We start from the raw sequence: 105467 nt of genomic DNA on the forward strand, positions 1-105467 counted from the left end.
AAGCAGGCCAGCAGCTGAAGGAAGGCTCGCTGGCCAGCTTCCAGCCGCAGTGTAGCAGGGAACTGACTTGTGGCTCACCCAGCTGCAAGGCTGCAGAATGAGCCGCAGCTAATGAATCTGCTGTTAGGTTTCCAAAGAGCTGGCGTGCCTGGGTTGCGTGTTTCTCGGAGAACACCTGCATTGCTTACTTTCCTAATCCCCAGGCGGGAGAGCAGGGTTTACGACACAAATAGCTGGAGCCACGCTGCTTGACTTCAGATCCAAGCTTTCCCCAAAGGTCTGGGAGGTCTGGTTTCTGGATCCCAGCTTAAAGTCCTTCATCCTTAGCTCATAAGTGGGTAGGTGTGGATAGGCTGAACAGAAAGTAGCTGCTTGCAGCATGGTTTCTTTCCTGTGTGTGCAAGTGGAAGTGTGTAAGACCTGCAGCCCTATTGTTGTCTCTTTGGAGAGAGCTCTCCCCTCTGGGGAAGGAAGGCAGCTTTTGCAACGATTAGCTGGAAATCCGGGCCGGCCTCGGGGACCGAGTGCTTTCCCAACACACCCTGAGTGCTCCCACCTCTGCCCTGGCCTGGCCAAGCACGACCAGATGCCAGCAAGAAACACAGCCTGAGTTCGTGTGATGCTGAACCTTTAACGATGAGCCAGAGGAGACAGGTATGCAAGAGCCTATTTTGGGTTGCCTTTTGTTTTAGTGGATTTTTGCCTGACTAGGAGTTTACTTCATACCCTCTTTGCTTGAGGGCTCTCTTTGGAGGCCATACGCCAACATGACTCATGCCCGTCTCGTGCTTTTATCTGTCCCCCTTTGCTCTTCTCCCTCACCCCAGACTCTTTCACAGCACTCCCTGTTCTTTTTGGACCTGCCCCATCCTGCCTCCCTCGGCTCTCAGCCGAAGGCAACTGGGGAGATTGCACGTTTCCAAACTGTGGAGCAAGAAGAGCTGTGCCTCATCGTTAGTCCGAGGCCCTTCTCTGTTCTCCAGAAGCTTATCTGCTGAGCAGCTCCCGCAGAGTCCACGCCGGTCCTGGGGTGGATCTGCCATGGAAGAGAGGGCTGGGAGCGTTGGCAGCAGTGACTTGCAGTTTACCTGGTTTGTTTTTCCATTCCTTTTAAACAAACCGCAAAGGGAGGGGAGAGATTTTTATAAAATAAAATACCCTAGATACGTATCTCTTGTGCAATGCGTATTATAGTCTCACCTGCTTCCCTCTGGGGACTTTGGATGAATGGCTTAAAAGGTTTACTGAAGGCTCTGTAATTACCTATCCTTTGCTTCAGTGCGGATATTTCTCCACAGCAGAAACATTCGTTGTGGAAGTACAGGTGAGATCCGTGGCATCAGGAGGGATGAGGGCCCTTCTGTCTTCCCATGGACGAAAATACACGGGAGTTGCCAAGAGGTGACACAAACTGCCCTTGTGTCACCGGGGCTGCTGGGTTGTTATAACCCTGGCTCCATCTCAGATGGTGCTGTTAAGGGAACGGGGCTGCGTGCCTGCCATGGTTTCCCTGTTGGAAGAGTGGGAATGGGAGGAACTGGTTGCCTTGTGCTCAAAGTGAAAAGGCTGTCAGGTTGCTAAGCAGTGCTTTTTAAGAAATGAAATGCAAGCAGACAGGAGTTGTAGCAGGGCAGGACGTGGGAGAGCACAAAGAGAAATTCAGGCAATGTTTCTAAATTTGCAGCTGTGGCTCTGGATATAGCAGTACGCAGTGCAGAGCCCTCCATCTTCAGCAGCGTAAGTGACAGCACTGACATCCCCAAGCTGCAGCCCACGTGGAGCTCGTGCTGCCTGCTCGTCCTTTGAGATGAGATAAGGGCCAGTGCAAATACACAGTTTGGTTTAAGGCCTCTTTGGAAATATATCTCTTAAGATGGATCATAGCGTTAGGTTTTTCTTTTTTTTCCCCTAGTAAAATCAGAACTGGATTTTTATTAATGATTCTCCCTTCCAGAGTCCAGTTTTATTTGGGGCAAATGCAATTCTTGGCGTAGTTTCTGTTTCTCCTGGTGGTTAAGCAGCAGAAGCTGGCTTGGGGCAGGGAGCAAACTGGAGCCTTGATTTTCCTCGGAGGGACAGGAAAGTACATTGTGGGCATGGGACCGCACAGGCTGGAAAATGGGCAAACATTTGCAGGGGCAAAGAGGGTCAGTTGAGTTTTCCTCCACTGCCTGGCCAGCTAGCCACCAGCTGGGCCAGATCCTGGTAGTGAGTAACAAAAGGTTGGAGCTGGTAATGGGAAACAGGTGGAGAAGTTTTGCAGCCCTGTCAGCAAGGCGTTAACCCTCGGGTGGCTCAGCAGCACTTCTTGGGCTTGAAGCTGGAAGCAAAAGGGCCGGGAGCCCCTTGTTGGTTTGCATGTGTCCCGGGAGGTGGTTCAAACTCTTCTGGAGCCATGGCTAGGCACAAAATGCAACATTTCCTTGCAAAGGAGTGGAGTATATCATGACCTTGTGCTGCAGCTGATGCAATAGCTTACACCTGATGCCCTGCTGGCCTTTCCTTGCTGTCAGCTGGTGAGCAGGCTCTGGGGGAGTTCCCCTGAGCTACTGCCCTGGGAACAGAGGGGTTAAGGGCACAGCTAAGCTTAATGAACAAAAGAGCTAAATTAAAACAGCTGGCTGGCTTGACTTGGCCTGGCCATGCTGGATGACTTAGTGCTTCATAATCAGCCTTCCAAGTAGGCACAAGTCCACTCACAGGGTGGCTGGAGCAGGGAAGAACATCTCTGTGTAGGAATAAGGCTAATAAGTTTTGGCTTTTGTTCATCGCTTGCCCCGCAGGGCTCGGTGATCCTAACCCCCGGCTGGATGCTTGTTTTTAGCATGGACTTCGGACAGGTTGTTTGCAGGGTTGCACCTTTCCTAGATGCTGCTCTCCACTGCCTGTGCAGGTAAAACAATTTGCTTTCCGATGTTTTGTCTGAGCTGCCTTGCTGGGGGAAGTTTCCCAGCTGATGTGATAAATTCCCTGGCTGGAGCCCTGTGGGAGAGGATGGAGGTGATGGTATCTGGTCAGCTGTGCCATTTCTTGTTGTTTGATCCAGGAACTGGGCAGTGGTACAGAAAGGGCTTATCCTCCTTCCCTGAAAAATCCACCCAGATAAAGCCTTTTTTGGCTTAGAAAGTATGCGGTGGGAGGGGGGGAAATCAGATATGCGATTCGACATCCACGGATCTGTGTTCGCTTTTGGAAACGTTGGTTTTTCTCTGTGAATTACAGCAATTTCTCCCCAACTGCAGTTTCACAGCTCCTTGCTAAGTGCTGAGCGCGCTGCAGTCTGCTTCTCACCTCTTCTTTTCAGACCTTGGCTTGTTTGCACAAACAACAGGCTCTGAAATGAAATTCTAGATGTCATTGAAATGGTCATGACGGGTCCTGACTTTGCCCTGTTGTTACCAGCTGTGACGGTGCTGTTGGGTTGGGCCAGGAGGAGAACCAGTGAGGTTTTTAAGAGTTGTATTTGGGAATTTTATTCAGGATGTGGGAACTTCACAAGGGGAATTGTGCTTTTAGTAGGAGAAGGGCTGTGTAGACAACACGGTGGAAACTAGTTTGGCAACGTTGTGTAATAACCAGAGATCCTCTGGTGCACAGCTTTAGGGCTTAACTTTCATAAGCACCTGAAACCACCTCCAAGCCCATCTGAGTCAGTGAAGACATAGCCCTTCTGGAAGAAACCCCCAGCCTTTCTCCTGCTGTATCTAGTTCCTCACTCTGTAGTCAAGTTCTCATGTAACTAGGTAATTCTGCTTTTTCCTGAAATGAAATATTGAGTGTATCTTTGAATATTAACAGCTGTTGTATGATTTGGGCATTGCATGTCCTATTCAGCAAAGTATTTAACTCTGGAGCATTTACTACAGCAGTGAACTCCCCTGCATGGCTGTCTGCTGACAAGCCTCGGACTTGCCCCAGTCAAATATCTCCTGGGGGAGTGGAGTTGGAGACTGGTGGACTGGATTGGCCACCCTGTGCCTGCTGTAGGATGCCGAACTTCCTCTCTCCCTCTTATCTGCCCTGAGCATGCAGATTGCCCGGTCCTCACGGCAGGGGCTCTTGCATTTGTAGACTCAGAAATAACAAAGGTTCGAAACCAGTGCAGATCTGTGTCCTTTTGAGAGCATCAGCAAACACCAAAGCAGAGGCAGAGCTGCTCTCTGCGAAGGAAACCCGGAGAACTGAAAAGCTGGAGTGCAAAAAGGCTTTATCAGGTCTGAGAAATACGAGATCATTGGCAGCTTGGGTGTGAAAGGGATCACGAGGATGGGAACTGAGTTACTTCTCCATCTTCTTCAAGGTGCTCCTTTCAGCTTCAACAAAGGCAGCTGGTATTTGCGGGCCCCTCTGTGCCTTGTGATACTCTGTGGGCATCCTGCAGTGCCTTTGGGACCTCTGTGAAGCGATGACTTCCCGCATGAGCAAGTGCCGCCGCATCCTGGGACGTTGGGGGTGGCATCTCTACAAGGAGCCTTTGCGTTCATCTGGGTCGCAAAGCCGGGGGCTTTGCCGTGGGTTGCCAGCGGGGTGGGAAGCTGCTCTGAACCAAGTGACAGCAGATTTCCTGCTGTAAACTTGTCAGGTTGATGACTAGCACCATCTAGGCCTCGTAGGCAAACTAGCACTCGTGCCCACTTTTTGGTAGAGCTTCTGTAGGGTAAGAGGGCGGTTGGCAGCCCCAGAGCTGGCCGGTGCCCCTGCGCGTCCGTGCTGCTGCGTGACCGGTGCTGCTCCTGCCCCTTGTGTCCAGCAACCCGGCTTTCGCATGGGGCACTTCTGAAAGCGAGCGGGGGTCTTGCCTTCCCCCACCCCGCTTTCACCTCTGAGGATGTCTTGGGAGCTGGGGTATAAGGTGCTAATACTGGTAACTGAAGCCTTAGTGATCTGAGAAGGCGTTGAACGTGAAGCTTCCCGAGAGCATCTCTTCTGAGAGAGCAGTGAGTGGATTTTCGTTGTAAAACTTTAAAAATGAACAAACAAGCCTTCCTTGATCTAAAGGCTTTTCCCCTGTGAGTGTATCCTCTCGCTAACAAGGCACGAAACCTCTCGTAGCTGTTCTGCTTATTTCATGACTTTTAGATTCCCAGTACTCTTGCAAATCTTGGTCTCAGAGTTGGGAGCTGTATTAAAATAGCACCTCCATATTCTGGAGCAAGGCCTCGTTAGGGTCTGCTTAGCTGTTGCATAATTTTCTGGCTTTCCTGGTGCCTGTGCTTCCCCGCTCCCTCCCGTCACTCTTGCAAGCCAACGACCATGTGATGGCAAAGTCAGAACCTTGCAGTAAGATTTCTCTTTTTCGATAAGTCAGTGCTTTTAGAAATCTCTGCGCTTTTCTGACTGGGTTGTCCTGTGTTTTCCTAGAACTGGCAGTTACGTATCACTTCATGACTTTGTCCTTGCCTCAGAACTTGCAAAATCTATTTCTAGGTGCTGCCGTCTGATTAACCTTCACCAGAAATCCCAACCGAAATGTATTCATTTGACTTCCTTTTTCTGCTGCCTCTTTCTCTTTAAAGTGCCTTTGCATGTGAGCTGCTTTTTAAAAGGTCTTTGCGTATGAGCTTTTTCCAAACCCTGCCTTGTTGCCTGCTTGATTTTATTCCCTCCCTTTGTCTGTCCTATATTTTTTCCCTTGTGATGTTGTCTAAGATAGGAACAAGCCCACGTTGGATTGCAAACCCACGGCAGGGGAAGCAGAACAAAGTGAGAGTTGCACAAAGTAGGAAATTTATTCTCCTCCTAAAAAAAGATGCTTTGATTGTTTGTCAGTGGAGTTACCCCAGCTGATACAGCTGTAGCTGAAGCCTTTTAGGCCCTTTGGAGGCTAGGGTGGAGGGGAGTTGATTTTTGCGTGTCCCTCTTCCACAACAGCCTGCACTGTCTTTCTGGGTTCAGCTCATGCATCGTTTCCTAACTGTGAATGGTAAGGAAATATGAAATTTTTGGGTGTGCTGGTAGATCTTGCTGATGGCAAGTGGAGACAAAGCCAGGGAAGAACCTGGAGTCGTGGTGGTGTGCTCAGAGATGGAGCTCTGCTGTTTGCCCTGCAAAACATGTTTGGACCCCACTTGAGTCTGGCACGCATGCTGAAACGCCGGGTTTGTGTGATCGCGTATCTTGTGAAATGTTCCTTTTCGGAGCGGTATCATTCTCCCGCTTTGCAAGTAAGTGATCCTCGGTGCCAAATGAGGAAAAGATATTCAAAGAAACGGCATGGCGTGCGCCAGTCCCGTAGGTTGCTCATCACTGCGAAGGCTACAGGAGCTCCCGGAGAAACCAGCTGGTTTCAGGAGTGCTCCCTGAGCGAGTTGTGCAAACTCAGGTGCCGGTCCTTTCCCAGACAAATGGATTTAGCTCTGTTTGAGGTGCACACATGCAGATGTTGGCAAACCTCCCATGTGTGACTCTACAGGAAGAGCCTGAGCGAGCACAGGGCTTTTCTTTATTTTCCTCTTTGTTTTTTGATTCAGTGTGGGAGAACGGAGTCCAAGCTCTAAACAGAGCAAGAGGTTAGGGTAGAGCACAGCAGAAGAAGGTGAGAAGGATGGGCACAGGGAGACGCTTGACCAAAGGCTTGTGGTGTTTGTTAGCAAGTCTGGCTCACCCATGGAGTGTCTGTTGTATTTGAGTCATCTGCAGTGCAGAAGATCAGGTAGAGGTGAGGAGGCAACGGCTCGGTGCCATGGGAAAAGGGCCTCCTGAGCTCCAGACCTTTGTTCCTGGCTCAGTGCTTCCTGGCTTGGGCATTCCCAAGGGAAAAGCAGTACTGATAACGTGAAGTGCTCTGTGGAAATAAAGATTGATGCTTTTCACAGGAAAAAAAAAAAAAGAAGAAAACAGCACATGCTTTCATTTCAAAGGGACTTTAATTATTCTGAAAGCTAAAGAAACTGACTCCGGAGTTTTGTGGGGGATTTTCTTGTCCTTTTTCCTTACTTTTTTCTCTTTTTCCCCTCCCTGCCCAGTCTCTCTTGCGCTTCTTTTTTTTTGTTTTTGATAGTGGAGGTGGGAAAACCAAACCATTCTCTTAATCTTATTTTAAAATGTGGTAGTTAACTTCTGTAAATAAATAAATAGTGGTCAGCGTGGTTGAAAACTTCCTCTCTCCCCATGACAGAAAGCATGCTTTGGGGAAAAAAACTGTACTTCTTCCCTGTAGTCAAGACATCTCGATTCCCTAAACTTCCTTACTTTCTCTGCTTTCATCTCCCTTCTGATCCTCTGTGACTGTGCGGTAAGTGCTGATAAAGGGTTATTTAAAGGTATTGTGAAATGCAACATTGCGTTCCCTCTCTTGCTCCCGAGTTCACAAACCTCCTTTCACTTTGGTTGTCCTTTGGCTCCATGAAATGGGACCAGCTGAAGGAGATGACCTGGTAACGATACAGCGTTTGCCTTCATAGAAACAGCATTAATTGCAGCTGGAGCTGCTCAGGCTTAACCAGGCTCTGAGCTAGGACTTGTGTGTTTGGGGATGATGGTACATCCCAGACAAAAATGTACGTGGCTATGCGGTGCTGTGGCTTCTACCCACGTATCAAGCAGGACTCAAGTTTGTGAGAAGGCAACTGGGTGAAACGTGCAGAGAAGACTTTGTACTAACGCAGCTAACCTTTTACCGGCATGTGTCTAGGAAACTGAAAGCTGCGTGTTTTGGCATGTGCAGTGTTTGACAGTGAAGTGCTGCTTAAATGTTTTTCTTCTCTGCCAATGGGTGGGAATCTGATGGCGAGGCAGCGAGGGCTGTTTGCTCATCGGAGGCAAGTGGGAGAGCGCTGCCTTCTCCGCGCTTCACCTTCTGCTCCCGGTGCCTGATCCAATGGAAAATAACTCTGCTCTCGAACTGGTGTGAAGAACGCTTTTTTAGTGGATACCTCAGGACCGAGACTGCTCATCTGTAGGCCGAGGCGGTGCTCCTTAGCAATAAACCATACCCGGCTGTGGAAGAGCAGTTTCCTGGGGACTTCAGTGTGGGCATGGGCTGCTTTAACGAGCTTCAGCGCGATTAAGGCTTCTGCTGCGTGTGCAGTCTCCATCTGCCCTCCTGCCAGCAAGCCCGGGATCGCCTCTCCCTTCTGGGGAGCTCGAAGGCATCGTGCCTTCACCACCGGCGTGCTGGGATCGGGTGAGCCATGGACAAGACCCAGGAACGGAGAACATCCACGAAGCCTTGGCTGAACCCCGCGGCCTTCTGCGGGGAATACATCCAGGTGGGTTTCTTGAAACCAAGAGGCCCGGTGCCGCCGCGTTTCCCGGGGTCGAGAGCACGAGAGTGTGGTAGTGCCTTTCTCCCGGGGGGAGAAGTATTTTTACGTGCGAGTTTCTCGGTATGGGGACGCGCAGGGAGCTCCGCTGAGGAGAGCGCTGGGGTGCGAGGAGGGGAGCGCTGGGCTCTCCCCGGTGCCGCTGAGCCCCGCCACCCTCCTCCCTCGCCTTCCTTTGCCTGATAACCTCCCTTGTTTTGCCGTATTTCTCTAATTTTTAAACATTTTTTTTTGGTTTTTTTGGGTTTTGGTTTTTTTGTTTTGTTTTTGTTTTTAAGCATTTTAATGTTCTGCAGCTCGCTCCAGCCCGTGCCCCGCCGGGGCTGGGGACCCCCGCCGGTTCTCAGCCCCGCTCTCCCCACGGTCCCGTCCCCCCCCCCCCCGCTTCCCCGGCCCGCAGCCTGGCGGGGGTGTCTGTGTGCGGTGTGTTCCGCCTTATTCGTAAGACTCGACTCGAACGTCTACCCGGGCCGCAGCCTGCGCCGAGCCGAGGGACCGGGCCGGGCCGGCCCGCGGGCACATGGCTGCGAGGGGCCCGGGCGGGCGCTAGGACCCGCGGACTACGCTCCCCAGAGAACCTTGCGAGGGGTGGGCGGGCAGAACCGCCCCATTGGTCGATGGTTCCCGAGGTCCGCTCGGGGATTGGCCGGTTGCTAGCGAGCGCTCCGCGCCCCCGCGGGGCCGTGGGCGGAAGTGTGGGGTACGGCGGCCGCGGAGGCTCCGCGGCGGAGGGACTGGCGCGCTTCGCGTCCCGCCATGTAACGCGCCGCCGCCGCCTTCCTCCTCCTCCTCCTCCGCACCGCTGCCCTTCGCTGCTCGCCCGGCTCCTCCCGCCCGGGATGGGGGCCCGGCGCCCGGCCCGCCGGGGGGGTGCCCGGCCATGAAGGGCGGCGGGGGAAGCCGCTTCCACCACCTGCCCGCCGCGAGGGGACCGCGACGCCCGGGGACCGGCGGGGCTCCTCCTCGGTGAGTGGGGGGGGGGGGCCGGCCCGGCCCGGCCCGGTGGCCGGGCAAAACGGGTTGGCTTCCGGGCCGGGGAACGAACGGGCTCCGTTCTGCGCGGGGGAGGGAGCGGAGGGGACCCGGCGGGGGCTGAGGAGGCCCGGGGGCGGTGGTGGGGGCCGCAGCCGGGGCCGGTGGTCTCTGAGGGGAGCGGAGAGGAGGCGGGCTGGGGGCATCGCCGGGATGTGGCAGTCTCGGCGGGGGGGGACGGGACGGTGGGAGTCCCCCCCGCCCCCCCCCCCCGGGCCCCGGTGCTGGTGCGTGGCGGGGCGGGGGGGGGGGGGTCGGTGGGTCGGTCGGTCGGTGGGTCTGCGGGGCTTCGCCTCTGTCGGGAAACCGGGAAACGAAAGCGACGGCGGGGGCTTCGAAGGGCGGGTAGCCCGCCCCGGGGCTTTGATCCCCGCTGTGCCCGGTTCCCCCCCCCCCGGCTCCGCACCGGAGACGCTTCTCACGCAGGGACGGGGGAGGGCGAAGCCGTCCCGGCGTGTGTGTGTGTCTTCGTGGTTTGATTTTTATTTTTTGGAGGGGTTTGAGCAGGCGAGCTGTCTTCGGGAGGAGCGTCCGAGCGCAGGTTGTCGCCGCTCGGTGCTGGCTGCCTTGCCTCTCTCTCTGCTGGCGGAGGTTGGAGCCGGAGACTGGGATCGAGGGCTTGGTTTTGGGGTTTTTTTTTTTTCTTCCCTTCCTGGCTCTGCTACTATTTCTTTTTTTTTTTTTAATACTTGTGTACTCATCTCTCTGTGAAATGGGTGGATGCCTACCCACATCAATACACGAGTCCATGGAGAAAGTATGCAAATACATGCTGTTACACTTTTATTATTTTGTATGCATATGTACATACACACACACATCTATACGTGTACCTGTGTATTACTTCCACAACACTTACCTTATTTTCACAGACAAACATGTAATAATCCCCATTGTGCTGCTGCCTGGGGGGGTGGAATCCAGAGTTCTGGCTTCGGTGGTGTCGTTTTTAAGTAGCAGCTCCTGAGAAATACAGGAATCGCTTTGTAGGCGAGTGCTCTGTTCAGCGGGTGCAGAATCTAGTCATTAGCATTTCTTTATCTTCATCGTATTCAGAACAAACACGATCCCTGCACCAGGCGCAGCCTGCCTGACAAAGCTGCGTGTTCGTGATTTTTTTTTGTCGGCCTGTTTATTTTTAGGGTCTTAGCGCCTGTTTGTAGAGAATAGTTGTTCCATCGTCATAGCAACTAGGCTGAGTGTATTATAAACATTATTAAAGGAAACCTTTTCCATCTTAAATGAGACTTTCTTTTCACAATGAAGTTAGGTTCAACATAAAACATTTAAGCTTTTCTTCAGGGTTTACTCCGTAGCATGATGTGGAGACCTGACCCCCTGTTCTTAAGCGAGGATGCTTTTACTTTCAGCAGATGTATTGTGCCTATTGAAGCTAATTTAATCTGCTGTTGGTAAACATTCCCCTCAGCCCATTGTGGTGGCAGATAAGGAGGAAGCAAGTGTAATCTACTTAGAGAGGAGCTTCCGCGGAAATAAGTATTTCTATGGCTTACTCAGAAACAATCACATCAGTGTCAGAAACCAACCAAGTAACCAATCAAAGGCATTTCATTTTTTGAAGCTTACCGTTCTCTCTCTTTGTCCTAAACCTTCCCGTGTTCTCTTCGGTCTCATGTCCTATAAAAGGAGGGGTAGAAGAGGGAGACTATTCATCAAAGTACAGAAAAGCAGGGAGGTGAGGTCTGCTGTCCATAAAACTAGCTACGCTGGGCTGTCAGTCCTCCTTAGCCAGGGGTGGAGGATCGGAACGATTGTAGCAGTGTACGTGGACTGTGCTTTGCAGTCCCCTTATTGGCTGTGTTCAAACAGGTTAAACATTTTTAAGTGTCGGGGTGTGCTAGTCAAAACCACATTAGATAACAAAGCGGGTACCATTGTCTCTGTATCAAGATTCAAAAAAACCAAAAAGCTGTTTGGCTCATCTACTTCTACCAACTTGAGTCTTCAGCCATAAGTACGATGGGAATGCTGATGCCGCTGTTCTCCTTCGTGGCTTGTTTTCTATTGCTTGTTTGCTAATACAGAAAGGTGGAGAAGACTAGAAAATACTTACTAAGAAAAAGAAACACTTCTCAGATAGGAGTTGAAAAGCTGAAACAACTTGCTCCTAAAACCCAAATTATTTGCTAACACCTTAATTTCAGGTGAAGTAACTTAATTTTTGAGCCAAGAACCCGAAACTTATTGCGATGTTTGTTTTGAGTAAATAAAACTGTCAAACTTGGAGTGGGATAAGGCAATGAAAACTGTGGAGCAGCTCTTATCATGAGGACATCCTCCAGCATTTCCTTCCAAGGAGCTTCCTGCCTTGATAACCACGGCTTCTCCTTCAGAACAAGCTGATTTTCCTGACTGGTTTGGAAACAGCGGTGCAGTGAATGCCAGAGCCAAGGGGAAGACAAGAATTTATTGGAGTCTAGGGTGGTTTTTTTCTTATTCTTGCCTGATTTCCATATTTATTAGAGAAGGTATAATTTGATTACTGCTTGGAAAGCTGCCAGGGTTTGGAGTTTTTTAATGGTGGTGTTGCAGATGTAGAAGTCTGCATCTCTATTTTAATTCCTTGTAAATAGTAACTTTATTTTACGCGTATAACAGGCTTTTAACTGGTAATTCACCTGTCTTTGGGAAGTAAGCTAACAAAACAAGTGATAGTGACAGGAGTTGAAGTACTTTTACAATGCTCTGTGTGTTCTGGAAAAGGGCTAAATACCCTTACACACTTCCCACCACATCAGAGTATGTCAATAGCTAGATACTAGCACCCTGAAGAGACTGGTTTTTGGACAGTAGGTTTTTCACATGTGTTGGGCAGCAGGCTCTCTAAAATGAATCAAAATTGATAAAATCCTAAGAGTACTAGTTCAGGTAAATTGCAATATTGGAAATATTTTATGAAAGGTTTATTAGTAATGGGATATTTTAAATGCTGTGCTAATGAAATTGTTGCTTTGTTGTGTGTTGATAACCACTTAGTTAGATACTTCATCAGCAATGTTACACCTCTTTGTCCCTTTACTGAAATAAAAGGGATGGGGCAGCCATTTATTTAATAAGGCATCCATTTATTTATTTATTTAGTTGCCTGGACAAAGACACTGAAAAACCTGATCTAACTTTGAAATTAACCCTGTTTTGAACGAGGAGTTGGGCCTGTGACCTCCAAAAATCTCCTTCAACCAAAGTTATTCAGTTGTTTGTTTTCCTGGAACAGCTATCAAGGCCTTGTGTCCACAGGCATATTGCACAATGCAGCAGGAGTTATTGTCTACAAATTCCTTCTGTTCACGCACCATGGCCATCTTAAACTATTAAGAAACCACGGGAATAGTTTTGCACAGTAAAGTCTAAACAGTTCAGCTTTGCTGCGCATGTGCGGAGTGCTCGTGTGTTGTATGCACAGCAAGTCCGGCTTTCCCGGAATTGTGTAAAGACTTAATTTGCTCGCCTGCTGAATGTCTGACTTGCAGCATTAAGTGTGAGGTCCCCAAGATCATCTCTGAGTTACCGTTGCTGCCTTTTTTGGTTTTGGTTTGTTTTTTTTTTAACGAAGAGTCTGTGATCTGAGAACAGGTTTCTGTGTCACCCTATGTGTTTACCTCTGCTCTGTGCTGCTTCCAAAGTCATCTTTTGAGATGTCACTTCTGTATAAATACCTGGACAGCTCTAACCATGCCATTTAAATAGGTGGTAGTGATGATTTTGTCCTCACTGTGTAACGTCTGTGTGACATCCTTTGTTTCCTTTGCACCATCCTTTGTTTCTCTGTGGGTTCTGACAAGGCTGTAGACCTGACAGCTTTATTCGGTCCATCTGCAGAAGTCATTAGGCTGCAGCAGATGCTTATAAGAGGCTGTTAGAACAAATTGAGGTGAAAGATTACTTGAGCTGTTCTTGGTGTTGAGTCAAAGCGCAGGAAATCTGCCAGAAGACCTTGGAGGATGGGGGTTAGGGCAGGACCCCCCACTGCCCAGGTCCTGCCTCTGCTACCTTCTCAGGGCCTGGCTGGCTGCTGCTTTGCTGGGGCATAGAGAGGTCTCCCTCTCCTTTTTGCGCGCGAAGGGATGAACACCCGAGTGTGTTTTGCAACAGTAAGTATAGCTGCTGGCCACAGGAGAGATTACCGTATGCCACTTCCTAAACTGTTCCTCCTGTCTGCTGTGCCACCCTGTGATTGCGCACTCTCCTTCCACAGAAGATGCAAAGCCTTGAGGCTCTGTGATCAAATGGATTGCGTGGAGCACGTTGTGGCGCAGGTGCATGAGGAGAAGTCACCGGAAAAGATGCTTATCTCCTGTCCTGGCTTTTTTTGTAAACTCAAGGCTTTGTAAAGTCAAGGCCTCAAACAAAGCTACAGCAACCTCAAACGAAGCTGCAGCAGCATGAGAAAGCTCAAGTTTGCAGCGCTTGTATTTAGAGTACTGCAGCCAAATTCTGTCAGCTACTCAGTATACTTCAAGGGTCATCCGTAGGCGTCAGAGAAGATCTCAAGACAATAATTGTGCTCTATTTTAGCATACTCATTACAAAGTATAACTGCCCTCTGCCTCTAGCAACTATTTTTTCCTCGTACTCAAATGGTGCAGAAGTGGAAAGGCCGTCGTCGTAAGCAGCAGTATTTCCTCTCTGCCTAATTCCCTCATTGTCTTTTCAAATGAGACCTTTTTCTTTCTCCATGGACTCTTATAAAGAAAATAACCTTCAGCAAAAAGATGGTTTGCAGTGGTGTGCTTCTAATTATTGGTGTATTCATCTTGAAGAAAAAGCAATCAAACTGCTAGGCTTTTTATGCTGATGGGGAGCTGTGCTAGGAGATTGATGCCTTTTCATGAAAGGAGACGTACTTTTGAAAGAAGTTGAAATGCTGCTTACAAATTAGGAGAGAAGTAACATCTCACCATTGTTAGTGTAGAGTAGGAGTGGGACAGTGGGTTCCTGTCCTCATCCTGATTTCTTTAGTTTCTCCAACTAATGAGCCTGTGACATCTCTGAAGAGCGTGGGTTTTGCTGTGTGTCTGGATAAAAAGGACAAGAGGATCTTCTGAATTTCTTCCAGTGTCAGTGCAGGAGGGGGATGCTTTTGAGTACGTGGCCCTGAAAATGGCTATGGTATGGACAGGAGCCTCTCAAACAGCTGGTCCCCCCCCATGCCAGGGCAGCTGAAGGTGTTCTGTAAAATGTGGGATAGCACAAGGAGCTTGAACTGCTGCTCAGTCCCTGTGGTTGCAAGGTAGAGCCTGATGAAAGGCATCAGCTGCCTTCTGCCCCAGGTGCTGAAGAAGGAAGAACCTTTTTAACATGTTAGTGGGTTCTTCTTAAACAAAGAGAGGTGCTCATCTCGCCTATACTAGTTTTAATTTTACATCTTGTGTGATGTTTTTTTCTTCTGCTTTTTCCTGAAGAAGCAACAATTCTTTGATGTATTCTTACGCTGTAAAGCAACTTTAATAAAAAAGTTAAATGAGGTGTCTTGATTCATAATGCAGTGTTGTCTCCCGTATATGTATTATACTTTCCTAGTTACAGCTTGCTCCTGGACTCTGAAGGGGCAAGATCCACCTGTGATCCTGTTGCTTTGACCAGTTTGGAGGGTTATTTTCTGGTCTTCTCTTTGTCTGTATATAATCTTCAGAAAAACTCTATATTCCCAGTTCCATTGAGGTATCTCTCCGTTGTTTCCTGTAGATGCATGCAATAAGTGTTTAATAAAGAGGGATATTCATCCTCTCATATGCAATATAACCTATCCATTAACAATTCCAAAGCGCTCTCTGTTCCTGTTCTATAACAGGCAAGGAGTAAGTAAAACTTCTCTACCCTGTTGTTAATGTGTCTAACGTAAGACTTTTTAAAGCAGAGGGTGCTGAGGATATGCAATGTATCCTCCACACGATGGACGGAATCATGACAACCCTAAAGCCTGTAAATGCCGGAAACATCAGTAGTAACTTGATCAATCTAACGTTCCAGCACAGACTGTAACTCTGCCCCTGGGAGAAGGATCCTTCCAGCTGAAAAGCTGCAGTATTTGGGATTTAGGCAGCATGAACTTTTTTTGTGTTTTGGTAAATGTTCCTCAGAACAACATAGCTCATCACTGGGAAAGGTGGTTTGTTTTTGTTTTGTTTTTTTTTAAAAATCTTGTGTCTTCCATCATTTCGGTCACTCCATGAGTACTCTGTATTGCTGAACTTCGTACTGTCAGAGTGCTGGTCTGTCAGCATTGTGTGTCTCCAATTCGATTCAAAACCAGCTATGACCTAGGCAATAATGCTTGACTGCGGTAGAGGTTGGTGAGCTTTGAGATAATGGCAAGGTACTTCTTACTAAAGGGAAGCAGCCCAATGAAATAATAGCATTTAAATTTTGCAATGAAACCTGCATGGGTTTTTAGGAGGAGAAGAAAAAGCTGTTGCCGCTCTGAAATTCTGCTGCTAATCTAATTTCTACGTGATTGCCTCCCGTTGCATCAGTCAGCGCTATTTGGTGCAGTGCTGCTTATGGGTTTTGAAAGTGCTGTAGATAAATGTAGCGTGGGAATAATCACTCAACTTCATTTTTCCTGCTCTTTCTCTGTTAACAGATATCACTAGTATTGACAGCTCTGCAGAATGGTAGAATCAAGTCCTTATGCTACACAACACCCAATGCATGTGCATCACCCTGACAGGATAATGAGGCTCTGCTTGTGATGCTCTGCAGCGTGCACGTCCTCTGCGTTGCCAGTAGGCAGATATGAAATGCTATCGGCAAACGTGAATACGGGTTGGAGGAGAAGTCCTGGAAGAGTTTTAATGTGGTTGCCTGGCCCCGAGTTCTCATACAGTTCAGCTGGCGTGCCATGGTGCAGTGTGGGAAGAGTCTCAAAGCACAGTGTTCAGCAGCTGATATTTTCTTAGAGTACCGAGCAATTAATTTGGGCAAGCATGGAGTTGTATGCATATGGTAATTAGCAAGGAAAGCACCTTAGGCCAGCATAACAAGGTGGTGTGGGTGTCCTTCATTTTGAGATTGTTCCTTGTAATTGCAGCAATTTAACTGACTTGATCAATGTAACATCCCTGTGTAGTCGTGTAAGCGTGCCATTAGGCAGGTATTCTTAAAAATAGGTTAAATGCAATGGGCTGTGCCCAAAAAAGTACCTGCCCTGGGGCACCTTATTTAAATAAGAATGTGTAGTCCTGTGTAAACTGTCAGCAGTAATCCTTTTATAGGGCTGACTAAATTCTGAAGCTCTGACATGTGGACTGTTCTCTTCCTTATATAGGGCTGGATAAGTGCTGGGCAGTAACGAGATTGGAATAAAAGGCTTTGGTAACAAAGATGAACTGGCAGTCCCGACTGAATCTTAAACTTATCCCTGCGTATACATGGACTTCAAACGATGTGGGTGTGGGTCCTGCTTGCTGAAGTTGGACTTGATGACTCTGTTTTGGAGCTTCTGCTTATGGATAGCATTTGGTTGCTTGGGCTGCAGATTCACCCAGATGGAAACCCCTGTACTCTTTAGGTTTGCTTTATTGAGGTTTGACTGTGTGTGCGTGTGTGTGTGGGGGAAATCTAGCAGTTACGCATATCGAAACATTTTTAGTATAATTCATCGTGATGGTTCTTATTCCAGAGTTGCTGGGTTTGTTTTTATTTCACTGGAAGAAGTTTAAGCTGCATTAATAGAAGCCGTTCTGTTGTGGAATAAGATAATCCATATGGGATACTGAATGAATATAATTTTATCTGGTTTAATTCACAGTGTATCTTATACTTCCTTTGTGCAGACAGGATTATTAGTGTTCTGCTTAAAAATATCTGTGGAAGCACTGTTTTGTGTAGTCAGATATGGTCAAGGAAAAACGTCATCTCTACTGCCTTGTCTGTCCTTAATGAATTTACACATTGACAGCTTCAGTGCAAGAAAACAATGCTGGAAGTGCATGAATCAACTGACAGATACTAGTCCTAGAAAGTCTCAGCCTAAATGACTGATGTAGGTAAGACATGGCAGGAATCAAGAGGAAAGCAAAGGTAGCATTTGGAATCATTTTATTGACTTTCATGTTTACTCTCTTAGAAAAGACAGGGATGATATCTGGCAAATAAAGGAGACATGAAAGATAGGAGATTGTGCATTGATTGAGAGGGCTGCTTACAAAGAGGCAGTAGAAATGTGAACTGAAGGAAGATTGAGTTGTTCTGCACTGGCATCTTCTCGTAGCTTAAGCATTTACTTGATCTGCTCTGTTTTCTTAAAGATACCGAGGTTGGAGGTGGGTGCAGGTAAGGAAGGGAGGAGGCGAGTGGGTGGTTTGATTTTTACCTGGGTGCACCTGAGCTGTTTCTCATAAAGCAGCACAAGTCAGAGTGGGTGAACATGGAACAACTTAGAAAATTTTTTTTTTTTGGAGTGTGACTCATTGCAACTTACCCAAAGTGACCTGATTTAGTTAAATGAGTCTAAATATAACCCATGTGAAAAGTACTGACATGTGGGAGGAGACGGCAGCAGTTGGCTCTCAGCCTCTCTGTTCTGCAGGGAACATATTTCACGACTGGTGACTAATAATTTTTACTCTTGCTAGCTTTGGAAATAACACCTCTGCTCCATTACCCCCTTCTAGGGAGATGAAGAAAATGCGCTGTTCCTAATCTGTTGCCTCTTATCTGCCTTTCTGAATTTCAGCTTACTGCTATGGACAGTGCTATCACCCTGTGGCAGTTCCTCCTCCAACTCCTCCAAGAGCCTCAGAACAAGAATATCATCTGTTGGACCTCCAACGACGGGGAGTTCAAACTGCTGCAGGCAGAGGAGGTGGCCAGACTCTGGGGAATCCGCAAGAACAAGCCCAGTATGAACTATGATAAACTCAGCCGTGCTCTCAGATACTATTATGTGAAGGTAACAAAGTCCGTAAATCCACCTCAAATCCTTATCCATCTTACCAGCTCCTGCCTAATGAGCTTTGTTTCCTTTTTCATTCTCTTCAAGGGGATAGGTGTCACTTCTGTCTCCCAGACTTAAGCAAGGTGTACTAGTTGATGTTTAGAGGGTTTTTTTCTTTTGTTTGTCATTGTGCTGCATTTCCTCGCCAGTGGTTACTTTATAAGGTTCTAGCTAGCTTTGTGCAAAATGTTACCTTCTTTGATTTATGTCCCTGCTAATACGAATCTGTCTTTGAACACTAATCACCTTTCCAAAAATATGTGCCCTTGTAAGGGTTAAAATCCTCAACACTCTTTAACACTCAACACTGTTTAAGCAACAGAATGATTATAATGATTGAGATGGTGAATATTGCACCACCTTGAGATCTTTTCTGCAATTGTCTCTATGAAGGGGCTATCAAAATAAGGATTTTCAGTGAAGCAGCCCAAAGTATTTTTCTTTTTCTCCATGTATGCAGAATTGCACCTCTGATGTGGTCAGTGAGTTTAGTCCAGCAGAGTAAGATGCTACTCTTGTTTAGCTAATGCCTTCTAATAACTTGTGAGAGCCTTTCATTAGTGCACAGGTAGTGTCCAAAAAGCTGAACTAGAACCACAGTGTGGGAGTCTTACCTTCATTTTAATCCGCCGTATATCCCACAACTGCTTATTGTGTGGGTGTACAAGATAAAAAATAAAACACAGTTTCTGAGGAACCTGTCAGTTTGTAGCAGGTGGTATGTTGCTTGGAGTTTATTATTGGGTAGCACAAATCTGACTTCAAATTGAGAGGTCTCAGTAATAATAATTGTACGATAAATAAGAATCTTCTTGGGTCCAAACTGTGTGTGGCATTTCACTTAGGAGCAAAACAGGTTCGACATACGCTATTTTGTGGTATTGAAGTAGCTGATTAGCCTACATTCTGCTGACTAGTTCAGCTACTTATTTTCTTTTATTATCATCTTATTAAGAATAAAGGTGGTTTGATTTGAAGTATTAGCTCTCAATTCTGCTAAACCTGTAAGCTTTAATTCTGCAGGTTCTCCTGTTAGATTATACTTACTGTACCCAGGTCAGTAATCTTTTATGGGTGTAATGGGTATTTTTTTGTTTCTTAGCAGATCTTTTAAAATCTGTTAAACAGCATTGCTTGGCAATTTTTAAGGCTGTTGTTAGTATATGTAACGTCAGGTTAAGCTCACCTGTTTTAGTGTTTTGTTTGCAAGCTCTGGAAATGATACTTCAGGAGCATAACTGAATTGCAAGAATGCAGTGTATTTTTAAAAAAGAAAAAAGAAACAATTGATGAAAGATTACAGACGATCTAATTCCTTAGTCTATTTTAGGCAGTGTTTGTAGGAAGAAAATTAATCTGAAGAAGGTCTAAATATATATATATCTTCTTACCCACAGAATATCATTAAAAAAGTGAACGGTAAGAAGTTTGTGTACAAGTTTGTTTCTTATCCGGAGATTTTAAATATGGATCCACTTGTTGTGGGCCGTATAGAAGGAGACCCTGAAATGACTGGTTTTGCGGAAGTTAGCAGTGCTCCGAAGGATGTGGAAAACTGTGGGAAGGAGAAGTCTCAGTCATGTGCTAAATCCTCCAGCCGCAATGACTATATCCACTCAGGCTTGTACTCCTCTTTTACTCTGAACTCCCTGAACTCTTCCAGCGTAAAACTCTTCAGGTCCATCAAGATTGAGAATCCAGCTGAGAAACTGACAGAGAAGAAACCTGCTCAGGATCCAACACCCTCTGTCATCAAGTTTGTAACCATGCCCTCCAAAAAGCCTTCTTCTGTCCCCCTGGTCTCTACCACTTCAGTGGTCTCTGCCACTTCCACGGCTTCTGCCACTTCAACCGCATCCTCTCTTCCCATGGGATCGGAAGAAAACTCTCCAGACCTTGGAGACGCTTGTTCTACCCAAGTTAACTGTCCCTGAAGCTCCAGCACCTTTGCCAAACTTAACCACCAGCTTCACCCCAACTCCACCCATATCCTCAGTTTCTCCCACTCTGCAAGTTCCTTCCACACCCCCGTCGCCGCCCCTGAGCTCTAATCCTGACCTGGACATTGACACGGACATAGAGTCCGTGGCTTCTCAGCAGCTGGAGCAGGCTCAGAGCCTTCAGCATCAATCCCCAGAGCCCAAAGAGCAGGATTCATCTGTGCTGGAGAAGGAATTTGCCAATCACCTCTCCAGATCGAAAAAACCCAAAGGGCTGGAGTTGGCTCCTACTCTCGTCATTACAGGCAGCGATCCAAGTCCACTGGGGATTCTGAGTCCTTCTCTCCCAACTGCTTCTCTTACTCCAGCACTTTTCTCTCAGGTAACCTAATTCTCTTCCTGGTTTTCTGGGTTTTTTTGGTTTGGTTTTTTTGGGTGTGGTTTTTTTTTTTTTTTAGTAATAATAGTGGTTATGTTATATTTTAAAACAGTAAGGGAAGGCAAGTGGAAAATGAATAGTCAGTAGATCATATTTGGAGTTCTGAAACTCAGAATGTCACTCCCATTTTTCTTATAAAACAGAAACTTTATTCATAATCGGTATTACTTCCACCCCAAAGTGTGCCCAAGTGGTATGTCAGCTGTACACGTCTGTACAGTGTTAGCATGTGGAGGCAAAACGCAAGCCAGCACCAGCAGGATCCTTTGTAAATCTTGCCAGGGTGATATTGAATTATTTCAAAACCCCTAAACCCTGCCCTTATCCTTCAGGCTGATTCTGAAAATGCTTTAAAAATAGAGAACTACGGAGGTGTCTGTTTAGCAGCTTGCTTTTGCTTGATTTAGTAGCCGTTACTTAAGACCAGAGTATTGTGACTTAACAGGAATAAGAACGGCTGCTTAATTTGGTGGTTATCTTTGTGTGGGAAAGGAAAGCTTTTATGCCGCATGGAAAATTTGGAAGAGAACTGATTCCAACTAGGGTGTTAAATTGTTCTGTACATATTTAATCTCTTTGCTTTAATAAATTGGAGTTAGAGTGAAACTGTAGGGAAGCTGATTGAAAACTGAAGTGGCTGAAGACAGGGGAAAAAAAATCAAGTGGAGTTGCTCTTTTGGCACCCTTCGAAGTGTTTGGCTGGTGAACCTGGAACATCCAGAATATTCAGAAGCTGGATGTAAATGTCTTTTATCGTGGCTTACGTTGTCGGTGTCACCCAGACCACGCGTGTGCCCACTGTCTGCTCTTTTTAAATCGATGGACTGAGTTTTCCAAAGTCACTTGCAGGTGCTGTACGCTGAACTGCAGGAGGAGCCGATTTGCTGTAGGTTACAGCGGGATTTGGCAGCTGTTGGGAGCAGAGGGCCAATTGCTCAGCAAGGGGCGGGAGAGCCGGATGACTGCTGCTGCTGTTGTGGGGTTTGAAGGGAGGAGGAGGAGGTGGGAGAAGGCGGAAGGAGGGAATGGGAGTTCCTGAAATTTGGACCCAGCCCTCCGCAGCTGTAGGAGCTGAGATTCTTGCGGTTGGATTTACATGCGCTGTGTGTTACTCACAGCGCAGGTTTCACACAGCTGACTATCTTCATGTGTTTTGCAGACACCCATCTTGCTGACCCCGAGTCCCTTGCTCTCCAGTATTCACTTCTGGAGTACGCTAAGCCCAGTTGCTCCTCTCAGTCCTGCAAGGTTGCAAGGTGCTAATACACTCTTTCAGGTAAGTTCCAGCAAGTTTAGCCAATCTCTCTGTGCTTTTCAGTACCTTCCTCAGTAGACCTGCAGGAATCAGTTAGCCCAAATATCTGAATTAGAAACAAAATAGCGATCTTTCTGTTTTCTATCCCCTGTGTTAGCTTTTGAGAGCCTTTAATTTTAGTGTTTACCCAGTTTTATTGAAGTCTATTGTAAATGTTGGTGTTTCACAAATGTTTTAAATTAGTAGCAGTCTGTGCTGTAGTTAGAGAGAGATTGAGGGGTGGGGGTTAGGTTTGTCCTTCCTGTAAAATTTGTCTCCCTGTAACTTTACTGGTTGAGATTTTCCTGGAAATAGAATTTTGCTACTGTATTGGTTGTTTTAATTGATTGTTAACAGTCTCTTCTGTTGAAAGACAGGAAGTAAATCTCACCACTAGTAAAAAGGAAGATTGTGTGTGTGATCTCTGTGGCGATATGTAGCACAGTTCTTTAAGATCTTTATGTTCTGCTGTCTTCTGTTGTTTGGAAATTCTCAGCTTCACAGTTTTTAATAAATATTTTTGTTTAATACATAAGAAAAAAGTCCCCTATATTTAAAATAAAAATCCTTTAGTTATAATTACTCATGCTCTTCCTTCACCTTCCACTTTGGAATTGGAATAACCACATCTGTTGCCTGAGTCTGCTTAGGCAAAGGGTAAAATTTAACTAGTTGTCTTTTGGGTTCATATCTGTCATCTCCATGGAGATGAAGGAAGTAGCTTATATGTACCGTGAGGATAGGGAATAAACAAGTAGTTCTGAAAATGCACTGGACATTTTTCTCTATAAATAGCTGATAATTAACTGAGGAACAATTTAGACCACGGTTTCCCAACAACCTGTATTAAAGTCACTTACTAGTTCAGGACATAGGCAGTGCTCAGCGCAGAGGTTACAGACTGGGTCCTCCTGGTGACGCTGGTTATAATAGCTGGATTGCTGCAGTCTGCAATGCAGTGGCATTTAAAAAGTAAATTACTTGGGAGAAGCCAAGGATATTCTTTGAGAGTTTGGGGTTTTTTTTCTTTATTGTGTTTTGGGGTTTTTTTGTGTTTTGTTTTTGTTTTTTTCCTGGGAGAGCTTCTACACGCACAGATATGAGAGGACCAGTAAATTAAACTGGCCTTTCCCTAATCGTTTTTGTTTTGTCTCTTAGTTTCCATCAGTGCTGAACAGTCATGGCCCATTTACTCTGTCTGGACTGGATGGACCCTCTACCCCTGGCCCATTTTCCCCTGATCTACAGAAGACATAGCACATGAACTCAAGGAAAGGACATATTGGCAAGCAAGGGAAAGATATGACACTTATATTTAACCATGTTTTTTAAATGAGCAATTTATAATTCCACAGAGATAATCAACAATCATAGTTTTTGCCATTCCCAAATAAAATGCCTTTTTTGCAAAATTCCCTTTTTTGAAGACCCAGGTTGGGAATGTATATGCAAACGCCTTAATAGGAGCTGAAGCTCCAGTCTCTTCTCTTCCCTCCTTGGTTTGGAAGACTTCACTATGGTTAAAGGGAGTTTCGGTTGGTGTTGCAGTAACTGAGTCTGCACTGATTGCAGTAAAACGGTATCAGAGAAGTCTTTTCTCTGTGACTCTTGGAAAAACCCTCTGTTCTTCTGCTTCCTGTGCTTGGCAAGAAGAAATCTAATCATGATCGAAGCTGGCATTCCAGGAAATGCTTGGGAAAGGGGTGTGTGCACTCAGCTTTGCCTTGGGGCCTGATAACTTCGGCAGCAACAAAACAGCCCGCGTCTTTTCTGCTGTAAAAACATCTTGTCTTTTTGCAGGGAGAAATTTTCAAGGAATATTCAACGATTGTGTTACTGAGATACGGACAATTTTTGAATGGCATTGTATGCCGACAGTCCAGCCCCTCGGAGAAGTGGTCTGGCTAGCTTCTGGATGCTTCCCTGCCCTCCCTTCGGTGAGGAGGCAAGGTGGAGACGAATGAGTGGTGGGATTAGTTCCTTTCAGTTCTCAGAAAGTTTTAATGCTGAAGTCCAAACATTTCTTGTGCCAGAGACCTGTTACAAAGCCTGTAATCTCACTGCTGGAAGATTAGCAGGGTGGTGGATTTTACATGCGGTTTTGAGGGTGTGTATTTGGTGAGGTTGCTGCCTGATGCTAGAGTTTCAGACCCAAACAGTGGGTGAGAACACTAACGTGTGAGCATTAACGTTACTGCTCTTTTCCCACAGTTGAAGTGGAGAAGCTCCTCTTCTACCAGCTCTTATCTCAAGTTTTGCATTAGATCTATTGCTTTTTTTATTTGAGGAAGCACTCGGACCCAAAATAAATTAGGCTCCGTGTGTACAGCTAGCTGAGAGGGGTACCACGGCGTAGCAACCTTACTGTAAATTTGCGCTTGCATTCCGTTTCTTTGTAGCCGTGTGTGTGGATTAATGCAAGAGTAGTTTCCAGAGCCATTTGAAACACGGATGAAATGAAACTTGTAGTTAGATTTTTACAGCTCAGGAGGCCTTTTAAGAGAACTGAGCGATGTAAGAAGAGAGACTCTCCTCTCACGGCCCCTCAGAGGCTGCATGTCTTGGTCTGTTGGCGCTGGGCCGTGTGCCCTTCCACTTTGGGCATCTGATGTCAGGCAGCAACTTCTATTTGCTACTGTTTACATTGAGTTGGTGACGTAAGATAATCTTCTTCATAAAATACCCACTAGAAAACAGATGGAGACCATCTCTTTCCTTTGGCATCCTCACTGGCTGTCTTCAAAGTTTTAATAAGCAGAGGAAGATTGTACCTTTACAGCAAGAGGAGCTGACAGTGTATGCTGTATATATTGCACCTGTCTTATGGATAAGTGGTGAACTCGAGCTTTCCAGAGTTTTCCCTTTGCCACTTTTGCAGACTCTGCATTCACTTTAAAGCGTATGACAATACCCAAGACTTAATTTACTGCAGTGACGTTATCTTTCTAGACTCTAGCATTGAAATATCTAAACTGCTTAGTATGTTCCTGACATGACACCCAAGACAGGTGGGTGTAATGGAGTTGCTTTTTGGGTATTGTTCATCCAGAAAGTCCCCTGCCTGGTGGGAGAAAAGGGTATGCCTTCTTCAGGTGGAGATAGCAGGGAGTGAGCTCATGTAGTGAACTGTCTTCCTGTTCAGTTACGTCAGAGGCATAATACTGCTTCGCATTTTAGACATCAGCAAATCCAGGATAAAGTTCCTGTGCCAGCGGCTCTTAAAATGACAATGTGCAATATTGACCTTTTTTTTTCTTTTTTTTTTTTTTTTTTTTTTTTGTTTAAATGCAGAAAGAAAACTGCAGTTCATAATTAAGAGCAGGCATCTGGAATTTTCTGGTTTGCATGATGGCTTATGAGTCTGCTTTAGCAAATATATATAGCTATATATAAATAGCAGCACTTTTAATGGTTGTTTTAGGTTGGCCAATTTTATGCCCACCAAGTGTGTGGACTTGAGAGCAACATTGCAGACTAGGATTAGAGTTTAAAAATAATTAATGAGCACTAAAGACTTGCAATTTAATTGCTTCCCTTTCCTTGTCCCCTATGGAGAAAAGCCAAGTTTATTTGTTTAAAAGTTGTGTATGTGCACACATGCACTTAATTATTTGTAAACTTTTATCACTTTCAGCATAGGTATGCAAGAAAACCAAATGCTAACATAGCTTGTCAGTTGTGCTTGGCCTGGTTTCATGCTCTTCTCCAAGTAGCTTCATAAGATTGCACTGCCATAGCTGGTTGATGAGATACACATTTACCTTTGGGAATACCTTCTTCAGAGAAAGTTAATGTGAAAATGCAGCCTGTATGTGTTGGTTTCAATCTGGTAATATCCAACTTCCTGACAGATAGCACTGAGGAGATGATTGCTTTTGCTTCTTAAGCACCTGCCTAGGAAAATAAAAGTCCTGTATAGGATTATAATCTCAGGAGGCAGTTGGGAAAGCAAGTTGAAAGGGGAGGGGAGGGGGGAGAGAAGTGGCTTGCTCGCCTTTTCTCCATTACAACTTTCAGGTCACTTAAGGTAATATTATCTTGTATATATGCTGCCTCATTAAACACACATTTACTAACAAGTATATAACTGCCAGCTTTTTTGGATCACATTCCTGACAGAGCCCAGTGTCGCTGTGACTTCTTGGAGCTTGGTTATGTGAATTGCTGGTACTCTACTAGCTCACTTCAGGAGCAGTTTGCAGCTCGTTGCAACTTGTTTTTAATGTAGTGTAGGGAAGGTGGGGGTTAATATAGGCTCTCTTTTAATTATCATGGTAGCAGTCTGTAATATGGGTATAGTACCGTGTTGGTTTAAAAAAAAATAATAATGCAGCATTACAGAAATATTTTATTACAATTTGTGTTGCTGAAGTAGCCATGGTATTGTTGAATGCTTGATAATATTTGCATCGGTTAATTCATAGATGGTGGTAGAATTAGACTGGATGAGCATGGAAGCTGAACATCTGTCTTGCTTCTGGAAATCTCTTTTACGTGTCGCTGCTGCTGTATAATAGTACTGCAGAGTTAGAAAGCTTGCACTGCTGTTGCTATGTGTGCTATGTCTGGCTTTTTTTTGAGATCCTGAACTGTCAGGATGCCACTAGCAACACGTGCTGCTAGCAGAAACAATCCGTGGAAAGCAGAAATGTGTTAATACCCTACAGTTATAGAACCATATTTGTTCTGTCTTACCTGTTTTCAGAGAATGTGATCCTAGTAATGAGGGTGATGGAGGAAAGTTGTTTTAGTTTTTTTCTTAACAGCAGCTTAAGTCTAGGTCCTTGTTTCAGAAATCGGTTTTCAGCAGTGATGGCTGAATGTAATTCCTATGCACTGTCTTTGGCACATTCAAGTTGCATTTTGCAATAGGTCAGGAAGTAATAAAATTCCTTGAATTTGAGAATTCATTGTTTTAACTTAGAGCATTCTAAGACTTCAGTATCCGTATACTTTGGTATAATGGAGCATGCATTATAATATGAAAGGCTTTGGCTGTTCAGTGGTTTGTTTGGAATAATTTCTCCCTCTGATATGTTTTCAAACCTCAGATATCTAGCAAACAGATTCTTCTTTTTTATAGTGTTCATTTTAACCACAGTGAAGGCTGCTTATGTGCATATCTTCCTTTACACAGCTTTTTCAAAATGCAGTGAGATGCATTAATGTCAAATTCCCTCATGACTTCAACTTCCATGCGAGAACTTCTGCAGCTTGAGATTGGGGTGAAAGAGCTAGCCTAGTGCATTGATGCAGTTTCTCAGGTGAGCACAGGTGTGGAGTTCTGATCCATTTCTGTAGCATTTTTCTAGTGCTGAGGTCAGAACCTATAGTTCTGACAGTCTGTTGGCTACCCATGGTTTATTCATGTATCTCTTAGTTACCTTTTGCTACTGTTTTATAGCATTTTTGTATGTACTCATGTTTTACTATACAATTTAACCTCTTCCATTTTTAATGCATATTTGTTTACAAGACACATCTCAGTGTTGTATCAAGAGGCTATCTTGGTATTGTCCGATATGAAAATAAACTACATCAGTAGTTAAGGAACATTGTCAAAGTTGACAGGTATTTTAAAACTTGATGTTTGAGTTTTGGGTGTCCATAACAATTTTGTTCTGTTTTGTTCCTTAGTTCTCCTGTGTAAAGAAATACACGTACCTTCTGGCCTCTGAGGTCATGGGTATGGATAGTTTATTTTGTCTTAATAATCACGGAGCATGGTATTGCAAACAAACAGCCCGAGCCCCACAGGATCTTACACTCGGCAGATAAGTTGAAAATCCATTAGAATTGCAATTATGTTGCTTAGAAGCTATTTGGGATGTTTTAATGAGGTATAGTATGTCTTGCCTAAACAGGAATTTTTATGGTTTGATTTGAATTTAATTAAACAGTAATTGGCAATGGCTGCTGTTTAGTCTGAACAGTATTAGCAAATCTGCTTAATGTGGAAGCCTTTGGCTATTGTAATCAAGTTGAGTGGTGGTTAATGTGTGACATGCTAAAGTTGATCTGCTGAAATCGGAGGCTGTCAGATGAAGATTAAAAGATAAAATGCAGTGACAGTTGTTTCACACAGTCCTTCAGGGCCATTACTGCAAAAGGCTTTGTCTTGGATCGACATCTATGGTCACAGCATTCCGCTTCGTTTGAGCGAGTAGTATTGAGTGTGTAGGAGCCCTTCCTAAAAGCCAATTCTGGACAGAGAAGAATTTTTGAAAGTAGAACCAAATCTTTTCTCCATAGCCTGCTTTTAGTCATAAGGATACAATATAGGAGCTACAGAGTCGTAGTAATGGCAGTGCTGTTGTACTTCTGCAATCTGTGTTTATCATCAACAGACCTTGTATTGAAATTTCCTGACTGTCTTGGTGCCATCTAAAGCAGAAAGATTAAGCTTTGGTTTTGGGTGTCTAGTGGATCTTGAACTGAGGAATATTATTCTTGCCTTTGTACAAAGAACAAACAAAAATAAGGGGGAATATGTCTACTGCAGAACGTTGGTTCTTTCTGGAGGATGCAGCTTTGCTGACCGTAACCATGCTTTGCAAAAAAAAAAAAAAAAAAAAAAGTGACCTGCAAGGTAAGAAAGCTGGGCAGGGCCCAATGTTTCTTCTTTAATGTGTATGCTAATGTATTTCCCTTTCAGGATAGCAAGATGTCTGCTTTGTATAAATTATTCTACAAAGAAAAAAAGTAAAACTGACTAGAATTTATTTTTGTTTACCCCCTCCCAAAGAATGTAGTAGAAGACTTTGACTGTGGAGCTGTTCCAGACATCTGATAAAAAGCATACTTTGAGAACTGAAAACTTGTTTTTAGATGCATCGTTTAACTGAGACTGGAATAGCTTTCTTCATGTGAACATACGTGTGTACACATGCTCACTGCCTGAGAGGACGTGTGTTCATTATGTATTCTGGCTTCCAGATCTGCGTAAATAACGCTTACCTTGTACACTCAAAGCAAATACTGCACTGTGCAGTTGCCACTTTTAAATGTTTTGCACATGCTGGTGAGGTTTTTTGGTTTGGGTGTTTTGTTGTTTTTGTTTTTTTTTTAGTACTCAAATCAATTATACCACAGTGTGGACTAATTAGTTGCCAAAGGTTATTTTTAAATGCATCTTTGACATTGTTGTATGCCACATCTTCTAAAAAAAGTGTCTTAAATGTGTCTTTGAATAGTTTTATGTTCATGGAACAAAAGTTTGGACTTCTTTTTTTACTTAAAACACTTGCTTCTCTGTTGAGACCATGCGTTGCAGAAGGTTTTCATCTCAAAGTAGGGTTTTTGGCAGGGGGCGTAACAGGAAAATTATGAACCTTCGGAAAACAGGGGTCTTTTAATGGAGACACTGAATGAACTGTAAGCAGCGCAGTAAGGAGAGGGGAGGAGAGGTTGGAAGGCATTGTGTTCGGAGCCCATTTCAGTCCTTGAGCAGTACATGCAGCAGTGCTGTACTAATAACTGGAAGCTGTTTTGGTTTTTTTTTGTTGTTGCTGTTTGTTTGGGGTTATTTTTTTCTTCTGTTTTTTTTTGAACACAGGAAGGCTTTGAGGATGGCCTCTGCATGGTTCCTAGTGTGTGCTGTGTGCTGGGGGGGTTACAATACCTGGGTTTGCTCTAGGCTCCTTGAGATGTGTTGTGTTTTTTTTGGCTAGCATGTCTTAAATCTTCAGGCTTTGAAACTGCTTTATAGAATTGTGTTGACTTTTTGTTCTGCTGTTGTTCAGTTGCACAGAGTTTTATATATATGATGTACTAGTTTTAACGTTAATTCTCTGTGAACAGGGTTGAGATTATTCATTGTAGTTTTAAAAAAAAAAAAAAGTTGTATTCTAAATCTCCCTTTTAAAATCTTGTTTGTATTCTGTTGCAGTGTTACCAGATGGCCTTATGTACGTCACAGTGTTTTGTGATAAGTACAGTAGCACATTTAATGCTTATCTTCCCCCCCCCCCCTCTGTTTTTATAGCCGAGAAGTATATTCTTAATGGTAGAGATGAATAAATGGGAAAATTCTAGCAACATGTATGGTAAGGATAGTGGTTGTCTCCTCTGATGTGTATTAGGACAGCTGGAATTAATCTGGGACTGAAATGACTCTGAATAGGGATCGTTAACCAGCGTGAGACTTTGTCTTGGGAATTCTGAGAATCTTTGAGCCAGCTGATGGCAGATGTGAATCACATGCCAGAAGCTTGTAAATCAGAGTAGATCTGTTGGCATCACTGCAACTGGTCTAACTTACACTGGCTGAGAATCTGGTCTTTGTCTATGGCTCAGACAGAGTCAGGGGAGGGAAGTTTAAGTTAAATTTTAGAGAACTTAAGCAACCTTATCAGCTGTGGTAATGTGTGACAGTTGTTCTGTTTATTTTTAAAGTGCACATCTGTTTTGGAAAGTGACTTTCTGATGCCTTTAGTGTTTATTCCTCAATTGAAATTTTAGGTTAAGCTGGGTTCTTTGCAAATTGGCAAGATGATGTCTGCAGTATTTTTTTATACTACAGCAGCTCTGACATCTCTGCTTGGGGCAGACTGAGCAGACATTCATGTCGGTTAACTTACTCTTTAACTCGAATGGATTCTGTTTTACTTTCCTCTAATTGTAGTAGAACCATCAGTGGTAAAAATTACATTGAAAGCAGCAGAGACAGCATTTTCAATTACTCTTTCCAGAACAGAATTGCATTTTTTTAATGTATATATATATAGTACCAAGTCAAGAGACAAAGCAAGTTATGTTATAGTGAGTGTCTTAACTTCCTACACTGGAGACTTTTTCTAGACACGGTCTTTTAGAGACAACTGTAATCTTACACCGCTTTGGTGCTCTCGTTACAGTTGGGTAAACTTGCCTGGGAGAGAATAGCTTCTCAGTCTAACTTTTTTTGAAAATAATACCTTATAATAAGAGTATCTTAATGCCATTGTGTTTTAAAAAAATAAATGCCGGTATGTAATGCAAGTACATAAATAGCCAAAGTTTTCAGTAATTGTTCAGTGTTACTAAATTTGCTTTTATTTAACCTTCCAAGATAACATATTAGGAAGACCTTCAGCGTGTTGATACAATATTGGAAAAAAGTCTGATCAACTTGATTATAGCAGATATGCAGTTATTTGAACACATTTCAGGTTTGAATATAATTTGGAGGCAAAGTTCTAAGATGCAAAACTTACTTTGGAGGAAGTGCACTGTAATGACACTTCAAAGTAACAAATGCTGCTTTTAGAGTGGCATATTGGCAGTTGTTATTCAAACATAATGAAGGTCTTTCCTGAGAAATCAGGTGACTTTTCTATTGCTTCAATTTTTGTGCAAAAAAAAAAAAAAAAAAAATCAATGTATTGCAATCTTTTTTAAAAATGGGGTGGGAATAGTTAAAGAAAACTATTTTATGTAAGAACTGACAGAGGGATTTGCTTTGTATAATGCAAGCTGGCTTTAAAAAAGCATTGTAGCAAATTATTCAAGTCAATCATATGTTAATAGTTATGTGCAACCAGACATGCAAAACAATTGTATTTTTTTAAATAAATATTTTTAACAAAGTTTCTGATCTTTTGACTGTTTTTTTTCAGTAGAGGAAATTGAAAGTTACAGCTGCAGGGCAGCTTGCTCTGTGATAATGAGGGAGTTCATCAGACCTTGAGCTAACCTGTCTGTTCGCAGCAGCACAGGCTCTCTCCCATCTTGCTGGAACGCAGAGAGAGACGGAGTTGCTGTTGCTAGCTTTGTAGTGCTGCACAGTCTTTTTGCCAAATCAGGTACTATTCTCTTCTGGTGAATGTTTCCTTTGGTGAGTAGCTCCATTCTGTAAATAGTGCTGATAGTGAAGTGGAGATTTGAATTGTCAAATACGCTTCTAACAAAAGAAATGTTATTCTGGCAGTAGCATTTAGCTACATGTTATCATTCTACAAGGACATAAGATACTTTTTTTTTTTTTAATAGCTGACAGTCCCTGGTGTGATATATGTGTAATCTGAGTAGACGTCTTTCAAAATAAACTCCCTCATTGTATTATTTCATGCTCATTTCCTCTGTACAGGGATGGAGAGAATGCTGTCATAGTGGGAGGGGCTCTATTAATGACAGATTGTGTTTTTTTGCTGCAAATGGGTTTTGCAGTACATGCTTTTTTCATTCTTGGTATTCTCAAGGAGAGTAACAGTGGCATCCTGTGGTGCTAGAGAAGAATTACAGCACATACTGCGCTGGATGTGAGACAGGAGGGCTCCTGAAGTCCATGGATGAGTTAAGCCCAGAATTCAACTGCATTTGCCTCCTTCCTCCATTGGCCTAATGTGCACTCAGCTTTAGGTATACAAAGTCAATTCAACAAGTCTATTCTCTTGAGACTTCTACAGAACCATCCGTGGGAGCTTGTGAAGATGTTTTATGGAAGGTAAGATCTGCTGCTTGGAAAAACAGAAATGCTAAAAACGGTTTAGGTTAAACAGCTGTTAGATTCAGTCTGAGTTTGAAAGCTAGAATTGGTGAAGGTAGTAGTTGATAGTCTTGGCCAGAAGCAGCTTAAGTTACCTGAGTCCAGTCATGCTGAGAATCTAGCAATCGATCACCTTTAATTAAACACTGCTTTATATACACACGTACATATGTACATCCACATACAGCAGTTAAAGCAAAAAGTACATGTCCAATCACTCACTGAAGAAATAGATGTATGTAGCTTTACACTCTTCTAAAGCCAGTCCTTTCTTCGTAGCTTGTAATAGGTCATGCGTGGGTTATGAGAGTACCTTACAGAAGGCACCTGTTATTATAATAAGTAAGTATTGCACAGATTAAGCAGCTGGAGGCTGGCTCCCAAATACCTCTGTTTAAGCTTCAACTGGAAGCTAGAAATAAAACCACCCTAAAAGACACTGCAACTGTAGCAGCTAAACTAGTGACTTAAAGCAAAACAAACCATCATTCTTGACTCAAAAAAAAAAAAAAAAAAAAAAAAAAAAGCTAATGATCTTAATAATCAAGAGGCCCTAGCATGCTGAATAAGACACTGTCTTAGTGAACATGTCTGATACTGTGTAATGTACAAGAATCAGCTGTGCAAATACAGATAGGTCCCGCTACTGCTGTGCACTTGGTGGGTTCTACCACTTGTGTAATTTTTCCCCTTTGGAAGTATACACGGAAGTGACATATACTTGAGTCGGTGTTGCACAAAAATGAACTCAAATCCAGTATTGTGCTGTAAATTGTAGGGGCTTCTGTATGTTACAGGCCAAAAGAAAAATCTGTTAAGTTCAATGACTAAGCCAGAAGATATTCACTCTTATGTATGGAACAGAGAGAACCTCCTCTTTCCCACCCTCCATCCTGAATTGGTAAGAAAGTTTGTTTGCAGGAGTAATTTCTCCCATCATCCCTGCCATATACCATAGCCTTTCAAACATAGGGTCAGTCTGATGCTGACAGTCTTATTTTTGGTACATGTGACATGGGCAACTTGTGCTTAGCTTGATGCAGTGTTTTAGGATGTTTTCTTGATTCTGACTTACCCAATCTAATGTGCTTTTGATTGCAGAAAACTTGCATGATTCAGTCATTAAATGTGAAATCATCCTTAACAGTAATGCTTAATTGTGTGTTGTTTTATTGCTTGTCTAGGCCTTGGCCACTTCTTTAGCGCTGATACTGTCCAGTGTCATCCATTACTGCTGGTTTGTCAGGCGAGGCATCATCCATATCTGCAAAATTGACATTAGGTACTTCATCTGAATGTACCGATTCTATTGAGCTTTACAGGAATGTGCACGAGCTCTCCTAAACATGAATGTTGCTATTCTATCACCCACCACAGTAGCTTGTTTACTTTGCTGGTCATGGAAGAAAGACCTCCGTTTCCAGTAACGTGGACAAGTTTTTTGCCTGTCATGCAGTGCTCCTTTTGTAAAAGATGCTTATAAAAACAAATAGTGTATGCAGACTGAGGTGATATGTAAGAGAAATCCTTTACCAGTGAGGCTTTTCTCAAGAGCCTGACAGCTGCCTGTGGATGGCAGACCCGCTTGTTCCCTGGATTTAGCCAGGGAACAGCGTAGGGAAGCTTGTGCAGTCTGTACTAGGAGGACTTATTCCTGCTAGCTCTGCAGTAGCACAGTAGTGCTTTCACAGCCAGCATCCTCTGTGCTTTATAGTTCCTCTGTGATCCACAGACCATTCCTACTTTTTCCCTTGCTTCTGCAACAGAAAAGAAAGCAAACCCTGAGTTGTGGCTGCCAAGGCTTTGTGGGCAAGTCAAAGCAGGAAGAGGGGACAGGAAGCAGCAGTAAAATAAACATTTCCTTGCATTTTGCTGAAGTGCTGCACCCTGGTTATGTATTGATGCATATGCTATTCTTCCTCTCATTATAAAGCAGGGCTGAGTGCTGGTGCTGTCTTACCTGATGAGGGCTTGGGGTACATCCTGTGGAAAAACAAGAGGAAAGCGTAGAAGGTAAAGGCCAAGCCTCCAAAGATCATCCCACAGACCAGGAAACTGTAGCTGCCCTGATCATGTATAATCTGCAATTGGAGGGGAAAAAAAAAAAGGGGGGAGCAGACACATCATCATAGCACTCAAATACCTAATTAGCATTCAGTAAGAACTTTACTATTTATCAAGGGTAATGCAGTGCTTTTTCCCAGCAGCTGTCCAAAACCAGGACTAAGGTTTCTACTTAAAAGTTCCAGTCACTTTTTGGCATGCCTTGTCTACACTTACCGATCCCACCAGTAACTGTAGTACCATCTCTCCAATTCCAGCTCCGGTCACCAACACGGTTGTGGCACAGCCTGCAGAGAAACAGTGCAAGTGATGTTGGCAGGGAACAGGTGAAACGGCCAGCAGGATCAGCCTGTAGCTTCTTTAAACTGCTCTTTCATGGATCTCTCCCTACAAGATTTACAATACTTAATGTGTGTTCCCATTCAGGGTTGAAAATGCCTCTTCTAACCTGCAGTAGTGCAGAAAGGTAGAAGTTTAAGCCAGAAACCTATCTCCTGTTCTGTCACTTGTCTCTGTTGGCAGAGGTGCTGTTGCTTCTTGGTGGAAATATTTTCATTCTTCTGTATCGCTGCCCCAGAGACAGACGTTGGCAGAGACCTCCCGTAAGAGGTGGCCAAACTCTACAATTTTCAGTTCACTGATAATCTGGATGATGTTTTCAAAACTAGCTCCCTGTAAGCCTCTAAAGCAGACATTCTTGTCAGACCCTGAGAGCTCTAAAGCTGCAGGAAACTAAGAACCAATCTGGATCCCTGCCTGTAGAAGTTATTAATATAATGAAGCCAGGATTTGTGCAGTCTGGTTTTCTGACTACAAGCTTGAATAAACTTTGTATTCAAAAGCAGATCTTTCTTCCAGGCTTCCTGAAGGGGGAAGGAGTTGCTAGGCATGATGGTATCTGAGCTTGTCTTGAACACCTACCTGCTTTCAAAGTCTGCCAGGCATGCCCAAATCCCTGCTCACCTTTGTACTGCAGGATGTCCTCAGTATAGGCAAGCATGCTGGGGAAAGTGCTGCTGAGAAACAGGCCCAGAGATGCTGTCCCCACAAACAAGAAGACAACACTGTAGGAGAAAATCAGGAGCAGGAGGAAGGTTATCAGGACTCCGACCTGTGAACACCAAACACAGAGTCAGGAGGAAGGCAAATGCTGAGTTGCAACAGGCTCTAGATATTTTTTATCTTTTTTTTTGTAGAAAATAGTTTGGAAAAGGAAATAAACTATACTGAAAAATTGTCACAATCTCTGAAAAACTGAACTAACTACCAAATAAAATCCATCTACCTTTGCAGTAAAGAATTTGGTACTTTTTATAACAGGACTTAAAGTGACTATATACAATTCATCTGTCTCAACTTCATTAGGTAGAGACTTAAGATCATATCTTAAAAAAAACAAAAACAAACAACTTTCTCTGCAGCTTTAAATACAACAGTACTGCTACTTATATAATATTTACATGTCTCAATCACTAGTAAGTCTTATTCAGCACATTAAAGAATTAACTCACTCTCAATAACTGCTAGAAACCAGTCACAGGAGTAAAGCCAAAGAGCCAACTAAATTTAAACAACCTTGCCCTCACCTCTGGCTTGCTGTAGCATACAAGTAATAGCAAAACCAGTCAAGATGCACTAAATTAGCCACGGCACAGTCAGCAGAGGGAGCTCTGCAATACCAACTCAAGTTATTTTTTCTTAATTGTTTAGGGCCTGATTATGGGTGTGTGCATTGTACACAAGAACAATTTGGATTCTAAAGTAATTTAATTCAAACTGCAGTTTGCTATAATGCTGAAATGACTGCCAAGAGCTTACTACATATAGCAGTACCAATGAGCAAGCATTGCACAAAGGATTCAGTGTTAGTCAAATGAATTTTTGTACTTGGATGATACTACTACCATTGCCTTTAAGGGGAAGTGAGAAGGCTTCCATTCAAGGCTGGAGGCTATTCTGTCTCCTTTCCAAATATTACCAGCAGCTAAAGTCATCCTGTCCTCAGGTTTGTTAATAAAGCAATAGTGCAGTTCAGACAAGTGATTAAGCCAGTAGTATGCATCAAGGAGATGCATGGGACCTGCGATAGATCTGCTGATGCTGAGCTTTCCCTGCTCCCATGTAAGTAGTGACTATGTGCTAAAGTAGGAGATTACACTCATTTTTAAAATAATTGCTTTCCATTTGGCTGTAGCTATTGGTATCCAAGCTCGGTTTTTAAAGTGACCAGTGGCAAGGTGCTGAGCCGGCTGCCTCACCTGCCTCCTGTCTGCAAAAGGCATTGGCCTAAATCTTCAAAACATCCCAATGTGAACTGTCACTCCTGTTTTCTCACCACCCTGTCATAAATTCTTGACCGCACAATATTAACTGTGAAGCTTGCTACCAAAATAACTTCTGGTTTAAATAAATCGTAAATTAACTGCCTTCTCACTTGTTTCGTTTCTTCTTTCTTTGTAAGAAGTGTAAATGGGAACATCTCCCTCCCTGTTGTCTGTCACATCCTTACATGCATCTTTCTTATATATCCTTAAAGGACTCCTTCCTCTTTCTTCAAGTGAATGTGTTTTATTGATTTAAGCAACCTCACATCACATTGGTTTCTTTGACAGCTGCTGCAGTCTAAGCAGAGAATTTACTGAACTATCTGCCTTCCCTTTCCCATGGCTAACATGGGCATTAAATTCCCTGTAAATGCCAGAGAAGACAGCGTGCAAAGTAAATAAAGTTGGCAGACACTTTACTAGACGCTTTCACAAATCTAACGTTAAATTAACTGAGGAGCAAGCTCAGAAAAGCAGTGCAATCCAGCCGTAAGTCTGAGCTACCCGGTGCATCGGAGTCAGCTGCAAACCTGCAGAGGCAGCGATGCGGGAGGCGGCTAACGCAGCTCGCCCCGGACGGCACGCTTGTCAGGCTCTGCCTGGTGCAGATCTACTCTAGGTATGGCATGAGAGTAGCTGCGGCTCCGCACATCAAAACCAAAACTAGACAGCATCTTGGAGGCAAGCAGGAGAAAACCACAGTAAAAACAGCCTTACCACGTTGATGAAGACCATAGTTGCCGGCTTCATTCGGTAGGACACAGGGATGGAGATGAGCCTGCCCAGTGTGATGAATCCCCAGAAGAGGCTGGGCAGGTAACCGGCCACTTTATGTACTACGGAGAGAGGCTCTTCCACCGCGTAGCTGTAAATGAAGCCCGAGTACTCTCCCTGCAGGGAAAACAAAACAGCATGTCACATTGATGACCACTTACAGGCTTTGCAGCTTCAACTTCAACCTGTCCCTCAATTATTCACAATATTGTGATAGTGCTGGAGAGCCCACCTAGGGATTTGCTATCAAATCTCAATGAACCTTGTTCCCAAGGGTTTGCAGCTGGAGACAGGCTTCCACCAGAAGTAGAACACAGGAGTTAACCTCTCCTAAAAGGGCAAGACTTCACAGCATTACTAGGAAAAATGCATGCTAAGCTCTTAGCTGTAGAGATGCTCTCTTCCCTAGGGGCTGTCTTGTCCTTTTGGAATTGCATACTCTCAAAACATATCACATTAAGAACCCAGAGTTGATCATCCTTGAAGATGGAGGCCCTGGAAAGTTCCTGTATCTGACAGCTGCTTTATGTAACCCTGCTCATCTTTCAGGACCCTACTTAACGCCCTAGTAAGACCCAGCAGTATTTTACTATGAGGGGACCGAGACAAAACTGTTGAAAGAAAAAGAACAGCAACTTGCCAGCCAAAAGCGAGCCTTCCTCGCCCAGACAGAAATGCTACACACGGCAAACCCCGTGTGACTGTGCCGGCCGGGGACATGCTGCCGGGCCACGCCAGAGAGACTGCACCATCCCTGCATGCTCTCGTCTTGGGTTTTGAGGGCTCAGGAGACCCATCAAACAAAGAGCCACCGTTTCTTATGAAATAAAATGAAGCTGCTCTTGCCTCTTGGCTGAAGTGAGAAGAGACCTCTGCTGCCTACCAGTAGACAACATCACACCTCCAGCTCTAAACTGGCCAGGTTAGTAGCAGTAGCAATCTAGCTGCAACAACACAGAGCCTAGGAGAAGCCACAAACCCCTCCCAAGAAGCAGGGCGCGTATCAGCCTGACTATGATTAACTTTGAGTGAGCTACCTTGGGAACCAGACTGCTGCTCCGGCAGACCCTCGGGTCCAGCCCACGGCACGCAGAGGACGTGTGCTGGGTTTTGGCTGTTACAAGTGATTTGGAAGGAAGCAAGCCATATAGCTTTGCTCAGACAAGATCCCTCTATCAGCTGAACTCACCACAATCCCATCAGTCATGAAGAGAACAAGAGCCCCAGTGATGTGGACTGCGAAGTAGGTGTAAGAAGCCCCTCTGAAGTTTTTGCTTTGGCAGCAGCTAAATAAGTCATCATGACCTGGTAAAAAACAATGCAAAGCAAACTTAGCTGGAACGTCCCCCTGGGGCTGGGTGGTTGCCAGCCCACAATGGGGATTTGTTTTGCGCTCAGCTGCACAACAGAGATTCATAGAGGACCGTGAACAACGTGGAGCACTGCTAACCTCTGCTGGCACAACCTCTTTCTTTACCTACCTCTAAACTTTCAGAAGGAAGACTGATAACGCTTGTGGGCTGCTGTCCACAGACTGGGATCCTAGCTCTCCAGGATACTTGCTACTTCTCTGGCAGCTTGTGCTCCTCTTCCCATTTAGGAGCTCCACATTGCTGGCCCTGCTCTTACAGTCAATAGAAACAAGCCCATCCGACCATAGACTCGTGCTCAGAGCCCCTCAGCCTCGGTACCACCACACAGGAGAGTCCTGCCCAGGATAGCTCACATTCCTCAGATAAATGATACTTCAAACAAGCCAGCTTTGGGAAAGAGAGTGATAAACACACAGCTAGCGTCACCTCCTCTGACCAGACCACTGGGAGCGACAGCCTGCCAATGCTGGGGGTCAGGACCCCAGGAATTCCCGACTCTCCCATCCTCATGCTCATCTCCCATGTTAGAGTACCAGCTCCTGGAGTCCTGTGCAGGTGAGACAGTTGCTCCTGCACGGCAAAGATGAAATTATCACTGCTTCTATGGGGAAGGAGGGGTTTTGCCAGCACAGATCGCCGCAGTCGGCATACAGCCTTCCTGCTTCTCTAAGGATTAATCTCAACTGCATTTAAGAGGAAGATGGAGATCTGAAGAACATGAAACTCCAGTGGGTAGTATGAAAATGGGCAGCTGGGTTGAGGAAAGAAACCATCAGTGTCTCAGCTAAGGGAAATGCTATCAGATGAGCACAACCTTCTCAGACACCAGAGAACCCGCTCCGTTAGGGACACCTATGATCCTTCCCTGCAGCACCTCACCACATCTCTAACTGCCTCCACCTTCAAGTATTCCCTAAAATTTCCTTTTATTGTTCAGGTAAAGCCATCTCTTCTGTAATAACACTAAATGCTCCTCTGATAACCCTAAAACATGATTACTTCCAAGATTCACTATTTAGCTGAAGAATTCACTTTGATACGTTTCTCTTGGGTAACGAAGAACAATGTTACTATTGTCCCCAAAACAGGGTGTAGTCACAAGTTCAAGAACAAACTATTGCTGGAGCTTAACTTTTCCTCTCAAACAAGGGCGCTGTCCTTATTCCTGTCAGATTTATAAGAATCAGCATTCTGCAGCGTGGTGACCACTTTTAAACAGTCAGCGGAGCCAGCTCAAAACCTGACCAAAAACCAGAAGGAAACGAAGGGGCACGACTTTCAGGTGTGCTTAAATAACTTGGGAGCCCAGGTTTAATTTTAGGACAGCTTGGAGAAAAGTAGCCTGGAGTCCCAACAGCGGGTTACTAATCTCTGTTCAGGGGTTACGGTCCCATCATCTAATTCGAGGGCAACTGGGCAACAAATTGTCTGTTTGGATTGTTTGGGTGCTTCTGGATTACATTCACGTGCATGTTTTGGAAAGTTTCCTCCTTAGACAATAGCGACGGATCTCACTCGTTAAACTCAATGGAGACACTCAGAAATAGGGCTTTTTTTCTCCCCCTGCTCACCCCCTGTTCCTCCAAACCCGTAAGAAAGGTGGCTCCGGCTCACCTCCTGCTGCGTGGGGTCTCTGCACGGCGGCGGGGAGATCGTCCTTCTCTGCGGGCTGCGTTTCCATCGCCAGCTCGTCGGCCGACAGCAGCGGGTGGCTGCTGCTGTTGAAGCACGGCACCATCCGCTCCTTGTAGAGCAAGAAAAACACCGCGATGGGGACCGGCAGCTGGGGAGGAACGGAGAGGGGCAGGTGAGCGCGACAAGCCTCGAGCAAAATACAGTCCGGTTCCCCAGTCACAACTGCCTTTTAGGAAGCTGCACTCAGCATCTGCAATAGATGTGCCCGAGTTAACCTCCGAGAGCAAGGACAGAGGCTGGCAATGGCGTAATGAGCCACTGCAGGAGGGATGGAGGCTTCTTAGGAGAGCTAGCAGGGAGATGGGGGGAAAAAAAAGGCAAGCTGAGAGCAAAGACTCCTGCTCCAGAGCATGGCTGGGGCATCTCCTGCCAGTCCCTGTGGGATGCCGGGTGGGCTGGGGACCATTCAACTGGGATGGGGGACAAGGGACACTGGAACAGAACGCACCTAAACACAAACCTCCTGAAGCACTGTACTAGCCCTTCAAAAGCAAAATGTTCTGGTTTCTAAGCATTTGGCCACTTCTGCCCAAAGAATAAAATAATAAAGCAGCTTTTGCCTGTGGAAAGCAGAACAGTTTTAATGGGAGACCTTCTGCAGCTGAAATTCTTTCTGAGGGAAGAGCAAGCTGCTCCAAGACCTGCTTTGCCCATCTCCAGCCATTAGCAGAGGTTGCTCAGCATCTCGTAAGAGATGAGCTCGTGGTTCCCAGGCCAACAACGACAGCACCGCTACAGCCGAGCGGCTTTCAAACAGCCCCTCGGTACAGCTTGTGCTGAGGGACCTGGGACTGAAAAGCAAGGAGCCTCCAGCCATGGCCCTCTCGGCTCTCACTGCCTTAGAGACCCCCGCACGTCGAGGGATGCTGCTGCGCAGGCTCCGAGCGCACGAGGGTCCCGCCGGCACCGTTCCCTGCAGTCAGGGCTTTCTGCCTGGTGCTAACGCACACAGGGACCGTCGGCTCGTACCTGCCCACTGGATCCATCACACGGCAGCCGCAGCATCAGGCCCCCCGGCACCGCGCTCCCTTCGCTGCCATGTGCCCGGGGACCAGCCTACTCCCTCTGCACACCCGCGACTCGCTGGTGCCTCCAAGCCCGGAGGGACTTGCTCTTAATTTTTTTTTTTTTTTGAGAGAAAACAGAGGGAAGCAAATGAAGCTGGGTCTGCCCCTTGCCAGCCCTCCCTTCTCCTCCCGCCGCAACCAAGTGGTGTTTATTCTGCAACAAACTCGGGGAGAAAGCCAGGAAATCCTAAGTGACAGCTCACTCTCCAGCCGCCGAGCGCTTGTTTTCTACATGTCTGTGAGCAAGTGTGAGCTCTAGCTCCAAATTTCCTGCCTTTTGTTGGCTCGTGGCATGATTTAAATGTATGGAGAATTCCACCACCCCCCCGCCCCGCTTCTCTTGCCTGAATTCATTTAGGAGGACCTCATTGTTCTGGGAACAATGGGAATAGGAACAGTTAGTTCGGTCCCATGGAAGAAAAACGCATTTGCTTGATAGTTCTAATCCTTCCGGAGGTCAGGACCAGATTTTATTCTTCTAAACTGCAGATTTTGCAAAAAAATACCCATGCAGAAGGTCTGGCCATACAGATAACGTCTCTGGGCACTTCCAGCCTTAAGGAGCACTCGGTGCCTATGCAGAAAAGGGCCCCAGCTCTGGACTCCTCCAATTCCCAAACCGTAGGCATATCCCTGCTCCCCAGATCCTCATCTCTAAAGCAAGCAGGTCCCTTTTGCTTTATCCAGACTGTAGCATCTTGAAGCTGGCAGCGCCTCGGGTGCACGAGTGCTCTGACCCCATCAGCCGTGAGCTGCTCACCGGCGCTGGCCGTGTCTGGTAGGAAATGCCCAAAAGCTGGAGACTCACCCACGGTCAAGCAGAATCCTCACCCACGGGTTGCCACCACGCCAAAGCAAGCTTGGGGAAGTAGGGAAAAGCAAAGGATCAAGCTCAGGAGAAAGCAGGTCCCCAGGGCTCCGTCCTGAGCCAGCCCTGTGTCCTGCAACACCGGCTGGCAAATCGCCTGGGGGACAGTCACCGGCGGCCACCTGGCCCACAGGAGTGGCCGGCCGTAAATCTGGGATGCGCACAGGGGACAGAGCATCCACGAAAGCAGTTCAGTTATCACGCAGGCAGGTGGAGAGGAGCAAACCGCCGAACGCCAGAGCCCTGCCAGGCATGTTTCACCAAGCAAAAGGACAAATCCATCCCAGAGGAGCAGCCTACCCCAACCACAGGGCAAGGACAGCTCGAGGACCATCCCTTCCACTGCCCACATGAGCATGGCCACTGCCATGAGCTGCCGGGTGGGTGCCGAGCCCCTCTCCCCATCCGCAGCTCCCATGTGCCCCAATTGGAGAGGCTGGGTGACGATGATGAGCCTCGCTGGCCCCTGGAGCCCGGACACATGCCAAGACACACGCCAAGACACACAGGGGTAGGGCCACCGTGCTTAGGACAGGATCTTGCTACTCAGCTCCTAAAGCAGCTTCAGTTTTCTTGGGGCTGACACCTCGGCTGCCTGGACCGCTTGGCACGGGGCAAAGAGCCATCAAAGCCTTCACACCCTGCAGGGAGCCCGAACAGCGAGAACCAGAGGTGAGCTGCAGCCACAGCCCCTAAAATAAGGACACTGGTCCTCAAAGCTCTGCCCTGCCCCGCGGAGTCGAGGGTGCCCCACGCCATCCCCAACCACACCAACCTGGACACCTCCAGCACCCATCTCTGGCCAGTCCTCCCTCCTGAGCAGGCAGAGGTTTTGGTGCAATAACCATTTGGTCATGGGCTTTCTTCCCAGGGCAACTCTGCTTCGCCTTTTTTGGCGGAAGGCTTTTCTTTTTTCCAGGGGCTGAGGGGCATCTGAGCATCCCGCCGGGAGCCTGCACGGGCTGAAGGGCAAAGCGGGCAGCAAGAACCCGACCGCCTGGACCCGGCGCTCCAGCTCCACTCGCCGAATTGCCGGGGATGTTCCCCTCCCCCTGGCAGCTCTTAACCACTATTATAAACTCAACAAGTTGCTGCATCACACAGTTAAGCGTGGGTATAATCCAGGCTCCTTCCCTCCAGTTTCTATTTCGGTCTCTCCCCCCAGGAACACGGGACCGTTCCCTGCTATTGTATCCAGGCTACTTTTAAGCAACCTAAGCACAATGGAGTGTCCCGCACTTCCCCTGGGAAACCACCTTCCGGACAAACACATCCCTCTCGGAGGAACATTTTCCTGATTTCCAGCCCCTTGGAACGGTCTGGATGATGAAATTTCCGTTCTGTGGGAAACTGAATTTTAAAATATGTTTTTGTTCCAAATCTGGATGAAAAGCCAAAATTTTCTGTTAGAATGAAAAATTTTGGCCAGGAGTCATCCAAGCACTTCATTTTGATAATGTTGAACCACTTAATTTTACTAAAGCAAGAACATTTTGCTTCAATAACATCGAAACAACTATTCTGTCAGCTTTACACATTGCAGTTATGCCAAAGTCAAATTGAGACATTTCCACTTTAAACAAAGCAAGAATTTGAAATGAATCATTTCAGCTTGTGTCTTGTCAGAATACACACAGCCCTGTGAAAACTGGGATGGAAATGTGGTTTTGACCGTTTTATAACAAAGTTGCTGGTCTTGGTTTCCATTTCTATAGCTTACTCATTTCATTCACTTCCCTAGGGTTTTAAATACCAATTATCATCATCTTTCTCTGACATTTACACCTTAAACAAGGGTCAGCAGTTTCGGAGCTGAGCTACTCTCAGTATCTCCAGCCGGTGGGTTGGGTTATTGAGATTAAACAAGGAATCAAGTCAGCTCCCTCAGCGAGGCTTTGGGAAAGGAAATAACAGCTCGGCTTTGGCACAGGGACGCGCTCAAGAGCTGCGTGTGCAGCGTACGTCCGACTCCCCGCTCCCCTTATCTTTGTTACCTAACCCTCATCCCAAAAACCATCAGTCTCCCAGCACCCCGGCACTCCCTGCCATATTCCTGGTGATCCTACGCAGCGTGTGCACACACGTGCAAACCACCCACACGTGCAAACAGCACTTGAGCGTGCAGCGATGCACAAGCTCAACTCACGACCTGCTACGCATCAGCTGCTGGGCACAGCAGGACTCAGCCTAGTGTCCCATCCTGCTCCCAAAACGTCCATGGGACACAGCTAGGAACAGAGAGGGGTCTGGCAACCGCCCTCCCGTCAGTGCTCCAGATATCAGACGCATTGTCGTATTCAAAGCAGATGTTAAATGCTGCCTTCAAAACTAAATTAGTTTGCTCGGGATTGACTGACAAAATAGATAACGCTCCGGTGTAATTAAAAGCACATTTCCCATGGCATACGCAGAGTCGGAGGTAATTAAAGCTGGCTTCTCCTCCTAGGCAGAGAGCATTCATCTTGGTGCTTCTGCAAAGAAACTCATTACAGCACCTGCCCAGCTATTTCAGTTGCCTGTTCTTCGCCTCACATCAGCGAGCTGTGCAGGCCTCGGTCTAATGAAAGCCCCTGGATTAGGTGCACTGGGGTCTGTTTTAATTATTCAGCAAATGGGAAGGCCAGGAGCCCAAAGAAACCCGTTCCCTTTGCCTAGCGCAGACGGAGTGGTGGAAGATCAAGGGGTGCTCGTTGGTCTGAGACAGGGAGAAGGAGCATCCTTATGTTTTGGCAGAAGGGCAATGGCCAAACTTGGACAGGGAAGGGGCAGCAGGTACCGGGGCTGCGGGGCAGACGGGCAGGGAGAGGTCCTTCTGGCAGGATCACCCTTCACTTCTACCACAGGAGGTCTCCAGGTGAGCGAAATGGGCACCAGCTTGGCAGTCCCTGCCCTGGCACGCTCTTTATAGACAGATATTAGAGCATCTTAGGGCGAGGGCTACACAGGCTGGGCTCTGCTCTGCTCATGGGGGGACCCCGGGACCCCTGCCAGCAGGAGTGCCCGTGCACGAAGCATAACCGGGCACTCTACAGGTGTGGAGCAGAGCTGCCCTCAGCATCAATCCTGACACGAACAGCACGCCTCGGCAGGGCCGACGCTTGCTCGCTGCAACAACACGCTCCGCTCTTATCGCTCCAGATCTCCGTGGACAATTACACACACGCTCGCAGGGCTCCTGCCGCCAGGGAAGGGACAGCGGCGGGTTAGCTAGCTCTGCTGCAGGGGGACCGGGCATGGGCACGGCCACAGCCCGGTGAGGCTGTGCAAGGGACCAGCTGTATTTAACCATGCTGGGATTTGGGTATTAACTGGGGGGTAAGGAACAGGGCTAGGTTTCAAAGAGAGCCCACAGACTGCAGGCAAGAGCAGCTTGCTAGAGATCAGGTTTGGGACTCAGCAGGGCAGAAAAAGAGGACGGGCACTAATCCCGGTGTCTCTCACAAAGGAAGGGCCACAGGGCTTTTATATCTGCTGCAAATCACCAGGGAAACACAACAAACGGGCAGAGACACCCCCGATCGAGCTTTCAGCCCCAGTAAATCAGTTCATCCATGGGCACTTTCCTATGAATATCACTGCAAATCACCCTCCCGCTGAGCCATCCCCACACCACCGAGCTCCTCCCCAGACTGACCACGGAGGAAGACCTTGTGGCTCTGAGTGTAGTTAGCTGCTCTAACTCCTGCCCAGAGGTACAACCTGCTTCCAGAGAGATCAGAAAAAATCCCCACAGAATGGTACATCGACCCTATCGCATCTGACGGTGCGGTGACTGCTGGCTCAGCTTCGCAGAGTCCTGCCCTCCTGCCCCAGGCACCTGCTGGAAACCCAGCACTTGCCAAAAAAACGAACCTTTGCTGCGGACCAGCACAACCATCCTCATGCCTCCTTCCATCACCGGGACCACCTAACGGGCACCAACACCCCCCAAACACATTTAAAGCTGAGAAGCAGGGATGTCCCCAGCAATAGCTTGGGCCACTCCGCCTGCAGCACTTACGTTGATGAGGGCCATGATCCAGAAGGCATAGGAGACGCGCGTGACCACCATGCCTTTCATCGGCAGGTCGTAATGAGACAGGTTGCCCGGATGGTGCGGGACCAGGGACTTGCGGATGTGAGGGAGGTTGCTGGAGGCGTTGGCCGTGGAGTTTGAGAGGATGCAGTTGGTGTCCGAGAGGAAGGGGTCAGCTATCAGTGGGCTTAGCAGCGCTCCAAAGCCCACGAAGAAATGAAGGGCCTGCAAGAGATGAGACACACAAGTAGAGCAGGGGGGTTTAATGCTCTTCTCTGCAAGGAGGCTGGCCGAGCCCCTCGCTCCTCTTCCTCAGAGAGGGAAGCACGGCCAGAGGGGAGACGCGGGCTCCGTGGTCACCTGCAGGAAGACGGCCGAGTCCTTCTGGTAGATCTTCACCAGCTGCATGTTGGAGATGGTGTCGATGCAACCCATGGCCAGTCCTGCCACAGCCATGACCACAGCCAGGACCACCACATTGTGGCACAGAGGAATAATGGCAAAGACCAAGGAGATTGCCAGTGACGAGGCGAACAGTGCAAACAAGGACTGAGCCAACCTGAGACAGGGAAAGAGGAAAGACAGGACAGAATTACTACCGTGAGAGCAGTACCCACACCACAGCCCTGCCTCCCATTTTCAGCCCCAGGTCAGTCGGTGGCGTAGGCATTAGCAGGAGACGCACCCACAGGCTGTAGCTCCAACACGTGCTCTTCTGACAAGACAGGGGAGATGCTACACACCCTGCACCCCCGTGCCTCCATGTCACAGCCGTAGCCAGCCTAGGGCACTGCCATCTCCTGCGTGGAGGGTGATGCCTTGAACAGGCAGACCTTCCACCCAGCTTTTGTGGAGAAGAGTTACCATCCCTTCAAACCCATGTTCTGCACATTTCAAAGCCCGAGAACCTTCCCTTGTTAACTGGGCAGATCTGGGAATGGAAAGGGACACGGGTACATGCAGGCGAGGCCACATCACGACTTTTGAGCAGCTCCAGGTAATTTCTCATGCAGGGCTGTATTGCATGAGCAGGCATGAGAGCTGCTGGCATCCCCATCACCGTGTCATCCCGGACCTGCCTGCATGTCCTTGTCCTGTTCTGCCCCCCAGGGAGCACTGGGGACCTGCTGCGGTTCCCTCTCCACGCCCCCGTGCCATCTCTATTCCCCCAACACGATGGGGAGGGATGCAGCACTGCTGCCGTTCCCGGCGCGGGCGGCCACTTTCCAACCCATTGCAGTCCGTCGGAGAAACCCAAGGGATGCGCGTGGTAAAGCGCGTGGTAAAAGCTGGTGCATTACATCTCGAGCCTGGCAGCAGCACAGGCAGGCCTGCCTGGCTGAGCGGGGAGGCTGCTCTCGGTGCGAGCCGAGCGCTAGCCAGATCGCCGGAGAACGGCGCCCAGGCTGGCACCGCGCTGCTCCGGAGCTGCCAAGTCGAAAGGCAGGAAGGAAGGAAGGAAACAGGGACCAGACAGCGAAGCACTGAAACTAGCAGAAAGATGGGACTATAAAGTCACAGCAGAGCGTCGTCCCCTCCCCACCCTGGGCTCCCAAACCCTGGTAGAAACAACAGCCAGCAGCTTGCTACGATGAGTCGCTAATGAGCGATCGGGGTCTGCTCCTGGGGGATGCGGGGCACAGCCGTCTGTCCACAGCAAAGGACTGGCAACGCGCAGGTACGTCCCCAGCACGGACACATCACCAGCAAGCAAAACACCTACATCTCTCTGCTTCGTGCTCTGCCCAAAAAGGGAGGAGAAGGCTACGGAGGAGGCACAGGCTGGAGGCACAGCAGAGAGCCTCCGTGGCTGCCGGGCACCACGCTACCAGCCCTCCTGCCCTGACTGCTCGTCCAGAACGGCCTGGCCTTGGGCATGTCACCGTGTTTCTGGTTGGCCCTCATTCACCTGCAAACCCAGAGTTATTTGGCCCTCCACATCCTGCTTGTTGCTTACACTGCACTTCAACAGCACCGGGGAGAAAAACGGGCCAAGGGCACGTCTCCTTTATTCTCCTGCCCGGTGGCACAAACCTGGCTGTACCAGCACCTTGGTGTGCTCACATCTCCCAGCCCAGCCTCGCTCACCCATCCAGCCAGACCACGTTGGAGGAGCCAATGTTTTGCAAAGCCGTACCTACTGATCTTCCTCTGACAGTAAAACAGGGAGCCAGCGCGGAATTTCTGGGGGAGGGAGCAAAGCGAGATGTGCACAGTCACGGCAGGAAAAACAACTAGCAAATGAGAGAGAAGCAGCTTCGAGCCTGGAGAGACAAGGCAGCACTCTCCAGGGTACAGCAGGAGCCCAGCAGGAAGGAGAGAGGCAGAGGCACCAGCAGCTGGCAAATCCGAGGCCGGGAGCGACGGGGAAACAGGGAAACACATGCCGAGACATCCCAGAAACGCCTCTTCTCTTCTGCAGCCCTAGCAAAACAACCACAGCATCGCTTGTGCTTGGCTAGGGAGCACATTCGTTGCTAGAGTTAAACATTAATTGCAGATGATGTTATGTCCTTAAAAAGCATTAAAAAGATCACCTCACTTTTTCCCAATGAGCAAAAATTCCTGCCTCCGGCCGTAAGATGTTAATAACACAATTACACCTCCCCTGCAAACACCAGCAGCCCACAGCCCAGGGAGGCACGCAGCCCTGCTGCCCCCTTCCCCGGCTCCGGCATTAGGGGGGACCAAGAAATTGCTGGCTTCCTACGCCAGATCCCCAAGGTGTAGCCAAAGGACTGCTCAGCACCCGGGCAGGCACCACACAACCGGCTGGGGGATTTCTTTAGAAACAAACCTCTTTGAAAGCATCCTGAAACGAGGTACACCATGACTTTCAAAGGGGGTCTCAACCCTGTCTCTTGATGATGCGAAACCAATGCACCCCTCCAAAGACCTCAAAAAGCAACCCTGATGTTATGCCGTGGTCCAGTTTCTGACATTGCTGCCCTCCCCATCACTAACCGGTCCCCGTGTCCCCGGCTGAGCAGATGCACAGCTCTGCACCAGCTGCGCCTGTGCCCAGGGCAGGCTCTGCTTCAGCACCGTATGAAACGAGTCTTGTAACGTCACGGACTCTGTTTCAGGACCACCCAGAGCATGTCCTGGCTCTACCACAAGGCTTGAGGGAAGGCCCGCAGCTCCCCCTCGAAAGGTTTAGGCTGCTCTCCTCTGTAGGATTAGGATGGTTAATGCTATTCTGTAGTCACAGCCAGAAAAGCTTCCCCTCTCCTTCCCACACGGCGTATATAAACCCCCACCTCAGTGTTCCTGTTGCAGCAGGCATTCTTCAACTTCAAGTATGTTTTTCCCCACCCCAGGGAGCATTTTCTAAGTCCCTCACATCAAGAAGAAAAATTGTAATCAGGCTAATTCAGACTTGCAAAACTGATAATTAAAACCCCAAAGCCCTAAGGGGACGAGGTGAGGACATGGAGGAAGAAGGCGGCGTGGATTATCCCACATCTGCCTTCAGGTACCCTTGTCTCCAGCAGAAAGCACGGGCCAGGCTTGGGGAGCATCGCCTCCCCCGAGGAGCTCATGCTCAAGTCACCATGCTCTCTGCTTTCTCAGCAACAAAAGGCTTTAATTTCCTTTGTGGTGAGAAGTGTCCTGTGTGCATCAGCCACATGCTTGAACAGAAACCTTCAGGAGATGGGAGTCTGAAGGGCAGGGAGAGAACAGGGTCATCCACTCTCAGCTGACATGCTGTGATGTGCACAGCTTTACCCAAGGGTAAAGATGAAAGAAGGGAAAAAGTGTCCCACCTCATCAGCCCTCCAGGTCCTGGTGTGGATCACTCTGAGCAGAGCCTGCTCAGGGCTTCAACACAGCAACACACCTCCCAGCCCCCTCCTCTCCTCTGCTAACACCAGCAGGACTAGCTCAGGGCTGACCCGAACGCTGGGACCAAAAGCAAAAAATACAGGAGGACACAAAAATGCAGTTTCTGAATTGAAAAGAAAAAAAAAAAAAAGGCAAACTGGGGCATGGGCACTCAGTTATTCTGGTGCTTCTGTCACAAACGTGTAGCACAGCAGCACAGAGCACAGAGGGAGCATGGCTTTAACTTCACAATGCAAGCTTAAAATCCAGCAAAATGGGAAAGGAAAAGGGGAAGGCAAGGGAAGCAAGAGGGAAAGCGGCAGGGATGCAGGTGCACAGAGCTCACCCCTGGAGTTTGCAGTGCCAGGCGCTCAGGGGTGGATTTACCGAAGAGCTCACCTCCCACTTGGGTTTCTGAGTCTAGGCAGGGTTTCAAGTCCTCTCAGCACTCCCACCCCAGCACTGCTGGCTGGATTTGCAGTCTCACAACATGTCAGGCACTTCTGAGAATCTAGTCCAGGTAATACCAGGAAACAAGAGCCTTCAGCGTGCTTCACGCAAAGGTGCACAGGGCTCCTTACGGAGGGCATCAGCTGCTGCCAGGGCTGTCTTTGCTCGAGGAACCTCTACCAACACCGCGGCAGCACTAGGGTTTGAGCCAGGGCACGTGCTCCACCTAAACCCCAACCCCGCTCAGGCAAATACCCTGCAAAAAGCTGTATTCTTCTGAAGCAAAGCTCGCAATTCCAACCCAGCAAACGCCACGTGTGAGTTACCAGAGAGCAGCAGCCTGTCGTGAACCTGAGCGTGAGCTTAAACAACGCGCCTCGGGGCTGCGCGGGGAGCTGCCCTTCCCACAGCTCTGGCTTCGCACCTCCCGACAAGCCAGGGAAGGGACCGTGCCGCAAACCCGGGTCTCCAGCGCAGGGCACCGCAGGCAGCGACTGCGTTCCTACATCGCTCGGGGGAAAACTCGCAACGGCAAACTTTCTTCTTCCTTGAAATCTCGCACGAGAGGGAATTCTGGAGCTAGTTCTGGCAGTCCAGGCTCGCGCCGAGTTACGGAAGGGACGGATGCCATCGTTATGCTCTGTCCTCCCAGTGCTCCAGGACTCCAGCTGGGCCGAGAGAGCAGAGACTACGACCCAGCATTCCGCAGCTTCTCTGGTGAGAGGAACCAAACCACTATTTAGGTCCCACCACCCACTTCTGCCGCAGAATCCAGTAACAACACTGCTTTCCCTCGCGAGTCTATCATTCAGAGCAGACAGCTCAGACCGATACATATTTTAATCAAAAGCAAGCAACAAAGTCTGTGTTCCTCAGGCATTAGAAATTAAACGCAGTTTGCAGCCAGACCTCAGCTCGGCTGGCTTGCAGGCAGGCAACACTTTGGGATCCTCCACCAGCAGCTATCCATCTCCTAACCAGAAAAGACGACTTGTCCAGCGCTCCTCCCTGCCTGGCACCAGGGCCGGCATAATTTGATTTATAAACCCGCAGCATGGCCCAGATGGAGAAATCCATAGCAGGACAGCTCGATCTGTCTGTCCCCAAAGAGGGGACAGGAGCTCTCAGAGCCTGAACAGTTAATATTCTCATCCAAACCCACAAGTTTGTACGCCGCACTGCTCCGAGTAACCCCCCACAACACTCGCAAGCTACAACTATCCGAAACATGCCCTCCTGCCTGGCAGGGCTGCCTCTCCTCAGTGGGGCTCGCAGACACTTTGCAAAAGCCCGTTGCTCCAAGAGGCTGCAATCACAACGCATCCTTGTTTGTAACCGCAGTGAGCAACGAACACGCTCTTTTCCCCAACGTGCTGCTGCAGAGTTAAAAGTTTGGGAGTCCCTGAGCACGAAACCCCAGACGGGGCCGTGTAACCCGCCAGCCAAGGGCAGGAGCTTTGGGTAGGAAGCTGACAGCAGGAAACAATTCTGCATTTTCCTTTGCAGCTCCTTCAAACATATGTGAGGCAGACTGGAGGCTGGCAAAGGCACTGCCTGCTGACCCAGCAGTCTCAGATCCGTGTTGGACCCAGGGGAAGGTTCCCACGTGCCGTTCCCATTCCTGCGCACCCCACCTTGCACCTCCTCTCCCGGCACGGCCCGACAGAGAGCAGCTCCCGCTGCTCCATGAAGCCTTTGGGCTCTGTCCGGATGGGGGGACCAGGACAGTCCAACGTACCAGGATGGCAATTTAACAGGTGCTCTAACGCCATCTTCATTAGCCAATGCTCTCCACAATTCACAAGAGTTTAACGAAACATTTTAAAACAGGCATTCTAAAGCAGCGAAGGATTCATGCAAAATTCTCTCATATACATGTTAAGCGTATACACGACGCGTATATCAGAGACACACACGGAGCTGACACGTTACATCACTGCCTGAAGAACTAGTGACAATGTAAATAATCAGCTGGTGCTCAGCAGAGCACAGCTGTCACCAAGCCTCAAATCAAATGCCTGTTTGGCAATCTTTAGGGTTGAGCCAGCGCATATTATTTATTTTAAACACATCCTGGACAGAAGGCTGGGTGCAAATCCCCGTTCGGCTGTCTCGCTGGCCCACCCTGCACGGCTGAGGCACTGCTTCTGCCCTCGGCCCCCGCAGCAGCAGGACCACGAGGACCGCTCGCATCTCGCCTCGTGTTTGCCCAAACTCCCCGGGGAGCACGACGATGCCTCGATTCCTGACACCGAGGTTATTAAAACAGGCTTCCAATAATATTTTTGTGATAAACAATCAGGTTAAGGAAAACACCCTCCAGGAAGTTCTGGCTGTAACTTCACGCTAAGGCTCGCTCTGTCCCGAGCTCCAGGCGAACCGGCAGCTTCTCTCCAAGGGTGCAAACCCGTGCAGAAGAGGAGAGCGGCTCCTGCCCCGCACCCCCGGGGAAGCCCCCCCTCTCTCCGAGCCCCTCGGGCGGGGGGGGCTGCCGACCCTCCGGGACACGCAGGGAGCGCTCCGCTCCGCTCGGGCAGGGTTTTCCCACCCGCAGCATCCCAGCTCAGCCATGCAAACCCGGCGGGGGAACGTGGGAGGGAGGCGAAGCCCGGGTGGGGGGGATCTTTGAGGAGAAAGGGGTGGGGGGGGGTGGCTGGTGCTGCCCACCCCCGGCCTGGGAGGAAAAGCGGGGGGGGGGGGGGGAGGCCGCGGAGAGCTAAGCCCACCGGCGGGAGGTGCGATGAGTTTGCCAGGCGCCTTACGTCCTCTTGAAGACCCCTCCGAGGCAGCTGCCGAGCAGGAGGCAGAACTGCTGGGAGAAGAAGACCCAGGTGATCTGGGAGAGGGAGCTCTGGGTCTGGCAGCGCAGGTCCAGCAGCGTGGGCCCCAGGAAAGCGATGCAGAGGCCGAAACTGAAGAAGACGCTCCAATAGGTAAGGGTGGGCTGCAGGTTCCTCCGGAACCGAGCCGACACCCGTTCGTCCCACCACATCCTGGGCGGTGGCGAGGGGCGGTCACGGCGATGCGGCTCCCGCCCCGGTCCCGGTCCCGGTGCCGCTCTCTCCTTCCCAGGATGTGGCTCCGGAGCCCGCGGAGCCGAGCCGGGCGCTGGCTCCGCCTCCGGGACCGGGGACCGCCGCCGCCGCCGCCGCCTCCTCCCGGGGCCGGGACCGGGGCGGAGCCCCCTCTCCATCTCCATCCCCCCCCCCGAAACCGCCCCGGAGGACCCCGCTCCGGTTTGAGGTCAAGCCGTGCTTCAGCGCATCCCTCCGGGGACCGAAAAGGAGCTCCCAGTTTAACCCCTCCTTCCCCCAGTATCCCCGCGGGGTTTGCATCATCTTGCCAAAAGTGGGGCAGCCCCCCCCCCCCCCCCCGCCACGGGTGACACCTCACGGCACGGGTGACGCCGAACTACGGCCACAGCAGCAGCAAACCTGATGCAACAGAGAGCCCAGCCAAGCGAGGAAACCCCGAAATCCCCTCTCTCTGGTGCCGACCGTCTCTGCGGTCCGCCCGTACCCGTAAATAGGCACGACCGTTCCAGACAAATGCAATTAAAGTTGCCCCTTCTCTGGGTGAGAAGCACAAGATGGCTTGGGGGGGGGGGGGGGGGCGGGTGCGTGCGCCTTTTGAAGTCGGAGTGGTTGATGCTTACGCAAAAGGTCTCCTCTAGAGGATGGATTTATAAATATTTCACCTACTTTAGCGAGGAAAGACTAGCAATTTTTAGAACGCTCTTTCCAGGCAAACCAGAATCGATGGAGCTCAGCCATGACAGAGGGCTGGCTCCAGGCCTGCGCGCCAGGTCCCTTCCCGTGCCAGCGGACCCCGCACACGTCCCGTGACCCGTCCCTCAGGAATGCTGCTCCGGGGCTGTAGGTGCTCATTTCCACCTGGACATAGCTTAATGTTTAGCTAATCCAAATTGCATGAGTCCTTGTTCTTCCCTGGCTGTGGCATCTGCTGGAGTCTTCCCAGAGTAAGGAGAACAGGATCGTATCCCCTTCCACCACCAAAGGGAACAAGGCGACTGGGGGCAATAACACACAACAGGTGGGCAATAAACCCCTGATGGCCCTGAAGGCAGAACTCCTGTGGCTGCCAGGCACCTGCACCTGAAACCATTAAGCAATCAAAGAAACAGCTCAGCTGCCTGGAGGGACGGAGCAATGTTGTTATCCCGTTTTACTGATGGGGAAACTGAGGGCCAGAAAGGAATGAAGCTCTTTGCTTACAGACACGGAGTGAGTCAACAGCATGGCCGGAAATTGGGTTTTATCGTTACGTGATAAACCATCTTCCTTAATAGCCTGGATGGCAGGATGGAGGGGAGGGGGGGGCTGATGCACAGGCCTGTGAGCCACAGCCTCAGGCTCTCCCTGCCAGGCAGTAACTAGCTTTGAGAGGCCACGCCACTGCAGACCACCTCAGCTTCTCTTCCTCCATCAATAAGTGGGGACAAAATAGCACGAAGGAAGAAGGATTGTGACAGTAAAGGCCTTTCCATCAAAATGCTGCTAGGAAGATCATCTCCTGACCCTCTCTGTCCATACACCTCCTTGTGCATGGAGCTGGGGTTACGTGATGAAACAGCAGATCCTTATCTTCCACACACCAGGTGCCATGCCCCAATAAAAGGGCTGACAGGGCTTTACCAGTGGCTCCCCTGGACCAGATTCTTGATGTCAATCTTGATCTTGGTTCTCCCCTTACTGGACAGGGAGTCAGGAGACCTGCAGTCGACTCCTGGCTTCCATTACTGCATCACCATCACTTGATAGCATCAGCTCTCTGGGCCTTGACTTTCCCAACTATAAAATGGCTGAGCAATGCTTTCCCCACCTTTGCAGGTTCACTGCGTCCACTCCCAGATGAAGAGGCAGCATCCAGGCACCAGAAGTTAAAAATGTTAGTACAACCCCGACCCCAGCTACAACAGCTGACCCCACTTTGCTAAGCAATGGCCTAAATGCCAGCACACTTGCTTCCAGGAATATCAGGCCATTTTATCAGGGATAACACAAATCATGCAAGATATGCTTGCAAATAAGAAATGAAGCGTAGGTGGGTTAGTCAGCATAAGAACACACTGATCCTTTCTGGCTCCACATACTGAAACCCAGATCCTCAGAAGTAGCTCATAAAAATGCAAGCCACAGGACTATGAGTATGTGCAATACCAGAATTAGCTTCACGAGGAGGCACTTTAGGCTGTTTTCCAAACTGAAGTCAATGTTGTACTTGCAGTGAATTAAACACCCACATTTTTGTGCTTGCTGCAAACTGCAAAGTGAAATCATGAATGAAGGAATAGCAGAGCAGCATGATCACAGAGAGCAGCATCAGTCGGTGCGTGCCATTGCTGCTCAAAAATATCTGACAAGCATTTGAGAAGCACCTTCCTTTTGCTTCCTGTGCCCTCGCACGTTCCTGGGCCAGCAAGAGGCACGGCGGGGTTTTTTCACACTATATCAGTTAATCTTTTCAGCCAGTGGAGCAATTACTTCTTTAACATGATCGGTCCTGCTTTGCAGTGACTACTTTATAGAGCTTCAACCGAGAAGCCAGATTTTGTTCAGATTTGCTGTTGTGATGCTGGCATCACTTCTCTTAGTCCAGTCTCAACACAGTGGGGAAATTCAATTCTAGTAATAGGTTTTCTAAAGGTTTCCTTGGGGTGGAACCAGCTGAGGCCCCACGAATGGGCTTGGGACAGCAGGCACCGGGGGACAGGCTCCTTCAAGGCTTTTGCCAGTGTTTGGGTTGGCAGCTGCGGCCAAGGGCCTGGGGCTGAGATACTGTTGAACAGTTTTCCCCCTTTTGCCAAGAGACCACAAAGGGAAAATCTGGGCTGACACCCTCAGAAACCCAAACACGTTATCCCAGCAACCACGCGTGCCGGTGTGATGTGCCGACGAGCTGCATGCGCATTTGGAGACGGGCGCACCGATGCCTTTCAACAGCTGTAACTTAGCCCAAAAACCCCACCACCAAGCAAGCTTAAGCAGGTAAGAAAATAACCACCCCGACTCATCGAACGTTACTGAGAAAAGACATGATGCTTCTTACAACACCAGGTAAATTCTCCATACGATGGGTTGAATTATTCTAGGCTGCATGTAAGATGCTCAGCAACCCAGCACGAATGGGCTGGGCAGCTGGAATGGCAGGCAGCACACAAGAGAGGTGTTCACCTCATGTTATTTCAGGGTCAAGAGTTTTAAAACACACCGTGTGATTTCTAAAGCTTGGCTCCACTTCTAGGTCAAGCATTAGCCTGAGATCTTGGCCCAGTTATTACAGATCCTGTGACACTTGTCTAAAAGGAGGAAGCACTCACCTACATGTTTTCCTACCATCCAACTGAAATAATTCACACACCCACTCCGATTTAGCTGGAATCAATGTGCTTCCTCCTTTACTGCACTAAAACTGCGGCAGAGGAGGGCTGCAGGCTGCAAGGAAACAACCGGGCTGAGCCTCCCGAGACGCACCTGTAATTTAATGACACACAAATAATCTCGTTGAGCGCAGCAGGTATCGTCCCCGCCTTGCAGATACACCGAGAGACCGGGGAGCGATGAGTGACCCGCCTTGAGCATCCTTGTGAGGGAGGAGGACCCCCCTAAGGGACACGGAGCAGGGAGGTCGTGGCTATTTGGGCAGCCGGGAACATCCAAATGCCGGTCGGGTCTGTGGGCTGGGACTGCTCGGTGGCATTTCCCCCGACCCAGTGCCGGCAGCTGCCGCGAGACTGGAGGAATGAGAGCGGCAGATGGAGGAACTGGTTTGGCAAACAGCTTGTTACTGGGGATCTGCCCACACCAGTGCCTGAACGTGACTCAGGCAGGCTGGGCGCTGGCCGGAGGTGCAGCCCCGGGGAGGGGGACGAAGGGCATTGCCCCCTTCCCTAAACCAGCCGCCCGTCGTCCGCGGGCTCACACCACGGGTCTGGCCCCAGAGATCCCACAGGTCCCCCCGTCCTCCACCTCTGGCTCGTCCCAGGTCCCCCAGAGCCGGGTGGCCGTAGCTTCTCTTATGGGCCAGAGAGCAGGAATATGTAAAGGGGATCGCTGTGCTGAATAGCTCGGATCTCAGGGAGATTTTTAGCTGCTAGAGCTGTGGGAAACCGGGCTCCCCTGTCCCTTCCCCAGCTCTGCCCTTCAGTCGCTTTGCAACCATGGGCTGGGCACGTCAGCTCTGTGCTTTATTTGCCTGATAGGCTTATGGCAATATTTGTTTAGGGCCTTAGGGTCCGTGCAAGGGACCACAGAAACATTTTCCTATTGCACATAAGTTTCTGAGGTCTTGGGTTTCAACCTCCTGCAAAGATCAGGTAGTGGGAAACTCCTTTTGCACCAAGTCTGTGTCTGGGAGTTTACTACAGCCAGCTGAAAAATGCCCTGCTAGCAGGAGTGAAAACGAAAGGCATCCTGGAGCTGCACAGAAAGCAGCTGTGGGGAATGAGTCTGCGGGAAGGCACAACGAGGGCACGGCACGGCACGGCACGGCACGATCCCCGCCACGGTCCGGCAGCCTGCGTCCCCTGCACGCCCACCACGGAGCAACTCGCCGCTCGGGAGCCTGCCAAGGGACCTGCGTGCCCGAGATGTCAGTGCTACCTAGCTGAAATTCAAAAACAAAGCGGATCCTTCTCCTACCAAAAAAAACTAAAAGAAAAAAATTATATCCTGTACAAAACTATCCTGTATTCAATAAAGTTTATTGTCCAATCTTGGCTTTGGAGCGTTCACAATACAACTGTAATATAAGCCTTAGCAATAAAATGAGCACATCCACAAAATAGTCCATGACACATCTGAAATACAAAAATTGAAATATTCTTATAAAACATTCAGACACAAGATTGATAGATGGATACAATCTTTTATTCTTTTTTTTTTTTGTACCTTTCCATTTATTCCAGAAAAACTTTCTATAAAAAAATCATTGCTTCTTTTGGAATAAATCTTTAAAATCATTTCTTTTAAAATGCATCTTTCGTTTGTACAACTCTAGTTAAATATATTACCGGTATTCTGCAAATGAATCACACCAGAGAACATTCACAGTATGTGTATCCTCGCCGCTTGAATCTATTTTTCCTGCTGTAGGCTGTAGGACAAGCATAATGCTGAGGAGGAAAGAAGGCAATGAAGAAACCAGAAAGTGGGTTTCATAGTGTTTGTGCCCAGACATCGCTAGTGGGGAGTGCTAAGGGGACATCCAAACACATTTCTTACAAGACTCGAGCGTACAGGGACAGGACGGCGGTGCGGCACGGTCAGGCGGAGAGCCACAGCTTTTGGCAGGTGAGATCATGTCACTTTTAACCTCAGGTATTTCAGGCTCAAGACCTGATGGCCCTTGCAGGACCCGCTCAGCCATCGCTGGCTCCGCGCTCTGAGCAAACCTGGCCTTGCGTGGCTGCAAGATGCCAGATTTAGGCTGGTGAAAGCAGAGTTTGGCCACGTAAGGCTGGGCATGCTCCCACCCCCAGGTCCGGTCCCTTCCCCGTGCCTTGGGACACACACACGAAACCTTTTACTTTCCTCAGTCCAGTGGGTTAGACTCTTTCTCTAATGTTTTCCCACCTGCCTGTTCCTAGCCTGCTCTGGGAGCTCTGGCTCCTGTTTTATGCTAGCCTAATTTCTGACTGAAGATAAGTCATGGGGAAAAAAACAAAACAAAACATTTGAGAAGCTTGGGAAAACAGCCTTCCAATTACTTTTTTTTTCATCATGTGTAAGGGGGAGGAAAAAATCCACTTTTTTTGTCCTTAGTCTCCAAGATACAATGTAGTTTTGTTATTTAAAATCTTGACATAGATCTGGCAACGGGTTGGGCCAGGAAAGGCGTGTGCATGTGTGTATGGAGAGAGTGAAATTAAATAGCTCTGCCTGTAAGTTTTATTGTTGTCCCGTAACACAGACCTTGCTTTACACATTACTTTACTTACATTTCTTTAACTAGCTATCAGCTGGAGAGATGAAAGAATACAGCCTTTCCTGAGGGCACAGCCAAAACTCCATTTTCCACCAGAACTGGTAAAAAAAAAAAATTCCAAGAAAAATGTCTGGAAGACAAAGCAACAGTTTCCTTTTGTCAAAACTCCCCATCTGCGAGGAGGGCCAGTTATTCCGCAAAGCGATGGATGGGAGAACACATGAAATGAAAAAAATGCCGGCGAGCCACAGACATTCCCAGCATTTTCATTAGCGCTACTTTAAAAAAATCCAACTTGAGAGCCGGCTGGCGATCCAAAAGCTAGGGAAAGCCTGCCTGGGGATGAGCTGCCGGAGCAGGCAGGGAGCAATGCCATCGGCAGCGGGAGCCCTGCCGCAGATTTCCTCCCCTTGCAGGCGGGGAGGAGCGGGGTACCGCTCTGCTCGGGGCTCCTACACACTGGGGCATCCAAGGGATCTTGGTCCTCACAAACCCGGCCAGACCCCCCGGTCCTCAGGGGGACTGTAACACTATCCAGGAGGTGGAGAAAGGGGGATTCGGCTCCCGGCACTGATCGCTGCCAACCTGCGGCTCCTTTTCTTCGCGGTCGGGAAGGCTTTGGAGGGCAGCGTGCCGTGGGAGATCAGACGCTCGGGGCTCTGCCAGCCGACACGTGCAAGCGCAGCAGCGACAGGGGCTTGTAAATGGAACCTCGCTCGGTGAGGCACCAATATTTACACACGCTATCGCCCTTCTGAATAGGAATCAAATATCCACTAAATGTGGTGGAACAAAAGGGGTTATCTTAAATTCGGGCTGTTAGTAGCACACAGGGCTAATCAATAATAGTGTCTCCTTCAGGGAGGACTTGTAGGAGAAAAGGCAAAGGCTATGAAAGAATAAACAGTAGCTAACAGGCCCTTTCTCTTTGCTATCTGATCCCGGGTAAAGCGGTCCTGTCTACACGGTCATTGCTAGGTCTTTTCCCCAATGTTTCTCCCCACCGGTTCCCGTAGGTGACCTTGACCTTCAAAAGGAATACCTCTCTTACGTGGGGAGAGCCGAGACCACACCGATCTGGTGGTCTAGTGTGGTCTGCCTCCGTCCTCCCGGCGTGAAAGCAGGACGGCTCAGCTGGGCACCCGCTTGCCCCAGCGTGCTTTATGCCCAAGGCAACCTCAGCGCACGGGGATGGTAACGCCAAGCAAGAAAACTGCACGAAGACAGGTCAAACGTGTCCTGAATGGGCTTCCCAAGAGCGGGTGGAGGGGGTTCCTGCTCCCTCCGGTCCGATCTGCGCTCACAGACCTCAGGGGAGGCTCTGACCCCCCCCCGGGGACGCCAGCACTTTTCGCCCCATGTACCTGAAGGTGCTGCCGCAGGGGCAGACGCTGCGTCCGTGAGCTGGCCTGCCTGCTCTGCTGCTAATTCCCAATAGGAGCTGGCTGCCCTGGGAAGTGCAAGTCTGCACTGCAGATCCCTGCCATGCCAAGGAAATTCCTGTAGAAAATGCCTTTGTGAAAGAAAAGATGACGGTGCGAGAGTTCAGACTTACTCCAGCCAACACCTCCCTTTGCGAACCTCCCTACTGAAAAACCCCATGGAGCAGGAGCCAGGTGTAGGAAACCAGACAAAACGCTACCCTGACATCAGGGTGAAATGCGTCACTGGTGGCTGATGGCTATTCATGCTCTTCCCTATCAAATGGAAACAATTAATGAACTATTCAGCCTGCCGTATGCTGGACATACCGAGAAGGGAACTGAGCAGGGATGGGCAAACCTCAAACAATGCAGACGTCTGGATGCTTGTCTAGGACAAACCCGAATTAACAGCTTTGGTCTGATGGGGGAAGCTCGGAGGGCGCATCCAGCACTGGCACAGGGAGGAGTCACCCCAGAAGCTTTGGGAGGCTTGGGGGTCTCCGCATTTATCCTCACGCTTTGCATTTTCCAAGGATCACAGAAGAAATGCTGCAGAGCAAAGCAGAAAACAGAGCCCTCCGTCCCTGCTCGATGGGAAAACAGTGGCATGGAGAGTTACCGTCCCCTGAGCAATGCCTCGCAGGCTGGGAGCGTGACGGGTGAAGACATCAGCATGTCCTGCCAGTGCCAGTGCCCGGTGACAGTCACAGCACCTGCCAAGTCTCCTGGCCACATCCATGGGCTGGAGGACCGATGGGCGAGAGGACTAGTCATCCGGGACAGCCAAGAAAAGGATGTGAATATTATACAGTAGAAAGACTTCTTGCAACGCTCACACACTCGAAGACGTTTCAGGCTGCTTGCAGGCTGTGGGGGAGAGGTGCAGCAGGGCCTCTTCGCTCAGGATGGATTTGGCACGTTCCTGAAGTGTATGGAGGGGAAAACGCACCAGGAGCAGTCCTCGGCCAGCAAAGCACGCTCAGATCTAAGCACACACCTCAGTCTCACGGCATCGATCTGAGTCAGGGCTGGTACGATCTGGCGTTGGCTACAAATGTAGAGGCCAGGCGAAGAGGTTTGAGGGATGATTTGCTTCTCTCCGGGTCTATTTCTGGTCCCCACAGCTGAGCTGTGGGAGGTTTGGCACCTCTCCCCCTTCCTCTGGGTAGAAATGCACTGAGGTGGGTGTGTGCAACACTTTGGTACGGAGAAGCTGCACGGCTCGGGCTCTGCCACATCGCACGGGGCTCAGCGACGGGACGGGGGGAGATGCGCTTGTCTGGGAACCGTGTCCTGCCCCTCGTGATGATGGCGGAGAGGGTCCCGGGCTGGGGGGGCGGCAGGCTTAGCGATGGGGAAGGGGCTGCTCCGTCGGTGCCTGGGAAAGGCTGGCTGAAGGGCTCAGCGCAGCAATGGGAGGCAGCACGGAGCCGATGCTCATCCGTCCCCGCTTCTGCACAGCCCTACCAGCAGGTACCCCAGGAGGGATAAGCCAGCCCTCGCTCTCAGCTCAGGACATCCCTGGGGAGCAGCCAGCTGACTGAATTTGGAAATGCAATGGTGGCAAGGAGGGGGAGATGCTGGGGGAAGCAAGGGGAAGCCCCCTCCTCCCAGCTGCTCCATCCTTGTCAGGACTCAGGTATCAAAGATGGGGAGAGAAAAAAGGGGTATGTAGGCAGAGGCAAGGGCAAATCAAGGAGGGCTGCCCTGGTTTTTGTGCTTCAGGTGCAGTCTCTCCAGTGCCAGGCTGGGTCATGCCCCCGGCTCGTAACGTGGCAGCAAAGTGTCTCCCCAAGAAACAGGGGGTGCCGAGCAGGTTGTCCGAGCAAAGGTACTTGTTCAATAATGCCTGCCTGGGCCAAACGCTACGATCCACAGCCCAGCTTTGGAGATACCACTCTCTGCTCACAAAACCTCCCCGTGCCCAGCTCACCCCCCCAAGGGCAGCGAGCGGTTCCCTGGGGCAGCTCACAATCCTGCGCTCCGGGCAGTGCCCAGGGCAGCTCCTCACTAGAGCACCTGCACAGAGGGCAGCGGCTCACGTCTGATGGGGGCAACGTGAAAAGAAGAGGGGAAAAAGGCCACAGGTCCATCAACAGCAGCTGCTAGGGGCTGTGGTTGTGGGGACGGGCAGGGGAGAGCCTGCGGCCAAGGGCGCTTCAGCATCATCCTGCTCGAGTCAGTAATTCTGCGGTGGGTCAGGTGGGAGCGTGTTGCCGTCTCCTTTCTCAGTGCTTTGATCTCCATGGTGACAAGGGGAACGCGAGATCCGAGTTTAAAATATACTCTGCCTCCTGTTCTTCCCTCGGGCTGAGGAAGAGAGAGAGAGATGGGTCAGAGAGGGCAGACGGCGAGCGGCACTTTGCAGAGAAGCTGAGCCCTGCGGTGCTCTGGGTTAGGAGGTTAGGAGCCCACGGCATTCATGGAGGAGGTCCTCGGGACACCTAGATGTGACTTTGGTACCGTGGTAGGTGACAAGCAAGGATGCCCCAGGCGTAATTTGTGGACTAAAGCAGGGGTCAGGGGTCAGGTTTGGCTTTTTCCTATGCGGGACCCACTGGGAGTAACCTCAGTGCCAGCGCGGTCCGTGGCACCACCTGGGAGAGGTCAGCATGATTTTCCCCAGTCCTACCTGACGGCTGGAAGGCTGAGCCTCGGTAGCCAGGGTCCTTTTGAAGCTGGATCTCCTTCAGGGAGAAGATGGAGACGTCTAGGCAGAGGGGGCAGAGAGAGAGGGGTCAGCCCAGCCGGCTGAGCCGGCAGCAGTCTGCAAACCCAGAGCCAGGAGGGACGGCAGTGCCCAAATGCAGCACTGCACCTCATCAGAGCTTTTCTTTCACGCTCACTCCTACTCTACGCTGTCCTGCCCAAAACCGTTTCTTGCTTTCGCAGCCCCCAAGCTCCCACTCCACCCAGCTGCAGAAGCACCCATTTCCTCCGAGTAAGCAAAGACAGGAGGCATCCCGAAGAGATCTGGCTGCAAACCATCACCCGCGGGCTGCGCGGCAGCTCTTTGCTCCACATCCCCCAGGCAAGAGGACAGCGTGCACTTACTGTCAGGCAGGAGGTGCACCCGCTCTCCCAGGCTCTTGAAGTAAGCGTGCCGCAGGGCTGCCTCCGCCGAAATCCGGCCTTTGGCTTCGTACTGCGCAAAGTCCCAGAGAAAGGCAATTACATACAGTCTGCACGTGCGAGACGGCGTTCAGTGGGCACAGAGGCCCCGTACAGGGTGTGTGCACATTTGTGCACCTATGCACATGTAAGTCCCCAAGCAATTTCATATGCTGTGTGGATGACAGTGTGTCCAAACACTGTGCGCACCATGGGGGTGTGCAGGCAATTACTAGTACCATTTGCACGTGCACGAGGGACAGCACACGCTGTGTGACCGTGAGTGCACCGGTCATGTCGTGCCTTATGGATCATCAGGTTTGTGTCCTCTCACTTGTGTGAAAGGACACAGGGTGAAGGATGATTCACCATCCTTAGTGGGAGGTGGTTTGGGATAGCACCTACAATGCCACAGCTGTAGGGCTATGACTTATTCTGCAGTCGCAGCTCCTCTCCTGCCTGGCTCCAAAATCAGTGTGAGGGCAGCCAGAGTACCTTCACTTCAGCAAATCCCTTTGCCATCGACCTGGACTGCTCTACCACTCACCAGAAGGAGGTTCATCAGCAAGTCAATCCCTTCTGAGTCCAGCCTTAGAGAAGGAGGAAATGAAAAATGGAGCATTATTGCACCCAGGAGACATTGCAATCATCAATGCAAGGGACAAGTGGCAGCTGGGACCTCCCGTGCACAGCTGCATTCAGAAGCTGCCAGCACCCCAAGGAGGAAATGAAACTGGTCTCCCCAGGCTCCTGTTTACGACCAGCGCAAGCCCACCATGCCTTACGTGTCCCTGCTCAAGAAGGTACCTTGGAGCGTGATTTATTAACGGCTGGGCTCGGTACTGGGTGAAATTGTAAGCCTTAAACTCCTCGTTGGATGTTATTCCAGGCCAGGTGTCTTCTGTTGGGGTTCCTGAGAGGGGGAGAGAGGGAAACCTGTCATCCTCATTTGGTGCAGAGAGAAGAGCCCCATGCATGCGAATGCCAGAATCCTGCCCGGGAGAGAGGGCACGAATACCCCCGGCAGGCTGGGACTCGCCTGCGCATCCCACGGGGCAGCCGGCGAGGAGCTCCTCGCCCTCGCACCTCTGCTGACTGCAAACCTGGCGGGAGGCTGCAGGCAGCCTCTGCCCACGCCTGCCCACGCCTGCCCACTCCTGCCCACGCCACTGCAAGGCTTTGCCAACGGGCTGGGCTCCCTCCAGGCTCCCGAGGCTGCGCTTTGTCACCGCTCCTGCAGTCAGCCACTGCCCTCGCGTGGGGATTTGGGAGACAGCAGAAGACTCACCCAGCAGCCTGAAGATCAAATGCAGCTCTTCTTTCACCGTGGAACCGGGGAACATGGGCCGGCCGGTGACCATCTCATAGTGGATGCACCCAACACCCCTAAAGCAGCAGCAGAGGCTCTGGGATTAGTGAGGGAGAAGCCCTGGGGATGCCCCACCACCCCTTGGCCAGGGCTGAGGTTCCTGGAGAGGGAAATGAGCTCCAGGAGCTGTATCCCTTCTCTGTTACGGGTAACCATTCTCCCCTGATGTGGACAGTGTGCTCCAAAGACCTTGAACCCCAGGGGACACGGAAAACAGCGAGGTCCCTGGGAGAGCCCACCACCCTCTGGTGTCACCAGCACTGTGGGCACGTATGGTGCTGCACTGGCAGACGGATGGAAATGCCCGACCCACCGCCTCGGAGACCCTGGGAAGCTCGGTTTGGACCCGTGGCTCACCACATGTCGATGGGTGTGGAATATTCGGTAGATCCCAGCAGGACGTCGGGGGGCCGGTACCACAGCGTGACCACTTCATTAGAATACGTTTTTGTAGGGACTGACTTGGCTCTGGCTAGTCCTGAGGATGAAGGGGATGGGCGTCAAGGAGCTGCACCTAGCTGCACTTTCTTGCAATGCTGCATCTTCCCCAGAGAGGTCCACCTACCAAAGTCAGCCAGCTTGAGCTCTCCTCTCTCGTTGATGAGCAGGTTCTGGGGTTTGAGGTCTCGGTGCAGGATCTTTCTCCCGTGACAGTAAGCCAAACCACGCAGCAGCTGGAACATGAAGATCTGTGGGGAGGAGAAGGGGCTGGCGTTTAGCACTGGAACATGGGCACCAAAAATGAGTCTGTCTCAAGGGCTCAGCACCAAAAATGAGTCTGTCTCAAGGGCTCTTAAAGCCATGGCCAGGAAAGACCCCTTGAAGCTGGCCTGGTGTGGGACACACTGTAGACAATTGTTCAGGCCCATCACCAGCAATCCAGAAAAGGGGCTGAACAAAGTCTGCATGCACAGTCATTTTATTTAGGGTGGCAGTGACTTGGAGAAAAGCTGGTGGAGCATCAGAGCAGGCTGAAAAAGGTCAAAGAAGAGTTAAGAAGGCTGAAGTGAAGAGAGAAGGGGTATCCAGCCTCACCCAGCCCTGCAACACCCGAGACTGCACTCATGCGGGGAGAGGCAGGGGTACGGGGTCCCAGGCAGCGCCGTCTTACCTTCACGTTGTGCACGCTCATCAGGTTCCCACAGTTGTCGAGGTACTGTTTGAGGTCGTTGTCCTGCAAGAGGAAGCACACGTCAGCCTGTCCTTCCCTCAGCCCCCATCGCCCACCCGCAGAGAGGCAACTGTCCCCCCGCTCCCGCAGAAAGCCCCCCCAGACCCACCAGGTACTCGAAGACGAGGGTGAGGGAGCGCTCCGTGTGGATGATGTCGTGCAGGGTCACGATGTTGGCGTGTTTCAGGTTTTTCAGCAGCGACACTGCGAGGAGAGGAGATGGCAGGTTGGGGCGGCAGGACCTGGATACGTCTCGACCTGCACCACCCGTCCCAAATCCGCCAGCATTGCTCAGGAGGGCTGTGATGGGGAAAAGCCCCTCCCGCCCTCACCTTCCCGTATGGCCGTGCAAGGGGCCCCCTCCTCGTGCTCCAGGCGGATTTCCTTCAGGGCCACCAGGTTCTCCGTCAGTTTGCTGCGGCCCTTGAAGACAGTGGCATAAGTGCCCTGGGTGGGGGGAGAGAAAATACAAGCCGTGCAGACCATTTACCAGGGTGGCACAACACTGATATACTCCATAACATTTGGAGGAAGGATCATTTGAAGCTACAGGGCCAAGTCTGAAGTCCACAGAAAGACTTGGTCTAAAAATTGTGAGGTATTGAAGAAATTTGGCTACAGTCTGCCCTTTGCACTTCAAGCTGCCCTTCTAACTTAATTTAAATCCTTACAGGCGTTTCATAGTCTACTCACCTCTCCCAGTTTGTCCAGTTTGACGTAGGTCTCCAGCTTCCCAAACCCAATATCTGACTGTAAGAGAGAAAGGAAAACATCACTGGGAGGGATCTCATCCAGGGATGGCTTCACCTCCGGGGGGAAGGTCAAGGAGACTGGACAGTAACAGCTTTGAGGGCAGATCAGGTGTTTGCATGCAGAAGCCCAGCTGATCTAAGTACATAAAGTCCATTACTTTCCTGGAGAAGCCCTGCAGGTGACCAGGCAATCAATCAGAAAACCTTCACAACCCACTGGCTGCTTAAGAGAAATGGATGGCACCCGCATCCCGTACCCCAGGGCGGCCGCAGCCTGCACGACTGCCCCTTCCCGCTGCCACCCCTGCAATTCCCTTCTCCTCTCACCCACCACCCTGACATGCCACCAGCAGCGGCCGAGTCGAACAGGAGCTGTGATTTGCAAAGAGCCGATGCCCTTTCTATGGCAGAAGCCTCGTGGGATCCTGCTGCCGATGCCCAGCCCTTTTCTTGAGTGCTTTCCTATGTCCTGGTTTTTACTGACTCCGTTCATTTCTCTGTGTGCTGTTTAAATCAAGCGTGAAAGGGATATTTTCCCATTTGGAACAGTAACTCTTTAACATATTGCTGAGACCTGCTCTCGTGTACCCGGTGAAAGAAGGGCAACCACTGCAAGGCCACAGATTTAGGTGTCGCTCCTAGCAGACCCCTGAAATTGCAGTTTTCTGTGGGGACAGAGGCACCTCCTCGGTTAGTCTGGGTTATCTGTGTGCCAGGGCAGGCCCCCCAACCCAGCAGCGCTGCCCCCCTCTCCTGAGCCAAGGGCCCATGCCATGCCGCCCTCCATCAGCAGATGGAGCTGGATGGACAGCTGTCAATCAGCAGGCAAAGACAAGGGCTGTGCAGGGAAAGGGTCCCCTGGGGGAGGCACTGAAGGAGCCCCCCCGCACTGTGCCCAGGGCTCTGCTGGGAGAATCAGCAGCCCCAGGTCTGGGATGCTCTGACAGCATCCCCCGCTCACCAGATCTGCCCCACGGAAAGGCTTTTTCCTCGCAACAAGCACTGACCAGACCACCAAGCTCTCACAAGCTGCTTTCCTGCAGGCTGCATTTGGACCAGCAAATCCCAAGGGAACATCGTGGGGTTTTTACGCCATTTTGGCTTCCCCAAACCCTCTGCGCACCCTGGGAACGGATGTGTCCTGAGCAGGGAAATGAGGTGGCTGCTGCTATCTGAGGTGCTGTACACCCCCCAGAGCCATACTGGGAGCATTGCAGGAGCATGCCTTATTCATGGCGGGGACCATGAATATTAATGGCACATTGCTCTGGCTGTGTCTATTTTATTGATTAGACAGAACAGGCAGGTAAATGCAAGCTCTCCTCTTCTCCTCCCTCTCCCTGAATAGGCATGCCAGATCTGAAGACGCCTGCTGAGACCTCGCAGTTGTATCTGTATAGCACTGAGCACTCCTGGGCAGCAGGACACAAGCTTGCACATTTGTAAACAGGGCACCGGGCTTTTGCTCCTACATATGCTGATGCTCTGCAGTAAAGAAACTGAAATGCCAACACTAATGCAAAGGCTAATTCATTATTTATCGGCATTTGCATTTCAACTAGCAGAGGCTCCGGCACTTGCTAAACCGCGGGAGGCTTTCCACCTCCCATTTGGAAGGAGCCAGGCCAAGAGGAAAGCCAGGTATGTGCAGAGGTGAAGTGAAGGAATGTGCAGGCCTGGGGATTTGCACAGCAGTACGCAGATGTGCACGCGTAGGAGTGACACGGGCGAAGAGATGCATATGTGCATGGTAGGGGGAATGTGTGCTGCTGGGAGCGTGCAGAAAGGGATTTTCATGGGCAGGGATGTGTGCGTGTGTATCTCCATGATGCACAGACGGTACAAGTGAGCTTGCACAGCAGGGCATGACTGCATGGGTGGGTGGCAATCAGCACATGCATCTGCTGGCTGGGACTTGTATGCACGAAGCGAGACGCTGTGCCCGGTACTGCTCGCTCTGCAGGGTGAGACTTACAAGGGAAGCCCGTCGGGACATCCTGCTGAGGGGCTTGGGGAACTCTGGGCTCTCCATCTGCAGCTTCTGCAAGAACTCGGGGGGCAGGCGGATGTCCATGGGCAGGGAAAGACGCTTGCTGACATCCTGCAGAGAGGGCCAGAAGAGCGGGTGATGAATGCATCCGATGAAAGGAGGACTGTACAGAGACATTCAAGGGGAAGTGCTCTCTAACCAGAGCTGGTATTAATGCCGAAGCAACACGTGCAGCATCTGTGGGACCCTTAGTCAAAGGAAAAAGGAAGGTGTGCGTGCATGCACGTGCATGGGGATGCGCACTGGGCTTGTCAGCTACTATGGGAGTCATGTCGAGTGCACCCAAGAGGACATCAGGGCTCGTGTCTGAGGCTGCCAGGTCCCAAACACCGGCTCTTCCAGCCAGCAGGCAGGTGACAACCAGAACTTGCCACGTCCCTTCTGCCCGCTCCAGCCTGCAGCAGTACTTGCCTCCATGGAGAAACGGCGCTGGTTGTTGTTGCGGTAGCGCACGGCCATCGGGGACTGGCCTTCCACCTCAGAGGGGGAGATGGGGCTGGTGTCTGCTCGGAATTCCCTGCCCAGGTGTCCCAGCTGCAGGTGCCCTTGAGCCAGGTCTGAGGACAAAGAGAAAGGAGAGCAAGCTGCTGGAGTGGTAGCAGATGTGCCAAGGCCCAAGGCACTTGCTTTGGAGAAAAGAGAGTGAGAGCAGGGCAGGGAGGTCCGGAGATGCTCTGGGGCCATGGGAAAGTCTTCTTCCTTCTCTATATCCAGGAGGCAGAGGGAATACCTGCTTTTTGCTCCAGACTCCTGGTGCATCGCCACCGACACAGCTCTGCTCAGCAGCACCCCCAAAGTGCCCTCATGCAGCCCCCTGCAATGAAGGTCTCTTTTGACAGATGGGGAGGGGGATGCAGAGAGGGGAACTGCTTCACACCCAAGGCCACCCAGATCTCCCACGTCCCAGTCCAGTGCTCAGCCCACCAGGCAGCTCACCCCTCTGCAGCAGCACCACAGGGTTTTGCATGGGTGAGCATTCGTCTTAACTTTCCAGCCTTATCTTCACTAAACGTCACATTAGACAAAACATGATTTGCGCTTTAGGAACACCTTGGTGCCTGACTGTGGCTCTGGATCCCTCTGTGCTAGGTCTGTACAAAAACAAAACAGAAAAAGAGCCCTGCCTCTGGGGAGCTTACAAGCACGCGTACCTAATCTGCCTCAGGAACCACCAAACCTAACAGACATCAGGGTACTTTCCTCCAAGGATGTGACTGTTTCTCAGAAGGTTTTTGGGATTAAAGGCTGCAGAGTCATTTACTGCAAAACAAAACACTCCAGGCTTTCCTGCCCCAACCTGCTGCACTTTAACAGACACACAGTCCCCAGAAGCACAAAAGCTCTCTTGAAAACCAAAGCAGTTCAGAAAAATAACTCTTCTCTTGGGACTCCAGGTGTGAACCCTCACTGAGCCCAAGAAACCCTGAAAGGAGCAAGAAATCAGAACAAAATAAGCCATTGAGCTCCCTCTGGTCTCCAGTTTGAGGCTTGCACTTAAACCTCCTCATTCTGTAATTACCAGCTGGTTGGTAGGAATATTCTGGCATGCATAGACCCGGACATTGGCACAGCAAAACACTGTCGAGTTCAATGCAGGTCGCCTGGACCCCAGTGAAGTGGATTCCCCCGACTCACATGGATGCCATTCAGATGGAGGCAGCGCTAACTGGGTGTGCTGGGAGGGAGGAGCCAGGGCTAACTGGGTGTGCTGGGATGGAGGAGAGCCACCTCCCCAAGGGAGGGATGCATCTCCCTCTGAAAAGGTGTAGGGCCAAGCAGGGACGACTGTTTTGTCCCGGTCCCGGTGGCCATACAGCTCTCCCTTCTCGTCTAAACTTTGCAGCTACACTCCAAGTTAGCAAGCCCTCCAGGGTCCAAGGGCTCTGCCATAAAGCACCCGTGTCCTCCACGGATCCGGGCACCCTGCAGTTATTTCCCCAGAGCAAGGAGGAACATTGCAGGAGGGAAACTCCCCAGGGAGGACTTGCGATGTCCCAGGCTGAGCCACTGAGCCCTGCCCCTTGCCAAGCCCTTTCCCTGAGCTGCACAGAGACAATCCCCTGCTATGTCTAATGCAGATTTCAGCACACCGATCCCAATGTGTTCAGGCAGCCAGCGATGATCTCATTGCTGAAGACTGGAGAAGGAGGGCTGGCTTTCACGGGGTGGTGAGCAGGGCTGAGACCTGGCTGCAATTTGCTCATCTGATGGATGAGAGGTGGCAGGCAAGTGACCTGGGAAAAGATGCGGTTTTGTGCCACGGTCACTGGGGGACCAGGGGACCCGTGAGCTAAGGGATGCAGGGCGTCCTCGACAGACAGCCCGCACCTAAGGGATGGGTTCGGCCCACGCCACTGGGCTCGGGAGCATCTGAAACAGTGCCAGGAGATTTTGGGCAGCCAGGCAAGAACAAGGCATAGAGTCACCCCTTCTCCCAGGACCGCTGCGGGACTCTGGTCCCTGTCCCTTTCTGGCCATCTGTTTGTGCAGGAACAGTTTGGAAACTTACCCTAAATTAATCACAGGAATGAACTTAACGTGGATCAATTAAACTGGATCAAATCTTTTTAACTTGCTCATTTCCTAAGGAAATTATCAAAAAGAACCCCCAAAGGCCATTTAAAATCTGACTGAATGGAGTTCAACTAATCCACTTTAAATGCTAGTTTGGGTGAATTTGTGCTGGTTCCCATAGGTAAACAAGCCCAAAGTCTTGGGAAAAGATGCAGCCTGCCCTGAAAGGTGCAAACCAGCCTCACTGTCTCTCTGAACCAGCAACCTACCAGGTACATTAGTGTCAATCTCTCCTCATCTACAAGAGCATCAGATGTAAAGGCAGAGGTAAAATGACAAACTGGACATTCCAGCGCATGCAAAGAGGAATGGGATGTGCAAATGATGTAAACTACCGCAGGATGGGAAAAACACGTAAAAATACACAGAAGACTTGCAGAGATGAGGGAAAAAGTGTTTTGGCTGCCCTGGGGCTGGAAAGGGCAGGCGGGATGTCCCAGCCCAGTCCGTCCTGTGTTGTTGCGAGGTGCCCCCAGCACCCAGAGACACCCAGTCCCGCAGAGATGCTCCCACAGGGCTGGGGTTGCCCCTGTGCTTGGAGGACCCTGCCGGGTGCTCGCGGGAGGAGCCGTGAAGCTGTGGGCATGCAAACGTGAGGGCCTGTTTGATTCTGCTCGGCATTTCTTGTGGATTATGGTGATCCCTGACACTCTGCAAATAATGAGGCTGCATGGGATATCAAAGCAAATTAAAGTGAGACCGCAGACACGGCGGCTGCCTTTGACGAGCCTCCCGCCTTTTTTTATAAATATATTTAAACACTGCCTCTGCCAAAACAAGCTTTGATCTCCCAAGGAAAGGGGCCAGAACCCTTCACTGCTTGCCTGACTTACAACTTTTAATTACTTTGCTAAGTGTGAACTCTCCTCTCAAAGCTCTGTTACACTCAGGAGGCAGGGCTGCACTCAGATCTTGGATTATTCATCCTCCTTCCTCCCCCTCACCATCACTTCTTTGTGGCCTTGCACTCCAAAGGCCAGATCTAGCTCTGATTTATGCCATTGCAAACCAGGAGTTACGCAGGCTTTGCAGCACAAATACCGAGACCTTCTCTGGCCTCGGAGGACAGATCAGGTAGTAGCTGTTTTGGGGCAAAGCCTTGGCATAGATAGGAGATGTTGCTGAATGCCACCAGCTCTTATCAAAGCAAATGGGAGACACCAAGACCTCATACCTCTGAAAATCTGGAGTATGGAGAGGAATGGGTGACTGGGGAAGCCCAGGAGGAAAGGAAGGAGCCTCCCTGCCTTCAGCCTTAATGTGAGGCTGGAGCAGCCATGGAGAAGGTCCCTCATCTCTGAGGATGTGGAGATGGTGCTGGCTTTTCTCAAGGACATCAGATACTGCACAGCGCCCAGCCTGGGCTCTCCTTAACCCAGGGGCTTTCTTCCACCTCTGTCTCTGCAGCTGAGCAGCCGCCGTGGCCGAGGACAGGCTGTGCTGCCCAGGGGAGGGATGCAGGGCAGGGTGGGGGGGCATCGGACACCCGAGGCAGGCTGCCAGTAAATTAGGCTCTGACCACAGGCACCCCCTTGCCCTCCCTGCATTGTCAGACGCTGCCAAGGTGACATTGCCTGTGACGGGATGTGTCCAGGCTGGAAAGCTGTTTGCTTTTCCATTTGCCAGCTCTGCTTCTCTCAGACCTTGTTTTATCAGCCTCTGTGGGTGAAGTCATGAGAATTACGGGACGGAGAGGACAGAGCTGGGGATTTCCCACCGGATCACCGACAGACGAGGCAGGGCTCTACCCACGAGGAGGCCTTGCCGTGTCCTGTGGCCGGAGCCAGAGCAGCTCTGCACATGCTCTTGGAGCATTTCATGAGAAGGTCTTCTGGCCTCTGCATCACCCTCCTCCCCAAGGACAGGCGGAGGCACTCACAGCCCCCAAAGTGCAGGATTTGCAGACTGCCGTGACCTGTGAATGCTGATAACCTGTGATTTTTGATGCTGGAGGGAAAATAAAAACTGCAAGCGATTCCCTGAGGAGCTGTGTGAGGTGATGAAAGAAAAGATGATGTGCTGATCTCTGCTGTGATTAGCACTGTTTTCTGGAGCCAGTGATCACAGTGCCTGAACTGTCACAGGTCATCTGCTCACCAGGAGAGAACAGAGCACTGCAGGCAAGCCTGCCTGCCACGCAGACGGCCGAGAGAGCCCCAGGGGCAAGTTCAGAGATCCTGAGCAAGGAAGGTGAAACCTGAAGCAAAGCTCTTTCCTGGGGAAGAGAAGCAGCACAAGAGTGACTGCCACGGCTCTAGTCTCAGCTCCGCTACCAGCTTTCTGCACAACTGTAGCAAAGTCATTTTGCCCCTCTGCACTTTGGTTTCTCCATCTGTAAAAGGGAGGAGACCAACACCTCCGAGAGAACTAAAGTCAGAGCCCTCTCCGCACCAGGCAGCTCCCCAAGGTCCAAACCTCACCACCAAACCCTGCAGGAGAGCAACTTGCACACAAACCCCCTTCTCATCCCCTCCAGCACCACCAAAACGATCCCGTCCCCTTACACATCTGAAGCATCACACTCCCACACCGTACCCCAATGCCTCTTCACCCCGGGGTGCTGGGGCTCGTGCCCCCCCACCAGCTCTGCCCCTCGGCACTGATGCCTCCAGCTTCCCTTTGCTGAGCCCCCGCCAACTCCTCTTGGCACAGGGATGTGGGCAAAGAGCTCCCAGCCGGGAGTGGTTTATTAAACAGCCGAAGAGATGCCTCAGACAAATGTGGCTGTCAAGGCTCTTCATAAACAACAGCCGCAGCCTGCAGGAGACGGAGATTAAGGGCACTGTGGAGGTGACTTCTCGGGCTTGTTTACAATCCCCAAGGGAAACTTAATCAAGAGATCTCGGGCAGGAGGGAGCAGGATCCGGGTGGTGGGTACGGCAGGGGCAGCGCGTTTTGCCTGTGCTGCGTGGGAGAGGGCTCCGGTGCGAACCGGGAACCGTGCGGCGGGGAGCAGGGGGGGCACCTGGGAGGGAAAACTGCGGCAAGGGGCCAGGACGTGCCGTGTCCACGCAGGGAGGGAGGTCTCGACCGGTGGGGGCTGGCACTGGGGCAACCCGTGGCAGCACACGAGGAGCCATACCCCACGGGGTGGTGTGGCAGACCCCGAGTCCCTGCTGCATTCCCGGGTCCAGGCAGAAGGATCTCCTAATCCTACCACGTCACGGTCTAGTACTGGTCCAACCTCTACCCACAGGGTCGGGGACGTCCTCAGTCCTGGCCCCAGGCTCAGTCCACTTTGCTCTTATTCTTTCCTGGCTACCCCAGGAGTGAGACCAAAAGCCGGAGTGAGGGGCATAGGCAGATGCTGCGTGCACTGGTTTGCCATTCAAGGGCAAAGGAAGAACCGTGACCGACGCTTCATTAAAGCAGAAGAATGGGGAAATCGCCTCTCCAACAAAGCCTCGGTTTGCATGGCGGAGATAACGAGCCGAGGCTCAGACATCCCAGAGCAGAAGTCCCCCAAGGAAGGCAACAGCAGGAGCAGCTGTCAGCGCCCAGGACTTTCTTAGCCTTGCACCATTTCATCCCCGCAGCTTCTGCACATCTAATTAAGGGCTCAAATCTAATTATAGCCCTCGCTGCTTGCTAGGGTGGGAGGGGAGGGGTGTGTGTATAGGAGCAGGGAAGGAGGCCATGAAGGGATGCTGTTCAGGGCAGCCTGGGTGTCTGGAGGGATAAAGAAGAGCGTCAGGAGCTGCAGGAGTGAGGAAAGCCAGCTCTAAATTAGGTTACTGCATCTCTTCTTTCAAGCAGGTTAGCTGGCAGAGAGGCGATCCCTCCCTGCTGGGGCAGATGCGAGTGCCAGGCAATTACATCACGGCCTCAGCCCCTGCTTGCAGCAAAAGTTTCTAGCAATTGTGGCTGCAGGGTGAGGGGAAAAAGAGCTTGAACGTGACCTGAGCGGAGCTGAGGGCACCGACACATGAACGGGCTGGCCTGTGGCAAAGCGAGTTGTTTTGGTAGGAGGCAGCAGCAAACGCATGACGTGATCGCCAGGAGCGGTTCAGCCTTGCACCCGCAGCAGTGAATTTACCCCCGGATGAATCAAGTCTAGCTTTATCAGGTTTCCAAGCTCCTGCCTGTCAGCGGCTCTGCCTGCTTGTCCGTGCACGGCCGTCTTGGCATGATCTGCTCCCAGTTTATGCCTCGAGCATTGCCTCTCCCTTGATATGCCCATAGCCAGAGACAGCAGAGCCTGCCCCAGCCTGCAGTGAGGCGGCTGCTCTGTTTGCAGAAGGGATGTGCCCTGTTCTGCTCATGGAGGTGTTAACCCTAAACCTCCCTGCTCCCTGGGACCTTGAAAACTGCACCCCAGGAGAAGGCTGAGGGTCCAGGAGCAAAAGATGGTTCGGCGAGCCCCTGAACAGAGAGAGCAGCCCCTTTGGCTGGGTGGAAGCGTCAGCCCGGAGCCTTGGCGAGGGCTCAAACACCACTGTCACTTCTGGGCAGGCAGGAGGAGATCCCATGCTTTCACACTCTACCTTAACCACAGATGTGTCATCCCTCCCCTTTTTGTGCAAATACCTTTCCCTCCTATAAGGCTTTCCTTATGCAAGTATAAATCTCTCTTCAGATCAGATTTAATGACAACGTGTTATTAGTCCTGCTGGATAGATGGGGAAAGCAGCACAGACAAAGGGGCAGTAACTTTCCACACGTCAGCACACCCAGAGAAAGGCCGGGAGGGCTGGAGTGGAGATGCTTGCTGGCAGCGCTGACCCCAGATGCTCTCGACCGGCCCCAGCACCGCGGTAGGGGCCCAGGGGCTCCTTACCTTCATTCCTTCTGTTGTTGAGCTGGTTGAACTGCTCCGTGAACTCTGTCAGTGACTCCTCGATGGTCTCCGTCCGAGGAACCGAGAGTGAAAACCTCCGCTTGAAGTTTTTCATCTTGTTCATTTTACCTTGTGCTGCGAGGGATGGCAGAGCCCTGCAGGGGAGAGAGCAGGCTGAGAGAGCTGGACGATGCACGGGATGGCCCCCCAGCCCCACAACTCCTGCTCTTCAGGGCTGGCAGCACCCCGACCCGAATTTCCCCTGCTGGGGATCCGCAGGGGTCCCCGGGAACATCCTCTTCTCCGAGGCACCGCTGCTGTGTCAGAGCAAAAGAGGAGCCGCATGGTCACCAAGAGAATCAGGTCCCTCATGTCTTTAAGAGCTGACTGTGGTCAAGAGGTGCAGGGAGCTTTTTCTGAGCTAGTTACCACAGATGAGCCCAGGGCAGGGCTGTGCGCACTGCATCGCAAGTACCAATACAGGCTGCGCCTTACAGCATCCTTGGAAACTCCAGGAAAGCCTGGAACAGGGAAAAGCAGGGTAGAAATAAAAGGAAAGCAAGAAAGAGTAAACAGTGATGGTAAAGATTCAATACCACACTCTTCCCTGTACAAGGAGGCACCTCTCCCCTGGCAGTTTGGTCTCTGCTTTGCCCTTGCACGAAAGACTTTCTGAGCCAGCAGCAAAATTCTGAGTGGGGCCAGTACCGGCCGGGGGGATCCCCAAGAGCCACGGTAAGGGGAGATGCTTCAAGCTCACAGCTTGCTCACAAGCTCTTGAATGACTCATCCTGTACGGGCATTAGAATCGCCTTAGCCAGGGATCTGATTAAAGCAATAAAACCCTTAAATGAAGAAAACCCTCAAGGGGCACATGGCGAAGCATGCTGAGTCTGAGCAGCCACGCGAGCAGGCTGAGGGAGTTCGCTCTGGGCGTCTCGGAGCCACACGCCGCTTTGCCTTTCCTACTTCGGCTCTTGCCAGGCCTGTCTGTAGCTCAGCAGCGCAGCTGGGACCGGGCTGCAAGAGCTGTCTGTGGATGGTTTGGACTTCAGCACCGGCCCCGCTGCACTCGGGTGTTATTCCTCCTGCCGAGCACGGACCTAGCAAACAGCCCACGCTCCCTGTCCCCTGGACCTGCAGACATCAGTGTCTCACCCCCAGCCAGCCACAGCTCTGCCCCTTCCAGTCCCAGGCCTGAGGAGGTTTGGGTCTGTCCCTCGCCCCTTCCCAATCTGATGATGCTCCTCCACCAGCCCTTTAACCTGTCTGGCGGGGGATTTTCCATTAAATGCACTGGCCTCCTTTAATGCTACTCTCACCCACCAACCCAAGGGGGGATCTTAAGGGAAAGATCATCCCTTGGTACCAAAGAGGCATCAAAAGCTACACAGAGCGGTTCTTTCCTGCACCGACACACACACACATCCCGCAACTTCTCCCGCAACCCTGGAGCAGGTCGGCCCCCCCTTACTCCTGGGTGTCCCTGCTACCGCTGAGCAGCCCTCTTCCCCGGCTCTCCCCACTCCTTCCCAGCCCCCCCCCCCGGGGCTTATCAGCACAAACAAACGGTGATCACATTCCAGACTGATGCGATCAGACACAGCATCCGGGAGCTAATGCATCGCGTCGCCAGGGCAACGGGAACACTTGGGTTGACACGCCTGCATCTGAAAGCTTAAAAGATTATCCGTCAGCAATATAAACACTCCGTTTGGGTGTCTGCCATGCTCTGCTGTGAGGCATGGCACCCTGCTGTGGGTGCAATCCCCTGAAAATCCCTGGGATTCACCTGAATCCTGGGGACTCACCCCCCCTCAACCATCCCCACTCATCTCCCACCTTTAATGCTGCAAAAACCTAAAGCTGAAGGCTCGCCAGCAACGCTTGTGTACCTGGAATCAGGGCTGGGGTATTTGGCTGGGGGTGGGAAGGGAGACTGGAGGCTGCTTTGAGTTGCAAAGCGAGGCAGGAGGATGCTAGACACATCCACTTCAGGCTTCAGACATTTAAATGTTTTCTCAGCACTACAGAAACATGCTTTGACAACAAAGATGTTGGCACTAGTGAATGCTGCGTTAACAAAGTCTCCATGCTGGTGCTTTCCTCGTGGCCAAGAATAAAGTCTCCAAGCAGTGCTGTTCCTTCTGAAGGGAAGGCAAAGCTTGACACTTACCTTGGAGACCATTTTCCCAGCCCATGGCTCTGATCTGGCTCCCTACCTTGCAAGCTAAGCAAGTTTTAACCCAGGCACTGCTGGCCTGTGGAAATGCCGCTACTGTTGCAGGCACCCAAGGAACTAAACAGACCTGAAGTGTTTTGCTCCAGCTGTGCATGCCGACACTGCTGAAGTGGCACTAGTAAAAGCTACAGAGGGTCCTGTGCTAGGCACTGTTCAACTCCCATACAGGAAACAGGAGCTGAGGGGAAATCTGGGATGCTCCCAGCAGGTACATCAGAGGCTCAAACAAAAGACAATCATTCCACATTAATGTTCAGATAAGCCCCACCGATTATTCTTTCAAATGAGGGCATAAGCAAGTTTCCACACATCTCTGGTGAAGGTTACACTAACGAACTGCACTCTGGCAGCATCCTGAGTGATCCTTGCACGTGGCCATAACACAGCAAGTGCAAGGACACACTCGCAGCAGCAAGTGCTGCAATTACCTGACTTCAAATCCACCTGAAGATACCAGGCTGCTTTCACTAGAAACCAGCAGGGAAGAGAGATAGAGTTGCATGAGATTGCCTCTCGCCAGTCCCCCAAGATGCTTAAATCACAGCTTGGAGAGGAAGGCTCTGTGTTTCAAGAGAGATTTAGCAATGCTGTGCACCCCTAACAGTGGATGAAAGAAGGCTATCCAGCTCCTGGATAACACACTTGCAGGACCAAGGAGGACAGATCCCAACCCTGAGCAACCCTGATCCCCTTTCCTGCCCTTTTGGAAAGGGCACCCCACCTGGGACTGGGAGGGACTGGGCTGATGGGCTGGGGGCTGCTGCAGAGCCGCTCAAGCCCCCCCCGCGCCCGCCGTGCCCGAAGGACAGCCGTCACCCCGCTGCGCTGGGGACAAAGTCCCACCCTGGCAGGGAGTGAGTGGCATGGGATGCTCAAGACAGCAAGCCACACCGCAGGACCAGAAGGTCACGGGAAGGTGCTCAGCATGCGCTGCTGAGCAATTCCTGCTCTGACAATCCCCCACCAAGCCAATCCATAACATCCAGAAGGGCCCCGGACTCCAGGACCGGGAAGGATACAGGGAACATAAAAGATGCTCCATCTTCAGGTGAATGAGGAGGAGGATGAGGGGAAGAGGTCTTTCCATCTCCCTCCCTGTCCACTCACCCTCCTCAAAAAGGTGCAAATGGTTTAGAAGGCAAACAGCTTTGCACTGACAAAAATCTGTGCTCCACAAATTGCAGTCCAAATCCTTCCCCCCCTTGCCACCTACCAGAGTGCCAGCAGCTACAGGCTGCTAAATATAAACCTCCTCGCAGAGGAAGTGGGGTGGGGGTAAAAATAGCACCGACATGGCTAGCTACCTCTCCTGCTATGCACAAGCCTGCCCTGTACTCATTATCTTTATGGCTCTGTGCAATTGTGGCTGTTTTTTCCAGCTAGACCTGGACCTACTTGGCGTCTGGTGAGGGAGTTCACATTAAAGCGTTTGTCAGCTGGAATTTATGGGACTGTTCTTGTCCTCAGCCCTCTGCTCCTTCCAGAGAGGAATTTGTCCTGCCCCGACCGGCCATTTGGATCCAGGTGCCCTAAAGCTGGGATTTGCTCCCCTCTTGCAAGCAGAGCATCCAGCCACCTGCATGCTAGAAGGCTGAAGCACATCGCATGGGGCAGGGAGTGGGGGGTCCCCGGAGGGCACCCCTCCTCGCACACTGCCCTGGGCAGCCCCCCAGGGTGCGAGGGGCTTTGTCCACCCTCCGGCTGCATTGCTTTTAAGAGAAGGTATCCCCTTTTACAGCTGAACGGAGCAGCCCAGCCCTCTCCCACGGCATGGATTTCAAAGGAAGAATTGCTAGCGACTGCCTCTTGCTTTCCACCACGTTTCGCAGTACTGGAGTAAAGGAAGTGGAGGCATTTATTGACTTTCTGAGAGAAAGTGACACTTGCTAAGCAAAGCAATGACATCACTTGTTTTACAGCCTCAAGGATCTTGAAGGGAATTACAGCAACCCCTGAACTGCAGTCACCTCTGGATGGAAGACGCCGGCTGACTAACAACATGCAGAAACATAACATTGCATGGTAGGACACGACGGGTAGAAGCAGCAGTCTAAAATGGCAATAAGGAATTTAGGCATCAACAGGCAAAAATGAAATCACTCAAGTTGGAATTTGGCCAAGGAACAGGGATTAAAGCCAACAGTGTGAATGATCTGCATTTACTGTAATGTAGTCAGAGAGTAAATACTTGGCTAAAACACTTCAAAGAGCCCAAAGCTGAATCCTGTCAGGAAAGCTCATCACATGATCAAGACAAGATGTTAATGATTCTTTAAACACTGCATTCAAAGCCGTATTTGCTGCATTAGCAATAACTGCGCTCACTATTTTTCAGCGAACTATTCCCATAGGCATTTGGGCTGTGACTATCCACATGAATCTCTCTTGCATTTGTACAGCAAAACCCGCTGGCTCTCTGCTGTGGAATTCAAGGGACAGGTATTTTAGGCAGAGACAAGCCATCATCAGTGTATGAAACTGTCCCCTTTCTCCTTCAGCGTATTGCAGGGGCTTGGAAGCAAGGCTTTCAACCAACAACCACTTTATTGCTTTTCACAAATGATAAGTGGCTCCATTTTTTTCTACCATTTTAACAGACTCCTGCCCCCATTTCCCAGCTGAAAGGGTGGAAGGCTTGGAGGGAATAGTATGGGGGTTTTAAGCCTTTTTTTTTTTTTTTTTTATCCCTAGAGAGATTAACAGTTGTGTTTACAACGCAAAATGAACAGTCCTACTCAGCAGTTACGGCTCATGCTTCTAGCTATTAGGTAGCATTGATTCACTCCTGCAAGTATCAGAGAAATGGTGAATTCTGCTCGTAGAGCCTTATTTGCTCTGCAAACACAGCTATCATGCAATGCTGAATGTGGCTACAGGGCTAAACAAACAGAGAATCGAGGCACCAGTTGAATACGTGCCCCTCCTCACATTGCAAGGCATGGAGACAAAAGTCAGACCCAACAAAAGCTCCGCAGCATAGCCCACGTGCCCAGCAGCCCTCTCCGCCGGCCAGCAGCCGGTCTCTCTTCTGGCCAGCTGATGGGCTCCCTCCCAAGCTCCAGCACACAGAAGGGGCAGAGAAAAGTAGCATGAGCTGGCAAGACCGCTGTGCGCAGGCGATGGGAGAGATTTCGGCCTCTCCGTGGTGCACATTCCTGTGCAAACAGGAGCTCAGCACAAGCCGAATTCCTCCTCCACTCCAAATTTCCTCGGCAGGGCCAGAGTCGGGTGCTCGGGAGGTGTATGGAGGGGGACAGGGAGAGATTTGGGGCTGTGCTGGGGAGTCAGAGGGAAATTACAGCATGCTGGGGATGACTCTAACATACAGCAGGGGCGATGCTGAATTTTCTGCAGCAGCTGGGAATCCTACTGCAGCAAGGTCAGAGGGGCAGGGAAGGATATTAGCCCCTGACCACCAAATGAACGTCTCCCCAGCAGCTCAGCTGTCGGCATGAAATCCTCCCTGGGGTAACAAGCTCCCAGCCGCTCCCTCCCCGTGGCAGATGCTGCAAAGCACAGTCCGAGCGCCCGGGTAGATTAGTTCCGATGGACAGAGGTTGCTCTGAGCTGCAGCGAGGACCGGCATGGCCCTGCAGAGCCGGGGCCAGATACTGCTCAGCCTTGGCGCTGGGCAGCAGACCGTGCCCATCAGACAGAGCGGTTTGCACGATTACTGTCCCCAAAAGGTGAGTGATGAGGAGAGAAAGCAAGGCCAGCTCTCCTCCCTCCACATTTGCCTCCTGCCGCTCAGCTCTGCTATTCAGGGGGCCTGACATTTCCCTCCTACACAGGGAGCAAAGCCAGGAGGTCAAGATCCCGCAGGGAAGGGAGTGCAATCAGTTCCTATTAATCTACAGGAGCCCTGTAGCAAACAGCAAGACCATCATCCCAGGGCAGCGACTGCGCTGGGCATGATTGAAAAGGGAACTTGGGGTCCCTGGGGAGTCAGTCCATCCGCACGTTGCAATTTTTTTTCCTCCTGTACTACTGGCTTCCATGATTACAACAAATGCAGTGCATCAGGAATGTGATTACGGCAGCCAGGAGATCGCTGCCCTCCCTTCTCACGTCTGCAGTTTGGAGGAGGCTTCGGAGGAAAAATGATCCTGTAGCAAATGCGCAAGACTGGCTTCCACTCCGGCTCTGACCCTCTTGGCATGCCTCGGTTTCCCCAGCTATAAATCAAGAATGACAACGCATCCTTCCTCCCTTCCAGTTTATTTGCATTTTCCTCAGTTGTGAGACCCTTGCAGGCAGAAGCCTGGTTTGTGGGGTGTACAGAGCCCAGCACGGCAGGGTTTCTATCCCTCATTTGCAGCATTGCAATTATGGCCGTGGTAAGCTGTTGTTGAGACAACAACGCAGGCAGAGCACAAGCCACATGGAGCACGTACAGATCTCTGAGACTCAAACAGACACGAAGATAGCCTGGGAAGGGTGAATGCTATGGAAAACTTCCTGCAAGCCCAGCCTCTGGAGACTTTATAACCTGTACTTGATGCACGGGTGAGAGTGGGAAGGAAAGCCGTTTTGCTAGACGCACATTTCCACTCTCATTTGTCCGAGTCCTGACAATGAGCCCAGTAACAAGAGCACACAAAGGAGGTTTGTTCTGCCTTTGTATATTTTGCCTTTCTCTGTGTCCACAGCCCTGTGCGGTGCAGTCAGCGGTTCTCACTTGGCTCTTCCATTCCCAGCTCTTTGTGAGATCAGGGCAGCTCCGAGGAAGGCATTAAAATGACGGTCATTATTCCAGCAGCCTCAAAACACTAGGCACTTATTCCTCAGCCGATGCTAACCTGAGAAAAGTGTCCAGTGTTCGGCTGGAAGAACAATAGGCTGCTAACAGTTTGTCCACCACAGACATCCCAGTCACGGGTGGGAGCTCAGTGCTCGCATTGTCTGCTCTGCTGAGCCACCCTGAAGGTGGTCGTGTCAGTGTTTCTATGGTACGTTCATCGTCTTCAGGGGATGAGCGGTCCAGACTCACAGCCGCTGCAGATCAGCAGATCCCCTGCTCCAACCCATCCATCGCTGCTGGTTTGCACTAGAATGGCAGGCAGCGGGAAATGAGTCTCGGCAAAAGTGCATGACTTTTCCCCCTGGAACCCAGCACAACTGCGTTCAGCTCCGAGACAGACGCTCCCGTTGATACTCGGTTTTGCTATGGCAGCTAAGTTATTGAGACTTAATTTACGGTCGCTCAGGAGTTCAGGGCGCGTGTCCCACCGGCAGCGTTCACCGTGATGGCAGCACTGCCTTGCTCATACGGCGGGGCTAGACCATGACGCAGGAGACCCGGGCTGTAACGTGACGCTTGGGAGCGAAGAGCTGTGCTGGGATTTACAGCTCAGGTATGCTCCCGCAGGTGCTGCTGATCAGCTGCACGATATTTAGCTGTTCTTTCCCCTTTTCCATGACTCACCTTCTCCTTTCATCCTGTTATTACACAGCGGGCACGTCCTTCACAACAAGCATCGCACTATGTGTATACCAAGCTCCTAGCCCAGTGAGTAGCTACTGCAATATCAACACAAGTAATTACTGAAGAGGAACATTACCAGCAAAAGCCAGCCTGGTCCTTGCCTTTTATGACACTCAAACGATTATTGAATGACAATTAACTAACACAATCCAAGCTGCATCCGAGGCAGATTGGCTCTTCCCTGCTACACCGCAGGGACCTCTCTGCGAAGCCTGCCTGCTCTTCATGAGCCCCTTGGAGACCTGATGTCCTGTGCTGCCCTCTCCCAGCATCACCTCCCCTTACCTGGCTGTCACGTCACACCCCAAAAGTGACAGAGGCTCCTGAATATACAGGCACAACCAAGAAAGTGTCCACGGATCCTGCTGAATGAGACACTCCAGAAAGACAAACCAAGCACTGTCATCCCCGCAGCTGGCAGCCAGCGTTCCCAGGTGGCTGGGAGAGACAGCGAAGAGGGTGCCAGCTTCCAGCTGCCAAAGAAAGTCATTCTCAGTAACACAAAGCCTCTTATTTTCTCTCCCAGGAGTGTTTAACCTGTGGCTGAGGCTGTCAGCACCTGCCCTTCCTTTATTGCTAGATGGGAAGGAAGATCCACGTTATGGGAGAAGATCCCTGGTGCAGGAGAGACCAAGTCCCACTGAGCCTCTCCCCCAGCAACGTTCCCAGCACACCTGCAGCTCCATCCTGCTGGATGAAGCTGTGCAATGCTGTCATCCACACACTTACACAGCATGGGGTATGTAGGGTCTGCTGACTTCTTAATTGCTATTTTATTTCCTCCTTTTCCTTTTTTTTTTTTTTTTTTTTAATTAGAGCTTTCGTTCTTTCCCCAGCCCACACAGAGCTCCCAGAGCTGCAAGCTCATCTGCAATTGCCACGCAGACAAGAGCTCACAGAAAGCCAGGATTCGCTTTCCCTGCAGTGGTCAGGAGGAGCCAGAAGAGGTTCTCTCTCTCTTTTTTTAATAGAAAATACTGGAATTTTCCTTCTGTGACCCCTGATTTCATCTTCCACCCAAGGTCTCTCTTTCTGGCATGTGAGAACATGGCTGAAAGGAAGGTATCAGTGCAAAATGAGGACTGGGGGTCATTCATTTCTTCAGCTGCGATGTGGAAGGCAGACACAGGAGTCGGCTTCGACCTGCTGCCCAGGGGTGTGATCACAGTTCAGCTGGCATCACGCTGCCTCAGCTCCGCAGGGACAGCTGAGCAGAGGGATCACACAGTCCTGCTGCCCGGGTCCCCTTTCTAAAAGCATTCCTAGGGAGGTATTTAAAGAAACAGAAGCTGCATCCTGTACACCCGATAGTCACGCGGAATTTGTGAAATGCAGCTACCTCTGGTGCAAAGAAAAGGAGGGGGACAGCAACCAACGCACAACGAAAAGGTGAAGAGAAGAAATGAAAGCCAGATCCTTGTGAAAAGTCTTACCAGAGGGACCCTGGTATCAAAGGATCTTGACAGGACCGACTTTCCCAGAAAAACAGAAAATGGTTTTGATACAAACAGAAGCACAACTTTTATAATAAGCGGGACAACCACAAGCACTCAAAGCAATTAAGAGCTCGGCTCTTCGCCACACATTTTCTAGGAGACTAGAAATGCACAGAGCCCAGCTTGTCTTGCTCTACCCTGATAAACTGCACTTATAAAAGGGCTGAGACCTCTGCCAGTTACGCTCTACAATCCGTAGGTATCTGGATTTCTATGCCACCCACCCCTGGCAATGGGAGGAGGAGATGGAGAGACTGTACAACAGCTTCATACAGGATTAACGGTCCTTCCTCCCCCAGCAAGCTCCCAGCTCAGATCCAGCAGCTCCTTGGAGCTGACACTGCCAGTAAACCAGCCCCCCACCACCCTCGGACAGGTCTTTCTGCAGCAACAGGAAAAGAAATGAATGAAAGGGGCCGGTGTTCCTGACCTACTTCTCCCCACTCCAGCAGAGTTTACAGTACCAGCTACGGACTGGGTTTCTCCCCACGACTGTGCTCTGGAGCAGCGGTACCACTGTTTGGCATTAGGCACATAAAACTCTTTGCAGCAGGGTTTCAAATCTGTTTTAGTTAAAGCTCTGGAATAGTCACATGGTAGTAAGGTAGTGAGCAAACACTGCAAGTCTACTTCCCTGCCAAGGATTGCACTAATCTGGTATTTAATCTTAAACCAGTTGTGCACCCATCCTTGGAGGGCTTTGCGCACGTGTGTGTATGTATTTCTGCCTCAGATGCGAGGGAAATGCAGCCACACAGGTAGGGAGCATGATGAGCCAATGCTTGAAGAATCGGGAGGATATCAAAGCACAGCACAAACTCTAATTACTTTTGGCATCCCCGTCTCCCCCATAATGGGAAGAGTAATGCTGCAATATCTTTTTTCGGGACCCTTCCTTATCACGATTACGGCAGTGGTGCTTACAGCCCCAGCCGGGGCTGAGATGTGCAGGTGGGCATCCGTGTGATCTTTCTGGCTTGGCTTGGCTTCCCAGATCCAGAGCCCACACCTCACCCTCACGATGAGAGAAGGGATTGCTCAAGTCCTTGCTCCAGCTGGTGATAAGGGACTTCTGCTCTACTAAGCTGCTGTCAAGGCTGGAGGAAGGCAGGAGATTTAAAAAGCCTCCTGAGCCAAGAGGTGGCTGCCAAGGATCCCAGTGCGATTAGAGCACTGTTTTGAGGCAGCGAACTTGGCAAGAGCTCCGTGTTGCTGCCTAGATGCCAGGCTTTGAGACACCCTTGCATCAGCAGGAACAGCCTCCAGGGATGGTTCTCCCTTGCCCCTGGCCCGTGCACTGCATCACCTTGAAAGCCGACAGCGCTTTGCCTCCCTTGGGGGGATGCACGACTTGTGCCCTGCTGCTGCAAACTCTTACAGCTGCTCCTGTACGGAAGGATTTCACCTGCTCTCCTGTCCCCCGTGCCCTCTCCCCTCTCCCCATTTCAGTGTTCAAGTTTTTCTCCATAACCTGAAGGGAGCCAAGTGTCTCTGCCATTCCTTCTCTGACTTCTCAGATCTCAGCGCTGATACCACCGCCAAGAACACTACACTCCTTATTTCTGCACATGAAGCATTTCCACTTTGCAAAGAGCCAGGGGTTGGGCAACACAGTGAAAACCAGACATTGTCTGGGCCACATACAGGGAAGGAATCATGCAGAAACAAACACCAAAAGAGATTTTCACAGTAGTAAATGTCTCAGGGAACAGCTAGTGAAAGCAAATGAAGTGGATCCTCAAATGGTCCTGGTCCACTTAGGATTTGACTAGACATTAAATGAGGGCCTCCCCCAGATGTACGGCAGCTCCTGAGTTCTGGGGGTTGCCAACCAGCTTGGATGTGCGCCCGTACAGCAAAACCTTCTCAGTCTTGCCTCCTCCACCAGCTTCCTTCGAAAGAGCTGGGAGAGCAGAAAGACAGGAGGCTGGGCTGAGATGCAGAGACACTCCTTCCCCTTGGCTCCTCATCCTGACATCCTCTGGTGTACCTCCCTCCCTCTGGGCAGCCCAGGACAGCGATGAGCTTGCAGATCACGTTGTCCTGCTCTGTCCGCGCTGTACCTCCTCTGCTCAGGAAGCTCTTTATCAGGTATTTTGCACCAGCAGCACCGTTTTCCTTAAACACTGGGATGCTACAAGGAGGCTGTGGGATTGCCCAAGAGCCCAGCCCAGGCTCTGTGATGGTGCAAGCTCTCCAGGATCCCAAACCCAGTGAGATGCTTCTTTCCAGGAAACCTCTGTCCCTGAGAGAGCAGCACATGCTTGCAGGGCACCCGCAGCCATCCTTCTGCACTGCCTGGAGACACCTACCTCCCTAATATCCTCACCCACCGCAGCTAAGCACTACCATGACTACGACATTTTCATGTTAAACCAAACATGGACATGTCTGGATACCAAATAGAGATATCCCAGATGAAACATGTATAAACAGATTAAGCATGCCTCAGTGCCTGCAAACCTCTGCTCACTTCCCTATGGAGGGCAACATTTCATGCATATCTGGGAACTCAGCAAGCACACGCTGTTTAGATAAACCTTGTTCCCTGTTAAACTGTAAATAACATCTGTTTCGCCAAGCCAAGCCTCAGCTCACCGCTCGGTGTCCTGAAAGTTGCAATGTCAGTCATGGGAATGGCAGACAAAGCAAGTCTACTTGGTGGGTTTTAAAACAAAGAATTTATGTCTTCTTTTTTTTTTTTTTTTTTTTTTTTAAGCTCATTTTTCCACTTCTCTCTTCACTCCCAACCCACCTCCCCCCTGCACTTTAAAAACTATCGCAACTCTCATTGCATACTGGTTGAGTCCCCTCCACAGCTGCCTGCAGCTCTGGTGTCCTTGACAAGCTAGATGGGTTTCTGCAGGAGCCTTGGAAACTGGGGGAGATAACAGAGCCCAGCATGAGATAAACAGAGTCAAAGAGAGTGAGGGAGAGCGATCTCTTGCAGGAAAACACGTGGTTGGACTCACCAGTCCTTGGACACTGTTAGGAAGAGATAGGTGCTGGGCTGCAACACCCACTGACCCGTGGGCTGCAGTCCACGGCCCTTTTGTAAGACAACAGAAGCACATCTGGAAATAAAATTTCAAATATAGCCCCCTTACCCCCCAAATCAAAACACAGACATATTTCCATGTGGTTTTCAGTAACAGGCCACAAGAGCAAAGGAGACTCAAAGCTCAGAAAGCGAGATGAAAAGGGACTACATCAAGCAGAGCTGTTCAAAGCTCACTTGGTTGTATTCAATTCTACTCCTCTCCTGCCTCGCAAGCTGATAAGCTGTATGCTTCATAGGAAATGCTCGAGATAAGAAAGGATTATAATCCTGAGACCCAAAGAGACGAGAGATTTGGCGTACATTCACACAGCAGAGCATCAGCCGAGCTGAGGTGCCCCCCTCTCACCACCACACCAAATTCTTATCTGGTTTAATACTGGTGGGGTTGCTTGTACACACTGCAACTAACTGCACTTGCAACGCTGCTATCATAGTGCGATTAGTTGCACAATTAATCGTTAATAGGAAGGGATTGAAAGGGATTAAGTACTTAAATAGAACACATGCTGCTAATGGTAATTTATAAAAACACGCCTTCTCCCTCAGATACTGTGTCATGTTTTCCTGGAATTAAAATGACTCAATCAGACCTTTTCCCTGCACCTCCCGCACAGAGGAAATACCTGTTTCCATCGCTGCGTAGCTGAAGCCGGGGTCAGAGAGGAATTCAACAGCGTGAGGGGCAGCTCTGCACATCCCAGCAGGAGGATCACGGTGGGAGGGAGGGATGTGAAGGTGGTACCGGAGTGTTGTGATGGTTCATTTAAAGGAGAGAGCAGTTTGGGGACGCAGAGGCACTCTGCATTTTTGATTGTCTTTTGGACGAGACACAAAGCAACCCCTGGGTATGACCGAAAAGAGCATTAAAACCACTAGTTCTGCCTCCTCCTCAGACTCCCGGGCAGGTAATGTTGCTTCTCTGTCCCCCACACACCAATTTACATTGCAAATGGTGTTTGCAAATTCCTGCCTAAAACCCAGATACTAGGAAGGCTGGTCCATCCGCAGCCTTTCTGGGACCCTTCCAAAGAGCTGAAACGGCTCCGAGACGCCTGGTCAATGCAGGGATGGGGAGGGGGGGGTTAAACTACCACTCCTGCAGCTTCAGGTCCCCATATCCCCATCTCCCTTCGGCTACAGGCACAGCAGCAGCTCTTGATGCTGACGATGATTTGTGATGGCCCCGACAGCTCATCCTCCCCCACCTCAGACCCACGTCGGAGAAGTTTTCTGCCTTGAATCAAAAACCAAACCAGCGGAAAAACAAACCCCTTGGCTCCTCTGACCAGGGCAGTCTGAGGCATCCCTTAGAGGTTTCTTGCCTTGACCACACAAGCCTACAGTGAGACTTGGCCCTGCAGAGGTTTCCCCTGCACTGGGCAGCATTTCAGACTCCAGCTCTTCCTCGAAAAAGAAAATACGCCAGCTGACGGACTGAGGCGCTGTGCAGGTTCTTCCCCTGCTCCGTCTGAGGCTGCTGTGAGGGGTGACATGGGCTCTGCGCTGTCCCCCCGGTCCCTCGGCCCCCCCGGTGACAGGCAGCTCTGTTCAGCACACCCATCCCGAGCGGGGACCGGATCCATCGCATCCAGCGCAGGAGGTCCCGGCAGCCCGCGGCACTCCGGTGCGGCACTGCTGGCAGAGCGGCTCCCCGTGTGTGCCGAACCTGCTCCTGGGATAAAGAGAGGCTTTCAGCCTCCGGGGTTGCTAATTCACCTCCTCTGGCCAGTGCCATGCTCAGGAAACACACAATATCAATGCCTTTATTGTAGAGGCAGATCGCGAGGGCTGCAAAGGCTCGCCCCTAGATGTGGTCTTCTTCAAGCAGGACGGGGAACATTGGCAGACCTGCAAAAGAGGTCCTCCTCACAGCCACAGCCCGGGATGTAGCTGTTCCCTGTTCTGGACTAACACTGGCCTTCAGTCCCCTAACTGCAAACATGAAAAGCAAACAGCGCAGGGAGGTATCCAGCCACAGGCTGACTTGTTACGTCCCTTCTGAGAGCCTGAGGGGCAGGGCTGCAAGGCAGATACCACCATGATGGGCAAAATACAAAGGACAGATAAGAAAAGGCTGGGATTTGTGAGATATGGTTTGTTCCCGACTGCCTATACTTCCTGTATCCTGTAGCACAGTGATTACTGTGCAGTAATTAGTTAATAATTACAAGCTGACCAACCCTCAGGAATATCTGTAGCAGAAGGAGCAACACATGCTTTAGGCTGAATGCAGATTTTCTTCACTGCTTCTCCCCTGCACTTAAATCACTGCTCCAATTTGAGGCAGGGAGAACAGATGTCAGAAAGGTTATTATGCCTACAGGAACACAGGAACGGTTCCTCGCCCTTCTGTGATCACTGTTTGTTCAAGGATGGCCAAGCATTTCACCAATACCAACTGTACCTCAGCCTGGCTGTGAATTTGGCTATTATCCCCCCCACTGAGATGGGAAAAACAGAAGTGCAGAAATGGGATGGGACTCACCCAAGGTCAAATAGCAAGTCAACGGCACAGCCAGAAAAAGAGTCCAGAAGATCTGGCTCTGGATCCTACCTCCAAACCACTATTGCAGCACTGGTTTATTTGGTCTGTTGTTTATAGATCGTTGCTGCCCAGATCTACAGTAACAAGACTGGATCCCAAATTTCTGAAGCACACTCTCTACCAAGTCACTGGTGATGCTGGTACTGCAGAAATGAGTGAGTAGTTTCTAGTTCTCTGTGTTATCAGGGTGACAGCAGAGATGACACAAGCACACGTTACAGAAGAGAACCTACTACCAAAACTAGAGTGGATTTGTGACACTCACAGCCTCAGCTGGTGGCAAAATTGCCGTGTCTTGTGCTGCTGTGGGTCTACTGACTTCAGCAGAGCAATGCTGATTGACACCACTTGAGCATCTGGTGAAGTATGGCAGAAAGCGGAATTTAACCTACCAACATGGGCAGATGCAATAAGAGGATGCATTTTCTGGGTGAAAAGAGATCACTTCAGCTGCTGTCTTCAAACCAGATTTTTAAAGACCAAAATAAGAAAAAAACCCCAAAGTGCTATTGAAGATCCCTGTAGGTCCCTGGCTGCATCTTTGGGTATCTATAGATCAGCAGCATCTGCTCCAGCACAGACTCAGTGCATAAGCTGCCAGTCTAAGAGGCTTTCCACCAAATAATTCAAGTCATGCTAGAAGGCATAAAACCAAGCTCCAGGTGATGTTCCACACTGGAATACAGAAAAACCCCAACACCGATGAATTTATATGCACGTGCATGTTCACAAGCGCAGAGTTAAGGCTCCCGTTCATAAACCTTGTCAGATTTAGCAACTAAAAAAAGATACAGCTTCAAGAGTGGGCAGTGCTGGGGAGAAGCGGGTGTGAGTGAGAAGTGATGGGGGTGGGGGGTTTGCAGCTAAATCTAACTGGGATCATGAATCACAACCCCTGAGTAACCAGCATATTAACACTTACCAAATAACTAATAGACTGAGTAAAAATAAACTATTTAAATCAAAATAGAGAAATAGCAGAAATAAACGGAACGTTTGGAATGTTTCTGCTTCCCAAAAAAGGCACATTTTGATTTCTTCAGAGGTTTCAGTATTTACGGTCAGCTTCAACAGTCTCTCATTTTTAATTTAGCAATTCAATTAAAAGTCACCAAAACAACAGCAGCACCCCATGGAACTGGTCAAATCCAGCCCTCCACCCCACTCCAAAGCCCCCCGGTTGGGAAATTTGGGTTGTTCTAAAGGAAACAGCTGAGCATTTCAGAGGTTGGGGAAGAAAGAGAAGGAGGGGAAGAGGGTTTATGTAGAAGTCTTCAGTAATAAAAACATTACTGCATGGCAGGTCATGAGCAAAAGCTGAAAGGGTGCCCAAAAGACAAATAAAATTCATGTCACCCCAGGCCACAGCGAGAGACGGGCTGTTAGCTACAGACCAGCACAAAACAGCACATGTTGGAGACAGTATTAGACCTCAGGTTTGAGATCCAGGGCCATCACTGATGGGACCTTGCTAACATCAGGAATATGCTCCTTGCCTCAGTTTCCCATCTGATAAATGAGGAAGATACTACTAGCTCAAGGGTGGTGCGAGGGTGAATTGTTTGGGTGTAATTAACAAAATTTAAAAGTCACAAGATAATTGGATTGAATGCACCATTAATTGGCAATGAAGTGTCTTCATTAGCAGCGCCCTTCCTTCCAGGCGCACACAGAAGCTGCGCGCTTGCCCTTCCCCTGTGCTAAGGCAAGGGCAGTAAACCCAACACCACCTCATCCTATTTGCTTCCTCCTCTGCGCATCACAAGCAGTAACAGCTCTGGTGATACTGTGTGCTCCTGCAACGCTGGCAGAGGTGACTGCTACCAGGCACTGACAGCTCTGTATCAGAAATTTGCTACTCAAATAATTTATTATTTTTGTCATGGTAGTGCCTGCTGGCCCCAGAGATTGAGGACTCACGGTGCAAAAGGCAGCGATGAGAAATCCTGCTTCAAAATGCCCCTGATTTAAATCCACAAAGGAAGATAAAAGGGAAGCAGAATACAGGACCAGGCTCACAGCAGGTCAGCGTCAGACCCAGGCTGGCTGTGCGCAGCCTGAGATGCTCTGAAATGTCTCCACCTGAGCTGCTCTGGGAGACCTGGCTCCCAAAAAGCAATGAGCATCCATCTTTGAAAGCAGCGGGTCAAACATCCCTCTGTTCCACAGCGTGAACACATTCAGAGTTATTTATCCTCCCGGCACCCTGGTGTGGCAGGGATGGTACCTGATGTAAGGTACCTGATGTAAGACGGGAGCACAGAAAAGCCACAAACAAAACCAGAAGAGCTGGTGCTGGCATCTGAATCCGACCCTCTGAAGCAAGTGCCCCAAAGCCTGGAGCATCCTTCCGCTTCACCAGCTGTACTCCTGCAGGTCCTGCCTACACTTGAAACTGTGGTGCATTATGCATTCAGCACACGAGTGAGAATTTTAACAAGAGCCCAGCTGCTGCTCAGGTGTGAAAAGAAATGGTCAGATTTTCAGCAGAGATCAGCCCAGTGGGCAGGCATGCTGTGCTGAAGATACGTGGACATTTCCCAGCAGGAATGCAGCATGCCTAGCCTGCCTGCAAAAATCTAGCCTTAATTGTGGTGGCTTGGAGCTCATCCCTAAAACAGCGAGGAAACCCAGAAGGCAAGAGAATACAGATCTCAAGTTGTGATTGGAGATACAGCAAGAATAAGCCGCACGGAAGGAGGGAGGCAAAGAAAGAACAAGAGAGATGAGAGATTTCAGCGGTGTCAGAAGCACGGATGAACCCCAGCCATCTCCAAAGGCTTGCTAGCTCTGCTCTGTGGCTTGAAAATAATTTCACACCAGCTTCTTTTCCAGCCGGGCTGCCTAGACAAAGATATGAGCTAAGATTGTGAGCGACTGAGCAAACAAGCAGCGGATGAGCAACACTGGCTGCAGGCAAAATGCTACCTGAAAAGAAACCTTGATTAGAAATGTAAAGGGAGTGCAAAAGATGCTCCCTCTGATTACAGATCGACTCTGCAAAGTTAATTGTTCACCAGATTGTAATCTGGGCTTTTGCATCTACGTTAATCAACAGGTTGCTTTCTGCTATCACTTTTCCCTTTACAAACAGCAGAAGCAAGTAAATTTAGAGAAAAGCAAACCCAGCAGGTCAAACCTCTGCATGGACAGAGTTTGCTGAAAGCAGTCAAAGGGCCTTTTTTAAATAGAGACTTTTAATTGTTTCTCTACCTGTAAAGATGTAAACGGAGACCATGTCATCAACCAGAGCTGACCTTTCAGGGTTTCAGTACACTAAATACGCAGAGTGGAACTCACTCCAGGCTGGGTTGGGATCTTTTCTGAACTCTGTAGCTGGCCCCAAAGTCAAGACCCCCTGTCCTGTCGCCTGGAGAAGCTGCTTTAAGTTTGCCTCAACTTCCCTGAGCATGGAAGGAGAATTTGGGAGGCTCTTACTGAGTATAAACCCTCCTGGAAACTCTTACTATTATTTGGACATGACTCCAAACATGTGTCCCAGATTTTCTGGAGATTCTCAGACCTCCTGGCCCAAACCTCAGGTCTGTATGGAAGCCAGAGGAATGTCTCAGGGTTTACAAGCATTGACCAAACATTCATTTCTCTCCAGAAGGCCAGACCAAGGGGATGGTCTCAGTGGAAACTGCAACGTGGATATTTTAATGCATACACAACATATGGAAAGTACATATACAGGTTTCTGTCTCACCAAGTGGCAGCGTGCAGCACAAAGGACAGAGGGAACGGAGGCATCCTCGTGGACTTGGGAGATCAAAATTCAATTCCCTGTGCTACCACAGGCTCCCTGTAGCACCTTGAGCAAGCCATTTTGTCTCTCCACTTTCCCATACGCAAAATGAAGCTGCCTTCATCTATCTTGTCTAGTTACAGTGCCGGCAGCAGAAGGCAAAAACTGTCTCCTCCTGCATCCGTGCTCTTGGCACAGCAGGGCTGGACCCCAGCCCGTGCCTACCCGGGATAAACAAGACAGCAACAATGGCGATAAACGCATACGAAAGGCAGCAGCTAAAGATTTAAAGCAGCTAGTGTGGAAGCCAGTAAAAAGCAGCTGGGCACATCAGCTCCATTTCAGTCACCTGTAACGTACGAATATGTGACACCATCACTTCGCTCTTTGTCACTCGCTTGCCAGCGAAGCCCGGCTGAAGGGTCCATTCAAGGGACCACAAAGAGAGCTTGTTTAGTGAAAGGGGCCTGCACAGCATCCAGACAAGTATTTTAGTGCTTCCACGCCTATCTCTGCCAGCATCCCAAAGCTCTATAGATCTCAGGGAGCAAATCTCTGAGAACAAAGCAAGGTCAAGTGTTAACAGATGGAGGAACTCAGACGTGGGGATACGGTGATGCGTCCAAGGTCAGACAGAATCCGTGGCAAGGCCAGGGACAGGGTCAGATCTCCAGAGTCCTGTTCTTCAGTTACAAAATTTCCTCTCTTTTCCAAGCAGGGTAAGAGAGGAGGAACTCCCAGCCATTGCTGCTGGGGAGGTTGTTCCACTACTCATTTATTAATTGCCCTCATTTGGACATGGTACCAATACTTTCCTGCATTAGTAAGTCTGGGGTCTTGGCAACAAATCTGTGAAATCTGCAAAACCTCCCATCAGAAGTGGTCCCGCCTGGATAATGGGCACCAAAACTTGCACAGAAGTCTTCTGGCATGACAAAGAGAGTCTAAAAATCAGCAAACTGTGTGCTGGATGCCTCACACATACACACACACAGATGAAGTTTCACGGATGGGGTGCTAGCGGGTGAACAAGGTGCCCTCCTTCTATTCCTGTCTCCGTTCCTTCTTTGCATCAGGCTCTTGGACATGTCACGTCCCATCGATGAACTTGTATCTGCTCCAGGGAGGAAAGGATGCTCTAGACTACAAATGCACTTTGAGATCTCAGCGTGCCACCACTGATGCGTTCCCGCTGACACTAACTGACCAATTTTCTAATGGCCTGGTGTTTGCATCAAGGGAATCTTTTCAGGATCATGGGAACTGGTTTTCATGACCTCTCCACAGACGGGGTGACCCAGATGCCCTGTCAATGCCTCGTGAGGCTGGAAAACAAGACTCTGCTTGCATTTACCACATTTCAGCTCTGTCTGTTAGCACATGTTGCAGATCTACACGCTGCCCCATTACCACTGAGGAGGAAATTAGTCCTATTTCTTTGCAGGAAGAGGGTCCGGTCCAAAGACACTTACCCTTTCACAAATCTCATCTGGAGGCACTAACTTTCTGCCTGCCGCTTGTTCAAAGCGCTTCCCCCCTTCGCACCATTCATTTGGTTGATGCAGAGCACAAAAAAACCAACGCCAGCAGCCCCAGGCCTGACCCTGATGCTTGCTTCTTTTCAGAGCTAATGCCACCATTGTGCCCACTAGCCAGCATGCTCATTCCAGTCTGTTTTCATGGAGAGAAGAGCAAGTTTATTAAAGCCTGACTTTACAGGAGCTAGAGCTGGCAGGGCAGGGAGAGCTGCTCTCAACGGGCGGTCTTGTCTGGGGAGCTCCTTGCGAGCGAGGAGGGGGAGAAGCGTTCTGGGGGCAAGTTCTCCGCACCCCTGGGAACTCGTCAGAGCAACAGGCGTGTTGGAGAGATGTAGCTGATACTGACAGCCACAAAAAAAAAAAAATGCAGCATGAGGACAATGCCATGCTGCCGGCCAGACAGCAGCAGGACCCCAACCCGAGCAAGGGAACCCACCAGACAGACCCTGGGTGTCAGCCCCCCTGGAAACTTTCACGCCGGAGAGAGGAGGGTTCCCTCCAGGTCCTTCCCTGAGGGACCCGTGCCAGGGGTGCCTACCAAACGGCGCACGTTGGAGAAGTCGATAGCGAGCGAAGGGTTGACCGGGGCTCCCAAAACCCCGTCTAGGACCAAAACACGCGCAGGAATCTCCTCCACCGGGGAACAGACAGGTATAAATCGCTGCCGCCCTTGCTACAGAGCTCAACCCTCCCTCACCGTACCTCCAACTTCAGCTATCCCCTCCCCTGGAGCACTTTCTGCCCAAACAGCCCCAAAGGCAGCGACGGTCCCCGACCGAGCGCCGCCCGGCCGGCGGGGCTGCGGCAGGGGACCCCGGGGGGGGGACGCCCCGGGGCCGGGGCGGGGGTGGGACGGACCCCCAGCCCGCCGCCGTGTTTACCCCGGCACTCACCGGCCGCCGAGCAGGTCTCCCTCCTCCTTCCTCCTTCCTGCCGCCGCCGGGTCCCGGGGAAGAGCAGGGGCGGCGCTCCGGGCGCCGCACCGGGGCCGGGCCGGGAGCGGGGGCCGCTGCCGGTAACGGAGCAGAAGCCGGTGCCGGCGGCGGAGAGGGTCTGGAGCGGTACCAGCCACCGAGCGGTGCCGGAGCCGGTGGCGGTGCCGGAGCCAAAGCGGTGCCGGAGCCGGAGCCAAAGCCGTCCCGGTGCCGGTGCCGAAGGGGCTGGAGCGGTGCCGGTACCGGAGACGGTGCTCGGTGCGAGAGCCGGCGCGGTGCCGGCGCTTCGCTGGGTGCCGGCGCTGGCTCCTCCCCGCCGCAGCCCCGGGATAAGGAGCCCGTTCGGCCCCGCTGCCCCCCGGGGCCGCCCCGGGAGAGCTGCGGGCAGGAACCGTGAGCCCCGCTCAGGCTGCGCGGCGGGGAACCGAGCCGCTCTGCGGGCGGGGGAGCCGCGCACAACCCCCCCCCCCCCTCCACGTCCACCACCCCCTCCCCGATCCCAGCCTCAGCACACGAGTCGGGGGAGTTCCCTCCTGTAGCTCTTCCTACTCGTCCTTGAGGCTCTTGGCAGATGAGGATGAGTGAGGGCAGCCCGGGAAACCGGGGAGCCGGCAGGGACCGTGGGCTGCCTGCATCCCTTGGGCAGCCTTGGAAATTACAGCTTCTGTCACTCCGGTTGGGGGTATGTCTTTAGCAGCAGCTTCACCGTCCATTCCAGCTATTTATTGTCTTATATGCAGCCAAACATTCTCACTTTGCCAAAAATAGACCGGCCGTGGAAATAAATCAGGCTCACTGGAGGTGCCAACATTGTCTGTCTGAAACTAATTAATTTCTTATATCCCCAGCTATACGAATCCTCGCCTTCCCTCTACAGACCATCCTGTCTGTCAGGAGAGTTTTTGTAATTAGTGGGCATTATGCCTAAATCTGGGGGATGTGCAGGAGGTTTAACATGGCGGGGGAAGGCGGAGGGATGCCAGCAGGACACCTGGGCAGGGAAAGAACAAAAGCCATCTACACAGAGTATGGAGAGCGGGAACCCAGAGGACGCTGGTGAGGAGGAGGAAAGGGGGCACAAGCTCTCTGGGGGGAAATCCTATCCCAGGAAAGCATATAGGGTCTTCTCCTTTCCAGACATCTGAGATTCCACAAGGGAGACTGTCCGGAGGACACGAATTTGGGCTTCCTTAGTTCTGCTGCTGACAGAACTCCTTTTTCCGTTTTCCTTTTTGAACGTGGGAGTCTCGGGGGACTTGCTGACTCTCATTTCTTATATTAGAACCATCAAGCTTGCTGGGAGACACTTTGAGGAACAGGGAAGTGCTTCACAGATGGCATTGCAGAAGCATAAAAGCCGAGCCCCCATGGAGGAAAGGGATGTTTTACCAGGATCCATTTTGTTTGTTCCCTTTAGCCTGTCCCACAGCAACACCCAGCCAAGACCTGAAGCCCTTAATAATGCTTGTCTGCTCTGTGAGTGGGGTAAAACATTTGACACCAGCTCTTCGGTCAACTCACTTAGTGAGCACGTGAGCTAAGACTCATCTGAGCACACAGGGCTGAACGAACGGGCTCTGAACTGGAACTGCCCCTCCAGAAGCAGACATGGAGTTCAAGCTTGCAGCGTGATGACTTTGCAGCAGGGGTAGGACCCAGTCCTCTGGGACACAGGGAGAGCAGCTTGTTTCTCGCTGCCCTGAGCAGCCTGTTTCTCACCTGCATCATGGGGATTTGCATCCTTTACTCTGCAGGGCTCGGGGAGGAGCAGCAAAGGAGAAGACCCAGAGGCACGATGTGCAGGCTGGCCCTTGGCTCCGCTCGCATGAACGACTGCCCTCCCCTAACCCCTGGTCAATGAGTACCTGGTCATGTGGGCTGCAAAGTCAGCGGCAGCTCCGTGTGACGATAGCCATCGCGTTCCCTTTATGCCACTGGCTGCAGAAGCTGGCACGTTTTCTGCAGCCCAGCGGTCCAGCCGGGCTCTGGCATGCCTCTGACTTCCATACCCACCCACCTCCTCTGTTTAAAGGGGAGATGTCTCCGGGGTGGGGGGGAAGATGTCTCAAACACTTACGTGCCATTCCCAGCACAGTGCAGCCCTCAGCATAACAACTGCTGCCACACGCTCCATACCACAGCTATGAGACCACCTGGCACTGTTAAGTCCATTTTAAAACAGAAAACAAAGGAGATCCCCAGCAAAAGCTGTGGCTAATTAAGGAGAGGAAACCCCCAAACTGGAGATGGACAGAGAAACCAGCTCTAAGAGAAGCGATCTGCAAGGGGCAAGAACGTGACAAGCAATTAGTGGACAGAGACACGACCTCAGTGGCTGTGTCACGCAAGCCGCTTATTGGTGCGTGACATTCCTCATAAACATAAATTACAATAATCAATATGCCAAGGAAGGGATAGCTGTAAGCCTGACACGATGGCTTTGGGAGGAGAACGTGGAGAGGGAAAGCACCCAGCTGCTGGAGCCAGCAGGGATTCCTAGACATGCGCGTTCAAAGACTGGATGGGAGAGGAGCTGCATTACGGCATGATGGATGTTCACCAGCATGTGGGACAAGAACACAGTACATCTCCCCGGCAGACTGACGTGGTGCTAACGAGACTCTACACTGTGTAGTGGGGCTGGGTCCGTTCCACCAATAATAGCCCAAAGCAAACTGTCCCTTAATGTGTGCTCTGTGAAGGGCAACATGGGCTGAGGTTGGTGGTGTTGAACTTGGCATCCACCAGCGGATGCCTCTGCAATACCGAGCAGTGCATTTGCAAGGCAGTGCCTGCAGGGCGTTTTTCAAACATGCCAACTTAATGGCTGAGCAAAAGGCAGGCATGCTTGATTTGTGTGATTTTTTTCTAAAATTACTTTGGGTTCTGGGGTTGTTTTTTCCCTTTTGTATTGTCACAATGAAATCGCATAGCCTCGTGGAGTTCCAGGGGAAATCAGGTGTGAAAATGGGCTCATTTTAGTTCAGAGTATTTCATAAAAAAATGGGCCTGGCTGGGAAACTACAAGAGTTTGTGTAAGTCCATGGCTGTGATCACCTCAGCTCATGCCAGGGGAGACTTTGCTCAGCAAATCCTTCTCCTCCTCTTCCAGTTATGCAATTCCTAGCGTGTCCCTTGCCTGGCGCAGCCAGGGGAGTGCTGGGTTGTGGCCCACAGTTGCTCTCCCTTTTGATATAAATTGCATCTTTTGAAGGTACACAGGCTGTGCTTCCTCACCCCAGGCCACTCTGCTGTCACCTCCCTGCAAACAGCACCTCAGCCCAGCTGTGCAGTTGGCTGGAGGGAGGAAAGAAGGGGGCTGTTTGAAGGAGAGAAGGCTGCAGCAAGCAGAGAGTCAGGCCTGACAGAGACTCACGTGCTCGTGTCTTTCTCCATCCAAAGGGGCACGGCTGGCTGGGTGCTGTAACCGAGCAGGGCTGTGGTGCTTATAACCCGGGATGATGGCTCTGAGCTGTTCATGCCATTGGCACAGTCCTAGGACCTCCTCCAGGTAGAAGCGATCCCGTTTCTGCTGTACGCCAGGAGATCACCCACCCTGTTCACCCCTCCTGAAAAGCAACCCCCAGAAACACAGCGGCCAGAGCTGCTGAGCTGGGCTCCTTTGCTAAGCCAGGGGAAAATGGTACCTCTGTTTCACAGGCTGCAAGCGGCATGCAGGCTGGAGTGGTTTTCAGGAGCAGCGGGGAAGGCAGCAGCATCCTGAGCAGCATTTTAATCACAGCCCCGAGGGGTTTGCTAGGGCTGCTCCTCTCCAGAACCTTCCTTGTCAGCAAACACCACTGCAGAGATGTGAGAGAGGGACCGCGGGATGCCGAGGGGTCAGCACAGCCTCGGGGCCGTGGGGAGAGCAGTCCGAGCCCCACGGCCGACACAAGGGCAAATGCAGGGTGCGAGACTCCGCCGTGTACCCCTCGTCCCTGTGCAAACCTGTCCGAGGACGGGGCTGCGGGAGCAGTGCATGGACTGACACGGAGCTAGAGCCCGGGCAGTGCCTGTCTTGTAAAACTGCGCCCTGCTCCAGGCATGCTCCCTGCATGGCTCCTGGCCAGACCCATTAAATCCTCCCGTTTCTCCCTCACATGGTGAGGCCCCGGCAGGGACACGCCATCCAGAACCAGGCGCCAGCTTTGGGAGAGAGGAGGGAGAGTGCCCAGGGCAGCTTAGGGGGGGACACAGCCAGAGGGCTGGCAGTCCTGCCTTAGGCAGAGACCAAGGCAGTCCAGGCTGTTCAGCCTCGAGGGCAAAAAGCTGAGCAGAGGCGACAGCAGTCTCCAAATGCATAAAAGTGGAAGGGAGCAGCCTGTCCTCTGTTACAGCCCTGCCAGGCATCCTTTGGTGTAAGAACACATAATTTTTGCTGTAAGCTGCTAGCCCCCGTTTAATACCCCTCCCCAGCCTGGGGGGGCAGCCCTGCCCGCTGTCCCACCGCATGTGCCCTGCGCAGCACCCTGCAGAGAGGCAGGAGCTCACCCACGGGGTCTCCAGGCTGGAGGGGCTGGAGTCAAAGCCTAAGTGGGAGACATTTGGATGTGCTCAGCAGGGAGCTAACTGGAACGAAGATGTCAAAACGCACTGAGCAATGACGCACCAGGCCTGGTAAGAGCCAGTTAAGAAAGATACGGCCTCCGAACAGTGCTCTATCCAGTAGGCATTACTGCCTCCCTAGAGAGAGGTCCAGAGCTCCAATCTGCAACCCACGGCTCTCACATAAGAGTCCTGGCAATCCCAGTAAATACAGGAAGTATATTAAACCTGACAGCTTAGACTGGAGCATTAGAGAAACAGGAGCAACATGAATGTGCTTGACTTCTCGAGGAAACGCAGGTCAGCTCCAGGGGGATTTCACCTGTTTTCTTCCTGCAGCTCCTCCGGCCTCATTCCCCTGCCACACAGAGCAGTGTCTGAGATGCAGATCCCTCCAGATCCCCAGCAGCTCACAGGCACGTTTTCTCCACTACTAAACTCACATGGACATGCATGTGTGCTGCTCCAAGGCAAGTGGCTGTGTGTAGGTCTGCAGGGAATATTTTACAGTCACTGCATCCAGGCAGCAGTTCCCTTCCCCACTGCCCTGACATTCAATAGTAATGCAGGCACCGAGTCATGGAAAGAAAATGTGTTCAATGCCTCCCCTGCCCGTGGACCGTTATCCCTTGTGCACACGCAGGCATGTGGAAATCATTGCCCGGAGACCAGCGCTGCATTTCAGCAACAAAGTGCTTTAGTTTAAAGGCTGGCTGCTAAGTCAAGGAAAGCTGGCAAATGGGCCCCATGCTTAACCGCCCAGCCTGGCATGTCAGGATCCGCTCATATCGAGTGCTGGAGAGGCCAAATGCACCCGCTGCTGCCATTGGGAGGGTGGCTGCTGCTGCATCACAAGGCTCAGCGTGTGCCTGTGCACAGTGCTAACAAGGGGTGCAATGGCTGTAGATCTCCCTTATTTAACACCAACACCCCCCCAAGTTACATCCCTGGTGGGCATCTGACTCTGAAAATGTAAATGGGCAAGACGAAAGGAATATCGTTATTCCCATTTTACAGGCAGGTAAACTGAGGAGTGGGAGAAATGGAGACAAGTTCAGATATCCTTGTTAACGCAGCCTAGTGCTTGTTCCCAGAGCTGAGGAAGTTCCTCAAGGTCCCACTGCAAATCTCCAACAACATTCATCACTGAGCCCAGATGAACTGCAGTCTACTCTTGCCCCACACAAGAATTGACTCCCTGTGAACACCAAGCACCCTGAAACTAAACGCAGTGTAAATCACTGGATAAGTCAACGTGCTGCATGCAAAATAAAGTCACCATCCACAAAGTACAGTTGGCCGAAGCTCGGCTGACCGTGGCAACCGTCAGGCCAATTATAAACCAGTGAATCCAGCAGCAGTTCCTCTTAATTTTGCCCATGGAACATCACCATAACAACAGATCCACAAATCCACACCAGAGATTCATGCACTTAGCAACCAGGAGCTGCCAAATTATAAAAAAAAGTAAAAATTATGCACAAAGTATTTCCTCCATGATCCTACTGTATGCGTGCAAAACTCCAGCAGCGCAATGGACAAAGCCAGAAAAATGCACAGAGTCTGATGGATACCAAAACTTCTCCCCCGACAAGTAGCTCTGGAGCAAAAGCATCCATTGCCCTGCCACTGGTATCACTGGAAGGTGAGTTTGGCCTTTGTTTTTGGCATTTCACTTAGGGCTGTGTGCACCCTCCTCCCTGTTACACAGCAGAGAGAGGAAGCCTCAATGCAAAAGAGAGGCCGGCATGCAGAACTAGGGCTGACACCTCCTAAGAACACTGAGCTTCACCCAGCCATGGGACCTGGAGAAACTGAGCAAGACTGCTCTGCTTGAAGGTTTCCAGGGGGGTTTAGCAGTTGCTTCACAGGGGTTAAAGCATCTCAGCTCTGCAGAGAGGAGCCCAGGCACCAGCGCTGCAGTTCAAAAGTGACTGAATGCCATCCCCAAAGGAGTTTGCTCCTGTGAGCGGACCTTGTCCCTCATCACCCTGTGTGAAGCAAGTACAGGGAGGAGATAGGTTATTTTTTCAGAGAACAATCCATCTCTCTCCCACTGACTCATTGACAAGCTTCCCCTTTCCAAGGCAGTTCACGGGGTGAGCTGTAGGCTGAACAGTCAGTCCTCTCTACTGGAAAGAGGTGAGTAAGCGCACCAAGGGCTTAAATCTTTGCTTCCTCTTGGGAGCAAGGAGCACCGGGGCTAAAGTACTGTAGGGGAATGTGCTCGGGCAAACCTCACAGACCAGATGCTTCTCTTTGCCAGCCTACACCAGAAACACCAGCAAAGTGTCTGGTGCTTTCCTGCTGACAGAAAGTGGGAGTCCCTACTTGGACCGAGACCAGCCACGCAAGAAATACCCAGTGATTAAGAACAGGACATCGGACAGGGTCTTCCAGCCCAAACCAATAAGACCCCTATTAGCAGGATGCAATCCTTTGGCCTAGGCAGTGCAGGAGGTCTGCCTGGAGAATAATAAGGACTCTTCTATCCACAGGGATGGAGGGATGGATGGATGGAAAGGGAGGAGCCACGACAGCAGGCTGGCACTATTCAGCAAGAACAGCTTGGGTGGCACCAGAAAGGGACTCCCTCACTGCTGACTATGACAGCCTCAGGATGCTAAGCCAGGATTTGCTGCTTGCCTCACAGTCTGTTAGCTATTTTCAGCCCAAATGAGGAATCCAACCCAGCTTTGGCTTCCGAAAACATTGATGCAGGCAGAAACTTCAGCGGGCGTTGGAGAGATGAGAAATGTGAGAACATTTCCAAAAAAGAGAGCCAAGAAAGGGCTTGAACTGCAGTGCTGGACACATGCATGGTGGAGCACAGAGCAAAGCATCCCTGAG

General features: G+C 50.3%; 3 protein-coding genes across 5 annotated transcripts; 1 reads left to right on the plus strand and 2 right to left on the minus strand.

Annotated features, from left to right (window-relative positions):
* Positions 1 to 16059: 16059 nt before the first annotated feature.
* ELK4 (ETS transcription factor ELK4) lies at positions 16060 to 31494 on the plus strand. The gene is given in 7 exon segments (XM_029999857.2): positions 16060 to 16827; positions 17567 to 17591; positions 17995 to 18210; positions 19653 to 20138; positions 20140 to 20577; positions 21794 to 21910; positions 23087 to 31494. Coding segments are annotated over 7 exon segments (1521 nt in total). The 5' UTR covers positions 16060 to 16687; the 3' UTR covers positions 23186 to 31494.
* Positions 31495 to 32504: 1010 nt separating this feature from the next.
* MFSD4A (major facilitator superfamily domain containing 4A) lies at positions 32505 to 54023 on the minus strand. Its single transcript, XM_029999855.2, has 10 exons — positions 53611 to 54023; positions 46934 to 47132; positions 46559 to 46798; positions 40543 to 40711; positions 38745 to 38860; positions 37499 to 37672; positions 35421 to 35568; positions 34674 to 34744; positions 34354 to 34474; positions 32505 to 33657 (listed from the first exon to the last, which is right to left on the minus strand). Exons 1-10 carry the CDS (start codon positions 53838 to 53840, stop codon positions 33593 to 33595), a joined length of 1533 nt encoding a protein of 510 aa, XP_029855715.1. The 5' UTR covers positions 53841 to 54023; the 3' UTR covers positions 32505 to 33592.
* Positions 54024 to 58552: 4529 nt separating this feature from the next.
* CDK18 (cyclin dependent kinase 18) lies at positions 58553 to 98454 on the minus strand. 3 transcript variants are annotated; one of them, XM_030000330.2, is made up of 16 exons: positions 98031 to 98454; positions 77023 to 77177; positions 70083 to 70228; positions 69597 to 69722; positions 67563 to 67619; positions 67202 to 67316; positions 66979 to 67073; positions 66810 to 66872; positions 66264 to 66387; positions 66056 to 66176; positions 65618 to 65715; positions 65137 to 65242; positions 64877 to 64919; positions 64273 to 64363; positions 63851 to 63928; positions 58553 to 63528 (listed from the first exon to the last, which is right to left on the minus strand). In XM_030000330.2, exons 2-16 carry the CDS (start codon positions 77144 to 77146, stop codon positions 63494 to 63496), a joined length of 1422 nt encoding a protein of 473 aa, XP_029856190.1. In that variant the 5' UTR covers positions 77147 to 77177; positions 98031 to 98454; the 3' UTR covers positions 58553 to 63493. The 3 variants fall into 3 exon arrangements, with proteins under 3 accessions (XP_029856190.1, XP_040975876.1, XP_029856191.1); XM_041119942.1 differs by lacking the exon at positions 98031 to 98454 and adding an exon at positions 89218 to 89240; XM_030000331.2 differs by lacking the exon at positions 98031 to 98454 and adding an exon at positions 85035 to 85137.
* Positions 98455 to 105467: the final 7013 nt, after the last annotated feature.

The sequence above is a fragment of the Aquila chrysaetos genome, chromosome 24, assembly GCF_900496995.4.
Source record: "Aquila chrysaetos chrysaetos chromosome 24, bAquChr1.4, whole genome shotgun sequence".
NCBI lineage: Eukaryota > Metazoa > Chordata > Aves > Accipitriformes > Accipitridae > Aquila > Aquila chrysaetos.

Excerpts from the sequence above, each read along its gene's own strand:
- MFSD4A (XM_029999855.2), bottom strand. The coding sequence starts at position 53,840 with ATGTGGTGGGACGAACGGGTGTCGGCTCGGTTCCGGAGGAACCTGCAG. Across the intron at positions 35,569-37,498 it reads CTATGGTCTTCATCAACGTG|GTCGGAGTCCTGATAACCTT; the intron begins GTAAGGCTGTTT and ends TGGTGTTCACAG. Across the intron at positions 34,745-35,420 it reads GGACATCCTGCAGTACAAAG|GCTGTGCCACAACCGTGTTG; the intron begins GTGAGCAGGGAT and ends GTTTCTCTGCAG.
- CDK18 (XM_030000330.2), bottom strand. The coding sequence starts at position 77,146 with ATGAACAAGATGAAAAACTTCAAGCGGAGGTTTTCACTCTCGGTTCCT. Across the intron at positions 69,723-70,082 it reads AGCGCCGTTTCTCCATGGAG|GATGTCAGCAAGCGTCTTTC; the intron begins GCAAGTACTGCT and ends CCCTCTCTGCAG. Across the intron at positions 63,929-64,272 it reads GGTGCACCTCCTGCCTGACA|ACGTCTCCATCTTCTCCCTG; the intron begins GTAAGTGCACGC and ends CCCTCTGCCTAG.